This window comes from Peromyscus maniculatus, chromosome 14 (assembly GCF_049852395.1).
Source record: "Peromyscus maniculatus bairdii isolate BWxNUB_F1_BW_parent chromosome 14, HU_Pman_BW_mat_3.1, whole genome shotgun sequence".
NCBI classification, from domain to species: domain Eukaryota; kingdom Metazoa; phylum Chordata; class Mammalia; order Rodentia; family Cricetidae; genus Peromyscus; species Peromyscus maniculatus.
This window is the reverse complement of record NC_134865.1, coordinates 87,988,546-88,132,724: the sequence shown is the minus strand read 5'-3', so window position 1 is coordinate 88,132,724 and position 144,179 is coordinate 87,988,546. Positions and strand designations below refer to the sequence as shown.

At 44.9% G+C, this 144,179-nt stretch overlaps 1 protein-coding gene across 2 annotated transcripts; it reads right to left on the bottom strand.

Annotated features, from left to right (window-relative positions):
- Positions 1–43,437: 43,437 nt before the first annotated feature.
- Positions 43,438–125,816, bottom strand: Vipr2 (vasoactive intestinal peptide receptor 2). Of its 2 annotated transcripts, XM_006988300.4 has the most exons (13): positions 125,656–125,816; positions 123,512–123,611; positions 108,878–108,985; positions 106,817–106,914; positions 72,706–72,803; positions 60,902–61,043; positions 53,006–53,156; positions 52,252–52,312; positions 50,844–50,913; positions 50,351–50,442; positions 47,140–47,269; positions 47,032–47,073; positions 43,438–46,092 (listed from the first exon to the last, which is right to left on the bottom strand). In XM_006988300.4, the coding sequence occupies exons 1-13, from the start codon at positions 125,701–125,703 to the stop codon at positions 45,919–45,921; spliced, it is 1,314 nt and encodes a 437-aa protein (XP_006988362.1). In that variant the 5' UTR covers positions 125,704–125,816; the 3' UTR covers positions 43,438–45,918. The 2 variants fall into 2 exon arrangements, with proteins under 2 accessions (XP_006988362.1, XP_042117218.1); XM_042261284.2 differs by lacking the exon at positions 47,032–47,073 and having other exon boundaries at positions 125,656–125,805.
- Positions 125,817–144,179: the final 18,363 nt, after the last annotated feature.

The window sequence follows — 144,179 nt, the reverse complement described above, 5'->3', positions numbered from 1 at the left end:
ATTCCCCTCCTCCCTCCCTCCCTCCCTCCCTCCCTCCCTCCCTCCCTCCCTCCCTCTCTCTCAACTTTAAGTTTTTTTCTCAATAAACAAAAACCCAATACATGGGCTGGAGAGATAGCTCAGCGGTTAAGAGCACTGGCTGTTCTTACAGAGGTCCTGAGTTCAATTCCCAGCAACCACATGGTGGCTCACAACCATTTGTAATGAGAACTGGCACCCTCTTCTGGCCTGCAGGCAGAACACTGTTTACAAAATAAATAAATCTTAAAGAAAAAAAAACCAAAACAATACAACAACACCCCCCCCCCCACACCAACCAAGAAAACAAATAAAAAAAAACCACATAAACACAGAATGACAAAACAAAACACCAAACTGTAACCACATAAAAGCACACAAATTCACTGTGGAGACCATCATATGTTGTTCAACTACTCTTGAACATGAAGCCTCTCCTGGAGTGGTTGATATAACTACCCAGTGTCACTCCACTGGAGAAAACTGATTTTCCATCTTCCAGTAGGTATAAATGACAGTTCAGTTGTTAACTCTTTGCCCTAGTGGCTAGGTTTTCATTCATTCATTCACCCATTTTTTAGATACAACAAAATAAAAGATAAAACAAAAACTGTCACATTGAAGTTAGCAACAGAAGGAAAGAGCCCAAGAGAAGGCACAAGAATCAGAGACCCACTTGTTTACACACTCAAGGAATCCCAAAACCCTCCACAAAACTGGAAGCCATAATATATATGCTGAGGACCTGGTACAGACTCATGGAAGCGCTACCATGTTCAGTCTCTGAGCTCATATGAGCTTTCCTCATGTCTACGTAGAAGGCCTGGTTTTGTTGGTGTCCTCTGTCCCCTTCGACTCTTACACTCTTTCTACCTCCTTTTCAGCAGGGTTCCCTGAGCTCCGAGGGGAGGGATTTAATGGAGACATCCCATCTAGGGCTGAGTACTCCGAAGTATCTCACTCTCTGAATAATGTCTGGCTGTGGGTCTCTGTATTTGTTCATCTGATGCAGGAGGAAGCTTTTCTGATGATGGCAGAGCAAGGCACTGATCTATAAGTATAGCAGAATATCATTAGGAGTCATTTTATTACTACATTGTTTTTTTCCTTTTTTTTTTTAGGCCAATATTATTTGATTTTACACATGTTCCCTGGGCTATCTAGTCTCAGGATCTTGATCACCCAAGCAGTGTCAGGTTATGGGTTCCATCTTGTGGAGCGGACATTAAGTCACATTAGTTAGTTATTGGTTGTTTCCTCCACAGACTTTGTGCCACCATTGCCCTAGTTATCTTGCAGACAGGACACCATTGTAGATAAAGAGTTTGTGGCTGGCTTGGTGTTTGCATTTATCTTCTGTAGCACTGAGTTCCTTTTCTATACCAAAGGTGCTAGAGCATTGGAGTGGAGACTCTATGCAGGCGCCAGCTGGACATCTCCATGCTCAATGAGTTGTGCAGGTGTCTTCAGCAATGGGACCTTGCTCTCTGTTTGTGGAGAGCAACCTATAGTCTTGGCAGCAGTATGGGTTGTTTGGGGAATTTCAGTGGAGCCTCCTTGGCCAACAACTCAATTAGTTGTAACCTAGTTCTGGTACTGGAAGTTCTGTTTGGTGACAAGAGATGGCCAGTTGGGACTGTCTTCCTCCATTGTTTGGTGATCTCATTTAGATGGTCTTCATATGTGTATATTTTAGGAAGCTTCTATTGTATTAGGTTTCCATACTACTCCTCAAATGCCCCCTAATTTTAGTTGTATCTCCCCATATTCCCTCCCACAATTCCATCGCCCCCACACCACTTGATCCTCACATTGCACCTCTGCCTCATCCATATTATCTATTCCATTTTTCTTTCCTAACTGTTCCCTTTAGTCCTGTACTCTATACCTATCCTCTGCGGTACTATGAACTATAGCTTGGTTAACATTGACTTAACAGCTAATATCTGCATACAAGTGAATACTTACCAGATTTGTACTTCTGGGTCTGGGTTACCTCACTCAGGATGCTTTTTTCTAGTTCCATTCATTTGCCTGCAAATTTCATGATGACATTTTTTAAATGGCAGAGTAATAATCCATTGTTATAAATACTCCATTGGCATAAATGTACCGCATTTTCTTTACCCAGTCTTCTGTTGTTCCCAACGTCTGATTATTATGAATAGAGCATCAAAGAAATGTAGTAGGGCGAAGCATCCTTTGGGTGTATGCCCAAGAGTGGAGTACTGGGTCTTGAGTTATATCAGTTCTCATCTTCCCAAGGAACTGCCACCACTGATTTCCTTTGTGGCTGTACAAGTTTGCACTCCCACCAGCAACAGAGGAGTGTTCCACTTATTCCACATTGTCAACAGCATGAGCTGTCACTTGTGTTGTTGATCTTAGCCATTCTGGCAGGTGTAAGATGAAATCTCAAAGTAGTTTAGGTTTCATTTCCCTGTTGGCTAAGGATGCTGAACTTTCTGTAAGTGTTTCTTAGCCATTTGAGTTTCCTCTCTTGAGAATTCTCTCTTTAGATCTGTATCCCAGTTTTTAACTGGGCTATTTGATTTCTTGATATGGACTTTGTTGAGTTCTTTATATATTTTGGATATTAGTTCTCTATCAGATGTGTAGTTGGTAAAAATCTTTTCCCATTCTATAGCCTGTCACTTTGTCCAAAGGACAGTGTCCTTTTCCATGCAGAAGTGTCTCAGTTTCATGAGGTCCCACTTATTAATTGTTGGTCTTAGTGCTTATGCTAATGGTGATTTGTTCAGAAAGTTTTCTCCTGTGCTGATGAGTTCAAGGCTTTTCTTCTATCAGGTTCAGTGTATCTGGTTTTATGTTAAGGTCTTTGATACATTTAGAATTGAATTTTGTGCAGGGTGATAAATATGGATCAATTTGGATTATTATACATGCAGCCATCCAGTTTGTCTATCACCATTTGTTGAAGATGCTGTCTTTTTTTCCCCCAGTGTGTATTTCTGGCTTCCTTGTCAAAAATCAGATGTCCATAGGTGTGTGGATTTATGTCTTGTTGTGTGATGGTCTTTCTGTATGCTGTGAATATGTATTGCTACTGTTGGTTAATAAAGAAGCTGTTTTGGACTATGGCAACACAGGATATAGCCAGGAGGAAAATCCAAGAGAGATACAGGGAGAAGAAAGGCAGAGTCGGGAGATACTGTGAGCTGCAAGGGGAGCAAGATGTAATAGAACACAGGTAAAGTCACAAGATATGTGGCAATACATAGATTAATAGAAATGGGTTAATTTAAGATGTAATAGCTAGCTAGCAATAAGCCTGAGTCATAGACCAAACAGTTTGTAATTAATATTAAGCCTCTGAGTGATTATTTTATAAAAATGGCTGCTGCTCAGGCAGGACTGGGTGTGACCAAGTGGGACCAAGAAACTTTAGTCTACAATGTCTGAGTGTTCAATTGAATTCTATTGGTCAGTTTTGTGGAACATTAGTTTGAGATGTGTTACATTTGTTTATGCCGTGGAATATTTGTTTAATGATGCAAAGATATGTTGCATTTATTTAACTCTGTGAAGCTGTATTTGCCTGCCTAAAATACCTGCTTGGTCTAATAAAGAGCTGAATAGCCAATAACTAGGCATGGACTGCTAGGCAGAGAGAATAAATAGAAGGTGAAGAAAGAGAAGAAGGAGGAGCAAGAAAAGGAGAAAGAGAGGAAGATGCCAGAGGCCAGCCACCAGCCACACAGCCAGACACGAAGTAAGAAGGAAAGAGAGGTATATACAATAGAGAAAGGTAAAAGCCCAGAGGCAAAAGGTAGATGGGATAATTTAATTTAAGAAAAGCTGGATAGAAATAAGCCAAGCTAAGCCCAGGAATTCATAAGTAAGAACAAGTCTCCATGTATTTATTTGGATGTTGGGCCCCCAAAGAGTAAAAAACAACAACTACATCTTTTGGTGTTTCAATGTTGCTTCAGATTTCCACATAGGGCCTGAGACAGCTTAAAAAAAAAAAAAAAAAAGACACAGCTCCTTTAAGAAATCCTGCTATACAGCAGAGCACTTAAACAGCCTTTTTCATGCTAAGTAGAAATAAAAAATTAAGTAAAAAATGCCTTCCACAGTGCAGGGTACTAGCATTTCAGAGCTGGGGGGCTGAGGGCAGTTTCTGGTCAAACACACCTCTGACAGGCCTGCAAGTAGCTTGGCTTTTGCAGATCTGAAAAGTGGGCAGAGCCAGCTGCCAAAGCCACAGCAGAGGTCCTAGCTTCCTAGCTGTGCTGCTTAGCAGTTTAAAGGCTCATGCAGTGAAGAAAGACTAGAGATGCACAGTATAGAGGTCCAGATGGAATAAACCTCTAAACAGGTTCCAGTGTGTTTAAAAATGCTTGAGGATTAAGAAAGAAAAGAAAAGGGGTATAGATAGTCATAGAAAGAAATAGATAGTTTAAAAATAAAGTCTTTAAAGAGAGAGTAAAAGTAATATAAAAGAAAAACTGCATAACAATAGAAAATATACAAGGAGTCTGGATCATATGTAGTATTGTGTTGATTTTGAGGATTTTGATTGCTGGTAAGCAAATGACAGCTGCTAAGAGACATGGGATTGAAAGAGGGACTGATGAAATAAACCAGCCTAGATATTTTAAGAATGCCTTAACTTTAAAATGGAACTAAAATTGCATTGCTTTGGAGAAGATGTTTTGCTTTTATTCCCACAGGAAACAAGAGCCTATGGGTTCCTTCAGGGTTGCTATGGATCAGATTTGATCAGGGAGACTTCCTGAATCTTAATAGGTGATATATATATATATATATATATATATATATATATATATATATATATATATATCAACAAAGGTTATAGCTGATCTTCACAGGACTTGGCCATTATCTCAATTTTCTCAGGGACCCCTAAGATGCCTTTGCCCATAGACAACTGGAAGCATATAGAGAAGATGATGCCCACATTCCCAAGAGATGGGGTGAGTGGTTGTTGGTTATTTGGTGGGTTATGGATATTTGTTATTGTTTAGGGAAATATTAGGATAAAAAATTACCTATTAATCTCAGATATTTGGCATTGGCATGGATTTTTTGTATATTGATACAAATTTAAAGTTATTTTTGTTACACTATATATATGTTTCTACTCTTGTTTGGGGTATTGTGCTTATAGAGCTCATTTAAAAATGCAATATATAATTATGAAATGTGGTTAGTAGTTAATCTATAGTAATCAAACTTCCAGTCCCACTAGGTATGTTTTCAAGGCTAAAGACCTACAGAATATGGCTTTCAAGATGTTTAATAACATAAGGTTTTTCAAGACAATGAGATACATCTGCTTCTAGAAGCACCAATTTACTTCAGAGAAGATGATGAGCATTGAAGAAACTCCATATGGAGTTTGCTTTCATTGTGGCAAAAGCTAGCTATTTGGGCAAGAAACTGCTCTTGCCTTGACTGCTGACTGTGCTGTACAGACAGTGGGCATGGAAGAAAGACTGTGGAATTTTGTCAAGGCAGGACAGTCCTTCCAGATTCTTGCTTCACAGAAGAGTCTGCCAGATATTCTACAGGACACAGAGGAAAGTGATTGATGAACTACTGTACCAATACAAGATGGGGCAGTCCTTCAAATTTCCCGTTTTACTGAAAAGTCTGCCAGATAGTCTAGGCCTGTAGGCTGAAGATGGATGCCCAATGTTGCAGAGGAACTTTGGGTGACTGTCCAGGCAGCCAGATCTCTCTGTTGTAATATTATATCCTTCTGGAGTCTTTGATGGAGTTAGACTAAATAGTTAAGAGTTATAGTTTTCTTTAGTTATGATAGAAAGTAAATTACATATAAACCTTTGGAATCATTAAGATAAGATATATATTGGAATATTTTCCTGAACTTTCCAAATACAAATGGACTGAATATTATAAATGTAATTCTTATTTAATAACTATTTTTGTTTTATATAATTTTATTATGTTAAAGTTAAAACCTTTCATTTTTATTTAGATAAAAAAGGGGAAATGCTGTGGAATATTTAATGATGCAAAGATGTGTTACATTTGTTTAACTCTGTGAAGCTGTGTTACTTTGCCTGCCTAAAACACCTGATGGTCTAATAAAGAGCTGAACAACCAATAGCAAGTCAGGAGAGGGATAGGTGGGGCTGACAGGCAGAGAAAATAAATAGAAGGAGAAAAACATGAAGAGGGAGGAACAAGAAAGGGAGAAGGAGAGGAGGATGCCAGAGGCCAGCCACCAGCCACACAACCAGAAGGGAAGGAAAGTATATAGAATAGAGAAAGGTAAAAGCCCAGAAGCAAAAGGTAGATGGGATAATTTAAGAAAAGCTAGATAGAAATAAGCCAAGTTAAGGCCAGGTGTTTATAGTAAGAACAAGTTTCTGTGTGTTTATTTGGGAGCTGGGTGGTGGGCCCCTAAAGAGTAAAAAACAAACCAATAAACAATTATACGTCAACACGTCTATTTTTGTGCCAATACCATGCTGTTTTTATTACTTTTTAGTTCAGCTTGAATTCAAGGATGGTTCTATCTCTAGCAGTTGCTTTATTATTCAGGATTGTCTTAGCTGTCCTGGTTTTTGTTTGTTTCTATGTGAAGCTGAAAACTGTCTTTTCAAGACCAGGGAATAATTGTGTTGAAATTTTGATGGAGATTGCATTGAATCTGTACATTGCTTTTGGTAGGGTGGCCATTTTTACTATGTTAATCCTACCGATTCATGAGCATGGGAGATATTTCCATCTTCTGATATCTTTTTCAAAGACTTGATGTTTTTATCATACAAGACTTTCACTTGCTGGGTTAGAGTTACCCAAAGATATATTTTATATTATTTGAGGCTATTGTGAAAGATACCATTTCCCTAATTTCTTTCTTAGTCCCTTTGTCATTTGTATGTAGGAGGGCTACTGAATTTTGTGAGTTAATTTTGTATCCAGCTACTTTGTTGAAAGTGTTTATCAGCTGTAGGAGTTTCCTAGTGGAATTTTTAGGGTAATTTTTATATACTATCATCATCTTCAAATAAACATACTTTTACTTCTTCTTTCCCAATTTCTATCTCTTTGATCTCATTCAGTTGTCTTATTACTCTAGATAGAACTTCAAGTACTATATTGAATAGGTTTGGAGAGAGTGAACAGTCTTGTCTTGTTCTGGATTTTATTGGAATTTCTTTGAATTTCTCTCCATTTAAGTTGATAGTGGCTATGGGCTTGCTGTAAACTGCCATTAGTATGTTTGTGTATGTCCCTTGAACAGTGGTTCTCAACCTGTGGTCACAAACCCTTGAGGGGTCTCATATCAGATATCCTGCATATGGGATATTTACATTACAACTCCTAACAGTAGCAAAACTACAGTTATGAAATAGCAACGAAATTATTTTATGGTTGTGGGTCACCACAACATAAAGTGTATTAAAGGGTTGCAACATTAGGAATGTTGAGAACTACTGCCCTAGTGAGATTATGTATCCTTAATATTTCCAGGACTTTTATTATGAAAGAGTGTTGACTTTTGTCAAAGGCCCTTTCAACATCTAATGAGATTATCCTGTGTTTTTTTTTTTCTTTTAGTTTGTTTATGTGGTAGATTACATTGATAGGTTTTCTTATGTTGAACCATCCTGCATCTCTGGGATGAAGCCTACTTGACCATGGTGGATGATCTTTTTGATGTGTTCTTGGATTTGGTTTGCAAGTATTTTATTGAGTATTTTTGCATCTATGTTCATAAGGAAAATTGGTTTGTAATTCTCTTTCTTTTTTTGAGTCTTTATGTGGTTTGGTTATGTGGGAAACTGTGGCCTCATAAAGTGAACTGAGCAATGTTCCTTCTGTTTCTATTTTGTGGAATAATTTGGGGAGTATTGGCATTAACTCTTCTTTGAAATTCTGTGCTAAAACCATCTGGCCCTGGACTTTTTTTTGCTTGTGAGACTTTTAATGACTGCTTCTGTTTCACTAGGGATTATAGTCTGTTTAAATTGCTTATATGATCTTGATTTAACTTTGGTATATGGTATGTATAGAGAAAATTATCCCTTTCTTTTAGATCTTCCAATTTTGTGGAGTGCAGGTTTTAAAGTCCTTATGATTCTCTGGATTTCCTGTGTCTGTTGTTACATCCCACTTTTCATTTCTAATTTGGTTATTCTCTCTTTACCTTTTAGTTAACTTAGATAGGGTTTGTCAATCTTATTTTCTCCAAGAATCTACTTAGTGTTTCATTGATCCTTTGTATTTTTTGTTTGTTTGTTTCTTTTTTTTTCTTTGGTTTTTCAAGACAGAGTTTCTCTGTGTAGCTTTGCACCTTTCCTCGACTTGCTTTGGAGACCAGGCTGGCCTCGAACTTACAAAGATCTGCCTGCTCTGCCTTCCGAGTGCTGGGATTAAAGGCATGCCCCACCACCACCTGGCGTTTGTTTCTATTTTATTGATTTCAGCCTGAGTTTGATTATTTCTTGCTGTCTGTTCCTTTTGTGTGTGATTTCTTATGTTTGTTGTGGAACTTTTAGGTGTGCAGTCAAGTTGCTAGTATGAGATCTCTCCAGTTATTTAAAGTAGACATTTAGTGCTGTGAACTTGCTTCTCAGAACAGCCTTCACTGTGTCCCATAAGTTTGGGTATGTTGTATATTAATTTTCATTCAATTCTAGAAAGTCTTTAAATTTTTGTCTTGACCCATTTTTCATTCAGTAGAGAGTTAGTTGTTCAGGTTCCATGAGTTTGTAAGCTTTCTGTTGTTGATGTCCCACTTTAATCTGTGGTGGTCAGATAGGATGCAGGTGTTATTTTGATTTTCTTGTATCTGTTGAGACTTGCTTTGTTTCTGAGTATGTGGCCATTTTTGGAGAAAGTTCCACGAGGTGCTGAGAAGAAGGTATATTCTTTTGTGTTTGGATGAAATGTTCTGTAAATATCTGTTAGGTCTATTTGGGTGATGATGTCAGCTACAGCAATTCCCTGTTTTTGTATGGATGACCTGTCTATTGGTGAGAGTAGGGTATTAAAGTGTTCCACTATCAGTGTGTGAAGGTCAACATGTCATTTAAGTTATAGTAGTGTTTCTTTTGTAAATGTGGGTGCCCTTGTGTTTGGGGCACAGACATTTAGAATTGCAATGTCCTCTTGGTGAATTTTTCCTTTGAGTATGTAGTGTCCTTCCCTATTTCTTCTGATTAGTTTTGGTTTGATGTCTATTTGGTCAGATATTAAAACAGCTACACCAGCTTGTTTCTTAGGTCCATTTGCTTGGAATATCTCTTCCCAACCCTTTACACTTTGATGATGGCTATCCTTGATGTTGAGGTGTGTTTCTTGGATGTAGCAGAAGGGTGGATCCTGTTTTCATATTCATTCTGTTAGTCTTTTTTTATTAGGGAATTGAAACCTTTGATGTTGAGAGATATCAATGACCAATGTTTGTTGATTCCTGTTATTTTCTTATTGTTCTCTCTCTCTCTCTCTCTCTCTCTCTCTCTCTCTCTCTCTCTCTCTCTCTCTCTCTCTCCCTCTGTGCTTTCCTTCTTTTTGACTTTGCTAGTCTGGGATTATTTATTCCTTGTGTTTTCTTGGATGTCGTTAACCTATTAGGTTGGAGTTTACCTTCTAGCACCATCTGTAGGGCTGGATTTTAGATAGACACTGCTTAAATTTGGTTTTTATCATGGAATGTCTTGTTTTCTCCATCAATAGAGATTGAAAGTTTTTCTGGGTATAGTAGTCTGGGCTGGTCTCTTAGAGTCTGCAGTACATCTGTCCAGGCCCTTCTGGATTTTAGAGTCTCTACTGAGAAGTCCAGTGTAATTCTCATAGGTCCACCTTTATATGTTACTTGGTCTTTTCCCCTCAAAGCTTTTAATATTCTTTGTTTTGTTTTGTGGATTTGTTGTTTTGATCATTATGTGCTGAGGGGACTTTCTTTTCTGGCTCAGTCTATTTGGTATTCTCTAAGTTTCTTACGTCTTGATAGGCATCTCCTTTAGGCAAGGGAATTTTCTTCTATGATTTTGTTGAAAATATTTTTTGTGCATCTGACCTGTGTTTCTTCTCCTTCCTCTATTTCTATTATTCTTAAGTTTTGTCTTTTAATAGTGTCCCAGATTTTCTAGATGTTTTGTTCCAGGAGTATTTTAGATTTAAAATTTTCTTTGACTTATGTATCCATTTCTTCTAGTCTTCAATACCTGAGATTATCTCTTCTATCTCTTGTATTCTGTTGGTGAAGCTTGTCTTTGTGTTTCCTGTTTGATTTCCTAAATATTTCATCTATCTCAGTTTGGGTTTTATTTATTCTATTTCCACTTTCAGGTCTCGAACTCTTTTATTCATTTCCTTTCACTCTTTGTATTTTCGTAGATTTCCATTTCCTTAAGGGATTTATTTATTTCCTATTTAAGGACCTCTATCATATTCATAAAGGCTGATTTAAGGTATTTTTCTTTTACTTCAGCTATGTTAGAATATTCAGGGCCTTCTGTGGTAGGGTTGCTAGACTCTAGTGGAGACATATTGTCCTGGCTGATTATGTTTTTATGCTGGTGCCCAGGCATCTGGGATTGAGAAGATTGTAATTCTAGGTGCTGGTATCTGGTCTTTGTTAGGTGGGTGTTTTGTTCCTTGGTTTCTGTTTCCTTTCTGGTTCTTAGGAGAGTGTGGTGGCTGTGTTGCCTGGTAGGAAAATCTTCTGTGGTCCTGATAAGTGTGCACATTGGGGATTTTAGGTAAACTGTGTTTCTGGGTATTGGGACTTAACACTTAGGACTGGAGATGTGCTGGGGGTGGTGGAGTGGCTTCATAAGAGGCGGGGAATTCAGGATGTTCCACCAGGATCTGCTTAATTAGTCCCTGGGCTTGGGTGCAGAGAGTGAGGAGGGGCCACCCTAGAAAGTCTGCTACAGAGCTAGGCATGAGACTGGGGGATTGGACTTGGAGGAGTGGAGGGAGAGGCGAAGACCTGCAGTTAGCCTACCTACTTCCCTGGTCAGAGCGCCCTGTGGATTTCCAGAGAGTGCCTCCTGCTGGAGTTGGGTTCTGGGACAAAGCAATGGGTAGGTGGAAGGAAGTTTGGAAAGGGAAGATCTGTGTGACCCCCTGGAGATGAGTGTGGGGAAGAAAGGGAGGCTGCAGTACGTGTTCTGTTGCAGAGCTGGGCCTGAGACTGAGGGATTTGATTTGGAGGGGCAAAAGGAGAGCCATAAGGTCTAAAGTTAGTGTTCTTGCCTCCCTGCCAGGAGTGGCCTGTGCGAAGGGAGTGCCTTGACCAGTGTATGCTTTATGAACTGTTCCTCTACCATCATAGCAGACTGAATCCCTTGATTTATCATGATTCTCATTCATATGTAAAGAGGCTACCGTTGAGTTGATTGTGATCTTAATTCTTCACAAGTTCTGAAAGACTGATTAACAATGGTGGTTGTTAAAACTTAACAGGGAGTAGTGAGGAGAGAACTGAGGTGGAGCCCTGTTGCCACCACTTGCAGAGACACTGGTAACAGAATCTGATAGTAGTTTGTATCTCTGGTGACTTTCATCCATTTTTCTGGTTAACCAGTCTGCACCTGGCTGTGTGAGTGGATGTAATGTAAACTTCCTTCAGCTGGGATTTCAGGGATTTTAGTGTTGAAGAAATATCTTCAACACTAAAATGGGGCTTATCTCTGACAGCCGCGTTTCATCAGGCTGTGTGAGGAGTGAAATATTCACCAGCTCTCGGGGGGGGGGGGGGGGGGAGGGGGGGGAGATTCCCAGTTGGGAAATGCCTATGGGAGGTGGAGAAGGGGCCTCAGTGAGAGAAGAGGGAGTTTGGACGTAAGCTGCAGGATGGTGGTAGGCAGAGGACTGGGCAGCTCCCTGCCCCAAATCCTCTTTTCTTTGTTTTCTTGGGGCCACTGAGTTTCCATACTTCCCATTGGCTTTTGCTTTTCCAGGATGAGTTGCAGGTCTGTTTGCCATGGGTGAGCACAAGCTCATGTGTTTCCTCAGCTTCTGCTTATGGACTCATGTGCAATAACAGCCTGAAACACACAGACTGGAAAAGGACAGGGCATAAAGGGAGTGAGTCGCAAGAGGCGTCAGCAGGCCTGAGGATCTTTTGAGTCTTCTCTCCCTACTGGTCCTGAGTTCCCAGGCCCTGTTTCCGTTTGTCCTAAACAACTTCCTAATGCTGTCCCCAGACTTCAGTGACCCTTGGTAGCTGCTGTGGTGGTTAGGGGGGGTCAATTGGCTCACTGCTGCTCCGAATCTCATTTCCTGCCAGTACCAACTTGCCCATTGACCATACCCCTCAGAAGAAGTAAGCTTCCTACTTAGGCTTGGCCGTTCCTCTCGGTGGGCGGGCGGCCTCTGGAGACCGCCCTGTTGTGGTACAGATATGGAGCTCGGCTTGCTTTTGTCTCGCACTTCCCCGCGGTTCACTGTGCTCACGTTTGATGTCACCTGAGCCCGTCAGTGGAGGTGCTCAGCTCGACAGGGCGGGCAGTGCCAAGGTCACAGCCAAACTCTGACTGCTGGAGGGTAACAGAAAATAAACCAGAACCTGCAAGCCAAAATGATCAGCGGGAAATGGTGAGCCGCGATGTGTAGGAGACCACAGAGCACCTGAGAGACAGACGGAGGGACGGAAATGGCCCGATCCCTTCTCAGCCCCACCCCCACCCGCCGGGGCTGGGCACTCTCTGCTTCTTCTCTGGAGAAAACCACCAAGAAAGCTCCTAAAGGGCAATCTTTTTAAGACATTTCCCTGTTTCTGGGCCAGTGCTTGTTGTTTTGTTGGAAACAGCAAACCCTGGCTTTTTTTTTTTTTAACTAGTAAGTAGATTTCTCGTGTGTGACCGTGACCCAAACGCACTAGTGGATTTGTTGTTGTTTTTATTAAGTTAAATAGCCACATGTAACCACAAACTTAACTGTCCTTCAGGGTACATGGGGTAAAGATTCCATTATCTAGTTCTCACCAGTGCCGGGAATGTTGTCAGTGTTTAAACTACCCGAAAGTGCTGAAGGACCCAGGCACAGTGGAAAACATCCCAGCGAAGAAGTTAGAGCTGCTAACGAAGGCCAGGGTGGAGGTCAGATTCCCACTGTGTCTTACTCATCCCTGAACCCTTAAATACCCCTTAACCCATCATCTTTAGAATAATGGGATTTGGAACAAGATAGAAAAAAAGCCAGAATGGGTAATCTCATTGACTCTTGGGTTCTTTTCAGATTCCAATAGAGAGGAAAGTCAGTTTTGTCTTTGAGGAAGGAAAACTAGACCAATTGTTCACCTTCAATTGAACACTAGAAAGAAAGAACCAAGAAATTAAGCATCAAAGTCCTGGATTTAGCTAAAAGTGAAGGAAAACTTGTCATAATGAACTCAAGATCCAGCCTTTTCTGACACAAAGTACTTAACACACACATGCGTGTGCACATCCATCCACATGCGCAAATCTGTGTAAGAGGAATAAGTGCAGTTACCACTGAGCAGAAAGTAGGGTGCGCATATAAGAAGATGGCTGTACGCTGTCACAGGAAGTCACTTTCCATCAATGCTGCCTTCAGGGAGGAGCCAGGAACAGGGCTGGGGTAACTGAGGACATTCTCACTCCTAAGAACTAAACGGGGCTGGGTTGACTCAGTCAGTAAAGCGTTGCTACACAACCACCCACATAACAAGCCGAGCGAGGAGGCAGGCAGTGCAAGTGTGGAGCTTGAGAGCCCGGTGGCAAGGACGTCAGAGTTCCAGTGCTGGGAAGACACGCAGATTCCTGGAGTTTTCTGGCCAGCCGGCCTAGCCAAATCAGCGACTTAGAGGTTCAGTGAGAGACCCTGTCCCAGAAAACGAGATGGAGAGTAATTACGGAATAGGCTAACCACTCTTACAGGTCAACACACCTGATGTTGACCTCCGGCTGCCAAGCAAATGTGTACTTACACATATGTGCATGTGATTGCACACTCATTAACACTATTGTAGCAAAAATGTCAAATATTTATTGAAACTTTTTCTTAATTCCAAATATCAACAGTCCAAGCAGAATCATATTCATAATGAGGAATGGGTGATTTACCCAGTCAGAGAAAATACTGCAGTGCAAACTGTGGGTAAGCATGGGCAGGAGCCTTGGGAGCCTGGTGTCAGAGACAATTTGATCAGTACATTGCAGCCAACAACTCGTTGTAATATGCCATTTCTGCCTCTCAACACTGGTTACTGCCAGGGCCCTAGACTCTGCAGACCAGCTGTGAACATGGAAACATGCTGCACCTCCCCAGCCTGAGGAGTCATTCCCAATTGTTTCCACAGAAGCTCTCAGCTGGCGGAACCAAGTCATATGATGGTCCCCTCGCCAGAGGATGAATAAAAGGATGGCCTAGCTCTCCTCCCACCCTGGTTCTGGGGAAACAAACTACAAAGCATGATCCTTACACCCTGGGATGATGGCATGACTGTGCTGTTGTGTTGGGTGTGAAGGACTCTGCTCTGGGTGATGTTTCCTTGACCACTTGGGGGGCTGTGTTTGCAGGGAAGGTGCATGTCCAGACGTGACACCTGGACAGAGGGCAGTCCCAGGTATGCTCACAAGGCTCTTCCAGCTCATGCCTCTGCAGGTGTGGTGTCCACTTATTACTCCTGCTGCTTTGCCCTACCAGGGGTGACCCAGCCCTCCTTTGCTGACCCAGGACTCTCCAAGGAAAGTAAATGGCTGGGAGTTGGCTTGCAGTGAGTGGGAGAAGAGGCCTGAACATCCTCACTGGTAGACTGACAATACCTGCAGCACTCCAAACACCCACCAGTCCCCTGTGTCTGTAAGACTGTGTGTGGGCTTGTTCTTCTAGGGTTGTCTGAACTAAGAACATGGCATGTTAAACAGCATTCATGAAATAAAGCTAGGGTCACACCTGGGGAGAGATTAGTGGGAATCTGCAAACTTCTCCTTCAGCAGCTCTGCCACCCTTCTGCCTTTAAATTTGTTGTTAGCAGACATGCTGTTAGTAGAACAGAGCTGGGAAACACTGGTGAGCCATTGCTTTTCTTCTTTTGTTCTGTTTGGGCTCTGAGAGCAAAGTGTGAACTGTTGTGAGCTCACCCATGGAGAAAGCCTCACCAGAGCCAGCCAGGGCTCACTCACCCCACAGGAGAAACATCTCTGACCAGCTGTTCCCTCAAGCTGTGTCTGTGACAGCTGTGAGAATGGTCTGCCTGGAGACCACAGGGGCCACCGGCTGAGTCCAACCCAGACGGACCACAGAATTATGAGCGATAAAGCAATTGTTTTGTTCGCTTGTTTTTGCACAGTGTGTTTTGCATCAGTGTGTAACTGACACACACTGGGCTTACACACTTCAATAGGCTGAGATGAGCATTTGAGCATCTTTATTCTTTTCTGGTCATGACAGGCCCGAGGATCCCAAGGCTTACCATAGTTTAGTTAGCTATGATTTGTTCTATTTTGAGGCACACAAAACAGACATTCTTTTCAATAAATGGTGTCCTAGGTTGAACAGACTCCTTCAGGAGTCTCCAAATCATTTTTTTCCCCCAGCAAGATCCTACTTCATGTTACTATTTTAAAAGTTTCTTAATGGCTCAGAAGGTAACGGTGCTTACCACAAAGCCTTATGCCCTGAATTGGATCCCCAGAATCCACTTGATTGAAGGAAAGAACCTACTCTGTGCTGTCCTCTGACCCCCACACATGTCCCAGGACACATGAACATCCCCACACATACACCACCCCAACATAAATAAATAAATGTAAAAGTTAAAAATCCTCGTAAAGACTTTAAATGGGGATTTGAATTGTAACAAAATTTATTTTCTGTGAATGCCAAGGACATTTACATTTAAAGTGTACTGTATTTAAAATATGTATTTCTGGAATACACATGTCCTTCATGCTCAAGGACAATACTATCTTCAGTTGTTTGCTTTGCTAGTGTTCAGACACTGTCTGTGGTAGTTAACACCGATTGTCAGCTTGATAGGCTCTAGGTTCACCTAGAAGACAAGACTCTGGGTGTGTCTGAGGGATTCCCCAGACTGGGTTAATTGACAAGCCCCCAACTACTAAACCAATAAGAAGAAGGGGAGCTGAGCAGATGGCTCATCCCTCTCTGCTTCCTGACTGGGTACAAAGTAACCAGCTGTAGAGCTCTAGCTCCTGCTCCTAGACTGCTGCAGGACCAAGCTCCAAACTGTGAGCCAAAATAAACCCTTCTTCCTCAAGTCTCTTTACTCACTGTATAAGAACACTAGAAAAGTAACTAATATACCGCGTGTTGGCAGCCACGGCTCTTCCCAGGTGAAGTGGCCCCAGCCTTTCTGCCTGACTTGGGACTGTTCTGAGGCATCTCACATTCTGCCCTGTCTGAGCTACCTTTTCTCAACTTCTGATTCTTCCCAGGAAATAATAAAAGAGGCTTGGAATACCGCCAGTGCCTTAGCCCCAGGAAATGCCAGGGAAGAATATGCAAACTGGTTAGAAGAAAAAATATTTTACACAATTAAGTAGTTGGCTGGAATTTCCGGTATCATGGATAAAACTGGTAAAGTGGGGGTCACTAGACAGACACAGTGTTTCAGGGACAACTTTTACAATAAACAGATTTACCAGGACAGAATGAATGGTGTTCATTAGCAACTATTTAATCAGAGTTGTTACAAAAGAGCCAGACCTTCTGCTAATGCCTTGCTAGGCCTCCCGGCTCAGGGGTGTGTGTGTGTGTTTGTTTTTTTTTTTTTTTTTTTTTTTTTGGTTTTTTTTTTGGTTTTTTTTTTGGTTTTTTTTTTGGTTTTTCGAGACAGGGTTTCTCTGTGTAGCTTTGCGCCTTTCCTGGGACTCACTTGGTAGTCCAGGCTGGCCTCGAACTCACAGAGATCCGCCTGCCTCTGCCTCCCGAGTGCTGGGATTAAAGGCGTGCGCCACCAACGCCCGGCGTGTGTGTGTGTGTTTGTGTGTGTGTGTGTTTTTTTTTTTTTTTTTTTTTTTTGTGTGTGTGTGAATGTGGGCCTCAGCTGCACATAAAACACAGCAAACATTGTTATTCCTTTGGTGGATTAATGAGGTAAGATACCTGGGTCACTAGTCAGGAGCCGAGTTCTGCTGGGTGACACAGATTTCTCTTGACCACAGATTTGTCTTGACCTCATTGCTGGGATTTGTCTGTCATAGCTGACATGTGGATGGACACTAGCTAGGGTTCCATACTGGGCTGGGGCAGAATGGCACACCCAGAGCCATAGCTGTGGCTCCAGGAGTCTCTTGGTTGGTTGTGCTTGTGAGACCCAGCTCCAGAGGAGTGCCCCACGAGGATGTACAGGACCCACTGTCTGCTTCTCTGCTCCTAGGACCTGCTCATTCCCTCGGACGTTACCACACACCCACGAAGAGGAGAACGGATCTGGTGGGAGGTGCCATGCCCTAGCTTATAGATTTCCGCCCCTGCAACCAATGCTAGGAGTCCTTTTGTCCCCCATCTCTGTGCTTCCTTTCTGGTATTTTTCTCTCAGATGCCAGACCTGCATTCTGAGGCCCGTAGAACAGTTTCCCTAGATATTCTGAAGACTTTTCCTAACTCAGCTTCCCCCAGAGTAACCCGCGGTCTTCTCCAGGACATGATAGGAGAACTACTGTCTACTCATGAGCCCACCCGAAAGGGAAGAGCCTCCAGACTCCTCTCATCCTTCTTCCAGTTTTGATGAAGCCCCTTCTCCACACCCACATCCATCTTCACAGACATGTCTGTGGCAGCAACAGTTTATTATTATTCACTTTTCTTAAAATCTCATAAAAGTCCAGATTCTTAGGCATGTTCACCAGGCTGCATGAGCTGATCCTGACATTATGTCTGTGGCTTCCATCTTCACAGTTTGCCTTGTATTTGTGATCCATGCACTCAACATGGAGTGTTTTTTTGCACTTTTTTTGATGAGTCTTTAGCTTCACAGGCATAACCTACCCTCAGAAGGCCACAGTTCAGGTGGAACAACTGGAATTTCCTGTCACTCTCATGGGTGTTCTGCATGTGGCCAACCTGGAACGGATTCCCATGCAAGCTCTCTTTGCAGCAGCTCAGAATGTCTTTCCTGTCTCTGTCACATCTCCTTCCTGCGTATGGGATTGGCAGTTACCATGGGCATCTGTAAAGTCTATCAGATTGTCCCATTCTGAGTTTACATTTATCAGTTCCATTTGCAAAGCTTCTCCTGGGAGACTTGCAGGCCCCTGAGCTTTAAGAGGAAACCTGTTTGGATCAGAGCAAAGAAGCCCAAGAGGCAGAATGCCCTCTGGTGGAGATTTGGCTGTAACTAGATTAACTACGTGAAGCACCTGTCCTGGGGGAAGGTCAGAGCCTAGCAGTGGAGGCCCAAAGAAGTCCCTGCCTTGCACAGCCTGGTCCCTGGTGCTCGGACCCAGCAGATCCTTCAGGAGGGTTTAGCAGGCCACTGTTGCCCGTGGCCCCAGACATCAAGCGTCCAGCACTCCCTGGCTAGTGACTCCATCTGGGTTTCAGATCTGTCAGCTACTTTTCTCATTACTTTGGCAAAATACCTGGCAAAAAAACAACAACAACAACAACAACAACAAAAAACAAACAAACAAACAAAAAACAGCAAACAAGCAAACAAACAAAAACTGAGATGGTTTCTTCTGGCTCTCGTTTTGAGGAAATGTATAAGTGATGTGAGGTCGGGAGGGTGGAGAGGTCATGGCAGCAGGATCATGAGGCAGCTGGTCACACTGTGTGCACAGTCAGGAAACAAGAGAGACAAACACTGGTCATTTTTCTTTTTATTCAGTCCAGGACCCCAGCCCACAGAGTGGTGATGCCCGCATTTAAGGACAGGTTTCTTACTTCAGTCAACCCAATCTATCAGCCCCCTCACAGAAATGGCCAGAGGTTTGTCTCCTAGTTGATTTGGGGTGAATCTTGTTCATTACCTACTTTGCATCAGAGGGTGAGCTGTGTGAGGGAGCATGCTGCCTGCTGTCAGTTAAACAATCAGTGCAGTGAGTGATCAGTGTTTGGAGCTTTGATTCCCAACTTTGCTCGGAGGAGGGCACAGCCAGCTGGCAAGAGCTTTGGTATGCAGATTCCAGTTTGAAGCCCTTGGTTTGGAAGCTGACTGAATGGTGTGCGCCCCTGTGCTTCCCTTCTGCGTCCCCTCAGGGATGTGCTGCCGGCTCGGGAACCGCTTTCAGAATTCTGCCTCTTCTCAAGCCCTGGTTCTCCTGAGGCTCATACCAACATTTGCCATGTTTCCTGGGCCCCTGCATCTTTTCCTACTCCTGCTTCCAGGTCATCTACAATGCAGCAGATGCCTCTCTACCTCCGGGGTCAGTTACTACCCCACCAGGACTCTCTGCTGAGCCCCACTTATGAAATACTCTCAAGACCTTACTCTATAGGCAACATTCAGTATTTCCCTGACTCCCAGAAGATATTTATTACTCCTCATATTTCGTAAATATTCATTAAAAATTTAAGACTTAAAACTTACTTTCTGTGGATAGCTAAAAGAACAAATTCCCTGGATATCTTAAGAGAGAGACAAAGTTGCTTGCTTGTTAGCCTGAAATATTTTCAAAACACATACATGAAAAGAAAAATGTTTGTTGACCTAGATTCGAGGCCCTAGAATCTCCGTGCCGTTAAGCTAGCTGGCATCTTGATTGCCAGTGGAGCATGAGATGTCTGCATCTGCCCCCTCTGTCTCATGATTTGCATTATTTATGAGCTCTCTTCCATGCTTCTTTCACGACATTGTGTGCCTGGAAAGTCTGGAGGCCTTAATGGAGCAGTATGTTTTTGAGAAGTCTATAACCTGTTTCCATTCATTGTTGGGGAAAAGAAGGAGCTGAAAATCCCAAGAATGAAGTCTTTTGGAACCACACCATCCAGATATGAGACCCAAGTGACCTCAGGAGCCAGGCTGGTACCCACACCTTCCTGCCTGTGTCATCACTATGGGGGTGTGTGTGTGTGTGAGATCACACGGTCAAATTTTAACCAGCTACCCCAAACCAGCTTTCATTTTTAAAATTTTATTTATGTTACTAGTGTTTTGTCTACATATGGGTGCATAGGAACATGCCTGATGCCTGCAGAGGCCAGAAGAGGGTGTCAGATACCCTGGGATTGGAGTTCCAAATGGTTGCAAGCCACTGTGTTGGTGCTGGGAAGTAAAACTAGGTCTCTTTCTCTTTAACTGCTAGTGTTACATACATGTATGAATGCACAAATATAGAAACAATCTGCTGAGTTCATTTAGTGTTATTGACATATGGTTTCAGGGCTAACTACGTGGAATTGGATAACCATGTAGGGGGTTCATACCTGGAGATGACTAATTCTCCCTCTCTCAGAAGTCCTTAGCTGCCAAAAGTTCTTTGTGTAGGGGTGGAGTTCAGTGAAATTCCTTCCTTCCATATCAGCTTGTCTGGTGGTGGTGGTGTTATTGCTCCAGTCTTGTTAGCCATATTGCTGAGGTGTCATGGGTGTGGTTTCCCTGTCATTTATAGAAGAAACAGCATCACAGCCGACGTCTTAGTCCTCCGGCTCTCACAACCCTCCCACCACTCCTGTCTGAGATTTCTCCAGAGCCTTAGCATATGCTGCTCTGTGTATTCACCCCATTTATCATGGGGTGCTGGTCATGTACCCCATTGTCAGTTGTTCTCTGCATTTTGACCAGTTGTGTTTTCTGTGTGGTCTCTGTCTGCTGCCAAGAGAAGCTCTGATGAGGTGTGAGAGCTATATTTACCTGTGGGTAGAAGGATACCTATTTAGAATGCAGCCAGGAATTATGTTGATTTGGTAATGTGGTGGCAGCAGGTTCTTCTTTAAGATCCATGCACTCACTATCCCTGGGTGTTCGGGTTGGCTTCCAGCACCAGGTATGATTTCCTCCCCTCCTAAGTGATCCTTAAGTCCAATTAGGGAGCTGTTGGTTACCAGGAAGATATGAGTGCCTCCTTTAGGGATATCTTGTCATGCTGGCTATGAACTGGGTTTTCTTAAATGATGCCAGAATGCCAAGAGTTGCATATACCCCCAGAATATATCATTACCACCAAAACTTCCATTGTTCAGATTCAGACCCAAGGTGGACTTCTTGTTGCAGATTTCCCTTTATCTCATGTTCCGATGATATTTTACAAATCTCCTTTCCTTGATTGACAACTTCAGAAATCACATTTTCAAATGGACTCCCACGAATGTTTCATCCTGGTCTCAGATGTCATGCCTGCATTCTTGCCGCTTAGGCTTCAGACTATGGCGGTAATAGGTTCTGTATTTCCCCTTCATAGGGTCCATTCCTTTATGTCACACACACTTGTGGAGCGGTTGTTTAAATGGTAGACACAGAGCTCAAAAGCAGGGAAGTGAAACTGAACTGCAAGTGTCTACAGGGGTGAAAGAACAGAAGTCTTGTGACCACCATGGATCTAGGCTTGGGCTTTTTAAAATGGGTCCCAGGCTGGTGAGATGGTTCAGTAGGTAAAAGCACTTGCTATGCGAGCCTGACAACCCAAATGGATCTCTGGGGTCCACATAAAGGGGCAGGGAGAGAGCTGACTCCACAGAGTTGTCCTCTGGTCTCCACATGGCATGTGTGTGCTGCTTGCATATAACACACTCACACACACACACACACACACACACACACACACACACACACACACACGTGGCATAACCCCTCCTTCAAAAAGAAAAACGTCCTGGAAAAACTGACTCTTGAGCAATGTAGACTAAGTGCCCAGCTGCTGGAGGGTGGAGGGTTTCCACCTCCTTCCCCTGAGACTGAGACAACGCTATCCACAGTGTAGATGTACCCAGGGCCCGGAATCTGCCTGTCTGGTGCAGGCTTTCTCTACCTGTCTTTGACCCTTCATCATAGGTTGAGGCCTAGTGATTTCAGATCTGTTATGAGCTAGTCCTGCAGAGGTAAGGTCGCTGCCTGGAGAGACAGTCGAGACTGGGAAAGCTCCCTGCTGGCTTTCATATTGCAGTAGGGCTGGATTCAGAATCAATCTAGTAGAAAGCCACTAAAATACTTTTATCTTTCCTTTGAAAAGTTTCCAAGTAAACTGATAAGAAAGGATGGAGCCATGAAGCTGATGACCCAAACAAGCCCCTGACTTGCTCAGAGTACTAGAGGGGACCATCTTCTTACAAGTCATGAAAGCCGAAGCTCATCAAAGCTTTTCCATTAGTCTTCCATACAACAGAGCAAGAAAAGCTTTGGTCCTCCTGCAGCATGGACTCTTTCCAGGCTGGTCAGGCAGTGGGTCTGGGAAGCCTGGCTCTGCTGCCTGCTGGCTGTGGTTGTCAGAAAGCCCGTGAAACACTCAGGTTACTTTCTGGTGTGTGGAGTGGAATGTGTGTGCTGGGTTCTGTCCTGAGAGGTGAGGATGTCTGCTTTTGGACATCCTGACCAGGTTCAGCACTCAACAAACACAGCTCCCTTTTTGGCACAGACTTCTTGGCATGCTCCTGATGAGACTGTATATCTTATCATAGCCAAATAAGATATGTTTCCATTCTTTCCACACCACCTGCTTCATTTCTGAAATTGCTGTGTTTCTGTTTTGGAACAGATATATTTTCAGTGGGGAAAATGAGCACTTTTACGATGTGCTGTGTGTGTGTGTGTGTGTGTGTGTGTGTGTGTGTGGCGGGGTGTGGGTGTGGGGAGGGTTGGCCTACCCATGATGGTGAGAGATGCCTCGCTGGAGCACTGCTACATCCAGACAACAGTTTTCAGGAGCGGGCCTGCCGATGACTGTGCACTCTCATTCCACTGGTGTCTCTGTGCCTCATCAAGCTTTCTGGCTTCCAAGTGGGTGTTGTTACAACTGTTTTACCCAGGAAGTGCCCTGTTCTCAGCACCGGCTTGTGGACGTGACTGTCCAGTAGCAAATGGTTTGTGGGGCTTAGACTGTTGCATGTGTGAGTCCCAGGACCCCTTATTCCTCTAGGTACATGTGGTTGTGTGATCTCACTCCTGACTTCCCTGGGTAGCCATGGCCAGGCCTTGGCCTCGGAGCTTCTTTTTTACCATGTAGGGCATGTTTGACTTTCAGAAAGGTATCAGCTCGCTCCTGGTTCAGACCTCCAAAGTACAAGAAAACCTGCTGGCAGCGAAGCCTGCTCCTGGGAGCTTGTCATTTCCTTTACCCCATCATACTCGGGGGGAAATGAACCAAGGATTGATAATTATGTTGTGTTTAGTCAGAATTTTCCAAGCTACAAGGCCCGTGATAACAAGGATACTGTCTGAATCTCTATGTAAGCACACACCGCTGGGTGGGCAGGCACCGGTGGGTAGCAGGAAGATTGGAAAGTGTGTTAATTAGGGTTTCTACTGCCTTGAAGAGACACCATGACCACAGCAACTCTTATGAAAGAAAACATTTAATTGGGTGGCCTACAGTTCAGAGGTTCAGTCCATTATCATTGTGGTGGGACATGGCAGTGTGCAGGCAGACATGGTGCTAGAGAAGGAGCCAAGAGCTCTACATTTGGATCAGCAGCCAGAAGGAAGAGAGAGACACTGGGGCCTGCTCGAGCACTTAAAACCTCAAAGCCCACCCCCAGTGACACAGGTCCACACCTCCTAATTCTTGTCAAGTAGGCCTACTCCCTAATGACAAAGCATTCAAATATATGAGCTATGGGGCCATTCCTGTTCAGACCACCATGGAAATCTATTTCATAAACCATGCATGGAGAGAGTTCCTGGGACAACTGCTCCTCTGGGCTGACTGCACTCAGTTTCAGAGCCTGTGCTGTCTGGCTTTGATTATCTCTTCCATGAGGGAGACTTTCTGAGTGAGGTGGCCCACAGTGAAGAGAAGCACCCCACCGACTCTGCTGGACCCTTTATCTGCAGGCCCTGACTGACGGCCTTTGCCTAGCAACTTCTCCGTGTTTTTTGTTTATTTCTATTCTTCCTAAAGAGGCCCTTTGTTTCCTTGCCAAGCTTTCTGATTCGCCAGTGACCACAGGTGTTGGCGCCTGTCCTACTAAGGTCTTGGCTGTCTCTGGATGGTCTGCTTTGATAGTGTAAATGGTGTGTTGTATAAAGTGACATACTCAGAGAAGGCAGCTTCTGGTTTATTTCCTACAGAAAAACTTTGTCTCGTCAACCTTGTTAAGTAATAAAGCTTCCTCTCAGGGTCAGAAAAGGGAAGCGTGGAGATGGAACTCAGGTGAAGTATTCTCTTTACTCTCTGATCCTCACGAGATGCCCTCCTTTCTCCAGTAAACTGCTTGCTACACAGCACCCTTTCCTCTGGCTCTTAGATTCATTTTGCTCCATCCTGTGCTGTACATCTTGAGCCTTAGGCGTTGGGGAGTGAGACATATATCTGATTATTTTCTTCCACTCATGGCTAAGCGTAGGGCCACCATGCCTCAGCACCAATCATGTAGCCTTAGGAGCTTAACACATGAGATTCTGCAGTACAACTCTCATTGCAAAAAGAGATTTCCTTCCACAATGCTGACACCGGCAGTAATCTATGTGCAGAAGCACCGTGTTCAGAAGGCAATTTGACAAACACATCGTGTCTATCTAACAAAACAACAGTTGAGGACTTTCCAGTGGATCCTGTGACCTCACCAGCCGTGGGCTCTTACCCTGGCTTATAGTGCCAGATGTGAGTTTGTAGCTAGAGCTTTCTTTGGTCCTGCCTGGCCCACAGTTAGGACAAATCTCTCTCACCTGCCAGTCCCTGCAGCTGCTCAGACCCAACCAACTAAACATGCAGAGACTTATATTGCTTACAAACTGTATGGCTGTAGCAGGCTTCTTGTGATCTAGTTCTTTTATCTTAAATGAACCCATTCCTATAAATCTATACCTTGCCACGTGGCTTGTGGCTTACCAGTATACATCTCGGTTGTCATGGTGGTGGCTGGCAGTGTCTCTCTCTCAGCCTTTCACTTCCCAGAATTTTTTTTTGTTTGTCCCACCTATACTTTCTGTCCAGCTACTAGCCAATCAGTGTTTTATTAATAACCAATCAGAGCAACAGATTTGACATACAGAACATCCCACAGCACGAGTTCCCTCATCTTGAGCCAGCCCTAAATTCGATTGGAAAGCAGTTGGTTGTAGCGATTACATTCATGCCACTGTTATTCCAGTGGGCACATACCATATTAGTACTCTAGCCTTTAGGGTTCATGTCTAGCAGGACTTCCAGCAGCCCACATTGTACCTCCCCAGCACTGAAAGCCAGGAGGATACCAGGGAAAGGTCTAACAGCTGTCAATTGGGAAATAAACATGAACAACGGTATTTACAGTGAAGAAATCAACATTGTGTTTTAAGATGATTTAACCATGCTCTAACGATCCTTAAATTCTCCCTCAGTGCCTCAGGAGGAAATAAGTGCTAAAATGTCACATCAGAGGGAGCTCCTGGGAGTGTTATTGAATTTGGAGAGTCACAGCCTGTGCCCCAAGCCAGGTTTCACCATTGGTCCTCAATAAAGCCAATTTTATAGTCAAGTTAATAGTGGAAAGTGGAAAAGATTTATTCAGTGTGGTCACATTGGGGAGAGGGACAAAGAGACACAATGAACCCCTCAAATCTATCTTCAGGATCTGAAGTGAGATTAAAGTTTCAATAGAGGGCCTGGAGACATGCACATCTAAGCAGTCCCAGTCAAGGTGTGGTCCCCTCCCACCACTGACCCATCGTCGTCTGGGCTTCAGTCTCATCCTGCAGGTGGTCTGACAGGTTGTTAGAATTGTGTGAAATATCTTTCTGGGAGATGAGTTCATGAGGGCTTCTCTTGTCAGTGAGCTGGAGGCATCTGGAATGAGTTTGTTCCCTTCCGTGCGTGTGCATCATGAAACAGGTGTCCCTGCTGCCTCCCCACCATGAGCTGTGAGTGGCAGAGTCTCTGCTGTTGGTCTCCTGCTGAAACTAGCCAATCAGTTTATTTCTGGATAGTGTGTGTGTGTGTGTGTGTGTGTGTGTGTGTGTGTGTCTGTGTGTAGACAGAATATTACTTTGTAGTCCAGGCAGGCTTGAACTCATCACAACCCTCCTGCCTCAGCCTCTTGGGAGTATTCTTGCACCACACATATAAAACACATACATACACCATACATACCAAAGGCCAACCAACCAATAACAACAACCAAAAAGCGAAGACAGGAAGGGAGTTCAGCAAAGTGGGCCTCCCAGAACCTTGACTAGTTCTCTGTGTTAGCAATGCAAGCAGGAATAGTGAGAAGCAGGGAAGGCTTCTGCTGGGCCGTTTTCTGTTGTCGTGGTTCCAGAGCATCTGCAGAGACCCACAGCATTCTGTAGTTTCCTCGAACTGCAGCGTCTGTGACTTCACTCTTGTGACATTTTAGATCTTTATCATTTCTTAAAGGTGGCATGAGGCTGGCAGAGATCTGGCACCTCACCAGTTCTCTGGCTGCTGGGGAGTCACATTAAGCAGCCTGTCCTAGACCTTCCTTGCCTCTTCCTGCCAGGCACACCAGCTGTAACCTCCTTGTCTTCCATGAATAGCAGCTTGTGCTTCTCTTCCAGATTGCATGTTTGGTATGTCTGGGAGTGAGTTCTCAGAGATCCGCCCTCCTTACTCTCAGTCCTTGGTCAATAATGGCCTTGTGGAGAGGAGACATGAATAACAGACCAGGGTCAGTGAAGCTGGCTGGCTGAATATGCTTGATTGGTGGTGGTGGTGGTGGTGGTGGTGGTGGTGGTGGTGGTGGTGGTGGTGGTGGTGGTGTCCCTGTGTGTCTATTTCTTATCTCAAGAGGCTACAATTTATAGGGAGAGCCATAGTATCCTGAAGACTAGTACCCACTACCCTATCTGGGTACAGGTAGTCAGGACTGATACATTTACCCTCTCCCATTTTTCTTGTTTGGCCCATGACACAGCTAAAATATTATGAAGATATTTTTAAAATTTTATTTTAAATGATTTTGCATTTTTTTAAATTTTGGCACAGAGTTTCTAGTTTTCAGTCACTTCTGGTGAATGAAGAATTGACTTTCTGATGTAATTATAGATGCCTTCCATCTTTGAAAATCATGAGAACAATTTTGGCTCTATAGTGTCTGAGATGGTGCCTGGCTGCTGCCATGAGGAGAACCAAGGGAACCAGGGCGAGCTGCTTTGGCACCATCCTGACAGGGAGTGGGGAGACACCCGGGCTTGGGAGAGAGGAGCACATTTTACATATTTCCTTTCTCCTGAGAAGTTTCAGAAATAACTTCTTCCAGTTACTGCCCGTTAGGCTTGGGCGTCCATCTGAAGACTGGATGATGGTGCTGGGAATCAGCAGAGACTGAACGAAGCAGGGGAACAGGTGCTGTGATAAGAAGCACAGGTACATCTTGGACACACATACTTCAGAGGGTGTTCGGACGCCAGCCTGGGATATATCAGCATCTAAGGTGGGGAAGCCTCTGGCTTCAGAGGGATTCTCAAGTCCGCTGTGGCTTGGGTGACTGCAGTGCCAGCTCAGGTACAGAGTGTCACCATCCACTCTCCCTCTCTGAATTCCTGACAACCAGCATTCTGTGAGTCTCACGGCTGCTCGATGATGAGACCTTATCATCACCCTTCCTAGAGTCAAGCTCTTTGGGACAAAGACCAGATTTCTCTAGAGCCCTGGATATAGTGTTCTCTGGGTGCATGTTGTTGGTGAAAAGGTCATGGAAGGTGTATCCCTGGGTCTCAGGGGTTACATGTGGGAAGTTACCTGCTTGGGAAGGGTTGTTGATCCTAATGCCAGGACCAGAGAGACCTATGTTTACCTAGCATGCAGCTATCAAGGGAAATCAAGACACCATGACAAATCATAGGCCACAAAGCAGATAGCTTGTGAACTTACTGATTATTCAATAAATTCTGACGTTGTCAAAAGACACACAAGTGTTCATATGTTACTGACATAAAATGCTCAGGACAACAGGGGTTCATCGACCTTCTCTTCTTACAGTCAAACCCTCCAGCTGGATCGCGCACTGAACCATTTTGCTCTGGGGGTGAGCTGTGATGTGCTGAAGACAAGAAGGGCTGTGGCTTCAATGGGAAAATGGCACATTTAAACTCCTTCCAGATGTGTGTGGTTGGATTTTATTACCTACTTACATTCCTTCCTGCCGTTCCCTCATGAGTTCCAAAACCCTCACGAGTCTCTAGCACACAGGAAAGGTCACCCACTGCTGCTCCCCACTTACTGAGAATTTCTGTCCTCTGTGGCCAGCTGAGTGCTAGAGTGTAAGAAAACAGGACATACAACGGGGAGGGGGGGGGGAGAGTTTGGGTGGTGATGGAGTAGGTAAGAGGTCCTGGAAAGAACCAGGGTTTATATACAAGTATGAGAAGCGGATATTTTGAAGGAGAAAAATCTAGACCAATTGCACAAAAGCAGTCTCCTCTGAGTACAGATGCCACCAGAGTATTAAAAAGATGTTTTTATAGAGACCACTTGGTCCTGCCCAACTCTGTAAGGCTACCGACTTCTCTGGGTTTGTAAGGAGCTCAAACTTCCTTCAGATAAAAATGCAAACTCGGTAGCATTGAAAATTGTCCCAACTCTTTTCTCCTTTCTCGTTTAAGAGGCTTGTTCTTTAGGAGTTGTTAACCCCTTAGGAACTCATTGCAATTTTGTGTAATAAGACTTTGGTGCCTATGCTTTTTGGTATAGAACACTTTGTTGCCAGGAGAGTGGGAGACTCTTTACATGGAAAGCAAAGTTTAGAGGGAGACATCTGTGTGATGGACATTGGTGCCAAATTATGTAGGTTTTTGTTGTTGCTGTTTTGTTTTGTTGAGACAGGGTCTCACTATGTAGCTTTGGAATTCAATATGTAGACCAGGATGGCCTTCAACTCATAGAGAGCCTCCTGCCTCTGCCGCCAGAGTGCTGAGATTGAAGGCGTGCGCCACTGTGCTCAGCTTTTGGTAGCAAATGTGTAAAGAGAGCCCCTGACGTGGGAAAGCCAAGCATACCAGTGCAGATGTGACACCAGGAGCAGAGGAAAGAGGAAGAGGGTTTGAGAGAATGGCACAGGCACAACATGAGCAAGTTCCCACAGAGGACCGGTGGGGACTGGAAAGGACCCTGGGGAAAAAACCCCATACCCTACAAAGTGAAAATTTCAGTGTTAAATTGGGAAATAACACCAGGAGACACCCTGAAGAGCAGAACTAAGGGACAAAGTTTTAAAAAAATCACAATTCCAACACCCGGCTTTTGGGAATCATGGGAATCAAAAAGGGAAAATGGGGGTGGGGGGAGTTACTGAAGAATTGTAAGAAAATTTCCAGAATTAAAGGACAGAAGTCTCCAGATTCATCATACTCACCAAATGCCCAGGAGATAAATGAAAAGGTCACAGAACACCAAGGCAATGAGACAATCTTCAAGGTCTGGAGGGAGGTAAGAAGAAAATAAACAAATTATCAATTATCAAGGTTCAACTGTAGATTAAAGTTATTTTAGGGCTCAGGAGATGGCTCACTTGGTAAAGCGTTTGCCATGCAACTGTGAGGACATGAGTTGGATTCCCTGTCTCAACAAAACAAAATGGATGGTTCCTAAGGAATGAAACTCAAGATTGACCTCTGCCTCCACATACATATTATATACAAAACCCCACTGGGTACCCCTTCACATGAACATGCAAACACACACACACACACACACACACACACACACACACACACACACACATACATCTATACACACACACATACACACACGTACATCTATATACACACATATATATGTAAAATGTTCATATGCTCAAGTCATTTTATATATTTGTAATCTCAGGTAACATTTCCTCTGAGGTACCCTGATGCTGTAGAAAAGTTGCTTGAGGAAATACCCAAGAAAAACAAGACTGTAAATCAAAAAGAGAGAAGCATGAGTTTGGGGAATAATGTCACCCATTATTATTTCTGGACAAAGACAAGGCAATGCTCTGAGTGAGTGGCAGAGCAAACTGAGAACCCAAGTTCTCCTGGGAATATAAGAAAAGGGGCCTGTAAGGTGTCTAAAGCATGGCTGTGATAGAGTTTAATGGAAGGGTTAATATCCATATGCAATTGTGTTTTAAGGCTATTGTGGGTATGTGACAAAGGCCTGTGCATGTGGGCTGAGTCAGCAAGGTTGGTCTCTTCTGTATATGACCCTTCCCATTGGTTGGGTGTTTTAATAAGGGACACATTTCATGCTCTGTAATGAGCATGTTCCCTTCAAGAGCCATAGACCATTTAACAAAACCCCAACATCAGGCATAAGAATACTTTTGGAGTTGTTGGTCAGGGTTGTCCAGGAGACTCCCAAACATTATAAGCTGTTGCCATTGCCCTTGGTTGTCTTCCAGAGTTGGAAGGTAAGTCACTTTTGCAGAAGAACGCCATGCACTTCAAATACATGGCCCACAGCTCCCTGAGCTAGAAGTGACCCGAAAACTTCTTCCCTGAGGACTAGCTTTCATGGACCAGGTGCCTTACAAAGTCCTACCCAGCTATGATGCCTATGAACCACAACAATGACCAGGATGGCATGATAACCCTAAGGGTGTAGCAGGGGCACACATACTTGGTTGGTAACCAACAGCTCTCTAATTGGACTTAAGACTCACTCAACAAGAGGAAAATCATGCCTGGTACAGGAAACCCAGCCAACCACTCAGGACTAGTGAATTTATAGATATTGGGGGAGAATCTACAGTGACCATTTTAGAACCAGCACACTCTGTATATATCTACATTCTAAATAATTGTTCTTCTAAAGCCACAGGTAAGTGTAGTTTTTACCCCTCATCAAAGAAACTTCTCTTTGAAACAGATGGAGACTTTTATATAAAACCATAACCAATCAAAATGCAGAATTGTAGAGCCCAGTCCAAAAAGGCACATGTACAATACAACTCTTGATCTAAAGCTCAGAGATCAGCATGGGAGAGGGAGCAGAAAGATTGTAAGAGCCAGAGGAATAAGAAGTTTGCTGTGAGATTGTGTCTCCTTGGAACGTCAGAAGCTATACCCATAAGGTCTTTTCAACATGACTGTTCAACATTTGGTGAACAAGGGCTACATCAATATGTATGCTAAGTTAACAGGGGAGATCCTGAGGCCTGGACTCTTACCCAAAAAATTACAGGTAACTAGGGAATGCTGGAAGAAGGAGAATAGTCTTCCTCAGGGAGGAGCACACTGATTGGTTATCTAATACCAAATGCTCAGCCATGAAAACATATACATATAAGTAACATTATACAGATTGAGCAGGTTATATTTAGGTATTTAGTACACACACACACACACACACACACACACACACACACACACACACACTTAATGAAAAAAAGAGGCCATAAATTTTAAAGGAGACTTATATGGGAGGATTGAAAGGGAAGGGGAACTGATATAATTATATTATAATCTCAAAAAAATATTTTTTAAAAAAACAGTGCAGAAAAACCACAGTAAAGGGGTCTCATATAGCCAATAGACAGTGACGATTACCTGGCAGGGTTGAGGCAAGCTCCTTTCTACCAAGACCATGGCATCTTGCTGTGACCTAAGTAAGTTATGGGCTCTCATCAAAGGAGAAATTGGGTCTTAGCAATGCTGTGCTTCCCAGGTTTGATGGATTCCTTATAGTTTCTCTCGGGCTTGGGCTTTTCAAGCTGATTTCTGATTTGTATAGTGAGAAACACAAAGAAATCCAAACATGAACATCAGAAATCCAAGTGGGAGTGCCTGGATGGATCAAGAGTGAAGCTAAAATGCCATAGCCAAACAGCTCTCATCACGAAGAGCAGGATGCCTTGCGGAAGCCCCAAAGCCTTCATGTGTTCCCACAGACTTTGCCCTTGTAGGAAAGAGCCTGCAGAAATGGGCCGTTGAGTTTTCTTGGGCTACAAACCATGAGCTGTGAGAGCAAAGATGCAGAAAGAGGTAATTTTTGTTCTGCATGTGTCACAGTGAGGGTAGGTTTGCTTTGGGGCCACGTGGCCCATGTATAGTCATGTCCCTCAAAGCCACATCCAGATGACGCTATGAAGGCATTTGTGGATGTGACATGTTCTCCTGCAGGTTGACTTTGGTGAATTATATAGTCTCAGTAAACATGGGGCCTTGATCACCCCATGGGGAGAGCCCAAAAGAGCACACTGGGATTTCCATGAAGAAATTGTTGTTGTCTGGAACATAAAGACTCCACCTACTAGTCAGTCCTAATGGCCAGCCTCAGGATGGCAACTGAAGAAGCCAGTTCATCTGAAGCCAGTCCTGAATCACTGTCTCTGTAGTTGACTGATTCACAGTGGTTATGAAAATGAATTAATATGAAATTATCTTGTAGGTAGTGAGTGAGTAACTGGGAAGGATTATGTCTGTTGGTTTGAATTCTGTGGCTGATGCTGAAGGATTACATACATCTTGTTGCTTTGCCTTGCTCTATAGAGCTAAAACTCAGAGATCTCTGTACATTTTTGAGGCCAATGGCTATGGAACAGCTGCTTCTGGGGGACCCAAAACCTGTGTTTGGGGCTAGGTTGCTCTCTGTTCAGCATTGTGCCGCTGACTGCCGTTGCTCCAACCTTGAGCACCAACCTCCTCTGACCTGGCCCCAGTCTGGAGGTATTCTGCAGATATACCTTAGATAAACGTGATCTGTGGGAGTGAGCCAGCCCCATCATGTTGCCAAACATGTGCTCTGTAGACACAAAGGAGGCAGTTGTGGGAAGGACCACACTGCTCATTAGCTGGGCCTCTGGCATTGGCTTTGTAGAGATGTCTGTGTTGAGTGATTTTCCAGCTGTTAATACAGGCTGAGTTCCACTTTAGTAAATTATTTTATAAACAGCTTATGTATGTTCAAAAGTGATTTACAATCCTCAAAATAGGACATACTAATCCAAAAATCCACACCACAAAACTCTGGGAAAGTAGTCAAATAATATTTGAACAGAATAGAAAACATTTGTTTCTAAGACCAAGATGCCATATGATGAAAAAAGTGAGTTTTGCTGGGATGATTTGGGGCCCCTTTCCCCCTAACCCCCTATTATTATTAGCCCCCATTACATGGTTCCCAGAACATTCACTCATGGTGGTGTTTGATGTCCTTGAGCTGTCTCTGTTTGAGGTGAGCACTCAGCAGGCTGAACTTCAGCTATGGCTCATGTGTGGCCACTGAGCTTTTTGATGCAGGTGACTCTGTGTCTCGGTTTCCCCCTTGGTAAAATGAGGGTTCAGTGGATGTGCCCGAGGACCCATCTTTAAAAAAGTCAAGACCAATTCCTTTGCATTCTCAGCTCCTAGGAGGTATTGCTGCTAATGATATTACAGATATATAAGAGAAAGTTGACAAACTGTTCTTGGGCTGTGAGCCTAGTGATTAAAAGTGAAGAGCTAAGCTAAGAGATTGACTGTAGATAATGGAATTAGAAGAATGTTCTCTACAGGACCTGTGAAATACTAAACTAACATTCTGCTTAGGAAATGGTATAGTGTGCTCTGTGAATGGTGAGTTTGGACCTGGCAGCTGGTCCTGTAGGCCATGGCACAGCAGTCTTTGAGACTCACCCAGAAAGGCTGCCGACTGGAGCCAGGTTAACCTCCCCCTGCCTTTTTGCCTTCCTTCTACCAGCCACAAATCTCTCAGGAAACTGCAAGATGAGCTGGGCAAGGGCGCCAGGGCTGGGCATCTGTGGCAGATGCTGCACATAGGCTGCATGATGCCTAGTGCAGTTTCTTCAGGCAAGAAGCAGAAGTCTTGTCAGGGCCTCCGGATTTCTGCTTGGCTGCAGGCCCAGGGGATCAGGGACCTCTTGGTCCAGTGGATTGGTCCAGGGAATCAATAGTTTCCTTTAGGCCTAGTTCCCTGCATTCCACTTGTGGATTCTGTTCTGGAAACAGGGCACACAGGACTTGTCCAGTGGCAACACTCTTCAGTGTTGTGGAAAATGTCGTTACCTTGTACCTCAGAGAGATCACCCCCAAGCACAGAGTAAAGAGCTGGAGCCAGGGGGTTGTTGTTTCCCAGCAGAACAGATGTATGGGTAGGTTCCCATTATCTTCCTCCATATCTAACACTTTCTTTCAAAGCAGGCCACAGTTGGTTGTTATTTTCACTCCGATGTTCAGATGCCTCTTTTCCCTTCTGGGCTTCAGATCTTTAAATATATAGTTAAACAAATATGGTGTGGGGGAGGGGAGATGTTTACCATCTGCCAGGCACTCATAAAACCAGGACAACCATAGCCTAGCTCTCACAGAACTCACACAGTGGTGGGCATAGGGAAACCTGTTTTGTGTGTCAGCCTCATGTAAGATCATGAGCAGAGCTGCTTTAAAGTAGACTGGACTGTTCCTCTCTCCCTTTTTGTTCTTCTTTTGTTGACTGGTGTAAACTCTATCAACTCAGCTTTGGAGAGACTCTTCTGTTAGTCCTGTGAAGGAATCTGCACATACCACTGAACTTTATTCTCCACCCACCTGTGGTGTTTGTACCCTTTGGGAGTTTTTTTCAGAGCCTCTCATGACCTTGAGGGCACAGGCTTTCTGATGTGTGGGGTCTTAGTCCTTAAAGAATGACTTACTGCAATTCTCTTTTCTAGAACCACCCCAAGGGAGCCACATTCTGAAGATGGGCTTGTTTTGTTTGAGGAATCTTTGGGGGCCACATGGAACACCCCAAGTAGGGGAACCTGTAGTGTAGTCACCCTACAGAGTCATTGACCAGGACTAGATTAATCTCCCTGTGCTGGCTAGAGCAGTCACATGCTGCTGTTCACAATAACTCACCCACCAGACACTTGGATCAGGCCTGAATGTTGTTCCTTTATCCTGCCTCGCTCACCCTGCTGGCCTTTGCTGTGCTTCCTTCTGCCTCCTCAGAGACACTTGGAACTGTCCCCTGGGGGAAGTCATCATCCCCCTACCGATGACTGCTCACTTCTCAAAGTTCTCAACTGCTCTCACCTTGAGACAAAGTCCTCGGTCCTTCAGCTGTAAGAAAAGTTGGAATTTATATATTTCCAATGAAGATTAATAATTCATTAGATGCTTCAGTGTAAAAGCAAAGTACCAATTAATCAGGCCTCCACTCAGACACACTTCCCAGCCACCAGTCTGTGGGGATTGGCCATGCTTTACACTGTCATCCCAGGAAGTAGGTCAGCGCTGCGGAAAAACAGCCTCTTGTGCCTTAGCATCTGTTCTCTCTAATCCGCTCGCAGCTCTGGGTCTCACTCTAGTCTTTATTGGTTGTCGCAGCTGGGATTTATGTTGCCAGGAATAAGGACTAAGTGTGGGAGGAGTTATCCATGAAGGATCCGGGTCATGTAGTACAGGGTAGGGGTTTGGCTGACTCGGCTTCCGTGCCCATACAGCCTCAGGGTTCTAGCTGAAAGTTTTCTCCTGTGTCCCGCCCGGTCTGCAGCCACTCAGGGCCAAGTAAACACACAGAGGCTTGTATTAATTAAAACTGCACAGCCATTAGCTCAGGCTAACGATTGACTAACTCTTACACTTAAACTCAGCTCATTTCTGTTAATCTATATGTCACCATGTGTTCGTGGCTTTACCTGTGTGCCATTACATGCTGCTCCCTGGATGGCAGGCTGGTGTCCCACCCCCCTTCTTCCTGTCTCTCCCTTTGCATTTCCTGCCTGCCTCTAAGCTGCCTTGCCATAGGCCAAATGGTTATATTTATCAGTCAGAGAAACACATATTCTCAGTGTACAGAAAGACATTCCCCCATCACAGAGTGCCAGATCTTAGCACTCTAGGAAGGAGACTCAGAGGGTGCCCGTCTTAGAACTCTCTCTAGGGCTTGGTGCCTAGGAACTATACCAGGTTCATGATTCCCCCAAGGCCAGGTATAGCTCAATACTAAGAACCTGTACCAGGGGATCTGAGAGCTCAGACCAGGTCCTATGTAAACTTTGTGTTTGAGTGAGGCAGGTTTAATGCTGGGGATGGAGGGGGAGTTGTGCCATGCAGGACTTGCCCAGGACTTGTAAGGCAAGACTCTCCCACCCAGTCTTGACTTTCAACAGGTACCATTGAATGCTCACCCATTTTCTCCAAAGAGAGATTTGGTTTTAATTAGACCCACTAGGTGAAGGTGGAAACTATGAGACCTACTAAGGACTTCACTTTGTGATGAGTAACCACTCAGGTTACCAGCCCAGACACAGCATCCCAACTCCTATGGCTGTTTTGAACCTTGTGCTCCTGAAGCCTGAAATGGTTATTATTGCCTATTCACATGAGTTTGCTGACCCCTGGAAAGCTGGTGCCAGTTTGTTCTGATGTGTCATGTGACAACAGCAGCATGTGTCTTGTCTCAGAGGTGCCACATTCCCAAGGCACTGCAGAACGTAAGGGATTTCCTGACTTATTTCTGTTTCTGGCAGGGCCTGCTGGCCACACTCCCAATGTTCTTTTTGCATCTCTCACCTGTAGCTTGGCTGGGTCCTTCACTTGCTTGTTCGTGTCACTCCACTTGACTGAGTGAGAGGTCACTTTGCTCTCTCACTCAGTCCTGGAGGCTTCACTCAGGGCCTGACTTGCCCAGTGAACTCTACATAGGGCAGGGAACCTGAGCACAGGAGTCTCAACAGGCTGAGGCAAGACTGGCTGGAAACAGCCAGTGTAATTGGACATTTCCTGTCCTGACTGCCTGGTCCCAAATAACTAACTCAGAGGCTGAATTGAATTATACATGCTTGGCCAATAGCTCGGGCTTGTTACTAGCTAATTCTTACACTTAAATTAACCCATATTTGTATTTATGCTTTTCCACATGGCTCATGGCTTGTTACCTCTTTTTTTTTAAACTGCTTGCTTGGTGGCTAACTGGCATCTCTCCTGACTCCGCCCTTCCTTCTCCCATCATTCTCTCTCTGTCAGGCTGTCTCACCCAATCTGTTCTTGTCCTATTATTGGCCAATCAGTTTTTTTTTTTTATTAACAATGAGCATAACCCAAAGCAAACCAATGCTTCTGCTTTAGTGATTTCATATTATTACAGATTCTCCTTTGTAGCAGGGATCTTAACAGTTCTTATTAATAAAATCAAACTTGAGGCCAGGTATTGGGGTGAACTAGAAGATCAGAGAACCAGAACAAGCCACAGCTAACCTCACCTGGCCAACTTCTCAGCTGATCTTGTTTCCTCAGACTGGAAGCCTCTGTGTCCTCATATCCGAATGGGTCTCAGCTGAATTGTGCTGCTAGAAGCCTGAAAGCTTAACGAGCCAAATGCTTAACAAGGCCAAAATGCTTCTAGTTTCTGGTCCTCTCGCCTTATATATCTCTCTGCTTTCTACCATCACTCCCTGGGATTAAAGGCTCGTTTTCTGGGATTAAAGGCATGTGTCACCATGCCTGGCTGTTTCCAATGTGGCCTTGAACTCACAGAGATCCAGAGGGATTTCTACCTCTGGAATGCTAGGATTAAAGTTGTGAGTGCCACCATTTTCTAGCCTTTCTATCTTGTGGCTGTTCTGTCTCTGACCCCAGATAAGTTTATTAGGGTGCACAATTTTTTTGGGAACACAATACCACCACACTCCTTGAAAGAGTTGCTTAAAGAAACTCTAAGAAGCCTGACAAACAGCCAGGTGAGCCCTGGGATTAAAGACAGAGGCAGAGGGATTTCCAGGACAGCCAAGGCTACACGGAGAAAAAAAACCTATGATCCAGCTATGGACTCTTCATAGGATACTTGCTTTAGATCAAGAAACACAGATGGGTCCAGAAGGAAAAGGATAGAAAAGCTGTGCTATATTAATAGGAAGCAAAGGACAGTGTGAATGAAAGATGGTAGACGTTAAGTTAGAAAAAGACACAGAGACAAAGTATAAACTCATTAAAGATTCAGTATAAAAACATACAAAACAATTGCATACATTTATGACACAATGGAAATCCTTACAGAATTGAAGACACAGACAGCCATACAATAATACCTGGAGATCTCAATGCCTCACTCAAATTCATTCTAAAATTTATATGGAATACCAAGGGACCCTAGTGAGACAGAGAGATCTTGAAAAAGGAGGAAGCTGAGCTTCAAACACATCTCAAGATTCAACAACCAGCAGCACAGTTCTGATGTATGGATAGACCATTGACCAGTGCCAGAACCAAACCCTGCAGACATGGCTAGTTGTGGTCATGTGCTCCTCAGATAGGATGCCAAGACCATCCAATGAGAAAGAACAGCCTCTTCAGCTTGGTGCAGGGAAAACTGGGTGTCCATATGCAAAAGAATGATGCTGGACCATACTGAGCTTATTGTGACTCAGTGACTTCTGTAAAATCCGTCTCTAAACACAGCCTCACTCTGCATCCTGGGGCAAAGACTTATTGTACAATGGGTTTCTCTGTGTAGCTTTGTGCCTTTCCTGGATCTCACTCTGTAGACCAGGCTGGCCTGGAACTCACAGAGATCTGCCTGCCTCTGCCTCCTGAGTGCTGGGAATAAAGGCATGAGCCACCACTGCCCGGCTCATTGTACAAGTTCTTGATGCACAAGATGGCCAAAGCAACTATTGGCTCTTAGCTTAAATGCAGGTTCATAAAGACCTAAAATGTGTAGATATTTGTTTTCAGGAGTAAACAAAGAGCATGCCCTTTCCTAACCATCGTTTCCTCATGGTGTAGTTCCCTTGATGCTAAGGAAATTCATATGTTACAATGAGGAAAGTGAGAGGTAAGACAGACCACGACCCCGATCATGTATGTGTAAGTTCTGTGTGCACACACTTAGCGTTGTGTTTCTTGATGAACTGGCTGTTTATCTCTCTGGGTGGGAGAAGATGCCAAACACAGGAAGGGGTGCCTGTGCTGGGAAGGTGTCTATATTACAAAGAGATGCTATGCTGATTGGTGGTGTGGTCTACAGGCACAAAGATGACAACCCTGTGTGTGGAATAAGCTATGCTTTCCATTTCTGCAGTTCATCTGATCAAAAGTGTCTGTCCTTCATTGCATTATGTAATATCATCACTAGGTAAGTAAGTAGATCATGTAATTTGTGTCGATTATTCATGGTTTACTTGGCAGAGTTAATTACTGTGAGGAATGCAGTGGTGGAAGTCTCAGGCTTCAGGCTGAGCAAGCAGTTTCCATGCTGGTAGATGCTCTCAGGTGACACAGGACAGCAAGCTGGTACTTCTGTGTATGGATGGCTCTTCCCATGGTCCTGACCTCATTTCTGAGGGTACAGCAGTACACACTGCTGAGGACATGGGGTTGTCAGAGGTGGCACATAGGACATAGTCCTTGAAATCACCTTTTTACATGGGCTCTAATGCCAGGCTCTTTATTCTGTATTCTCAGTAACTATTTATTCATTCTTTAATGATTGCATATTAGATTATTTTCAGTTTTTAAATATCATTGCAATGACTATGTTTAAATTGGAGTATTAAATTAGGAAAGGTTTCCAGAAATAAAATTACTGGGTTAAATATAATGTACACTTTGAAGTTTATTTTAAAAATTTAGAGTAAATAAACTTGGGAACTAATATGTTGTGAGTTACAATGGGTATTACATTATATTATGATAATTAATTGTACTGAAACCACCAAGTAGATTCATCATACTATGCATAGCTTGAACTTAATGTCACTGCCACTGTGTACACATCATTTTTATAGGCCATCAGAGCATCTAGGTTTAATTTTCTTTCATTTATTTGGAGTGTGCATCATTTTCCTTATTCTTCCTGCCTTTTCCGGTTTTTGGTAAAATGGTTATCGACAACTCCGTTCTAGGATACATGGTGGCTCTAGATCAGTGAGGCAGGTCCTCATGGTGACCAAGTGTAGGGTGCATTTCCAAGATGCCTGGGTGAAGGCTTCTCATCTGTTCTGGAACATAAGTCACCTTTGCCTCTGTACAGGAGTTATCAGAATGAGCTCCTGTAGGGAGTCTCTGTCACTTGAGCGTCTTGTGGAGTCTGCGTCATCCCTGATGACCTTCATTGGCTCCAGTGACTTGGTCTAGCTGCCATACAGTCCTGAAAGTGCAGCCCTGCCTGACCCACTGTGGGCTCCCCACAATCTAGCTGCTTCCACATTCTGGTGTGGCTGCTTTGCTCCAGGGTTGTTGGCAGCCACAAGGGTCTCGTGTTGAACCTGGATGGAGCCTCTGAGAAGCCAGGGCTTGTTTGGGATTGAACTCCTGACCCACCCACCACCCCATGCTTGGTGCTGCGCTGTAGAGGTCCTGTTTGCTGTTTGGGACTGTGTCTACTTTCTCTTTTGCCTTTGGGCCCTTAATCCCTTGACTGCCCATATCTTGGGCTATGCTTCGCTGTTGCTTGTCTGGCAATGACTCTTAACCTTTCGGCTCACTCTCCTTATTGCCTCTTCCTCACAGCCCCACATGGACCATCAGCTCTAACCACTCAGGGTCACCAGGACTGCTGCCCTCCAGCCCTGCCCATTTCTGCTGCTCCCTCCCTGCAGGGCTCTCACTTTCACAGCGCATGCATCTCCCTGACAAAGCAGAGCTGTGGAGAGAGGGAAGAGGCAGATGCAGGGGGTGAGGGCCAGGGGATAATGAGCTGAAGGCTCTAGGATGAGGAGGCTTCACTGGGAGTCAGGTACATGAGTTCAGAATCCACACGTGGCAACTCTCACACACTGGACCTGGATGAACCTTCAGCTCCTGTAGATGTAAGAATACTTACTATGGTGTCACAGAAAGGCCCTACTCCGGCAATAGAAAAATCAGCACATAACAAGCCGCAGCACAGGGGCTTTATCATGCTGTGTCTTTCAAGCTGAAAGGAGGGTAATAATTTTTTATGATTAAAAAATCCACAGTTTACATATTTTATTTATAACTACATTATTTGAACCACAATAGCTAGGATTTTGAAGGGGCATTGCATTTCTGTGCCTTTTTGAGATTTTACATAAAACTCCACATGTGAGGACTACGAAAACCTTGACTTTTAAATGGAGAGCTGTCTGGCCTCTGCTTTGTAATTATCCTCCAGCGTGTTATCTTCAGCCCCCGCTGTTCAATAGAAGCAGCCTTTGAAAAGGTCCTAAACAGCCTTGGGGGGCAAGTGTCCTCCCTGCAGGGTCCCCAAGAGAGATTGTCTTGGCAGCCAGGTGACCACCTGCTGACATGGCCACTTGCTCGGCTTCCTTGTTAATTCTCCAGAGAACACAAAGGAAGGGTGTGCCTCTTTTCATCTAAAAAGAACACATTTCTATATAAAAGATGTCCCAAATCCTTTGTGTGGTCCGAGTCCCGGGGTAGCACACTGCTGGCAGTGAGGATGACAGTGTGAAGAGCAGTGACCTCCCCGGAGCTGCCTCTCCTGTCCTTGTCCCTGTTTCCCAATAATAGAAGAGTTCATTTGTCGTTTGTAAGTAGCTGGAGTAGAGGGAGGCTGCCCGCTCATCCAGGCTAAGGTTCTACTCTAAACCAGAGTGAGAGGAGAAATCTGTAGAGATAACACTCAGTGTCTCTCTCTATTAGAGACATGGATATTCTAGTGAACATTGTCCAAGCGGCCCTAGGAAGAAATGAAAATACCAACAGGGCTGACTTTACCAAGTTCTTAGCACCTCAAAGTGTGGCCAGGGGCAGCCTTCTGCCAACTCAGGCCCCAGGCCCCAGGCTCCAGACCTCAGGTTCCAGACCCCAGGCCTCAGGCTCCAAGCCCCAGATCCCAGGCCCCAGGCCCCAAGCCCCAGGTTCCAGACTCCAGGCCTCAGGCCCCAAGCCCCAGGTTCCAGACTCCAGGCCTCAGGCCCCAAGCCCCAGGCCCCAGACCCCAGGCCCCAGACCTCAGGCCCCAGACCCCCAGGCTCCAGACCTCAGGCTGCAGACCCCAGACTCCAGGCTCCAGGCCCCAGGCTCCAGGCCCCATACCTGAGACCTCAGGCTCCAGACCCCAGACCTCAGGCCCCAGACTCCAGGCTCCAGGCCCCAGCCTCCAGACCTCAGGCCCCAGACCCCAGGCTCCAGACCTCAGGCTCCAGACCCCCAGACCTCAGGCCCCAGACCCCAGGCCCAAGCTTGCCCAGAGATGAGTGCCCTCAATTCTGTGTTCCACCTGTAGCTCATAGTGGGCGAATACTCAGGGAAACATAAATACAGTTGTTGAAATACTGTAGCTCTGAGCTGGCAGTGGAGGACACATCTCTGATCTCAGATACTCTGGAGGCTGAGGCAGGAGAATGGAGTCTTGAAAACCAGCCTTGACTACATAGTGAGATTTGGCCCTGAAAAAGAAAAAATGAAGTTTCCTATGTTTGCAAGGGAAAGACCTCCACTCTGGCTTGCCTGAACAAAGCTGGCTAAGAACCTGTATGCAGCTTGACCTACTTTCAGTGAGGAAAAATCAGGGAGGAGAGAGGAAAGGAATTGCCTGTGTGGCACTAAAAGGCCCAGGACCAGCATCCAGTTCACAGGGGCTACCCCTGGGGTTGGAGGCCCCTCTCAGAGCATTTCATTTTCTGCATAACAGTTGCCCACCGAGCTGGAGTTTCCTATCTCTTTTGTGAAGTTCCTATAATCTGAAGCAGCTGATTGAAAACGGCTGGTATTCGGTGAGAAAGGAAGGCTCATGTTTTCTCACAGATGGAGAAGCTGTGGTTCCCAGCTGTCCCAGCGGGCTGACTCCCTTGGGCCTATCCACAGAGCTGCCCTGCTTTGGGCACCTCATTCCGAGCATCCCTAATCAGACAGGACAACCGTGATCCTAGAGGGCCCTGCAGAGCTCTCTTCTCTCTTCCTGCTGCTTTCTCTGAGGAAATTCCCCAGAAGCTCTCTGGATCACTTCTGTGTTCATGCTCTTGAGGATTTGATGGCAGTGTAGAATGCTTGTGACTACACACTCAGCGGCATGCTGAATGTGGAGCAGAAACATTTTATCTGCCTAGGGGCTAAGGGTCAGAATACACAAGTGCCCACAGACAAGCACACACGTGCACAGACTTATACCTGAGCACATCCACATGCACACATACATGAACCCCATATACATTCGTGAATACCCACCTACAAATGAGCATACACACTTGCATGTACAACATATTCTTTAGGTACACTAAGCACATATATAAATAACTGTGTGTATAGCTAACACACACACACACACACACACACACACACACACACACACACTTCAGCCTGCTCTGTTGACAAGGCTCAGGCTCTGTAGGACTGAGGGAGGGCATTAGGGCTGCAGGGTAGGAATAGCCAGGTATGCTGGGCACATCCTCATGGCTGCCACTTATACACCTTGTGTACTTCAGGCCCACCTTCCTACATGAGGATGTAAGGCAGGATGGTCCGGAGTCAGGGTACTCAAGAGGTGTAGCAGCACACAGTTAGGTTCTGGAGCCTCACCATCGTTCATAGCAAACTCACACGGAATGAAATTATGTTTATTGCAGTCTATATACAGCTGAGTTCCACTCTGTGGCACAGTTTGTAGATACTCCACATACAACACGTAAGATCACATGCTGACCATGTGGTTCGTACACATCTGCTGCGGATCAGTTCCAGCAGTGGCGAGTTTGTGACCAGCACATCTCTTCACCAGGGAGAAGACCTAGGCCCGGCTCTGTCTAGTGTTAGCACATGCTGGGCCGAGGTGATGGTGTCCCTGCACATTGGAATGCTCCATGTGTGACCAGTGACTGCTTATCGGATGATGGCTGCTTGTGTTCATGGGTCCTACGTGTCTCTTTGGGGTCATGCCAGGGTGACCATGCCTGGTTGTTGATAGGACACTTTCAGATATGAAAGAACTTTGTTTCTCCAGAACTGCTGTACTAAGCAGTGATAACTCTGGGTGAAGAAAGGCAAGGCTCGTACCAGGGCTTGTAGCACCCACCTACTGCTACGCCAGCACCTCTTTTTGGGGTACCTGGCCTAAGCCGTTTGCTCCCCATGACCTGCTCTCTAGCCTTGCAGCCCTGGGAGGTAGCAGGTTAGTGGTGTCTTCGAGATTATCTGAGCTGTCCATCCAATCCAGTTGCCGTCAAAATGGGGGCTTGATAAGAGTTGATGAGCTGGTGGCGCACGCTTTTAATCCCAGCACTTGGGAGGCAGAGGCAGGCAGATCTCTGTGAGTTCGAGACCAGCTTGGTCTACAGAGTGAGTTCCAGGAAAGGCTCCAAAGCTACACAGAGAAACCCTGTCTCGAAAAACAACAACAACAACAACAACCACCACCACCAACAAAAGAGTTGATGAGATCAAAACTCCAGGAGCAGTCCTGTGGGACAGATATTCAGGCCAGAAGTCTGGCCACTGGGCTTTAGCTAGTCTCTAGATACTCACTTCTCTGCTGTCCTGAAGTCCCCATGTACTGGTTTTATTTCTAGAGAACTGGAAGTGGGGCTCTTAACTTCTGTGGTTTCATGACCCTGAGACCTCTGGCCCTGGAACAATCGTTGAGATCATAGACATTCATGATGCCTAGGATCTACATGCCACAGGAACCACAGGAAAAACACTTTGCAGCTCTTATCCTTGGCATGCTCGAGTGTGTGTATGTGTGTATGTGTGTGTATGTGTGTGTGTGTATGTGTGTGTGTGTATGTGTGTATGTGTGTATGTGTGTGTGTTTGTGTGTTTATGTGTGTATATGTGTGTGTTTGTGTGTGTATGTGTGTGTTTGTGTGTATATGTGTGTGTTTGTGTGTATATGTGTGTGTGTTTGTGTGTGTATGTGTGTTTGTGTGTGTATGTGTGTGTTTGTGTGTGTATGTGTGTGTGTATGTGTGTTTGTGTGTGTATGTGTGTGTTTGTGTGTTTGTGTGTGTATGTGTGTGTGTTTGTGTGTATGTGTGTGTGTGTGTATGTGTTTGTATATGTGTGTGTGTGGGGTGTGTGTGGTTACATAGACTGTGTCAGAACACCAGGTCCTTGCACAGGGCCAGGGCGGTTTCTCAGGGTCTCTGGGCACTGCAGGGCCAGGCGTTCTCACTCTCCAGCTGCCCCTTCACCATGCTGTAACTTCCCTGTCCACAGTCGAAAATAACAGGAGCAGCAAGGATTATTATTGGCAAATATTGGAAAGGAGTGCTTGATGCCATCTTATATCTTGAGACAATAATTCTCTTTTTAAACCATGTTAAGATGCTGACTTTCTTCAAAAAGAGTACAGTTTTCTGTTGCCTAGAGAACATCTCTGGGCTGTATGGACAAGTCACCAGGGCCTCCATCTTGATGGGCCAGCCTGGAATCCAGAGCTGCTCATCACCTGTAGGAAGCAGCAGATGCTAAGTGACCAGGAGGATATGAGCTCCTGGCTTGGCCACTGAAGCAGGGACATTGTCCCTGACTTGTCTTTGGTCACTACCAAATGGTCCAGGGAGCAGCAAGGGTGTATCTGTCCAGATGCAGAGGCCCATCCCACAGCACAGAACTCAAGGCCATGGGGACGAGAAGGCTGCTGTCAGCTGGTTTCCCTGGTCGGTCATAGCTTGAGGAGGAATTTCATAGACATCCACAGGCATGCACTGGGTGCCACAGGGCGGTGATGGTCAGCTGGTTCTGGACCCGGTTCCCCTGCCAGGAGGCAGGGAACCAGAAACTTCCTCCTTGTCTTCTTCAGAGGTACCAGGCTCCAGTTTTGATGATCAAGGCCACTTGGCTTTCTTGCTGTCTTTGAAAGTAGACCTGCCTATGTGGCTGAGCCATGTTATGAAGAGGATGGCTTAAAAGGCCGGAGTCTGACAATAATACTTAGTGTTTCCATTGAGTTACACATGAGGATCAGAGTGAGGACCAGGGCTGACCCAGGAAGGCATCAGGCACTGGAACAGCAGAGGAAGCCAGCAAACACATGTGTCAAACCCGGCAGCACTGTCAGTTCCATTTGAGGGACACCGCTAAATGACCGAGGTCTCTGTCTGCAAGAAGGACTGGGTGCGGGAGCCACGGTGTATCTGTAGGGCGCTTTCTGAGCCATTCCGGGACATGGACCAGCTATGCAGCCGGTAGTCCCGGCTCCCAGGTTGGGTCAGGCACAGGCCTCGCCACCTTCTTTTCAGTTCACACTGTACCTGGGGATGAGGGAATTAATGAGGGTCAGCTCGGAACGCAGGAACTCATGTATTCTCTAAGGAGACAAGCAGCATGGATTCACCCACTGGACAGCAAACAGCAAACAGCTGGTGTGGTTTAAACTCTTCTCTAGTAGCCACGGGATGTGTGCTCTGGCCCACCCCCATTACTGGTTCCTGGAGAGAAGTTTTATCTTCAGGAAGGTGCTGAGTGAGTGAGGAGGGGCAGGCAGAACACAGAGCTGTAGGAGATGGGCCCAGCTTTGCTGAGTGTGAATGCCAGACACCAGGAGGATATACTGATGCAGCATGGGGCTGTAAGTAGCTGGGGTAGACAGAAAAGGTATAGCCTTAGGGATACTGGGGAGTCTGATGTAGTATGGGGCCCGTCTTGCCTCAGCACAGCCCCATGGCTCCTTTGGGACCTTCATCAACATCTTTCCCCTTTAAGGACTCTGAGTGAAGAAAGTGTTGGAAGGGGACATGGATGTTGGCTCTGTAAAGCCTTTCTTAGTGACTAGAAGGAGGGGCTGGTCATCAGGTGAGGGTCACAGGAACAGTCAGCAACACCTAGGGTGGGTAGATTCTGGAGACTGAAGGGTGAATGGAAGGGAGTGGTCACAGAAGGAGAACCGGGCTCTGACTTTGTCTTAGGACAAAGTGATGCATCTCTCAATGAGGCCCTGACCTTCCCACCAACACCATAACTTCTTGGACCAAGTTGAACGTTGTGGAAGAGTAAGATGCTGACCATGAAGGAGACATTGGTGGAGGACAGAGGTTAAATTTTGCTGGAAGGGGAAGAAGCCTTCCCAAGTGGGGATTTGGGGACAGCAACTTTGGCCTTGGTTGTGCGGGGCACAGCTGGGCAGCGGTGAGCGATGAGGCCCACTCCTGACCCCAGTGTCAGTGCTCAGTTCCAATTCACAGAGGACTTACCTCACTGTTCAGGAAGCAGTATAGCACTGCTACCACCAGGCCCTGCAAAGAGACAGAGGATCAGAGCTGCCCACAGTTTGCAGTGCCCACAGCGCCTCCCACACTTACCTGGAAGGACCCAACACATAGCTCAAACAGGATCTGGTATGTGGAGGAGATGCCAATGGGGAAGGCAGCGAACACCATGTAGTGGACGCCGAACAGTGGGATTAGCAGCAGTGTGGACTTGGCGAGCCTCCTGGTAGAAGAAGAACATGATGCTTTGAGCTGCTCGCTTCTCCCACTCTGGACTGTGGGAGCTGTCGGGGGAGGGGGACTGAAGCGGTCAGGGAACGTGCAGGTGCTTACTTTTCTTGTACTTAGTGAACCCTCCTCTTGGCACATTTGGGCAGAATTTGCAAATGTGGCTATGTGATTTTACTCACGAAGAGAAGGTTCTTACAGGGCGTGTTGTGTGGCTCACCAGCTTTAGGGGACTTACGGTCCTTTGTCACCAGTGCCAACAAGTGGGCCACACTAGTCTTGAACAGGTGCATTCTGGGAGGGCTGGGCTATTGTTCAGTGACAAAACCTGCTATGAACCAGGACCCTGGACTCCATTCTTAGCAATGGGAGGGGGCACTGCATGAGGCATCCCCCCAACACATAGAGGGGTCCTCCCTTACTGATACAGACACCAGTCAATATGGATCAGGTTTTTCCTGGCAGCTGAGTTATCTCAGCCACAGCTTCCCAGACTTCTGCGTTGGAACCATGTGGAGGTCTTGTTGTAGCTCAGGCCTCATCAGAATTCAGGAACAGGGGACAGCAGGGCAGCAGCCCCCAAATCTGCATTTCTGCCCAGTTCCTAGTTACTTTGAGAACCCCTGCTCTAGGCCTATGACACGTGAGGCTTGCTGTCCTCATCATGTTCTATGAGCCCCATACTAGGGACCAGGTATTTAGCTTACCATCCTCAGGTGCCTCCAACTGCTCAGGAGTGAGTGCTCATGAGAAGCCACCTGGAGGGTATGCAGCCAAGTGGGAGCCCTCTTCTGGTTGCTGGGTATCTCTAAGCACACAGCCCATCTCGATTCAGCTAGGGGAGGCAGGAGACTCCTCCTGCTTCCCGTCCCTCTTGCTTCTCTCATCACTTCCTAACATAGGGGGAAAAATCAGTTTTCCCTAACTTATTTTTAAAGGTCTCCTCTTCAAGTCCACACTGAAGAGGGTATTCTGACTAATCTTACACCAACTTGACACAGCTAGTTAGCTGAAAGGATCCAACCTCAACTGAGAAGAGGCCTCCATAAGGTCCGGCTGTACAGCATTTTCTTAATTAGTGATTGATGGGGAAAGGCCTAGCTCATTGTATTAGCTCCTGCCTCTAGGGTCCTACCCTGTTTGAGTTCCTGTCCTGACATCTTTCAGTGATGAACAGTGATGTGGAAGTGTAAGTAGAATAAACTCTTTCCTACCCAACTTGCTTTTAGGTCATGGTATTTCATCTTAGCAATAGTAAACCTAGGGCTGGAGGGGTGGCTCAGCGGTTAAGAGCATCTGGTTGCTCTTCCAGAGGTCCTGAGTTCAATTCCCAGCAACCACATGGTGGCTCACAACCATCTGTAATAAGATCTAGCACCCTCTTCTGGTCTGCAGGCATACATGCAAACAGAACACTGTATACATAATAAATAAATTAAATATTAAAAAAAAGTAAACCTAACTAAGACACAGGGTATGCAAGTTCTAGAGGTGTGTGCCTTTTTCCACATCCTGTGTCCAAGGACAGGATTTCCCCATTTCATAGCCTGCACAGAAAGCCTGGTCCTTTCTGTGATGGCCATGGGTACAAGTGGAAGGTATCCCTACCAACAAGACACCAGTGCAGCTGCTACCTTGCAAATGTGCACCCTCAAGGCTCTGTGCCCAAGTCCTTCAGCATCAGCATGGTGGGTCACTAGGCTACGGAGCACCATTCCTTTAGCTGAGGTTAGAAGGAAGCTGCTGATAGGTCATTTACATGGCCTGTCTACCCATCTGTCTCCAGGGATGTGCTGCGGGAAAGGCAGGTCTTTAGTCCTTCTTTGCTACAACCCAAGGGGTGAAGCACAACCCTCTGCCCTTCTCATCACCCTGAAAAGCACAGACTTCATTACCCCATATAATTCTGTTTCCAAAATAAAAGCATCTATCTCAAGACCTTCTTAATAAACACTCCCCAGAAACCCAGAGAAAAGGTCAGCACAGACACTAAACGAGATTTGCTGAAAGCCCAAATTCAATTGCGGGGCGACTAAGAATGCCCACCCTGCTTTTCAAGGCTGCAGGGGGGATGCACGGGGACCAGCGTCTCTTACCAAGCACCATGTGGGCATGGTTATGTGTAGATCATTTCTTCCACAGATAGGAACTTATTCCTTGTACTTTGTGCACAGCATGGCACGACTAAGACTTAAATGCCCAACCCATTCCTTCTTGACTCTCTGTGCCAGGCACTGAAGGTCTTTCAAGGATTAATGCAATTGTCTCTCAAACCTAACAGGCAAATATCCATCCTATTTTACAGGGAGGAGACAGAATTTAGGGAAGGCCCCCTTCAGCTCAGCCACTCTTCGGCTCAGCACCCACATGGATGCTGCTTTATTTTTTTGTGGATGGGAAGGAACCTGGATGTAGGTGGTAATTTCCAGGTGCCTGGGAGCTGATGACCTGGCCAGGGAGATGCAGCTCTTACCCTGTACAGCCTCATCTAAGCCGAGGCTCCTGAGCTGCATCAAATACACCAGCACTGAGCTCATTATGTTCAGGTCACACCTGAGTTGGAGTCTATTTTTAATTTGTGAATTACAGGTAATTTATGGCTTCCTTGGATAATCATAAATTAGCTGGGTGACATTCCTGACCTCTGCCCTGTGCCCTTCACACGACACACAGCTTGTTAGATAATTACTGAGGCAGGTCCAAGCACAAGATGCCAGCCCCAGGATCTGGTAGGGATGACAGACAATATGAAGAATAATGTGTGGTTAAGGGAGATGACAAGCTGCGGTATCAGAGCAAGGACACACATGTAAGGAACTCCCACATTCCAAGACTGCAGCATGCTCTCAAACATGAGAAAAGGTCCCCCCCCCCACTTTTTTTTTTTTTTTTTAGCACCATCATCCTATCAGCACGGCTTCTTGGCCCCTCTGAGTGCTGGGCTGGCAGACTCCAATGTCAGTGCCAGTGGTACCTTAGGCCATCTAGGAACCTGGAAGACCTACTCTCTAGCACTGGGCTCTACTCTCCACATACTTCAATGTATATTTTTCACGCTGGGCCAGCAGATACTCACTTGTACTGTGACTGATCGTTGCCACCAACATCTGGGGAGGTTAGCTTCTGAAGTAAGATCCTTATAATGCTGATGAAGAGGGCAAAGTTGACCTGTACAGAGACAACAAAGGGCTACCTGATCTGTGGGTGCCTTCAATCTTATCCCTGACCACCCATGTACAGGATTTGGCCACCATCTACCCCAGGCACTAGGTCTGCCCACCGCACCAAAGAAGACCTCATGTGGGCATTGAGGGCACTACTGCATAAAGTCGTGGCTATCTGAGCAGCTGGAGATGTGCAACTGACTATTATCATCTCCTTCAGGCCTAGATTCTGGTCTTCACTCCTCAGAGTCCACCCTTCCCTGGGAACTGCCCTGGAGGTGATGGGGGCCTTCTGTAGGAAGGTGGTAGCCATTGGCACACAGTGACGCATGGTGGCTGCACTCTGCACAGTGCAGATACATAAAAGAAGAGCAGATCAGAGCTTCTCCATAGGCAGCTACTTACTACAATAGAAATTAGAATTGGTATCCGAATGACCCACCAGGGGATGCTGTGGTCGTTTGTGTCCCAACAACTGTTAGAGAGAAAGAAACTGGTGTCACATTGAATCAACCTACAAACCAGGCTCTGTGCAGAAGTGTTCAACTGAGGACTGGCCTCTCACATGGAGCTCACAGAACCAACCTTCCCCCTTCTTGGACCTTTCATTCCATCTGTCAATCAGACCCAGATTTCCCAGTCACCTCTAACTAGATCTAACTGCTGTGCATGTCGAGTGAAGCAGCTCTCCTCAGTGAGTCATCCTGACGGTCTGCTAATGGGGGTGGGTGTGGGATGGCATGTAGCTCCAGGGTGCCTACGTCTCAAAGCTGCGGTTTTAATTCAAGGCATGAGCTCTCCCTTCACCTGATGTCATGAAGGCTTTTCTTCATTCTGAAAAAAAACGTATTCTCCCCAGTTGTTTGCATCTGTGTTTTAAAGGCAGAGTTAAAAATATGCCTTGAGAGTGGCTGAAGTGGGCCTGATTTTCCTTAAGGTTTATCTCCAGCAGCAGCATGATTATGTAAGGCTTCCCGCTTTGGTATCCACGGCCCACAGTCGATGCTAACTGTTCCAGCAAGGGCAGAGTTCCATGGCCTTTGGACCCCAGTTTGGCAATGTGACACAGGCGGTTGAGCCAGCTCTGAGAACTCATGTTCATCCTCTCAGGAACCCACAGAGCATGAGGAGCCTTGCAGCCTTCCAGGGTGACTGGGCCAGCTACCCCAGCTGACCCCAGGGTGACAACTGGGCCAGCTACCCCAGCTGAGGGGTTTCTTTCCACTGTCAGTGGGAAGTCAAGGCTAAAGAGGTTGGTTTAGACCATCCACTCACAGAGTGACATGCTCCTCAGCGGACAGTTGCTGCCCTGGGGTCTTTCGTGGGATACATTTAGGCTAGGAGTGCATGTGTCACTACCACTAGGCTCAGAAGTTCTTGAAGGAGGAGCTGCTCACAGAGGCCATCCAGGCAGCCAGGTAGCCTGATCTCAATGTTTTCTATTGTTGCTCCCCGCCTCCCCACCCAGCAAACCTGCTTATTCCTGCTTTGCTCTTCTGGTGACACCAAGGAGTCATGCAAAATATCACTCATTCTGCCTGGTTTGTCCCAATTTTAGCTAAACCACAGGCCTGGCTTGATCTTCACCTCTCGTGTGGCCCGTCTTCCAAACACTGGAACGTGTAGTGAGTCTTACCTGTGACCATCCACACATCTGTCTGCTAATCACAGGGTGCTAAATGCTGCCTAGAAATGTCTTGACTGGCTGCAAGTGTTTCTTGCCTCTAATCGTACAAGCTTCTTTAGTTCCCAGATATTCAACCAGCACTGGAAGACCTTATTTCACAGGCATGGCTACACATACAGCACTCACCCTGTGTCTTCTAAAGAGAGGCGAGTTGCTGTCCATGCGCCTATACACACACTGGGGATGCCTGTGGAGAGACCCCATCAGATTAGCTCAGTCTCATTGATGAGGAGCAGCCTCCCCACACACCTGGTACTCAAGAGCCAGAACTTCCAAAGAATAATTTGCAACCAAAGGACCATATGGAAGCTCTTGCTTAATGTCTTCATCAATATGTGAACTTACACCTTATTGGGCCACAAAGATAAATATGTCTGAAAGTTGAGACTTTGAACAGGGATGAAACCTGTCTCCTAAAGACAGGGAGGCCAGGCAAGAGAGAGCCATGCTCACAGGCTCCTAAGTGACTGTGTGTTTGCCCCTCCAAGCCACACAAGCTTCCATCCCTCCCAGCTCTGGGAAGGGCTGGGCTCCTGCCAGCAGGTAGATGTGCAATTAATCTGATCCTCCCTGATTTTTTTGTTGTTGATATGAACTGACAGGGAAAAGGGGGTAGGAACAACTTTTTTGCTACTTGTCAGTAGCTCAGTTTCATTTAAGGTCATCAAGGCGTGCGCTGCAGGGCAGGGGTTGGGGGGGAGTGTGAACGGAGGTAGAATGCTAAAGCAATTTAAGCCAGGTCCTTAGTTCACATCAATGGAATCCCCAGTGCACCCAAGGTGACCACTTAGTATACCCGCTGGTGTGGAGTTCTGAGCAGAAGCCTGCATACTTTGGCCAAATGAGGTGGGAATCAAGATGGGGAGTATGAAGCCCTTACCCCATCCAATCAGAAGATAGGCCAGGAAGCACCTGCTGGGAGGAAGGATGGCCACCAGGAGGGTGTGCAGGTAGAGACCCTCCACCAGAAGCCAGTAGAAGTTTGCCATGATACAGTACTGGAAGAATACCAGGCTGAGCTTGCAGCCGACCTGGAACCAAAGACAGTGAGAGAATGTGCCAGTTGGTAAAAATAGTTATGGTAGGCGGAGCTGTTCTCTGTTTGGATTGAGTTGTAAAGCAAAGCCAGAGTACTGACTTGGAGGGTTGTTGTTAATTTCTTGTCCTGGCAGAGGCCAAAAATGTGTTATATTGGGGCAGAGCCCATCGTATATACAATGCCAGGGACCATCTGGAGGGAGCCTCTGCTTCTCTGAAGAGAGAAGTACAGGCAGAGAGTTCCTGGGAGCCAGTCACTGGCTACCTTCCTGGACACCAGGTTCAGACATACCTCCTCCTACTTGGTCCTCCTTCATGCTGTGTTACTCCTGGCCCCTCAGACATGCCCTTACCTCAGTTCTTCCTTCACTGCCCATTCAAGAGGCCCACCCTCTCCAGGACATGCAGTGGAGGAGGGCACTTGCTGGATGAAGTGATGGGTGGGATGTTTGTCTTAGAGTTCCTATCGCTGTGATAAAACACCAGGACCAAGAATAGTTCAAGGAGGAAAGGGCTTATTTTATCTTATAACTCTCAAGTCGCGCTTCATCACTAAGAGAAGTCAGGGCAGGAACTCAAGGCAGGAACCAAAGTAGAAGCCAGGAGGAGCGCTGCTTACTGGCTTGCTCCTCATGGTTTGCTCAGCCAGTGAGCTGGACTGGTTTGCATCGATCATCAATCAAGAAAATGCTCACAGGCCAATCTGGTGGAGGCAATCCACTTGGCAGATGACTCTAGCTTGTGTCAAGTTCACAACAAACTAGTCAGAACAATGCTAGGCACACTTGAGGTATGTACAGGGGGAAGGGCCAGGATACCTGGGGGCTGTCAGTGGCTGGATGCTGGGGAAAGGGTAGCCTATGGCCAGTGAACCTGCAGCTCCCTGGCCTCAGCCCCCACATCTGAACAAAGGATCAACATTGGAAAGGGCTGACAGACTGCCGTCATTTCCTTAATAGATAATGGAAGTTTGGGAAGAGAAAACAGTGGGTCATAGCTAGGTTCCTAAAGTTAAAAAAAAAATCTGACAACCTTTAAATTAATATGTAATCCCCTTGTCCCAGTGAAGACCATTTTAAAACGCTTAGGAAAAATAATTCATTTGCTATATTTCTCCTATTTTACACTTTATTTCCAACTCTAATTAATTTCTCAAAATTTAAATACCCACTCTTTTGCAATCTTTTTCATATGTGTGTGTGTGTGTGTGTTGTAGCTACACACATCCCATGTACAGATACAAATTTGTGCTCACCTATATGAGTGAGCACAATATCACACACACACACACACACACACACACACACACACACACACACACACACCCCACATGCCTTTGAATATATTCCCATTCTATACATAAAATACATCCATCCTGCATATACCTATTCATAATACAAGATTACCCACATATATGCACTTCTACTTGTGTATATTTATAGTTATACATCTTTATAGATAGAAGAGAATGGAGTTGAAAGTGATATTCTTTTCCCTATAGAAGCAGTAATTTCCCATTTGCTTATAAACTTGAAATCCCTGGTTTATGAAATCCCTGCTTATGTGAAGGGAGAGAAAATGTTGGAATATGCTGATTATATATTTTACACAGGGTAGATGAACTTACAGGAAACATGGAAGCCTTTCCAGATGTCCTCAATGGCCATGAGGGGCTTGACCTTAACATGCTGAATTCTACCCATGCCCCAGCCTGTTCCACATTGCCCTAGTCTCATGCTTTGCTGCCTCCTTTTTCTACAAATGAAATTAAGGTACAGAAAATCTTCTGTTTCTAGGGACAGTCAGACACCTGTCTATCTTCATCAGTGAAGATTTCAGCAGTCTCTGGTCTATCATGGGATCCTGAGCACAAATGCCACAACCACCCAGGCATGAAGCTGCCATAGTGGGTGAAACAAATTAAAAATCTTTGAGAGATGAGTCTTGTAAGTGATGACTTGTTTAAATGTATCTTGCTTTTTTGACATTTGATAAAGCCTATCTTACCTCAAAACACAAAATGAGTAAATTACAAGTGTGTTATAGACATAAATGAACAAAATTGAAAATAAATATCTCTTAATCAAGATAGGAAACCTGAAATCCAAATATAAACATAATGCTAAAAGGCATGAAGACATTTTGAGCTTACAAAAATACTGAAAACTTCTAGGAAACAAAATACCACTAAATGCAACTGACAAATGGTGAATCTGGAAATACATTTGCAACAGAAACATAAAAGGCTCATTTTAGTAAACAATGATAATAGGCAAACTTGTTGAGGAAAGATAGCATCATGTTTGGGGGTGGGGTGCTGAGAGAATCCCAGAAGGATGGCTGCTCTTGGCAGTGTCTTTGAAAGGGACACTGGACACCAAGGAGAAAGCATCAGGTCATAGTTCTCCTGGTGCATTTCAAAAAGCAGTCAATTTATTTGCTTACAATTTAAAATGCATCTGCCCTTTGCAAGTGTGGTGGTTTGAAAGAAAATGGCCCTCAAAGGGAGTGGCACTATTTGGCTTTGTTGGAGTAAGGGTGGTCTTGTTGGAGGAAGTGTGTCACTGTAGGGGTGGAGTTTGAGGTCTCATATATGCTCAAAGATACCACCCAGTGTCTCAGTCCACTTCCTGTTGCCTTCTGATGAAGACGTAGCCTGTACCATGTCTGCCTGCATGTCACCATGCTCCCGACCATGATGATAATGGACTAAACCTCTAAAACTGTAAACTGCTACCTCAATTAAATGTTTTTCTTTTTAAGAGTTGCTATTCTTTACAGCAATAGAAACCCTAACTAAGACAGAAGTTGGTACCAGAGATAGGGGTATTGCTTTAATGGGTCTGACCATGTTTTTGTTTGGAGGAATTTGGACTTTGGTACTTTGGGTTAAAAAAGCAGTGTAATGATTTAAGTACTGCTTAATGGGACATACTAATAGGAACATGGAAGACAGTGGTGCTGATAATGATTTGAACTGTGGGGAATCAAGAGGTTTCAGAGAAGAAGAATGTTAGTATGTGGCCTAGAGACTGGTCTTGTGATATTTTGGTAAAGACAGTGGCTGCTTCTTGCCCTTGTCTGAAAAGTTTGCCTAAGGCTAAAGTCTTCACTTTTTGGATTAATTCTGTTGTCAGAGGAAATCTCAAAATAGTCTAATATAGACTCTGTCATGTGGTTATTAGTGTTAACTCTGATGAAGATTTATAATGAAAAGGAGTAAGATGAGCAAATAAAAATACAAAATGTACAGATTGAGAAAAGGGGCACTAGGAAGTGTAATAGAGCTAAATCCTGTGTTCAAGGAGATAAATGGATTAAGAAATGGAATAAAGGGAGTGGTGACCACAGGGTAAGATCCCACTGAGCCAAGTTTAAAGAAAATCTTAGAGCTGGGTGTGGTGGTGCACGCCTTTAATCCCAGCACTCAGAAGGCAGAGGCTGGCAGATCTCTGAGTCTGAGGCCAGCATGATCTACAGAGCAAGTTTCAGAACGGCCAAACTCAGGCAGTGAAGAAAACCATGGAAACCAGAAAGCTGGAGCTGTAATTGAACAAGGGGGCCATGTTCTAGTCTCAGCAAGCAGCAGAACTTGGCAGCTTCAGCCATGTGGTTCTGGAGTTGAAGATGGCAGGAAGGGGCTATGGAATTTTCCCCAAATGGAAGCCCAGAGAGGCCATTGTGTGAAACCGTGAACTTGAAGCCTGGATTAACTTGGAGACCCCAGGATAGTAGAGATATCAGAGCCATGGGATACCTGCCAAGGAAAGCTGCTAACAGGGAGAGGAACCAGTCCAAGAGAAAAAAGTGAGTTGCAGTCAATAAAGCTGAAAGAAGTTGGAGATCTGAACATCTGTTTTGACATCAGATATTGAGACACAGAATTTGGAGTTTGCACCATGGGTCCAGTATTTCCTCACTATGCTCCCTTCCCTTGGAACAGTAATTTATATCAGGTGCTGTTATCTGTTGGAAGTATGTGATCTGTTTTTTTATTTTAATTTTATAGAGGATTACATTTAGAGGTTGCCATGAATCTCAGAAGAGAGTTTGGAATTTGGACTTTGAAAAAAGTTTGAGATAGTTATAGACTATGGGGACTTTTGAAGTTGGACTGAATGCATTTTTGCATTATGATATGGCTACAAGCCTATGGGGGCCAGGGAGGGGAATGTGGTGGTTTGAAAGAAAATGGCCCCCAAAAGGAGTGGCACTATTAGGAGATGTGGCCTTGTTGGAGGAAGTGTGTCACTGTGGGAGTGGGCTTTGAGGTCTCCTGTGCTCAAGCTACTGCCAGTGTTACAGTTCACTTCCTGTTGCCTTCTAATCAAGATGTAGCCATGCTTGCCTGCACGCCACCATACTTGCAGCTGTCATGCTCCCCGCCATGATGTTAATGGACTAAATCTCTGAGACTGTAAACCACTACCTCAATTAAATGTTTTTCCTTTGTAAGAGTTGCCATGATCATGGTGTCTTTTTATAGCAATAGAAATCTTTACTGAGACAGCAAGATACTCTAGCCCCCAGGTGATGGTATGAGGAGGTGTTTTGGTTGGTGATAAGGATTTGGTTGAAAAGTGGGTTGTTTATGGCCCTTACGAGATGCCAAATTGTCAGTGTTTCTGTGCTGGCCCTTTGGCTTCCAGAATAGGAAGAACAAGTGTCTGTGCTGTCATGACTGCCCAGGCTGCTGAGCTGCTCTGAGCCGACTGCTCCGTTCCATCTGTGAGTTGCACCTCACAGAAACACAAACACATTGATGTGTAGAAGAGCATGCCTGGAGATACAACAGAAACATGCAAAATCAAGACTGCGTCCATGCTGGGGAAGCAGTCAGATGAGTTATGTTGCACCATGTGATGGCCATGACATGACCTAGATGGCAGAGAGCAGGGCACAGCTGACTCGAGGGCATCTATATAGGAGGAGGCACAGAAGTATGCTTATGATGATGCCATGTTCTCGCTAAATGGTGTCAGAAAAACTGTTTCTCATCTCCTTCCCTTTGCTTACTAACCAGTGTGATCTGTGAGGACCAGAGTCCTGAGCGACATGGATCCTCTTCTGACTTCACCTTCTACAACGTTGGTCACTAAACCTCATAACACTGGCAATCCATGGGGGTCTGCTGCTGCCCTTCTAGGTCAGTGCATGGATAGCAAGGAAGAATTACAAGGTGCAGGCAAATCAGCAGCAGGCTCCTAAGAGACTAAAGCTCTGTCTGAGAGCCTCTGTTTTTTTTATATACCCATGTGCATATTCACGTGTCTGGGGTACTTGTGCATATGTGCACACAGATGTGCTTGTGATGCATGTACACACGTGTTTGGACAATGTCTTGAACATGTGTATATCTGCACACATTTTCGTAAATGTGTTTACTCATGCACAGGTTTTTGTACACGCTCTGCACATGTATGTAGGTAATATCATCCACTGTTTTCTTCTCATTTCCTGCCTTCTCAACCTTCTTTCATTCTGACGTCAGCTATGTGGGGTGAGGATCTCTAGTCAGGCTTCCAGCCTGGACCATTGGTCTGCTATCTTCTCATTGCCCCAGATACTTGGTTGTCAGAGAGAGCCTGTCTGTCCAGGTGGCTGTCTGGGACTTGCTGTAGTGTTTAGGGCTGTGGCCTATCCACTCCCCTCATCCAGGTAGGCAGGACTCAGGTTGAGTTTAGCCTCCTTTGGATCTGCAGACCCCAAGAGAAACCTGTTCTGATCCCCAGTGATGAACTGCTCGGCCTCATGCAAGCTGCCCAGAAGTTGAGGAACCTGTGTAGCCTCCAGCCACTTGGAAGAGCTGCTCTGCCAGCCTCCCCTGGCCAGGAAGAGGCCTCTTCATGCATGGACTCGTTCTGCTGCCTGGAAAAAGCAATTTGTCACATTGTGGGGAGCATTCCTGGTGGGTTGCTTGGGAGAATAATGTTGGTTTAGTGAAATACAGCCAGGAATAAAATGGAAAAAAAATGGAATTGGAAGGAAAATTGTTTCTTATTGCTCATTCTGCAATCTGACTCTCTTTTGTTAATGTGTTCAGCACTTTATCATTCTCTAGACAGCCCCGTTTTCCCTCTGTTCTCTCCTCCATGCTGGGTTCTGCCTTCCTTCTTTGGATCCCTCTTTGCTCCTTTGCCCCTCCTGTCTGCCTCCCCTTGGTAGGAATCCCAGGGCCATCGGGTATTGGGGCACAGCTCTTCCCCAGAGAATAGCGCAGGAGACAGACTGGAGGAACCTGCCCTCATTTTCCACTCTCACCCCAGGTTTCAACTCTGGCCTGTGTATGCTAGTGTCCGACCGTGGGCGAGTAGCAGGTTGGGTCCTCACTACCTTGGGAAAACTGCGAGACTTCCTCAGCCCAGTGTCACCATGTGTGATGCACATAAATCCTGCTTCAGCAAGCACCCACAAACAGTGCCTGGAAACAGACTAGCGCTAGAAGAAACTCAAAATTGTTGTGGGAGGTGGAGATTGCCCTGTGGGAGCTGGCCATGTGGAGAGGGCAGAGCAGGATGGTGGCACTGTTCTACCCTTTCTACTTCAGGGGTGCCTGCCACCTTCTCCCTGCCCCTTCACATGAACGGTTCAGATTTTTTTGGGGGGGTCTCAGCATCAAGGTAGAGTTCAGCATAGGTGCTTCAGATGAAGGTGGGTATTGGATTGTCTCTGAGGACCAATTTCCTTAATGAAAGTTTCACAGAGCAGCTCTGGGAAATGGAGTGAGAGGATTTGCAACATCTCCATGTTCACCACTGGTATGTGTTTGGCAAGACTCTCATCTCAGAACAAAAGCTCCAAAGACAGCAAGATATGCCTGGGGGTGGACCTTTCCAGGTGGTGGATCCTGTTTTTGATTTGGTATTATAACAGATTCCTTTTAGAGCCCAGTTCTGTATCACGAGCCTGGAGAATACACTTCCCTCTAGGAAGATGGTGATGGCTAGACACAGCTGACATGCTATGCAGCTACAAGGCACTTTGCTGTGTCAAAACTAAACTAATTAACATTTGTTCAGGAGCCAAAGGGTGTTAACCGGTGTGTCTACTTACATGCAGTGGTGGGAGGCAGTTCAGTGTCTTGGCTCTTTAAGCCACTGAGACCATAGATAAGGACCAACACACTAAATTCCTAAGTGTGGAGCATTACATGCTAGCAGAGAAAAACTTGGGAAGATTTGCATGTAGGAAGCTCTCAAATACTTGCCCAATTGACTTGAGTAGGTAGCAAGTTATCACCACTAACCCCACAAGCAGAGCCAAGGCAGATGGCCCAGCGTGTGAGAGAAACCCTGTTGTATTGCAGATATTTTCATCAGCATTGTCTGTTCTTGTATCAGAGATGTAGACCGAGTGTGTCTCCCACTGACACTGTCCAGGGTTTATATACCATGGAAGGTGATTTCATCTAGAAAATGGGTAAAAGTTTTCATCTCTTGGAATCTGGGTGATTTGGACAAGTGTATGTTCATCAACAAAACGACTTGTCAGTTGCTGCTGCTGCTGCATTCATCTCAGGGTTGGTCACCAGGGACTGGTGACTTTTAATTTCCCAGCCCCAACAGTAGCTAGACACCACCCAGCCTTCTTCTGGACCCTGCTGGTCATGGCTGCGGACACAGGTCTGAAGTCATCCCTTTCTCCATTGCTGAGGCTTAAGAGGGGCTATGCCACTGCTGTCTCTTTGATAGGAAAGAAGTTGGTAGATGCTAGGGTCTTGCCCTTGGGAAAGCCTTACCCAGGAGGCCGGCTGGTCATGGCAGCGCAGTGTACCTGAGCTGGAGTAGAGAACACTGTCCTTGACCAGCACTGAGATGGCTCTCAGCATGAAGGAGAGGAACAGATTCAGGTGGATGTAGTTCCTGGTGCAGTGCAGCTTCCTGAAGAGGAAGAAGACAGAAACCGACATTTACTTATTATCTAAGGTCTTTCTTCTCGTGAAGTTAACCATTTACTTAACTTCAGCTATCACAGTATATATTTTTGTTTCCAGTTTTGCATCATGACAAGTATTTTTGCACATGAATGCTCTCTTTATTTCAGATTATTTCCTTAGCATAGAGTTCAGTATGAATATATAATGCAAAAGCCACACAGGAGCTGCCTTGAGCCTGCAGCCAAGTGTACTCTGTCCCCTGTATGGTTCTGGGTCGCAGGCTGGGTAGCTAAGTGTGGCTGTCTCATTATCTCTCTTCTTGTGTTGTAGCCTGGGCTTTTCGTGTCTGATGCTCCAACTTTGAGACAGAGCCGCAGCCATGACTTTACTCATTCATCAGCTGATACTTGGCTTTCAAGGCTTCAACTCTGATGCATAACTTTCTGTATTAGGTGGGAAACTGCTTTCCATAAAAATGGACTTTCTCCTCTTTATATTGACACCAAAGATGCACAGGGAGTTCCATGCATGGGGAGTTCCATTTTGGGTTAGGATCTGAAGTTGGTCGCCTTGTTACACAACAACCTGCCTCATCCCCTTCCTGACTGTCCTTGGTCAGAAGCTCACTGTCAGCTGAAGGTATAGGTAGATGCCTTCCCATTGACCCCTTCTCCTGGTCACACAGGCTTTGACTTACCATTTGTCTCTCTCATGGCCCTGGACATGTTCTGACCAATCGGCCATGAGCTACCAGAACGAATGAGACTGAAAATGGCCAATGGGGGCTGATTTCAAATTTTATGTAATTTTAATTAATCTAGAGTTAAAAGCAAAAGTATCATGACCTGCCTTTTCTTTGCATACCATGTCCTTGTCATGGCAGAGCTGTACTTCAGTTTAATAGATACATCATGTATGTATCTACTGGTGTGTGTGTGTGCATGCAGGCGCACGCGTGCGCTCACACACGCATGTACACAAACACTCACACACTATGGCAATGTCATGTGTATGTATCTACCTTCTAGTATTACACATAAATGAGACACCGATGTAGCAGAGGTTAATAGATTAATTCAGTTGGAGTTATTTTCTTTTCTATGAGCAAATGGAACATTGGGATGTGTGAATTTTGGGGGGAGGCAGAATCAGTTTTAGAAATAATTCTGAAAAATCTTATTCAATTATTTGTGGAAATATGTTATTATAGTTGTAGGTTTTTTTTAACTTTATAAAATCAATATAGGCAAACCTTAGAATTTAAAGTGAAGGCATGCTACTGACATACGAGCACATGAAGACCATAACAATTGGATGAGGATATGCCACAGATTTTATGAACAGCAGATGCTCCTTTCTGTGGTAGAAAGATGAAAAAACTTTCATTGGGCTAAAAATGTTGAGTTAATAAGGCAGAGAAATTTTTTAAAAAAATCATTGAATTTAATAAGAACTTTCCAAAGGTTAGTCACCTGAAATCAGAATTAAAATTCCAACAAAGGAGGCCAGTGAAAACAGTGGAATGGGGGCCTCTGTCCAACCCTTCCAAGAAACCCTGAAAACCTGGCAAAACTACTCAAATTAATCTTGTTGGAACTCTGGAAAATACTCAGAGTTGGTAGCTATATGGCCCCCACCCAAGGTGAACACAGCCTCACCTTGTCCTATGGCACATGCGCAGCTTAGTGCTATCCCAAAGACCATAGCCAATGGCTTCTGTGTGGTCTCGGGAATTACATACAAATACAAGATACTGCTTTTTTATTTTTTGACTTCTAAGTTCGTTGAACTGGTGCAACCTTCCAGAACCCATCCCGACAGAGCAGCAGCTATAATGAAAACCAAATAGATTCTGGCAGCTGCCAGAGGCCAACACTAACAGTTGAGGTAAATGACAGACATTCTGAGCCTGAGAAGAAAGGCTGGGCAGGGAGGTTCTTGGGGAAACCAGGATTTTGAAAAGCTTTCATATATACAGAGGAATTTAGAGAACCTTCATACATGCTCTGGACAGGTCATATGCTCCCAAAGAGCTTTCATCTCAGCCGATCTTTAGACTTAACTTAAGCAAAACGTGAAGTCAAGGCAGAGATGTAAACAGCCTGGCCAAGCATTAAAGGAGTGCTTCCAACACAGCCAACCCCCCAGATGGGAGTTCCTTTTCTTCCTAGTTTCCCCCCTTTGACCGGGGATGTCTGAGGAAACCTCTATCAGTAAATAATTGACTGATAGTGAGCAGTGTATAGGGACAATACAAACTCTGCAAAATAGAAAAGTTTAGAAAAGTCACTAAGTAAATAATTACAAGCTGGGCCTGGTGGCATAGAGCTGTATCACCAGCTACTCAGAGGCATGAGGCATGAAGGATGCAAATTCAAGACTTGCCTGGGACCAAGAGGGATTTCAAGGACTACCTGAATATTTCACAGAGACTCTGTCTCAAAATAAAAAAAAAAAATGAAAGGGTTGGGCTGTACCCTTATGGTAGACTGCTTGTTTGGCATTTGAAAGGCTCTGAGTTCAATCTCAAGGACCACAAAAATAATAAAATAGAAAAAATAGAAATACCTATAACTCCTAACAAAAGACAACAAAAATGAGAGACAAAATTTGATTTCCAGAGTTATCCCATCATTTTATTAAAAATGTCCAATTTCAACAAAAAGATTATAAAGCATTAAAAGAAGCAAGAAGGCTGGATTACTAGTAGGAAAAAGAAAATAAATAAAACCTTCCCTTTAAAAATCACAAGAAGTAGCCTTACTAGACAGAAACTTAAAGCCAAATGCTTGGATATGTTCAAAGAACAGAATGAAATAAAGAGAACAATCTTTCAACAAACACAGAATTTCAATAAAGAAATGAAATTTGAAGAAGTAACTAAATAAAAATTTTGGATTTGAAATGTGCCACTGGCATTAGAAAGTCCCTAGAGATGGCCAATGAAAATCAAGGCAGGCAAAAGAGAGATTCAGTAAATTTAAAGATCAAAGAAAATTACCCAGTCTTAGAAGTTGTTGTATAGCAACTTGCTCAAAATGGAATCATTTCATCTTGGAGGAGGCTCTTTAAAACTATGCAAGTAAACAAAACTTGAAAATAAACACCTCACAAGTCTTAGGAAGTTCCTGAAACTTATGTTCACAAGGACTCTCCTCAAGCAATTACAACTTCTGTGTAGAGGAGATGCCCCAAACTATTTAGCAGCCTGCAAATTGAGAAAAGGAACTCCAGGGATTCAGATTTTGTGAATTATCACCTGTGCTTGAGTGGGCTTTCCAGTGATGCAGTAGCTTTTGAATCATTCACGTTTCTGGAGTAACCTGTTGTCCATACTGCTGTAATTAGCCCCAGGAAACTCACTGGTTCAATAATCTAGACTTGGGTGGAATCATTACTTTACTTTGGTCAATTGTAGGTTCTTATATGTGGTAAATAGGTGTTTGTTAATGTCTTCACAGAAAAAGTCAGACACCAGAAGCAGAATAGATGAAGAAAGACGAAGGAAGCCCCAAAGACATGGAATGCTACCCATTGCTTGCCCCTTATCTAAAAGTAACATGGTATTGTAAATGACCTCAAATGGCCAGAACAACCCTAAAAAGAATAAAGTGGAATGACTCACTTCTGGATTCCAAACTTTCTGGACACTGTGTGGTTCTGCAAATGGCCCAGTGCATCAGGCTGAGAGACTTAAAACATCACTCTGTGGTTGGTTGGCTTCTGACGAAGCCAAGAACATTTAATGGTCTTTTAAACTTGGTGTTGAACTGCTAGGTAGGACTTGTGAGAGAATAAAGCTAGACTCCCATTTCATAGAATATCAAAAACTAACAGAAAATTAATCAACCACCAAAAGATACAAGAGATAGAAATATGAAACTATTTTGGGTTGGAAAAACTTGATCTTGGATATGACAAAGGTCTCTTAAATAGTGTGCCAAAAGCACAAAAGATAGACAAAGTGGGCTTCATCAAAATTTAAAACTTTAACATATTAAGTACATAATATCAAGCTTAAAGAAAACCTAAATAAAGGTAGAAAACATTTGTAGACTAGATTTAAAATAAAAGCTAGTGTCTATAATATATAAAAATGCTTAAAATGTAATAAGAAACCAAACAGTTGAATTAGAGACTGGGCAAACATGGGACTAGAGAAGATATGGTTAAAAAGCACATGAGGAGGCTGGAACAATAGCTTAGCTGGTGAAGTATTTGTTGCACTCTGTGTTAGGACCCAAGTTAGATCTTCTAGACCCATGTGAAAAAGCAAGGTGTAGTATCAGGGAGATAGACACTAGAGAATCCTTGACACTTGGGGCTTTCTGGCTAGCCAGTCTAGCCAAATCAGCAAGCTCCAGGTTCAGTAAGAGACTGTCTCAAAAACAGAGTGGAGAATGATTGAGGAAAACACCAGACATTGACTTCTGGCTTTCACATGCACATATATGCATGAGCTCTTACACACTTGTGCACACATAAATAGGTACACATACCATGCACACAAAGTGCATGAGACCATCAGGCACCACTTCACACTCAGTCTGCAGTCATTTATTCTCTGCACCCTGAACCGTTCTGAGTATCTGTATTAACCAACATCTTATTCTTGTGATAAGAAGCTTCTCTGGCAAGGACTGAGAACTGTACTAATCTGTGTGTAAAAAGAAAGTATTCAGAAGGGATCTTGGTAAGTGTCCATTTAGCAAAATAATAAGTAGTAGGTTATCCTTAGGGCATGTTAGCTCTGCAACCATTAAGTTCTTGGCTAGGTTTACAATACCAGGCACGAGTTTCATCTTGTGTAACAGATCTTAAATCCAATCAGAAGGCAACAGGTTACCCCCTGGTCTAGTATGCTTTATGTTGCTGTGATAAAACACCATGACCAAAAGCCAAGTAGGGAGGAAAGGGCTTATTTAATCTTACACTTCTAGGTAATAATCTGTCACTGAGGGAGTTCAGGGCAGGAACTCAAGGCAGGAACCTGGAGCAGAAACCATGGAGGAGGGCTGGTTAGTGACTCACTTTCTCTAGCTTGTTCACTTAGCCTTCTTACATAGCCCAGGCTCACCTTCCTAGAGATGGTGCCACCCACAATTGGCTAGGCCCTCCCACATCAATCAACAATCAAGACGATTCCCCACAGATATGGCCATGGGTCAGTCTGATCTGAACTCTCACGTCTTCCTCTGCATAAGTGACTCTTGATAGTGTTAAGTTGACAGTAAGCACTAGCTAGGGATCCATTGTAAAAAAAATGTGTAATAGTGAGTCTGAGAGGAGGTGGAGGATGTAGCAGGAATCTTAAAAGTTCTTATTAATAAAATCAAACCCGAGCCGAGTTATTGGGGTCAATGCTGGTAGATCAGAGAGACAGAACAAACCACAGCTATCTCACCTCGCCGGATCCTCAGCTGGTCCTGTTTCCTCAGACTGGAAGCTTCTGTGTCCTCATCCCGAATGAATCTCAGCTGAACTGCTGCTCTAAAGCCTGAAGCTTAACCAGCCACATGCTTAACCAGCCAAATGCCTCTAGTTTCTAGTCCTCACGCCTTATATATCTTTCTACTTTCTACCACCACTCCCTGGGATTAAAGGCTGGCTTTCTGGGATTAAAGGCGTGTCACCATGCTTGGCTATTTCCAATGTGGCCTTGAACTCACAGAGATCCAAAGGGATTTCTATCTCTGGAATGCCAGGATTAAAGGTGTGTGCTATCACTGCCTACCTAGTGGCTTTTCTGTTCTCTGACCCCAGATAAGTTTATTAAGGTACACAATATTTTGGGGAAAACAATACCACCACATCTCCTCTCTTTTTGTCTAAAATTAAAGAAAGCTTATAACTAATACAAGAAAAACTATCTAATAAGTATATACAATATATACAGACAAAAATTACATTAATTTTGTCTAGTCCATTAACATTTGACAGATTCAGATAAAAACTCCATTATATATATTAACAATGTCCAGTCCAATAACATCTGATAAACTTAGACCAAAAAATTTTCATTACTTATCTTATTTAAAACAAGCAGTTCCTTTTTAAAAGTAGATTCCATAATCTCCCTTTTTATCTTATCATATCCATATTCTTTCTCTTTTCTTTTCATAATAGATTCATTAGTCTACCTTTTGTCATTTTTATATCTTCCTCTTTTTCTTCAGTGTAGATTCAGTGATCTACCTATTTATCCTATTATTTCTTTATCTTTTTTCTCAGAGTAGATTCGATGATCTATCTCATATCTATATTCTTTTTCTTTTTGCTTTTCTAGGGGTGAAGATATCTTTAGGGAATCTTGAAAAGAAAACTTTGGGTTAATCGTCAAGTCTTGTATCATTTGTTCATTCTCTGCATAAAAGGAGAGTTCAGGGCTTGTTTCAAGTCCTTGTTCAAGTAGTCTGTCAGGCTGTATCATCTCAGCTAGTCCTCTCGAAATTGTCCTGACCAGTTTGTAGTCCAAAGTCGATTTTTCCATGGTGTTAATCGGCTTAATGGCTTTATCCTAGTCCATGTGGAATCATCGTTGTAGGATCCTGTCATCTTTTTGAAGATTTCAAAGTCACTGTTAGGCATGGTCATGGTTTCCTGCAGACTTTTTTTTTTTTTTTTTTTTTTTTTTTTGCCTCCTCTGTGGTTTGGAGCAATCATAGTCTGATAAATGTCTGTCTCTCGGAACCATGAACATTCTTCCCTAGAACAGAAAATCTTCACAGCAATTTTTCCCCACCATTTGTCTTGCCAAAATTTTCCAAACTGACCTTTGCCGATGCTTTCTTGTAACACGATGGTCCTGGCAATTCTTCTCTGAACCAGCAGCAGTAAACCCTTCGTCCCAGGCAGCAGCAGCATTGCAGCAGTCACCAACATGATGAGAAGGAGCTGGCAACGTGGAGCAGTAGCCACTGCTTCCATGGTCCCACCACTGTTTGTGGTTCAATCCAGGCCAAAGCTTCTCCCAAGCCTCCAAGGCCGGCTCAAACTTGGGATCCTCCTGCCTCTGTCTCCTTCAGCAAATCCTACCGGTGTGCGCCACCACAACCGCCTGAGTGTAGTTTGGGCCTGAGCTGGGGCTCACAAGGCCACAGGCAAACAGCTTTTTCATGAATTCGTAACACGAACGTTGGGCGCCAGATGTAGCAGGAATCTTAAAAGTTCTTATTAATAAAATCAAACCCGAGCCGAGTTATTGGGGTCAATGCTGGTAGATCAGAGAGACAGAACAAACCACAGCTATCTCACCTCGCCGGATCCTCAGCTGGTCCTGTTTCCTCAGACTGGAAGCTTCTGTGTCCTCATCCCGAATGAATCTCAGCTGAACTGCTGCTCTAAAGCCTGAAGCTTAACCAGCCACATGCTTAACCAGCCAAATGCCTCTAGTTTCTAGTCCTCACGCCTTATATATCTTTCTACTTTCTACCACCACTCCCTGGGATTAAAGGCTGGCTTTCTGGGATTAAAGGCGTGTCACCATGCTTGGCTATTTCCAATGTGGCCTTGAACTCACAGAGATCCAAAGGGATTTCTATCTCTGGAATGCCAGGATTAAAGGTGTGTGCTATCACTGCCTACCTAGTGGCTTTTCTGTTCTCTGACCCCAGATAAGTTTATTAAGGTACACAATATTTTGGGGAAAACAATACCACCACAGGAGGTGGGGAGGGTATTGGATATAATCAAAATGCATTTTATCTATGCATGAAGTTCTCATAGAATATACTAAGACCATCTTTAAAAAAAAACCTGAAATATTTGCTCCCACAAATCCCTCTGATCTTAAGAATGAAAGAGATCCAAAAGTAGATCAAACTTGGCAAATGAAAGTGCTATATGAACTGGATCTGTAGAACATGTCTAGATTAAAGCGGAGAGACATGAACTAATGGAAAAGATAGGAGAGTGCTAAGAAAATATGTGAGAACAGGTCAAAACGCCAAATACGAGTGAGGATGGTGTTCCAGGAGAAGAGAATGATGTGGAAGCATTTTTTTCTGGAGGTACTAGCCAAGAAGTTCTGAAACTGATCAAAGAGAGTAAAAAATCAGACACCTCACAACCACGAGAAAGAAGGACCCAAAAGTCAATGAGTGTCACCTGCAGAAAGCAGGTGACACAGGGAGAGATGCTGGAGAGAAAAAGACCATACTTTTGGGAACAAGGTTGAGCCATAGGCAACTTCTCAAAAGATCCAACCTTATCCTCAGTATTCAGAAATATCCTTTTAAAAAGCAAAGCACAATTATTGTTCTAGGCAAGCAAAAGGCTTGAGAATTCACTACCATGGGAATGTGACCAGAGGCAGCTAGAGAGACTCATGAGAAACAGGAGGATGACCCCAGCAGGAAAGAAAGTGCAGGGGAAAATGGAGAGCAATATGTAGGCAAGCTAAATAAATACCAACCCAAAATAATAATGTCTGTGGGCTCTCGATATAGAATTAAAATTTACAAAACCAAAAAAAGGCATGAATGGAGCTAAAATGTGGTGTTTTTGAATTGACTGGTAAGTGGTAAAAAGCAGTTTAGAGGTCAACTGCTATGAATAAGAGAATGTGCTGTGTGTTGTAGCCTGGAAGTTGAGGGAGAAAAAGAGAGAAAGAGAGGGGTGGGTGTGGGAGAATGTGTTGTAAATGTCATATTATAACTGAATGAATGAAAATAGAATCTATAACTAAAAGTATAGAAGAGAGGAACTGGAATAAAGACATTGTGACAGACGGGCAGAAAACAAAGAGAAAGATTAGAATTCAAAGTTGGTGATAAATATGCTAAGTGTGGGCTTAACAAGGCTGCCTGTTAGTGCACTGTGAGAAATGTCAATCTAGTTTCAGTCGTCTACATGTTGGTAGTGAGTGTTCTCAGCACCCTTGGTTGAGGAAGCTGTCTCTGGTCCAATGCATGCTTTGATAACTTTGTCAAAAATTAGGCCAGTGGTGGTGGCACATGCTGGTAGGATTTGCTGAAGGAGGCGGAGGCAGGAGGATCACGAGTTCGAGGCCAGCCTGGGCTACACATTTAAAAAAAAAAAAAAAAAAAAAAAAAAAGGCCAGGTGGTGGTGGCGGCAGCGGCAGCGGCGGCGTTGCGCACGCCTTTAATCCCAGCACTTGGGAGGCAGAGCCAGGCGGATCTCTGTGAGTTCGAGGCCAGCCTGGGCTACCAAGTGAGCTCCAGGAAAGGCGCAAAACTACGCAGAGAAACCCTGTCTTGAAAAACCAAAAAAAAAAAAAAAAAAAAAAAAAAAATTAGGCGGTATAGCTTTGTGGATTTATTTCTGGATCTACTGTTCTATTCGCTTCAACTATGTATCTATTTTTGTGCCAATGCCATGCTGTTTTTGAATTACTACTACTACCACTATTATTATTATGGTGTTTATATGTGCAGGGAGTTGGTAGGTAGTGAGTTAGTGTAGCTACTTTGGAAATCAGTGTGGGGCTCTCTTGAAAACTAAAATTAGCATAACTATATAATCCAGCAATACCATTACTAAGTATACACCTCTCTTGGTTAGCTTTAGTTGTCAACTTGGCACAACCTAGAGTCATCTTAAGGAGAAACCTCAACTGAGGAATTACCTAGATCAGACTGGCATGTGGGCATGGTTGTGAAGGACTGCTTTGATTGATGACTGATGTGGAAAGGCCCAGCCCACAGTTATTTAAGAGAATGATCTAGGGAGCAAGGTTGTCCTATTTGTAAAATACTCTCTTTGTTGATTCTAGCACACAACGAGGCCCCTGCGTGCTCTAGGAGGTCTGGACTGCAATTTGGGGCTTGATCTAGGAATGAGCTGCTCCATTTCTCTGTGTCAGTTAAGAATTTGGTTACCCAATGTTTTTGTTTTGCTTTTCTAAAGGCATGTTAGGGAGAGTAAATGTTTGGCAATTACAAATAATCTCATTTCCCTTCCAGATAAATTAGGACAGTGAAACATGTTGTTTTCATATTAACAATTTTAGAATCGCCTTATCCTCCGTTTTCTGTGGAAGTGTACCAAGCATCACTTCTGACAGACAAGAGGTGTTGTGAGCCAGAGGCTCTGAGATGTGGGATAAAAATTCCCCAAAGTGCCTGGGCTCCAGGTTCTGGGCCTGGCACATAGCACGAAAGCCACCAGCAAGATGACTGACGCCCAGGGTATGTCATCTTGAAAATGGTTCTTTTCAACCAAAAAGTTCTGAAACATGCAGGGATTGTGTTCACATCTAAAAGATCAGGTATGGCCACCCATGAAGCAAACTCTTCCAGATTCTCTGGAAGGTCAAAATCCCCCGTGTAAAGTTCCAAAGGCCTTTGGCTTCGCTGACATTTGACAGTTGCCACACAGTGAAGTGCGAAGGGGCCGAGGTTTGAGAGGGCCTTGTTCAATGTGGGGAAATAAATAGATGCTTTCCAGTCCGCTCCACAGCAGCTGACTTCTCTTGGTTTCCCTTCTTTACATTTTTCTCCTTTGAGATGTAAGAACACAAAGATAACTTAATGAACAGTAATAGGCCAGTCATGCTAACATCCCTGGAACAGGAAAAGTGTTCAGCTATGGTTGCTGGGCTTCTAAGCTATATCCTCCAGCATGCTCAACTCCTTCACTGGCTATTGTTAGGATTTTCCCCTTCGCTGTCAATGACTTTATTTCACATAGTGGCAACACTTGAGCTGGTCCCCAGCAGAGAGAAGACAGAGGTGACAGGAGCCCTGTGACTCGCTCACGTCAAATGCTCAGTGTGATTACCCATAGGGTTATATGCTTTTCTATAGAGGGATTCTCCTGTGGACCAAGGTTCTCAGATCCCATCCTGAACAACCACTGGTCACAGCAGAGTCCCGGGAAGTGCCCAGGTGGTGATGGGGCACCATCCAACCTCAGTCCCAGAAGAAGAGCAGGCAAATAGAACTGCAGGGCTCCTGTCTTAGGTTTGCGCTACCCAAGCCCTTCCAATCTACAGCACTCCAACTTCAAGGACTCCTCTGGAGTGCCCTAATTAGTATCCACATATTATAGATGTACATAGGGGTTGTACAATTTGTCCGAGGTCACACAGCTACAAAGAGGCTAAGCAAGATTTGAATTCATTCATTGATTCCTGCCTTCAAGCTCTTAAATACCATCTCCATAGAGCACCCAGAAGCTTCTGAGTGACAAGGACAAAATCATCCAGTATTCATAGCTCCATGTTTTTGCATAGCACCTAATTGTTTAATAAGTGATAGCTGAGCTAAAGGACAACATTACCTGCTTACATCAGATATGCAAAGTGTTTACATAAAAATTAAGTGTCAGCAATGTATTCCTTGCTAGCTTTCTCCAAGGGTACTATATTTACTTATTTATTTATTTTTGTGCATATGTGTAACTGAGTGAGTTTATGTGTACTATGTGTGTAGGGGATCCAACAGAGGCCAGAAGAAGGCAAAGATTCCTTGTAACTGGAGTTACAGGTGGTTGTCTGCTGCAATATGGATGCTGGGAATTGAACCCTAGCCCTCTGCAAGAGCAAGTGCTTTTGGACTGCTGATCCATCTCTCTAGCCTGAGGGTGCTCTATCACTTGGCACATGGCTCCATGTCAGGAGTTTAACCCTCCAAGGTACTAAAAACCTATAGGTAAGCTTGCTGGTCTCTTATTGTTTGCAGAATTGCTCAGTTTTGCTCCTTACCTGAAGAGGCAGATAATTATGCTTCCTGTTGTAAGAGACATCAGAGAAACACTGTAGCCCAAGGTATAAATGGCCTTCACCAGAATATAAAACGTGATCTACAAAGAAATAAAAAACACATCTGTAAGCTGCTGGGCAAATTCACAGTGCAATAGGACATTCTGAGTTCCTTCCTATTTGTAAAGTGCTCTCTCATACTAGCTGAGTGCTGGAAGATAGGAGGCACAGCCATTTTTATAATTCTACCTCCATCTTGAGTCCAGAAGGACCTTCACTTTTTGAACACCTATCTTTTCTTACAAATCATTATAAACATGATTTTTGCAAAGAAATATTTCAAAGGGAACTCTATTGGCTACCATCAGGGCCAAGAAAAAGGAAGGCCAATATGAGTGGAACTTGTGGGGTCCCTTCAGTGGAGTAGGAATGTGACAGTCTTCTGGGAGTGCATTTCCAAACAAGATCAAGTGGACACACACATATTAACTCATGGAAAATAGCATGGCATCAAAAGTACACGAACAGTTACACAGAGGATCTCTCCTTACAGAGTGGCTGCATCTTGCAGTTTTTATTTCTGACACTTAGGTTAGTAGGCTTCATAGTTGAAATCTAACATCCATGCAATCATCAGATATGGGACAGGAGGCCCATAGTTACTGCTGTAGAACCACTGGGGACACTACAAAAACAGGGTGTGTGTGTGTGTGTGTGTGTGTGTGTGTGTGTGTGTGTGTGTGTGTGTGCAGTCATCAAAGAGAAAACCAGGCACTCACAGGACACGCAGATAGGCTGCACCACCCTACATGCTCCAAAGCCATGCCTGCTCTGCACTCTCTGGTAAAACTAATCCTTGTATGAAGACGGAGAATATGCCTGTTCATATAGGGTGAGTTTTATAAATAGACATGACTAGTGCTACTAAATCTCATAGTTACGGTACAATGAAGACTTCTCTCAGGCATGGTGGCACATGCCTGCGATCTTAGGACTTAGGAGGTAGAGACTGGAAGATCAGGAGTTCAAGACAGCCTTCACAGCATAGAGATTCTGAAGCAAGCTTGGACTACATGAGGCCCTGATTAAAAGTGTTTATAGTAAAATATAGAAAGTTTGCAACTTGCTACAATACCAATCTGCTAGGCAAGTTGTATCCACTGATGCAATAGTGGTATGATTATTATGGGAGAATCAACTGCTTTCTTATTGGATTTGAAGTCTTCTCCACAGGAGGTATTGTGCACCTTGTCAAGAGTGTATGACTTGGGAGACCATAAGCCATAGTGAGGAACCCCCTGGTGTTTCACTAAATGGTTGTGTTGCCAAACTGCCTACTAAGTATGCTTATTGCCATAGATTCGTGTTGCTCTCAAGATTTTCAGAGAAGCTTCTTTTTGCAATGGGTAGTGTGGTTAATGCAGAAACTCCTAAGTGGTCAGAGTACTGAGAAGAAGTAAAAATGAGTTTTCAGCTGTAGATGGGTCATCTCTATCTATTTCCATCCATCTAAGGGAGCGTGGAAAAAGAGAGGTCAGAAAGAATGTCATAGTCAGAGAGTGAGTAGGAGAGTTGTGAAATACTGACTTCTGGAAATTACATAGTTGTTGAACACATCAACTCAAAGCAGATGTGGTTGCTTGCACAAGCCTTGCAAAAATTCAAGCCAGCCAAAATTCCAGCATGGATTGGAGAGGGCCCCTAGGCCACACCCTAGTGGAGCAGCTATTGGTAGTTGATGGCTGTGGACGGAGGGAGTCACTTTTCTTTGGGGGTGTGGATGCTGGTAAGCTAGCTCCTCTTGCCCAGTGCATGGTAACATACCTATGCACATGGGGTCAGCATTAATTTGGCTCAGGGGCTGCTGCTGCTGGTGATCATGATGATGATGATGATGATGATGATGATGATGATGATGAAAAACAGAAAACACAAAGTTGGAGGGGAAACATTTCAGAGTATACTGGAAAAGTTGGGTAGAGGTTAGTAGGGATGGATATGATCAAAATATATTTTATAATGTACAAAATTCTTAAAGAATAAAAACATAGTATAAAAAGCTATGCAGGGGTCTGTTAGGTTTGCTCATAGTAATGTTATAGTTTAATCATGTTTGAAAGCATCACCCTATTAAGATTGAATTGCAGGAATTCTCCTTGTTGGTACTAGGTCATAACATGAAGTTCAGGTCACAGAAGAGCAGAGAACAGAGGAGTCCATACAACCTCTTCCATCTACAGGGTGGTCATCATTGCCTCACCTCTTCCTTCTCTCTCTTTGCAACCCTCTTAAACTTCATTTTCCCATTTCCCACCTCATCTTCACCCTTATCTCCCTATCCATTTACATTCACAGAGATCTCACTTTATCCTCCCCTTCTCTCCCCCATTTCCCTATCTGTCTGTGCCCTCATGCCCATAATCCTCATCTCATCCCCTTTCTACTTGCATCTCCTCTAGTCTCATTTCACCGTTATCCCCCTCCATGTCCCCCCATTCCCACCCCTTTTATCTTCTGTCTTAGTTACTTTTCTATTGCTGTGAAGAGACAGTGACCAAAACAATTTATAAAGGAAAGCATTTAATTGGGAGCTTGCCTACAATTATAGAGAGTGAATTATAACCAATGTGGTTGATATATTGTACACCCCAATAAACTTATCTGGGGGTCAGAGACAGAACAGCCACTATATTAAACATAGAGGTTAGGCAGTGGTAGCACATGCCTTTAATCCTCGCATTCCAGAGGCAGAGATCTGTCTGGATCTCTGTGAGTTCAAAGCCACACTGGAAACAGCCAGGCATGGTGACACACGCCTTTAATCCCAGGAAGTGATGGCAGGAAGCAGAAAGGTATATAATGCGTGAGGACTAGGAACTAGAGACTTTTTAGCTTTTAGGCTTTCAGCAGCAGTTCAGCTGAGATCCATTTGGATGAGGACACAGCAGTTTCCAGTTTGAGGAAACAGGATCAGCTGAGGAACTGGCAAGGTGAGGTGGCTGTGGCCTGTTCTGTTTCTCTGATCTTTCAGTGTTCACACCAATAACTGGCTCTGGGTTTGTTTTTATTAATAAGACTGTTTAAGATCCATGCTACAGACCACTGTGGTGGGGAGCATGGCATCAGGCAGGCATGGTGTTGGAGCAGTGGATGGGAGCTTACATTTTATCCACAAGCAGTAGGCAGAGAGAGAGGGTGAGACTGGCCCTGGCATGGGCTTTTGAAATCTCAAAGTCCACACCCAGTGGCCTACCTCTTCCAACAAGTCTACACTTCTAAATATTCAATCAGCTGGGAGCCAAGCATTCAAATACGTGATCCTATGGGGGCCATTCTAATTCAAACCCCCACACCTTCCTGTATACTTCATGATCATTTCCCTGTAGCACCCTGTTTGGTCAGTGTATTGGCTACTTTTCTATTGTTGTGATGAAACATCATGACCAAGCAGTTTCTAGAAGGAAGGGTTTATTTGGGCTTCTGGTTTCATAGGGATAAGAGTCCATGTGTGATGGAGAAGTATGGAAGCGGGCAGCAGACATGACAGATGGAGCAGAAGCTGAGGGTTCACATCTTTAATGGCGAGCACGAGGCAGAGAGGGCAAGGTGGGAATGGCACATGGCTTTCAGAACCTCAAAGATTGCTCTCAGTGACATTCTTCTTCCAGTAAGGCCACACCTACTCAACCCACCTGAATAGTGCCACCAACTGGGGACAATAGGACCATCTCATTCAAAGCGCCAGTCAGGTTCCTTTCTCTGAATTCTTTTGGTGCAAACACACTTAATAAGTTTACACTTGATTATATTTGGCCGTATGTAGTGCTTCTAGAAAGCCTGCTATGATTAAGCAGCCCTTACCTCAGCTTTACCTCCTTACCCTCATCTAGCCCATGGTAGTTGGCAAAGCAGAACGCTGGTACTAGTATGGCCTCTTAGCCCCTCATGGTGTCCTGTCTGGGAGGTCTGGAGAGGCCAACCCATCAGCTAAATCAGGGCTTGGGAGGGTTGAGCTTGGACCCTTGTCATCATGTAAACACTCTGACACTGGTGCTGTTCAGCCTCCCACAGCAGCTACCCGGGACACACCAGTCTTCCCTATTGGTGTGGGAATGCGCACATGTCATACTGACTGAAGGGGCTGATGTGGAAGCGAGGCCTCCATCTGGAGAAGCAGGATGATGGCAAGGAAAACAAATGTGCAAGTTTCTTTTACCTAGCCAATCAAAATAACGTATTTTGGTGACAAGGGCATTTCAGCATAGCTGCCTTCAGCACAAATATCACAAACTATCAGCAAGCCAGAAACCTGTGAAAGTCATCATCCCTTCTGTACCCAAGGTTCCAAGGCTCCACTCCAAGATAACAAATGAATACTATCTCAAAAAATCATGCCATTCATTCATGATGTGAAAATGGAACAACACACACACCTGACTAATCAACTATGACTTTGAAGCCAATATATCCATTCCTTTTATTCACCCAAGACACATCACCAAGTACCTGCTGGAGCCAGGGATGTCAGTGATGCAAGCAGACAGGAATCAGCGTTCAAGGGACCTATGCTTGGGAAAGAGACCAAATCTAACATCCAGAATGGCTAGAGGAGCTGCATGGTATGTTATAGGCTATTATGGAAAGTAGGAATGTAGAACAAGGTTCATACCAGCTGCACTGGCTGAGGCCAGTTACAACCATGACATCATGGTTAGGGTTGGGAAAGGGGAGGAATCTGGTAGAAGGAATGGCCAGTGCAAAGGCACTCTGGCAGAAAGGGATGGCAGGAAGGTGCAGGTCACGCAGGCTGTGAGGACATGAGGCTGCAGGAACAGTAAAATCTCACTGCATCTCGGAGGAGTGGGACAGACAGACATGTGAAGCTCTTTCCAATGGTGAGTGCATGTTCCAGTGAAACACTGTGGACAGTTTGAATAGTGATAAAAAGTATTCAGAGGCCAACAGATGGTAATATGAAGGCAAAGCCAACAAGATTTCCCAACAGAATAGATAGATTGAGAGACAGGGGAATCCAAGGGACTTGGTGGGGCAGTTGGACCACAAATGGCGTGGACCACGAAGCGGGGGCAGGAAGAGCCATGGCTATGTCTTCTCCCCTCATGTGGTCAGAAGGACTCCTCCTCAGCATCTGCAGAGGTAGCTGGAGTCAGAGAGAGGCCTGGATCAGAGTCCTCAACAGGAGATGGAACAAAAGGCTCTAAGCCTGGGTGTTTATTTACTGAGAAATTTAATGAGAAATAACAGTGCTTTTGAGGAGATGGTAGGGTGGAGAATGAGTGAGCCCATCACCTAGTGAGTGAGGTTGTGAACAGACCACCTTGAGCCTGACTTGGGGAAAAGGTGGCTTCTGTCTCAGTGGTATGTACCACCTCTGTGGATGTAGCTCTGGGCCCCTGGCTAGGCTGAGCATTCATTCTGACCTTACATCACGAGTCCATGGAGAGTTTGAGCCAGAACAGGAAAGATTCAGGTTACTGGGGGCCGAGGGTCAGGACCCCTGCTCTGTCCCCACACTGGGATGGATATGGGAGGTGGAGGCTGCAGAGCTCTCTCCAGTGCCTTATTTACCCTTTCCCAGCTTTGTCTCTGCCCACGTGAGTTCACCCTGTGTGCACAGGGATGGCCAGCAGTCCTCGGGCATACGACAGAATTTCTGATGAACTGAAGTCCATACAGAAAGAACATCAAGTGAGGCACTTTGGTGGCCAGGAGAAACGTTAACAGTAGAGCACTTGCTCAGTATGAATAAGTCCCTATGTTTTATACTCAGCACTGCACACACACACACACACACACACACACACACACACACACACACACACCAAACAAACAAACAAACAACAAACAAACAAACAAAACAAGTAAAATATCTCCACCTCAACACTGATCAGAAGACCCAGGACAGCACAGAAAGAAGCTCTGACTACTTGGACCATTCTGCACCCCCTGGGTCTAGAAGCTCTCTCTTCTACCAAGGCCCCCAAGGACCTTTGCTGAAGTCCCAGTTGCCCTACTGGTCCACTGGAACTTTGGGCTCTGGACACCTGGGTTTCTCTGGTGCCTCAGGCCACCTGTCATTACATTCTCATTACAGCCACATTGTCCCTACAGAGTTCCTAAGGCCCTGGGTGCCCAGTGGGCACCAGTCCATGGTGTTTAGACAGTGAATGAAACACAACCCACAGATTTGGGAGCTGTGAGGTTTGGACAATTAGTGCAGCAATCATTTGGCTCAAGGATCTGAGATGAAACAGCTGTTGAGAGTGAGCAGGCCTTGGCTCTTTACTGGACCCAGGGCTCTGGAGGCCACGGGAATAGACAGTCTTGCCTGATGGTGTCATGGACCACACTGGTGTTTTGTCTACCTCACACTTCTCTCTAAAACCTGACTGAGAACTTGATATCCAAAGGAAGTTCCTCATATACACTTGGAAGGACTCATGTCAGCACTGGGAGGCTCATTCTGGTTAACGCTTTGTAAGAAAATTAAGTAGGCTAGCCTAACTCTGACTTAGCTCAGGTGGTCAAGGTGAGCATATTGTGATCAGTGTGGCAAATTAAGGCATTAGGTAAGATATTTGGATTTTCATTTCTGCCTTATTAAATCTTAGCAGTAAACCATGATTCCATGGTAAGGAACATTCAGTGCTTCCAACCCACCTCTTGCTGGGTGAGGCCATTAACATTAAATTAATTAAAGTTAAATTAGGTTTGAACTTCAGTTACTTGGTTACACTGGCCACATTTCAGAGCTCCAAGCTACAGATGCCAGTGGCCCAAACCCTGGACAGACTGAGGAAGAGTTTTTCTATTGTGGCAGAAGGCCTGAGGCAGAGCACCCAGGACAGTGCATGCTAGACACCCATCCTAAGTTGTTATCTGGTTCTCATGAAGTGCCACACCTCCAGCCCATCTGCATTAGACTACCTGCGGTTGCTGCCTCTGTCTTGTGTGTCTTCACATCCCCTCCTGACCTGGAGTCTCAGAAGTCACACTGGTTGCAGAGCCATCTCTTGTCAGATACAGTCCCAATGCCACTGTGGTGGTATTGTGTTCCCCAAAATATTGTGCACCCTAATAAACTTATCTGGGGTCAGAAACAGAACAGCCACAAGATACAAAGGCTAGAAAATGGTGGCACTCACACCTTTAATCCTAGCATTCCAGAGTCAGAAATCCCTCTGGATCTCTGTGAGTTCAAGGCCACACTGGAAACGGCCAGGCATGGTGACTCACGCCTTTAATCCCAGAAAGTGAGCCTTTAATCCCAGGGAGTGGTGGTGGAAAGCAAAATGGTTTATAAGGCGTGAGGACCAGAAACTAGAGGCATTTGGCCTAGTTGAGCATTTGGCTGGTTAAGCTTTTAGGTTTTGAACAGCACAGTTCAGCTGAGAACCATTCTGGATGAGGACTCAGAGGCCTCCAGTCTGAGGAAACAAGACCAGCTGAGGATCCAGTGAAGTGAGGTAGCTGTGGCTTGTTCTGTCTCTCTGATCTTCCAGTTTACCCCAGTACCTGGATCAGGTTTGGTTTTATTAATAAGAACTTTTAAGATTCCTGCTACATGCCACAGGACACTGGTCTCAGGACCTCAACCTCTTCCTCCACAGCACTTTCAGCAAGGAAGCATGATCTCGGTGTGAGTATCTACATTGCCAAAGACAATAACTCTGGAAGGGAAGGGCTGGCCGTTTGCGGGAAGTATGGGAAAGGGCCACACCAGTTGCTCACAAATGTACAAGTGAGAGCAGTGATGGGAATTAAAAAGACGGTTAAAGGTTAACACACCAAGACCTGGACCACGGAGCAAAGTAAATAAGAGGACTTGTACTCGGGCATGAGATAACCAAGCTAGACAGATGTGAGGATGGCAGGGCTCTGGGCCAGTGCAGGCAGGCTACCGCCTCCCCCCACCCCCCCAGGCTCTTCAGGGACATATGAAAGGCACATTGTTCCTTCTTATATCCTGGTTTATATCTGATATCTTACTCATTGTTCCTTCTTACATCCTGGTTTCTGGCGCAGCTAATCATAACAGACTAAATTGTAAGTAAGGTTTGCTTCTAACAAGAAGCCTCCAGCTAGTTTAGGAAAGATAACCCAGACCATCCCACAGACAAGGAGTTTACTAAACAAATGCAGCCACTTCTCAGTGGCTGTGAGAACAGAGAGGTTTAATTCAATTAGTAAGATTTTAGACATCTGCCAGGTTGCCGGTACCAACACCAGTTAGTGACTAACAGCTAGCAAACAGTCAAGGTCAACAGTTAACAAAGCACAAATCAGAGATGGACAAAGCGGGTATCCATGCCCCTTAGCTGGGTGGGAGTACATGAACAGAGCATGGCCATCTCCTGGCTGGGTCAAGAGGACATCCGTAGAGTGTGGGTCCTCCATTGGCTGAGCCATGATAATAGGTAATTAATCAATAGATTTGCCCAGTTTCTGCCCTAGCCCCATAAAAACTCCATACATAAAGAAGTTCCAAACTTTTCCTTTTCTTGGAAACCCCTCCCAAACTTGGGAGTGTCTCTCAATTGTCCTTAATTGATCATTTCCCTGTAATCTTTATTGACAAAGCTTGCTTCAGCCTTGCATACTCCCAGCAGAGCCCACATTTTAAAATTTCATCAGTGTGAGTCCATAAACTCAGCACCACCGTATCGGGTTGATCTTTGGTGATTGTTGGATGTCTGGTACCTTAGAACCCTGGATCAGGCACAACTAACCGGGCTGGGAAAGTCCCATTGTACTAAGAAACCCTTGCGGTCACTGACACATAGGTCTAAAAATGTGTGATTTCCTGTTAGAACCCTGCAGGAGAAGTGCAATCGGCAAGATAGGCTAAGAAGCCACTACGTCTCTGGGGCCAATTCTGCCCTGGACTTTGGAAGAGAATGTTTTCAAAGCCCCGAAGTTAGGTCTTTCCATAGCTCTGCAATCCTGCTGCAGCAAACAGCAGCCAGAGATGGCCCTGTGAGTTCAACACCGCATGTGTCCTCTAAAAGGAGAGAGCTGTGACTGTGCCGAGAAGCAGCGGCTTTGGGCTGAGTAGAGTGGTGCCAGACAGGAAGTGGCTTCCTCTTTCAGAGCCTTGACCCAGGGGGCCCAGGGTTACACAGGAGAGGTGATTATTCATGGGTTCACAAGCAAAGACCCCTGTGAGAGACCAAGTATGTCTGCATCCGACTTGAGGTTGCATTACTGTTCCCTCCACGGTTACAGTCAGTACTCAGTATCCCACAGTGACAGAAGTGAGTGCTGAACCCAGGCTCGGGGGGGGGGGGGGGGTGAGGGGGGAGGCAGCCACTGTCTTCTCATATGATTTGTTTTTCCTGATTAAAAATTTTCAGGTCTGTGTTGACAGAGCTGTCAGCTTGAGCTCAAAATTCTTTCTTTGAGATCTCCAGCCATTCCAAATGGTGGACTTCTGATCAGTGTAAGACATGCTCTTGCAGCAAAAGAGACTTCCTGTGGTATCTACAACTGGGTCTGTGTCCAGCAGCTAGTGTCCAGGAATGACAAGACATTGGTTAACAGCCAGAAGAAGGAAACACTGATTAAAAACACAGAAATGGGAGGACCAGAAAGTCAGCTCTTTCTGAAAGCTACATTCAGCAGGCTTTTCTTTTTCATTTATCAATATGTGGAAACATCTAGAACAGAGCCATTGCTCTGCAATACTCGACAGATGTTCCTAAAATGCCAGAAAGCAGTTGCCTTTGTAAGCAGTCTGCAACAGCACTGTTTTGGTATAGGGCAACACAGTGGAAGTATTCTTGAAGTACTAAGACACGAATACAACAAGAAATGAATACCCGATGTAGTTTGCACATAGTCACACATTCTAATTAAAGCACATGTCATGTATAGCTCTGTGTTAACGCCAACACCTCCAAGAACTGGGTAAAATTCTGTGCCATAGACAATTCCCAGGTCTGGCTTGAATTAAGCTCCAAATACCAACAAGCACAGCTTAACTGAAAGCTGGTGAAGCAATCTGTAAAAATATGATCGAGTCTGATGGGTTCCACAGATGACTCCTTTACTATCTGACGGAGCATATTGCTCCTGGTGTGAAGTCGCTCTAGCTCATGCCAGCTCGTACAGGCAACACATGGCATTTCATTCACGAGCTAGCAAAGTCTGACCTAAAAAACACTGAGCACACAGAAACAGACAAGAAGGGCAAAACAAGCATATCCAAAAACCAAGGCTAATTTGTTAAGTACAGAAGGACAAAACTCTCAAGATGCCTAGTCAGATGTTTAAACAAGTAAAATCATAGACACGTATGACTCAGTCAACCATGTTTCCCCAGCACACAGAGCACAGAGGATCATGGCACACACAGCATGCTATGCTACATGGAAAGAAAACAGTACTGGCTCTAGAAGCTACCATGCTACCCTTGCTAGTCTAGCTGAACAAAGACCTGATTGCTTAGAGCCCCACAGTCAAGGAAATGAATTCTAGGCACAGGCAGCAAGTACTATTGAATGACTAGAACAGTGGTCAGAGTCTTTAAGTCATGGGGCTATTTGACTGTCTTAGGAAAACATTTCCCACAAGCCCCTCTGTGTAAACTGGCCACCCTGGTCCGGTACCTCTTCTGGAATTCTTCCGTCTGAGTCAGGGATGTGCCCTGCTGCTTCTAAGAAAATGTTTTCCAGTTTTTACCCATACAATAAGGTATAAAGGATAGTAGCACTTTACTCGTTGGAAAGAGAGATGCTCAGCTGCTGCTTGGGGTGGGCAAGAACACACCCAGGAAGCCACGAAGCAACAGCAGAAATAATAAAACCATCAGCTATTCATGTGGCAAAATGTCTATAAATAAACTTTTTAAAATGTCCCAAAGTAAGGAACTGACCGAGTACATGACATATACCATGTCAGTGTGAGGACTTCGTTGGAGGACAAAGACACCACTCTTCATCCCAGCTAAGATTCATATGACTACCAATGAGTCCCTCTTGGGGAGGTAATCCTGGGTGTCTAGGAAATGGAATACCAAGATGTGGAGAAAGTCCTGTTGAGGGTGGGACTCAGCTTTGATGGCTTAGAGTGAAGATGAGTTTCTAGACCCCAGGGTAGGCTTCTAAGGGGATGGGAAGAGCAGGAAAATGAATATAATTCTGGGAGGATGATGAATTTCTCAGTGAGAAATTATATCTGAATTTCCAGAGTTCCTGCAAATACATTCCAAGTTTATTAGCTAGCTGTAGTGAAACATCCCTAAGAGGAAATGCAAGGTGACAGGGCATCTTCTTGCAGTATGTGGATGGCCAAAGGATAGAGGGAAGAAAGAAGATTTTTAGCACAAACTTATACAGACTACAGAGACCAGCATGTGCTGTGGATATCGCTCTATATAAATAAAACACTGATGGCCGGTGACCAGACAGGAAGTATAGGCGGGACAAGGAGAGAGGAGAATTGGGGAAACAGGAAGAAAGGGGGAGAGACACTGCAGCCACCGCCAGGATAAGCAACATTTAAAGACGCCGGTAAGCCACAAGCGACGTGGCAAGGTATAGATTTATAGAAATGGGTTAATTTAAGATATAAGAATAGTTAGCAAGAAGCCTGCCACGGCCATACAGTTTATAAGTAATATAAGCATCTGAGTGATTATTTTATACATGGATTGTGGGACTGTGGGGTTTGGTGGAACCTGGAGAGAAGCCCTCCAGCAACAAGCATGGGGGTAAATAAGGCAAGGTTCTTAGTGGATGAAGTGCTGAGTGAGCAGGGAGGAAACAAATGCCCACAGGAAAACTGGCAAAGGAAAGAAACTAACACTAAACAAGAAATAGAGTGAGCAATAACTGAGGGACATCTATCTCCCAGCCCCATCAGTGATCAGCAAATGTAATCAGACTTGGTAGCAAAATATAATCAGACTGGGTATCTTTTTTTCTCGTAAATGAAAATAAATGGAATTCTGTGTTGGTGGGTACTGCAGCCTCAGTGTCTGTGTCCCGCTCCTCCCAAATCCACAGATTGAATCTTTAACAATCAGGAGAAAGAGCCTTGCTGGGTGACTGGGTCCTGAGGGATACGCACATGAGGGAGGGATGATGGGTCCTTTCTCAGAGCAACCCCAAAGGAATCCACCTACTTATCATACAGTGCAAAGGTAGCTGGTGTGTGTGTGTGTGTGTGTGTGTGTGTGTGTGTGTGTGTGTGTGTGTGTGTGTGTGTGTGTATCAGACCTAGCATCTGCCAGTGCCCTGTGACCTTGGACTTAAGCTTCTAGAACAGTGAGAAACCAGAAACAAGACACTCCAGCTGCAATGTTTTGTTGTAGTAGCCTGGACCAAAACAAAGTCCTCGGAGGTCATTCTGATGGTCAGAACCATACAGGAACTTGTCTTATTCGAACCAACAAAAGGAGATCAAAAGATAAAGGGAAAAGTGCTGCTTGAAATTCTGCCCATTTTAAACAGCATTTATGGAGACTTGTGGCTGAGGTACTGGAAGGCAGGTGATGGCAGAGGAGTCGGCACAAAGCAAACTCCAGGGATGCATTAATCATCCGCTTCCTAGCCTAGTAGCTTGGATTTTGGAGCAAGATGGGATACAATCCAACCCGGGCCGCACTAACAAATGGCTTATTTCATGTTAGCCTGATTTCTGGTTTCCACACATGGCCTCTGCATATCCTTATTAGAGTCTAGGAACTACCGTTAGCCTGTTAAACAGCGGTCCACACCAACAGCCCAACAGAAGTGTATCTAATTCCCTACACTTTTGATTAGGGTCTGGGCTAGGGTATCTCAGAGGTTTAAGGCAATGATGGTTCTCTTTTGGCCCTGAGCCTACAATACACCAGAATTTTGTGCCTTCTTGGAAAAATGGATGAACTCTGAAGAGATAACCTGGACCCGTCATGGCTCTGAGGAACTGTCAGCTTAAGGCTGCTACTGGGAAGGCTTGAAAGAGGGTCTGAGTCTCTTGGGGACAGAGCTCCTAAATATCAAGTCACTCTGAAGGGATCCCTATGATGCAGAAATGAAAAATCCATGGTGAAGAGTGTTGGGCATCTGAAGATTAGGCTATTTCAGCTTTCAGAAGCAGAGCCTGGACCTAGCTACTCTGGATGAATCCCTGTATTCTTTGTTATAGTACTGATACATGCCTGATATTTCAAATGGAAAGCTGGGAGGTCTCTGTTTCTGTCTATGTATAAGGTATTTTTTACCCTTAGACAACAGGGTAATTAATTTTCAAATGAGTTCTATTCATTTAGCTTAAAGAAAATATATAAGTATTTTAAAATGTAGAAATTAGAAATGAAAATTACAAATTCGCTCAGAAGTCTTTAAGTTTCTATGATTTGGATAATCTTGAGTAAATAAGAATACTGTTTTTAGTTTAAAAAGAATTATTCAGAATAATCAGTGTCACATGTTGCAGATACATAACTTTTTTTAATGAGTCAAACCATGCTTGTGTTACGAAATTTCTCAGCAAAAAAAAGTGAAAAAAAAAAACACACCAAAAACAAATGGATCAAATTAGTGTAATTCCAAATAAGAAATTCGGATACATCAGTTGTCAAGCTTATGCTTACCTACTTTTGAATTGGATTGTTAGTTAACAGTCCTATGCCACCCCTTCCCCCACCAAAACAAACAAACAAACAAACAAACAAACAAACAAACAACCCATGTTCACAGGCCAGAGGATCTTAAGAGTGCTTGTGTGACAATTAATCAGCTCATATGACAACTGGAGGGATGGTTAGAGGAGCAGAGACAGAGAAAGGGATGGAAGACCTTCTGTGGTAAGGCTACAATCGAACCATTATTTTAAAAATGAGCATTAGTATAAAAATACAATCATGTAAAATCCAGAATTTGTTCTCTGAAAAGGTATAATATTGGTCAAACCCTCCCTCTCTTCCTGTTCTTGAGTTTCTTGAGACAGTGACAACCTACGTAGCCCAAGGTGGCCTTGAACTCAGGATCCTCCTGCCTGTCTAGTCCTGGCATTACTATCGTGTGCCACCATTTCTGGATCTTATTTATTTTTGTGTTCAAGTGTTGATGGCATCCATAATCTTGAGTACATAGGTGTATGCAGGCAGTACTCTACCAGGGAAGTACATCCCCCGGGGAGATGATCAACTCTTGAGGGGAGATTCCGAAGTCTTTTCTTTACCTTTTGAATATTCTGATAAGGGAAGATTCTTTCTTGCTAAAATAATTTCCTATGGTTCACTATTAAAAAGTTACATTTTTCTTTGTCTTTTAAATAACTATGTAATCTGTCACTGTCTTAGCAGACAACTGCCTTTGATCCTATTTAAACAATGCTTTTACTTTTTTTTTTTTGACGTTTTTTACTATCTTCTCCAAATTGAATCTTAAATAAGGCCTTTTGATTTCAAACTAACTTGGGTTTTCCCAGAGGGCTTCTAGCAAGCTCAAAAGAATTTGTTCTTTCTGTTTATAAACAGAGAGAGATTGAAATAATTAGGCTTTTTGCTTGGGAAGTAGATGATAGTTAACTTTCTTTACCGTTTATCTGTGTGGATGGATGTCCAGTGTGTCCCGAGACCATGCTGTCAGGCCAGTTCTAGTTACACACTGTTTATACTGAGCCCCTGTCAGTCTACATCACAGCCCTTTGACAGCTGTTCTCTTAATCTGATGCTTTTCCAAAAGGTTCTGCAAGGAGTTATCACACGCATTGCAAGAGGATCCATGGGAAGAGACAGGGAAGCACACCATTTGGACAGCTTCAAGGCCATGAATTCAGTTGGATGGGAATTTTCAGAATAATGAAACAGACCAATTCAGGAAATAACTTTTAGGACTTTTTGTCTGAAACTGATTCTTTGATGTCCTGTTTCCTAGATTCAAAGAACCCATGTGCTCTTTTCATTGGAGCTCTCTGAAACTTTGGCGAAGTATGCTTTTGTAAACAAAATGAACTGAGAAGCTTTTACTGCATATTCTAACTTTTGTGGAATGTTGTGATCTGTGTTAAGTTGATGGTGGTTCTGTTCTCCGCTAACAGGACACATCGGGTGGGTCCTTGGCTCAGAGGAGCTTTTAAAGGTCTAATCTGAGATCCCTGTTTCCAGCCAGTTCTAATAGGCTACAGCTGACCTTACAGAGCCAGTAAGCCTCCTTGGATATCACTCATGCTGACTTGAAGGTCCTTTGTGGAAATGGGCAAAGGCTTTGGCTGTGTGAACCATGAGTCCAAGTTCAATGAAACTAGATTTACTCTGCAAACTGCTTAGTCATCCATGATTGTCTCTGGCAGAAGCAGGTGATTTCAGAAAGAAAACTGCTTTTAGAGAGCTCCAATGACCCCAACAGCGACTCCAGCCCTTTCCAATGTCTTCAACTTTCATTTTACTTCCAAACCATTTTTCTTTCAACACCTTCCTATGAATTTTCATGTTTCCAATTTTATTCCCTCTTCTTATTTGCAATCACCAAAAAGTGAGACTGCCCCTTTCTTTGAGGCCTTCAAGTTGGATCTGGAAAAGCTATGACAAGCTTTTGAGAAACCACCTCTCCTACATTTGCCAACAATTGTCACACTGCACTGCATAGCCACTGTCCCGGGACACTTGAAGATACCACCAAGGATACTCTAGCTGAAGCTTCCAGAGGTATAGACTGACACTGCCTCACAATGTGGAGGTGGTGAGAGCCAGAAGCCTTTTCTGTGATTTTTCCCAGTAAGCCATTTGTTCTGACTGTTGACCTTTGTTTTTCTTTTGTTTCCATAGAAACATTTGGTAAGCCTCTGTCTGCACTATACAGAGGTCTAACTTGGTGGGTGGGAACCCTGTTGTGTCACTTCTTGAAGTGGCACCTGTATCATCAAGTGACTGTGGCATCCTCAACCAAGGCAACGTTCACAGACTGTTTCTACCAATGTCAATATTTTCTGGAAGAAAGCAGCATTGCCCGAAGAACAGAACTTGTTGGAGAAGAGAGCAACAAAGTAATGCACTCGTGCCTCGTCGGAAGAGGCCTTATCTGCTGCAGCCTTTGTAAGCGACAGCAGCTATGGGTTCTTTAGCTAGATTTGCACGACACAGTCATAGGGCCACAGGCTGATTACTGGATAAATGAGCGGTAATGTGTTCCACTACCCCACACCTCTGCAGTCTGGGGAAAATCTGAAACCTAACAGCACTTTAGGAAGATGAAGACTGGCTGGAAAAAAAGCATGTCCTGACCCATTGGTCTTTCTTTTAATTAAATTTAGGCAATGAGCACTCAGAACTGGGCTGCGATCCTGTGACGGTGCCTTCCTAATCCCTTAATTGTTGGAGTCACCAGAGTACTCACTGATCTTGAGAACCAGACAGCCAACCCACATGACCACAGTCACTCTAAGCATCTACTGGGATTCTGGTTTTTGACATCCCATGTACATAGGAAACGAATATGATGTGACCATCAGTAATACCTAACAGCTGGAGACATCTCGACCCACAGAGAGAATGGACAGAGGAGAGCGATGATTATTAAATGAAAATAAAATTAAGCAGGGAGGCTGGGACTGACCTATGCCTGAGTTGGCAGCCGCCTGAGCTGAGACACTCACAGAGGCTGTTTTCTCAGCAGCTGTGGCAGCTCAGCCCCAAGCCATGGGCGACAGCTTGGTATACCGAGGCCAGTCTGCACAGTCCTTCCCAAGCAGTGAGAAGAGCATCTCTGTTGATGTGCCCAGCACCGCGGAAGCCTGCCGGCCACTCTTGTGAGAGGGCGTTTAGTCTTGTCCCCTCGTTCAGCAACAGATGGTCTTCCACTTAACAAAATTTTCACATCAAGATTATCTCTCTGGATTTCTTTTGACATTGCTGGCTTATTTCCTGCGTGTGCTGTTACTAGTTACTGCATGGGTTAGTTCTGCTTTCTCCTGAAGCCTGTGTGATTTGTCTATTGTTCTTGACAGACAGCTGTCATTCACATGTCTATATCCACCATGCCCGAGTGCTTGTTTGTTCCTTTGTCAGTGTGACACAAACTTGAGTCATCTAAGAAAAGAGAATCAACTGAGGAGTTACCTCTACCAGACTGACCTTTGGGCATACCTATGGGGGTATTTTGATTAATGATCAGTGTAGAAGGCCTAGCCCACCGTCAGCAGTACCACCTCGGTTGTATAAGAAAGCAAAATGAGCAAGCCAGCAAGCTGCATCCCTCCATGGTTTCTGCTTCAGTCCCTGCCCCTAGCATCCTGCCTAGAGCTCCTGCCCTGGCCTCCCTTGATGACTGACTAAGCCTATAAGATGTATTAACCCTTTCCTCCTTAAGTAGCCGTTGGTCACATTTTATCGCAGCAACAAAAGCAAAGTGGAACAAAAGTTGGGAGTGGAGAGTGTCCACGAACATGGCTCAACAACTGCCTATGTTTGGGGAACGACTGTAGGAGTGTTTGGAAATCTGGGCTGGAAAAGCCACAGAGTTTTTGGAGCTTAACAGGCTATTGTGAAAACTTAGAAGATTATGCTTCTAAGAGAGAAATGAAGATAGTAGAGGCCTGTCTTGTGAAATCTCAGAGGGTAACAAGGATTCCCTCGGGGCCCTTCACTAATCTTTAAATTTTTAAAAAACAATTTATTCTCTTATACAATATATCCTGACCACATATTCCCCTCCCTCCATTCCTCCCAGTTCCCCCCATCTCTGTTCTCTCCCAGATACACCACCATGTCTTCCCCATTCCCCCCAAAAAGCAGGCCTCCCAGGGACATCAACATGGTACAACAAGATGCAATAAGACCAGGCGCAAACCCTCACATCAAGGCTGGATGAGGCAACCCAGTAGGAGGAAAAGGGTCCTAAGAGCAGACGAGAGTCAGAGACATTCCCACTTCCACTTTTGGGAGTCCCCTCAAAGAAATGAAACCTTTGCTTTACTGGGACAATCACTGCTGCTTAGCTGGGGCTGAGGATTCAGCTATGATTAACAAGAGACCAGCTTCATTTGGGTGAAATACCCTGGGAGGTATTTCCTCAGGGTCAGCACACTGAAACTGTGGTCCAGAGGGAGCCAAAGCTACATCTTAAGCTGGTAGCTGAAGTCGGGGGTATGCAAGTGTCTCCCATGTGGTACTGGTTTGGGTGGTATGAAAGCAGCAGGATTGAAGAGGTCATTGAAAGAAGCTGAGGCTCTGCACTTGAGAGGCCAGGAGAGGTCATTGGTGCAGCAGAAATACCAGGATTGAATGGGTTCTGGTGAGAAGCCGAGGCATGGCCCTGTGTGGCAGGACAGGAATCTCTGAAGAGGCTAGAAGAAGCCGTTGTTGAAGATGCTGCCTCAGTTGAAGTCAAGGCTCCAGCCTATTTGAGGTGCCAGGACTGTCAGGACTTGGTGGTCAGGAATGACCGCCAAGGAAAGCAGCAGGTGTACGGTGGAGCTGGCCTGAGCCTAGAGGACAAGCTGTGTGTGCTGTGGGTGGCAGGACTGGGGAAGAGGATCTGCTAAACTCTCTGGAGCCCAGGAGATAGATTTTGGACTGAAGTATTTGCATTGTTGGAGTCTGAGTTTGCTTAAGTGTTATTATTCTTATGTCCTGGGTATCCTCTTCTGGAGTAAGAAATTATTTAACTTTTTTTTTATTTCATAGGAACCTACAGTTAGACTTTTGGTATTTTTTTAAAAGAGATTTTGAACTTTTAAAATATTTCAGATTTTTAAAGATAATGGGGCTTTAAAAATAGTACTATGGTTTATATTGTGATAGCAACATGATATCATGGGGGATAAACAAAAAAGGAAAGGTTATGGTTTGATAGTGATATAGTTGTATGTCATGTTGATAATGGGTCAGTTATGTTGGTTAGGTTTTGTTGACACAAACTAGAGTCATCTAGAAAAATGGAACTTCAGTTGAAGAATTGGCTCCATTAGGTTGGGTTTTGGCCATGTCTGTGGGGCATTTTCTTGCATAATTATAGATGGAGGGGGCATTCCACTATGATTGGTAACATCCCTGGCTGGTGTGCCCAGGTTGTATAAAAAAGGAAGCTGATTATCTACATTAACTCATTCAATATAATCCGTCTACTTCCATCTATTTACCAGCAAACATTTTTATTTACAGCTAAATAGAATTCCATAGTGTATATATACACATTTTCATTATCCATTCATCAGTTGAAGGACATTTAGACGGTTTATGTTTCCTGGCTATTGTGAATAGAGTAGCAATGGACATGACTGAATAACTACCTGTGGAGTAGTTTGAGTCCCTTGAGCATACTGAGAAATGATGTATCTGGGTCATATGCAAGATTTATTTTTATTTTTTTTTGAGAATTCTCCATACTGATTTCAGAGTGGCTGCACCAATTTGCATTCCCACCAACAGCGATTGAGTATTCCCCTTTCCCTACAACCTCATCAGCATTTGTTGTCAGTTATTTTGTTATTCTTAGTCATTTTTAGTGGGGTGAGATGAGATCTCAAAGTTATTTCAATTTGTATTTCCCTAATTCGAAGGATGATGAACAACTTGGATGTATTCATTAGCCATTTTTATTTATTTTATTGGGAACTCTTTGGGTCTAGAGTCCATTTTTAATTGAGTTATTTTGTTTCCTTGACTCTTTGTTTCTTGATTTTTTTTGTATATTCTGGATATTAATTATTTGTGCCAGATATGTAGCTGGCAAAGATTCTCTTCTGTTCTGTGGGTTCTTCTCCACTCAATTGATTGTTTCCTTAGCTGAACAGAAGTTTTTTGGTTTCATGAGGTTCCGACTGGCAACTGCTGGTCTTAGTTCCTTGGCAAGTGGAGTCCTATTCAGAAAGTCCCCTCCTATACCTATATATTATAGAGTACTGCCATTGTGTTCCAGCAGATTTAGTGGTTCAGGTTTCAGGGTGAGATCTTCGATTCACTTAGATCTAATTTTTGTGAGGGGTGATAGGTAGGGTCTAATTTCATTCTTCTGCACGTGGAAATGCAGTTTTCCTGCCGCCATTTGTTGGAGTGTTCTTTTCTTCAATGCACTTTTTTTTTTTTTAACCTCTTTGTCACCTGTCAGGTAGCTGTCATTATGAGTACTCTTGTTTGGGTCTTCTGTTTATTCCATCGGTCTACATATCTGTTTTTGTGCCGATTTCATATTGTCGATATTATTGTAGCTCTATAATGTATCTTGTAGTCTAAAATGGCAGTTCCTCCAGTGTTCTTATTTTTTGCTAAGACTGATTTGGCTATCCAAGTTTTTTCTGGTTCCATATGAATTTTTGATTTTCTTGTTTTTGTGAAGAATGTTGTGGATGTTTTGGTTTGGATTGTGTTGAACTTGTAAATTGCTTTTGGAAGGATGGTCACGTGGCCCGTGTTTGTGTTTGTCTTTCAAGGGTTGAGGCTCGGCCCTAATTGCTGGAGACACCACACACTTAGGACACATGCCTTGGGTGACTGGATCTGACCTGAAAGCCTCTTTCCTGTAGTCTGGCTTCCAGTTTCAGAAAACACCATGCAAACTTCCATGGAAGGGAAGCAATCAAACTGTCCTACTCAGCTGCAACATCTATAAACCAACACAATTACCAGCACGGTGAGATATGAATAAAGGTGTAAAAAGCGGCAGCAACCAAAAGCTGTCTAATTGGACTTGCAGCCTCTCAACCATAGGGAAATCATGCCTGGCACTGGAATTCTAGCCAGCTTCCCAGGGTCAGTGAGGTCATGGACCTTAGAAAGGAGTTCACTACCATCACTTTGCTAGATCAGTACAATGCCTTATACCCATAGATAAGTGTAGCAACTACCCCTCATTAAAGAGCTTCTCTTTATGGCAAACAGAGATTATCACAATTGGACACAATGCAGAGATGAGGAGATACTGGGGGAGCCTAGTCCCACTGGATATATCTACATTATAGCTCCCGTGTCTATGGCTCAGGAAACACCTTAGAAGAAGGGATAAGAAGATTGTAAGAGCTCCTAATGGCTGCACAAACAAGGGCACAATAGTAATATCAGTGGATATGTTATTGGAAAATTTTGTGGGTTGCCACCCCTTAACAAAGAACTAAAGTAAACTATTCACTGCTTGGAGAAGGAGAATTAGTCTTTCTTAGGGATGAAACCTCTTATTGGTCATTCAATGCAGAGTGGATCAGTCTTGAAACCATATACACGCACACAGCAAAACAGACTCAGCAGGTTGTATTTATTTCTGTTTGTGCACACACAAATATGTAACAAATATAAGCAAAGAAAAGGAGACTATCAACTTGAGTGGGAGGAGTTTAAGAAAGTCTTCCTGGGAGAGCCTGGAAAAAGGCAAGGGAGAGGGAGAAGGGATGTAATTCTATTTAAATTAAAATCATTTAAAAAGAAAAAAAAGGAAGCTAGCAAGCTATGAAGAGGAAGTCAGCAGGCAGTGTCCCTCCACAGTCTCTGCTTCAGTTCCTGCCTCTAGATTCCTGCCTCGAGCTCTTGCCCTGGCTTTCCCAGATGACTGACTCTAAGCTGTAAGGTGAGATGAACCCTTTGTATCTCAAGTTGCTTTTGGTCGGTGTTTTATCACAGCAACAGAAATCAAACAAAAAAAATTATTTCCCACTAAGCAAAATATATCAAGAAGGATCTCTCTGGATTTCTTTTTGACATCATTAGCTTATTTCCTGCATGCACTGGTCGCTTAACTCTGTTATGGGATGCACTTTAACATTTCTCCTGCTGCCCATGTAAATTGTCCACTATTTACCCTATTATTACTATGCCCAAGTTTATATAATTGTGCTTCAGGTGCAGTATACCCCTTCCTGAAATGGGGACTCACTTTGTTCTAATTATTTTAGAAACTGCCATATCCACTTAGGATATAGTGTTAGAAATGATCATATAACTTAGTTTAAATAATGAGTGTGTCTCATGTGAACATGTGTCTATGAAACAAGAAACTACTGATGCACCGTTACCTGACCTGGTCACCTATCTCCTTTGAATTTCAAATAAAAGCAGGCTGTGTTAAACACAGAACTGGCAGGCAAATAGACATGTTGACAGGCAGATAGGTAGAAAGATAAGCAGACAGATGGAAAGGCATGTAGGCTTATAGACAAAACACTGCCATTAGTGTGGGCCAGGTAGACCCAGTGTGGCTTTAGGGGTCATAGACTGAGATGGGAGATGACTAAGTGCTTGATAAGGCCAACCATCAGCCTTCAGGGCCTTGTGGTGCTACACACTGTGCTCTTCTCTATCTATTTTAAAATGTAGATGGTTTAGAACAGAGAAGAGTCAGTGTTCCAGTGTTGAAAGGCTCGACCCTGGTTGTCATTCCACCAGCTCTCCTGTCCCATTGCCACATACCTATATATTCCTGCTTCTCCCTGTCTTCTCCCACCTGCCCATCAAACACTCATGCATTATCTACCCTGGCCTCTCTCTTATTGTGTCTCAAATCTCCCCACTTTGGCTAAGTCCCTGCTCCTCTCTGGTTCTGAGTAAAGAGTCTCTCTTCTCTCTAAGCATGTTAGGAAATGCCCACTTTCTGTCCCACTTGGAAAAGGTCTTTCTCCTCTACTGGTGTTCTTGCCTGCTGGTCTGACATCTTCCCTGGTCCAATGCCTATTCTCCTAGGACCATCCTTTCTCAAGCTGCACTCAGGCCTTGGAATATTCACCAAGGACCCTGCTGCTGCCTCCCTTCTGCCCTGCCTTGGATACATCATTCAATGTCTTCACATGGTACCTTCCCTCATGCACTGCCCCTTGGAGTGAATGTTTCACCAAGTGCATCCCATCTTTCAGCCATGGACCAGCCCCTTCCTGTCCCCCAGGCATCAGAGGTCCCACATTGGTGTCAGCACCATCTCAGTGTCAAATGAAGCATGTGAGCCACTTGGGAATGCAAGTAGCAAGAAGAACGGGAAGAGAGAGGCAGTGCATGAAAAATCCACAAATTTTGTGCTCTACAGTTTTGTAAATATAAAACTCCTTTCAAAATTAACCTACCAACTTGAGAAAATACAGGAATCAATGTTAGTTTTGCAGGTGTTGGGGGAGGGATACCAAGGTGTTAGAGTCTGTATAACTTGTGTCTGTGTGTGGATTCTAAGTGATATCCTTACTGTGCAAAGCTCTGAAAAAGCACTGTGCCATGGTCAGATAGCAGGATGTAGTTCTCAGCACTTGAAGCATCCTGGCCCTCCAAGTCCAGCCCACAATGTTGGTTTTGCTCACACAGCCTCATTGTTTCTGGTAAGGCTCAGAAACCAAGAGAAGTCCAGCACTGCTGTGCACCATGATGCAAAGCTCATTTGCAAAGGTGCTGTCCCTCTTTAAATGGCCATCTAGATATGGCCCCATCTCCCCACTAATAACAGTATGCCTGTGTAGGCTATTGACTCTAGCTTTGTCCTCCCAGCAAGAATGAGACTCTGAATGGGTGCCTCCTCTCTGTCTTCTTCACATCTCTATCCATGACCTGCTACAATGTTAGGCAGAGTACAGACACATATTTAAATATTGATAAAGTTCTAGATTATCATAACAAGTGCAAAAATGATCAATTTGTCTTAAATGATAAGGAAGTTTGGGGATTAGTTATAATCCAGAAGTTTGTCCTCAGATTTCATCTTAGATGGTCCTAAGAACATGCTCATGTCTCCTTATAGGGAATAAACAACTATATCACAAGGCACATTGCAAGGACATGGATTCTAAAACAAACAAAAAGAAACATACCCAAACCTAGTCACTGTCTCCTTTCTGCTGTGCCAGAGTCCAGGCTGCCATAAGCCACAGAGGAGCATTGGGTAGGGCTGGGAGGCATCAGGAGCAGCGTGGCAGCCTCTGCTACAAACGGGATGCCTGGGAGGTGATTTTCAGAGACAGTGGCAAGGAGCCTCGAATTTTCCCATGAGCCACGTGGCTCTTGCTCTGTGTGTCATTGGTTGTTATCCTTCTGTTCGGGACTGTGGCTCTGTCCCACCAGCTACAGAGGAGAGCTGAACAACAACAGCAGCACTCATGGTCTCGGTCCCTTTTTATGTCCCTCTCCATGTAATCCCTTGCCCCCAACAATCCCTTGCTCTTCATGTAATCCCTTGCCCCCAACAATCCCTTGCTCTCCATGTAATCGCTCTCCATGTAATCCCTTACCCCAACCGATACGTCACAACATCTACCTGTGGCAGATGCTATACTCTTAGGAATACACCCCTCTGACATAGCACAGAATTCAGCCTGCCAGCAGTAAACCAGAAGTGAGTTCTAGGGTCCTAATTACACTTTGAAGGAGTACATTTGTTGACTTCATTTTATAGATGGAGAAACAAATGGTTGCCTACCTGCCTCAGATTCTGCACTGACAAACATGTTATCTACACATAGGGTACACTAGCCACCACCAGTCAGGGTAGCAACCATTCTCAGAGCTTATGCTGGTGGTTGATATCATGTGTTAGTGGCCCAAATTCTCAGTAATTGAGGTGTTTGTGGCTCATGCAACTATTTTCCACTGTTTTGCCCATGATAAAATGGGGGCGGGGGTGAGAGCATGTTATCTCCTGGGTTGAGGCTTAAAGGAGGTAAGCCACAGGCAGAACTGGCCATGGTGCTGATGCTTGGTGTGTGAGGAGGATGAGGTCCACCACTGGATCCATAGCCACTGTTTCACGGTTAACGAAGCTCCTGAGGGGCTGATGATTCTCTTCCCCATTGTCTCTGGGGACTGTAGGAAGAGGTGATCAGCCAGGCAGGCACAAGCACTGACCCGGAGAAACAGGTTCTATCGCAGCCCTTGGCACCCATAGGGACTACTTCCAGGATCCCAGGACCCAAAAACTAACAGATGCTCAAGTCCTTTATGTAAGAGTTGTAGTATTGTCATGCAACCTATGCACATCCTTTCACATGCTCACATCATCTCTAGGTGGCTATGCTAACCAGGACAAGGAAAGCTCCATGTAACAGCTGTTATGCCGCATTGTTTAGGGGAAATGACCAAAACCATCTGTCCATGTTCAGTACATGTGTAGCACAACAGCCACAGGACACCGTTTTCCACCGAGTCTAGCTGAATGCTAGGGTGAGGGACCTGTGGATATGAGGACAAGATGAGTAAATCATCCACAAGTTAAGGACTCCTGTCACCTTACTCAGGAAACACTTTCCACAGAATGACCACCTCTCCCAGCTGAAGGCTCAGCCAACAGGTTTTCTGGTGCTGAGTGGCTCCAGACACAGAATCCTGAGGCTGCAATGAAGTTCTGCTCCTCCCACAGATTGCAGGAGACAGATGTCTGATGACTGGACGCCAAGCAGTTCCGTCCGGGAGGGTGGAGTGGTACATCTGCGTGTTTATTAGCTTCCTACAGTGGAGTCCTACCTCCACTCTGTAACTCCTCTTTCAGAGGTCTTGGTTAAATCTGGTTGGGTACCTTAGGGTCAGAGGGGGGACCCGGAGCTTGGGCTTCTACCTGTCAATGAAAGACAGCTCCAAAATCTTGGGAGAAGATTTCTCTGTCATTCAAGGGGCCATGAGAGGTAAGAGGCAGAACATGTGTTTGAATATAATTGGCCTCCATAATCCCAAAGGATGTGGCCTTGTTGAAGTAGGTGTGGCTTTGTTGGAGGAAGTGTGTCACTGTGGAGGTGGGATTTGAGGTCTCTTTTGCTTAAGCTTCACTCAGAGAGACACAGACTCTTTCCTGTTGTCTTCTGATCAAGACGTAGCCAGCAGCATGTCTGCCTGCAGACCACCATGCTCCCTGCCATGAGGATAATAAACAGACTGAACCTCTGAAATTGTAAGCGAGCCACCCCAAATTAAATATTTTCCTTATAAGAGTGATGGTGTCTCTTCACAGCAATAGGAACCCTAACTAAGACACCATCTATCCCTGTTCTTTCTTGGAGGAGGCACCTCCATGGGTGGTGGCTTCAGATCAGGGCTGAATTCATTTCTCTTACACAGGATGAGTAAATCATCCACAAGTTAAGGACTCCTGTTACCTTACTCAGGAAACACTTTCCACAGAATGACCACTTCTCCCAGCTGAAGACTCAGCCAACAGGTTTTCTGGTGCTGAGTGACGCCAGACACTGTGTATCAGCGGCTTCTCCTTTAGTCTCAGCACAAGAATGAATACTTATATTGGTTGTTTCCCTCCAACCATTTACCTATTCATCAGAGGAAGTGGAGCTGCTGGACCTGTGTGGGATAGGCTCCAGGCTACATTCAGTTGATGAAGTTCAGTAGTCAGATATACAGAAGCAGACATGTGATTGTTGGCTGCTACTCATCAGAGGTTACAAGGCAAATCCCAGCTCAGCTGCTATAGGGGCCACGCCTCTCAAAGGGAGTCTAACCTCTCATGGGAATATGGTGTCTTCTGGTGATTCATTTTCTCATGGGGTCATAGTCTTTCCCGAGGACTAAGTGTTTCTTGACATCATGTCCTCTCCTGAGGACACAGACCTTCCTGGAGATATACATCCTTCTGAGGATATAACTTTTCTTGAGGGTGGCAGAGATGCCCTGGGAAAGGAAGAAACAATTGTACCCACCTTAGGGGAAAGCTGATTTCCAGCAGTAAGGTCTGTGTTGTCACTGTTCCCATGGAGATTACGAGCTCAGATCAAGGCAGAATGAATTTCAGCCTGTGCAGACCTTGAGGCTGATGTTGGGCACACTCAGGAGCTATTGGGAGCAGCCCACAGTCACTGTGACATCTTTCTCCTAACTTGTTCGCCTTATTTTAAAAAGAAAAGCTAACCATTTCTTTCTGATGGTGGAATGAGCATGGTGAGAATTTTATTTTAAAACATAGAATTTCTGGGATAAGGAAATAATCAGAGATATAATTAATAATAATCATATTATCTCACTGAGCATTCTATTCATGGGCGGAGTTTATGATTTCTAACCAAAAAGGCAACTCCCTCAGAACTGGCATTTTTTGCTTTGTTATAAAATGTTCTGACCTTTGATTTTAAACTCATGCCTGGCAGACCACCCAGATATAATTGCTAGGAGACCCTATCAAGTCCAGCAGAAACCAGTCCATGCAGGGGGCATCTGGTGTCTCCAGACACCGGTGTCCTGACAGGAAAGCAGATGGTTTTCCAGGATGAGAGTTTGAAGGGCTGCTTGACCTGCATGACCTAGGGTCTCCTGAGTAGATGTCTTCAGAACTCTGGGGAGATGGAGAAGAGCTAAGAACTTAGCTCACTGGAAATGCTGGAGTTTCTATCTGTTCTCATGAACCTGGAGGGTTTTGTGTCCTTTCTGTGGAGGCTCTGCACCCACCACAGAGAGCTGCTGCAGGTAGGAGAGGACCAAAGAGTTCAGCAAATGCTGACATCTAGAGGATTGTGTCTAATCTGTGTGGGGCTCTTGTCCTATCTTGGCAAGTAATTTATCATAAGATAGAATTTTATTTTTAAAGAAAAATTTATTTTTGACTCAAGGTTCCAGAAGGATAAAGATAGGTTCTTAAAAAGGAAAGAGGGGACTCTAGAGGCTGAGGCAGAAAAATAAAGAGTCTAGGGCCCTGGCTGCTGTCTCAAACAAACACAAACAAACAAGATGATGGGGACCCAGGGTTTCCATCATTTCCCCTCTGTCCCAACATAGTACAAGGTTAAAAGACAAATGGTACAAATCTAAGTCTTATTTTCTAAGGACCTAAAGTTTGATTTTGTTTAGGCACAAAAATAATTCTTGCTACTTGTTTGCCTGGAACCTATCCTAAGGACACCGGAGTCCCTCACCACAGACAGTGATGGGTTGGGGTTACTCTTGAGAACAGCCTTTTGTTTTCTACCTTTAATAAGAACCCTGGTCTCATGAGAAACCCATTTGTAGACTTGCTTTGTTCCTTCTTAGTATCTTGAGTTGCTAGTCCTGAAATCTATACTGCGCATCCCTGAGAAGTGAGATGGACCAGTGGTTCTCAGAGTGTCCTGGCAAGGAATGGTCATGATGAGTTTTGACCTTCTCCAGGGCTGCTGCTTTCTACCTGGCGGTTCACAGCTCCCATCCTGAGCCCATCTTCACCTGCTGTCCCCCGAGCCAGAGTTCTGGTTCCATTACTCCCATACAGAGCTGCTCATGCACAAGCCCAAAGAAAGGAGACTTGAGGACAGGCACCCCAGCACAGTTCCCAGATAGGACACCCACACAAGGAATTTTGTCACCTGCTGGGCCACACAGGCTGATCCAGGCCCTACTATGATCCCAAGAAATTTCCACATTTTAATGGTGAGTGTCTTAACTCTAAGAAGTGTGTATGTGTGCATGTGCACATGCGTGTGTCAGGCCTTTTGATCCATGGCTGGTTAGCTTGTGCTTTTGTTGGGTGGCCATCTTCATGGACTGCTCCTCCATCCTTTCATTTTTTGGAGAAACATAGCCTACTCCTGGGCAGCCTTTTCTTGTCTTGTTTCTCCTTTGACCTTGAAGAGAATTAATGGTTGACTTCAAGGCATCAAGCCCATGTGTGAAACTTCTGCTGAAACTCGAATAAGCATGACTGATGACTGAGTCTGTCTTTACAAGGCAACTTCATCCATTGGCCCCTGTGGGCAGTTCCGGGTGTCACACCGTTGGTGAGGTAGCCCCTCACCTAGCCTTTTCAGGCTGCCAACCCCATCTTGTCCACAGCTAACTTTGCCCCACCTTCCCTAAACATTTTCTCCTCACTACTGGCTGGCATTAAGCTTGTCACACAACGTGCCATAAACACTACGAAGCACAACACAAGCCTTTTGATGGGAGGTGAAACAAAGACACTTTGACTTGAGTGAGTATAACCTATAATGAAATGGGCAAATGCCTCTGCCTGCGTGAGCTCCTGCTGGAATCCATCACTGGGTGAGCACTGGCGTCCAGGGACTCCCAACCTGATACATGCCTGTGGGTGGCAATCCCGGGCAGCTGTCATAGATGGTCTCTGTAGGATCCCTCCTCCCACTCCCAGAACAACAGTGGGATACCATTAGGCTGTTATGGGTCAAGTGCGCTCATGGTGCCTGAGGGTTGGTGGTGTGGTCTGTGCCATCAGGCACAAGTATGAGGAACCCTATTAGGAAGAGTGGCTACTGGATGCTGGGAGGAGAGGGCATTAATGTTTTTAGGAATATCAAATGGTATGGAAGAAATGTGTCTACTTGATACAAGTGCCAAAAGCTCTCTTCTAAATTTAGCCAAAGTGTTCCTTTATTTGAGAGCCAGGTGGGAAAGGAATAACAGGGACAGCTCCTTGCCCTCAAGTGAGCTATGACCATATAGACAGCTCTGGGCGCTCTGCCGAAGTCCCGAGGGCCTCTCCCCTCAAAGAGATTCCCGGCACTGTCAATTCATCTTTTTATTCTTCCATATGCAGCCAAGCCTATGGTTTTTGTGAAGTCTCTTTATTTTTCTTGAACTTAATATGTTTTGAAACCAATGATGATCACCCACATAGTCCCCGTGGGAGAGTCTGACTACCTGTGATTGGGGCACCCCCAAAACACAAATCTGCGGAGAAAGTGAGATGTTGAGGCAAAGCTCAAGCTGTTGCAGGCAAAAGAGCCTTTCCCAGGCTGTGGCTTGTCTAGTCTCAGGTTCTTGGCCACCCAAGCAGTGTCAGGCATGGGTTCCATCTTATGGAGTGGGCTCTAAATCCAATTAGAGTGTGATAAACTCAGTGGTGGTTTTGTAGATTTTTTTTTTTGTCTCATATTGCTTTGTTGGGGCATTTTCTACCTTACTAGTCTTTTGCATGTATATTGTGGCTTCTAACTTAGTGTTTTTATAGGTTCTCTCTGTCTGTCTGTCTATTTCTCTGTAGCTTTTCCACTGTTTTTTTTTTTTTTAAATTCTGGTTTGTTTGCTTTTTAAATTTTGCCTGTCTGTTTTCTAAAAAGAGAGGGAAAGAAGCCGTGGAATTGGATGAATGGTGGTGTGGAGAGGATTTGGGAGGACATGCGGATATAAACCACTATTAGAATATGTTGTATCAATTTTCAATTAAAAAAAAAGACAAAAATAAAGAGCTAGTCTTGACAAGGCCCAGTTTGGGCAGTGTGTGGGTGCAGCTTGAGCAGTGTGTGCCTAGAGCCCAGCTGGAGTCTGTCTCAGTGCTCAGGGCATCTCTGATGGCACAGAATTTGCCATAGTTTCATATTTCAATGAGTCTGTGAAACAGCCCAGTATCTAAAGTATTTAAAGTGTGGAAACTGTAATTTGGAAAAATTACTCATTTTGACTTTGGTCCATCATTTCCATTGCCTTTTGCATTAAAATATTTTGACTTTTTAATCCATTATTATAAATTTATGATATTTGAAGAATCTCTGAAATGTTTAATTAAGAACAAAAATAGTTCTTCAAAATAGACAGAATGCACGAGGCATCAGAAGCTGTGCCGCACACAGGCAGGATTTAATTATAGCCCCCTCAGAGGCACCAAATGGGGCTGAGGAGTTTTCCAAGGTCTCTGGAAACACCTCCTGAGTGTGACCTAGGAGCTATGAAGGAAAAGAGAGGTCTTGTTCTGCAAGGACACCCTGGAGCCTCTTGCACCCCCATCAATCCTCATAGCTGGGGAGAGCTCAGAATGCTGCTCCCAGAGATCTCTGCACACAGGAGTTCATGCACATGAGAACGAAGGCTTGAGTGAGTATCTGGCCCATGCCTCCCCCAGGGACCTGCGCAGGGCCTAGGAAGGTAGTGCGGATGCAGCTTTAGGACACTGCTCAGTGCCTGCACGCCTAGCCGTGTTCAGATATGAAGCAAAGCCCATATGCAGGCTCACAGGGCGGATGATCTCACCTAGATGTGGGAATCCTCCCAACTCTACACCTTCACAGAAGCCCCAAGACTCATGGCTGTTTGATCTGTCCACAGAGCCCCTGAGCAGATGATGTGTCTCAGCTGACCAGCTTCAGAGGGACAAGTCAAAGCCCCCGCTCCATGACCATCATCCCTGCTCTGAATCAGAGCTCAGGATACTCAGGAGGGGACTAACGAAACCATCCCTGCAGAACCAGTGCTTGGGCCGAGAAGACACCTCACTCCCAGAAGGCCACAGGGCAGCTTCCTAAAGACAGCCCACCGAACTGCTTCAGAGCAGTTTGGGATTATCTCAGGAGCCCAAAATGCACTCAAGTCTTCTGTAAAAACATGCTTCAGATCTGATTCCACATGAACAGAGTTCTCAGATGGGGTTTTTGCTCTTCTCCATATCCAGATGAGAAAGGGATACTAAAAAGGCGGACCTCAGAGGTGCAGGCCAGGCTGCCCAGAGCTTTGTCTTTTGTGCTCCTGCCAAAGGCCCTGTGGGATTTGGGGGCCATATTTGTGGGATTCAATATATAAAAGGGTGAAACGTGAAGCGTCACTTGGTATCAAGGTGACAGGACAGTGCCATTAACAAACAGGGCAGAAACAGCCATTTCAGGAATTCGGTAAACGAGGAGGAAGCAGGGAAGTCTGAAAATTTGGGTCTCTAGTCACACTCACAGGATGCAGGTGACCTAGGTGAGGACACATCTGCTTTAGTAGTCTCTCTGTACCTTGGCTTCAACTGCATCCAAAGTAGCTACCATTTGTCTGCATTCTCTCGGCTCAGGAGCCTGACTCAGGTTAGTGAACCTCCTCTTGAAGTTGGTCTTCAGGATATATGGGTGGGGTTCAGTGACATGAGATTCAGAACACTCTGTAATCACCAAGTCCAGATCACACAGTTGTCCTGTGTGCTCGGCAGCATGCTGTAGTTCTAGGGCGGTGGGTACCACCCACGGCTTCATCAATAATCATAGCCACAGAGTACATGGTATACACTTGTCACAGAGAAGCTAAAGGCAGTGATTATGCCTAACAGAGCAGGCAGGCAGCACCACAGTGTCACTGTCCAGGAAAGAAACCTGCTTTCTTAGGGAGAGGCGCCAAGTGATGCCACACAGCAGAACCAGGCCATCAGCTGTGTGTAGCATGGGAGAGAGGAAAGACATAGGTTCCCTCTTCCCACATCTGACGGGGGTTTGTGCATGGGCTCCTGGGTGGGGTAGTAGGTTAGAAATGAGCAGGCATCTGTTCAAATGTGGGGAATCCTGGTCTCCAACACTCTACCGGTTCTTCTCTCAACTTTGTTTCACTATGCAGGATGCAATGCAGGGCCCTCTCCATGGTGTTCTGAGTGTGCTTAAAGGGTGACGTCCCAGCCAGCATCCCAGCCCAGAGCTGAGACTTCCAATAACACAGCTGAAGAGGGTAGGAGCCCAGTGGTTGCCATGTCTAGTGGAAATGACAAAGCAAGTGTGGGGGCAATAGAAGGCTGGAAAGTCAGACAGATCAGTAAAAAGCCAGTAAATCACAGCTCCAAGCTTGAGTACCCATCCGTGGAATCGGTGTCATCAAGCCTGACTGAGAAGCATGGTGTCTTGCCTGGCTCATGTACACATACGACTCTGAGGCTGCTATGTAGCTGGAGAGCTTCTCTCCATGTCCCACCAAGCCCCCACAGTCCCATACCCATGTATAAAATAATCACTCAGATGCTTATATTACTTATAAACTGTATGGCCATGGCAGGCTTCTTGTTATCTATTTCTTTTATCTTAAATAAATCCATTTCTATTAATCTATAAGTGGCCACGTGGCTCGTGGCTTACCGGTACCTTACATCTCGCTTGTCATGGTGGTGGCTGGCAGGTCTCTCCCTCTGCCTTCCTGTTCCAATTCTCTCTGTTAGTCCTGCCTATACTTCCTGCCTGGCTACTGGCCAATCAGTGTTTTATTTATTAGCCGATCAGAGCAACACATTTGCCATACAGAACATCCCACAGCACTGCTATGCTACTAACTACTGGCCAGTGTGTAGGAATGCTGCCTTCAACTAGTGGAGCATTCACAAAGACATGACATTTTCTCTCCTTGAGTTTCAAAATCTTTTGGCTTTGAATTATAAATCTTAATGAAGAAAAGAAAGCAATGGGTCTGAGGAAAGATCACATGGGCCAGCTCCCCAAAGCAGCACTGCTAACACAGATGACGGGAGGGCCCTTGTGACAGGCAGGAGGTGGCATGAGGCATGAGTGGCTGTGTTGTGCCTGGCTATTTACTGAGTCTCTGTAGCATCTCTCCCTTAGTCAGTTCCTTACTGAGCAGTCAGTATGTCAGTACATATCTGACTGTGGGTTTGCAAGGAGCTCAAGTCTTCCTTGCAGTGAGAAGATGACGCAGGCTGAAGAGGAGGAGGCAATGGTAAAACATAATGAAAGTTGATGCAGAGGTACCCTAGGCTGCCAGAGTTGAGATGGAGCCAGGCAGAGGTTCAGGGCTGAGCGTGGGTGCCCATGAGGAATGTCCATACCACCAATTACATTCTTTTTTTAAAAAAGTAGTTTTTAAAAAAAGATTTAATATATTATGTATACAGTGTTCTGCCTGTATGTATGCCTGCATGCCAGATCTCATCTCATGCCAGGGCACCAGATCTCATTACAGATGGTTGTAAGCCACCATGTGGTTGCTGGGAATTGAACTCAAGACTTCTGGAAGAACAGCCAGTGCTCTTAGCTGCTGAGCCATCTCTCCAGCCCCAATGATTACATTCTTACAGAAAGATCTACTCGTGAGTGTGGTACTCTTAATCTTAGAAACGGTGGGGTGAATGCTGTAGCTATGACTGGAGAGACTCTTCTCACTGGGCATGAGTGGCCTGAGACAAGACACCAGCAGCTACAGACACTGCCTCTGAGCTTCCGAAGGTGTTTGGCATGGATCAGACTAAGAATGATTGAACCAGCTTCCCAGTAACCCAGACAATGGCGAAACTGTAAATGGGATGAAGGGATCCAGACAGCAAGGAGGATGAGTTGCTCAGGAGGCCCCAGAAGAGCTGGTCTGTGGCAGGTGTAACTCACAGGAGTCTTTGCCATCCAGACATGCCGACAAGTAAGTAAAGCCTGCCTTCCTGGGCCTCCGAAATTATGCAGAGAAGGCAAATCCCCAAAGTCACAGCCGATCAGAAGCCAAGCAGGGATTGAGAAGCCGCACTACTACAGAAGGAAGGAGACCCATGGACAATGTGGTCTGTTTGCGGTGTCAGTGAGTGGAGCTTGTGCGGCCGGCCGGCCGGGCACCTACCTTACTCTCATCCTCCGGGTCGCTGTAGCCACATGCATCTATGAAATCTGGAAATGTCTCCGACCACCCATCACGAGTGCAGTTTTTGCTTATGTTTCCTGGAAAGTAAATTTCAGATGTTTGGTCCTTGAACAGTGGCCTCACTTAGAAGGATGATACAACAAGCTGATGCTGAAGCCCTAACCAGCAAGTGACTGAGACCACCCAGAAGTCCTTCCTCCTAGCCTATGCTCTGAGACTTGCCTGCCAGGGCCCTGAAGACACAAGTGGATACACTGTATCACAAAACCGTAAAAGCAGAAGCAAGCACTAATTACTTTGTTGAAACTGAGCATCTCCATTCTGAAGCCCAACGAAGACCCTTAGCAGATTCTGACATCTGTGTCTATTAGAGAGGAGGTGGCCAGGCCCAGGCGCTCTGGAGCTAGCTCTCTTCTTTAGCTTTCAATCCTTGCTCCCCTTTCCATTTGGCCTGCCCCTCACCCTCCAATGCCTAAGAAGCAGTGCAGGGCAGTTTTCACGTGTCTGTCAGCTGGAGGAAAATATGTGATTGGCATTTAAACAGCAAGAATAATCTCAAATTTATGGTAAATTCAGAAATGAAGCATTCACTCTATTTACAAAGAACATGGCAGGTTCTGGACAGACCTGGTGGGAAAGGGACAGACAAGGACATCAGTGATTTGAACTGACCAGGTCAGATTCTTATTCCAGGCCCCCAGGGTAGGACACATGTCCTCCTCCTCTGTGGAGCTTCTGTCCCTTGCCCAGGCCACTCATGGGACCCTCAGGGTCTAGGACATTTCAGTTTAACAAGGGTCTTCCTTTACAAACCTGTTTATCTTCAGAGTGGGCCTGAGAGGCAAGTGTGGCTAACATTGCTGTTCTCATTCTTCAGATAGGACGCTAAGCTCCCGGAGGCTGGGTAACATTTGAGCCTGAGCTGGAGGTAGGGTTTCCGACTTAAAGGCCTTACAGTTTTGTTGTTTGTTTTCTACATGTCAGTGGTTACCTGTTCACCGGTACCAAGCAGTCAGCAGGGCTGAGTGCTTATCTGGCGATGTGCATTAGCAGTTCCTCCCAGGCTTGTGGTTCTGAAAGCGGCACTGCTGGGCAGACTCAATTCCATAGTGTCCAGAGGATTCTAGGTCCCCCATCACCTTCCCTGGGGACCCACTGGTATCCTTCCTGAGGACTCTGACTCTGGCCACACCTGACTCATCCACACTCAGGGTGTGTCTCTTGGCACTCATGGCCAAGCCCCTCAGGGAGATGTTGATGTCTGGACTGGAAGGGAGCTCCTAGAGGACAGACTCTTGGGAATGGCTGAGCTCCCCTAACACGACCATGAATGACCGAGGAGGTGGGTTAGAGACACAGGTTCCCAGTAGGAGAGGAGGTCTCTCCCCTCACTGCTTTTCTCCACATCTGTGTTATCATTCCTCAAAGGTTTTTGCCCCTTAGTATCTGACCAGAGGAAACAAAGTTTCCAGTTTTCGGAAGCATTGTACTTTGCTTGTTCTAGTCGTGTCTTCTAATCTGTGTTTTTCTAGACAGATTCCTCCATGTTGTGAAAACCTGGATCCTGAGACATGCGTAAAGAACAACATAGCACAGAGGGGCTGAGGTGGCTCCGGATTCTCCAAACTCCAGTAAACAGCAATCTGTTCAGCAGGAACATCTTTGTGCAGTGGCCCGAATTCTCTACCTAAACTTACAGCCTTGTGGGAATCTCCCTCGGGCTAACTGTAACCTTCCTTCCCTCTTCCCCTAATTTCCATTTTCATGCATGCACATTTCCCCTGCTTTGCCTCCTGAGAGCTGTCACCTGGACTTTCCCTCCACATCTGCCCTGCTTGCCCATCTAGGTTCCAGTGGATGAGCTACTCCTGCTTCCTTAAGAGAACTCACCCAGCATGGGCCAGATGTTCACAGTTCCCTTAGGACCAGGGAGCACACAGCTACCTAAACAGCAGGGCCCAGCTTCTTGTTACTGTAATGGAAAAGCTGACCCTCAGACACAAACATCTTTGAGCCCTGGAGTCAATGCAAACACCATACCTGGTCTGCTGTAGAAGTTGCTGAACACTGTGGGGCAGGGCACCGTGACAGTTTCCCCAATGTCTGCAGGGCGCCAGCATGTGATGTTGTCCCAGACACCACTGCAGCCTGGAAGGAGAAGCAAAGAATTAGGTGTAAACCATGGACCGTGAGAACACAGTGCTGAGAAGGGCGGCCAGAGAATGAGTGTGACTTTAAACATCCTCCAGGAAGAAAACTGCTCATTAGATAGTTGTCAAAGCATTTTTTTATGAGATACTCACACGACGCTGTTGAGATAGGAACAGCTTGTCTGTTCATTTTAATACCTTGGAAGAAAGCAACAGGCCTGTGGTAGAAAGTGTATGAATGATTCAGTGCCTGCTGTGTAGTTTTAAAATTTTTATTTCTTCTTAAACTGACAACTAATAATTGTATATACTTATGGGGTAGATGAGATGTTTTGATACAATGTATATATTGAAGGATGAGCGAATTAGAGTATCTATCACCTCAAATGTAGTTTCTTTGTTTTAATTATCTCAGCATTTTGGTTTATATTAACTATATTCACCCCTCTATGCAATAGGTCACTAGAACATTTTTTTTTTTCATCCAACCAAAACTTCATGCCCTCTAACCAGCACCCAAAGTCAGCCTTGGTAACGCCACTCTACATTTTGCTCTATGAGACAGACTTAGATTCCACAAAAGTGAGTTGTCGTTCCGTGCCTGGCTTGTTCTACTGTGCATTAAGTCCTTGGGCTCATCATATTTTTGCAAATGATGTAAGTTTCCTCTTTTATAATGCTGAACAAGATTCCATTGTATTTCTATAACACATTTTAAAATAGAGAGTGGTTACATTTTTTCCTGCTGATTTGTACCTTCAGTGTGGTAAACTGGGCTCCTCATGGTATTAAGTTTGTGGAGACCTAAGTCTGGGACTACTCCAGGATAGCATCAGTGGTCTGGTGAGTGGAGCCTAGTTAGAGCAGGGATCATCATTTACACACTTTAAATATTTTTCAGACACCTAGGGTGTTGAATGATGCTTTCCTTCGGGCATGAGCTGGCTGCTGGGTTTGGTGATTTGGTTCTCCCTATGGGATCTTCCTAGACATCCGCTTGGGAGTTCTACTGCCCCTGCATTTGAGGGGGCCTGCAAAGCTGGGGTATTAAGTCACTAGGTCTTCTGCCATTCTCTCAGCCCCCTTTATATCTTCCCAAAGGCCTTTTTATCAGGTTGTTGTTGTTGTTGTTTTGGTTTTTCGAGACAGGGTTTCTCTGTGTAGCTTTGCGCCTTTCCTGGATCTTGCTCTGTAGACCAGGCTGGCCTCGAACTCACAGAGATTCGCCTGTCTCTGCCTCCCGAGTGCAGGGAATAAAGGCGTGCGCCACCACCGCCTGGCTTTTTATCAGTTTTATAGAGGCCCCAGCTTCAGTTTCACTGCCTTCAGCCTATTTTCCTGCTCAGTGAGGTTAGGGCAGGCCCTGCAAACTCAGCAGGTTGCTGTGGGCCGCCCACGCGACCTGGGCTTGTCCACACCATGCTGGGCGGTGGGCATGGCCTGGTGTGCCTAGGCATTACTCCCTCTCCAGTGGATTGCTCTGGAAGGGCCGACCGGAAGAGCATGAAGGAACCCAGGGAGTCATGCGAGGGCCGTATGGCTGAGAGAGGCTCCTTGGACCTCTGCTCCTTGTTGTGTCCACCGTGTGCCCAGTGTGGGCAGTGCCACCGATAGGTCAGCAACACTGAGGGACAGCTTCCATTCCACGTTCGAAAAAACGTAAGTTTAAAAACCACAGAAGCAAAACTTCTTGCAGAAACGAGGCAGAGCAGGCTGGCCCAGACAGTGCTCATGGCGAACTCAAGTTGTACAGCTTTGTTACTCTCTCTCCATCTACAACAGATGCTGGGACCGAGGAGTGAACAATTGGATATTCTGACAATATCCAAAGACCTCCTGACTAGTCGCTGGGGTGGGATACTTAGAAACCTTCCACTCCTGTGTCCCTGAGTCTTCAGGGGGCCATTCTTTGCAGTCCCCACATAGCTGTCCATACAAGCAGCCAGAAGTCCTCCTGAAGGTGATATCCAAAGGATTCTCTACTGTATAGCATCAACAGAAGCACCCCTGGATGTCATTTTCCTGCTTTGGGAGGCTAATGTGAAGCTGAACACCCTGCCGCAAACGTCTTGGAAATCAAGTTAGGGAACATGCTGATGTAGCAGACCGAGGGGCCCTGAGCACCTTACCTAAGCATTCCCCTTTGGGCATGCGTCCCATCTGAGCAGTGGGTTTGTGAGTGCAGGAGTGCTTTCATGTGAGAAGATGGGAAGGGCGCAGAGAAGAGAGAGAGCGAAAGGTCATTGCAGCTTACTAATAGGCAGAAAAGTAGCGAGGGCCTCAGTTGTGACAGCTCAGCTCAACTGGCTCTTGATGGGGACACAGGATAAGGTCAAATTTTTATTATAGAAAGTGTTTTCTTTCTTTTTTTTTTTCTTACCTCAGGAGGAACCAGACAAAGTACTTCTTGTACCCTGGCCATTCCTTGCATAGAATTTGCTGTGGCCAGAACAGCCATCTGGCAGGACACAGAATTAAGAGTTCCTCTTGGATTCTATGGATGTGCCAGGCTTCCTAGGTCATGGTCCAAGGAAGAAAGCCAGGAGCAGAGCAGATCCTCTTGAGAGAACCCTATACGTCCTTCAGACTCATGCCTCCAGGAAAAGCATCAAAGGGACCCCACATTTTACATATGATATGGCTGCACCGTGGCTGAGCAAACACCTGGGTGTCTACTCTATGCTATAGTCCAGCATTATGTGCTCAGAAGTTCCTCCACTGAGCTGCCTCGGTGCTGTCCGTGGACTGAATGCTGCAATGGCCCTGCTTAACCTTGAGGAACGCAGAAAAAGCTCCCAGATAGCTTTCTCTACTCAACAAGTATCCAAGGTCCGCTGTCATCTCCAACCCTCCCTTTCTTCCCATGCAGTTCCCTGCACCGTATTATCCAGCTGAGGGAGAAGGACATAGCATTCCACAGACACTACCTAGTCATAAGCCGCAGAAGCAGGTACAGGGGGAAATCTCAGACCACCTCTAAGTGCTGCTCAGGGATCTGTCACTTAGGGCCTTTACTCTGGGTCCTCAACGGGTCCACCCAACACCCAATTCCACAATCTCATACACATGTACATGGAGAGGAGTCATAGGACTTCTTTTTACAAGGAAGAATATCACTTATTATCTTCCCATGTAACCAGGTTCTCACATTTGTCATGTTATGTGTGTAGAGTATGATTCTTTTCATTGGCGGCATGATAGTCCATAGTCAGAGTTTAACAGTTAAGTTCCCATTTTTCAAGTCCTCAGCATCCATTATGTTTATGAAATAATTGATAGGAAATATAGTAATTAAATACAGAAGAGGAAGGGATAAAACAATTGCACGGGCTTGCCTTTTAAAAGGAATTGCAGTTATTTCCCAATTGAAGAATGTTATTGAGAATAATAGTTGACGAATATGTAAAGAATGGTCCGAGTTAGAGAATCAACACGTTTCTCCTACAAATAGCAAATTCAGGTACAAATCATTAGCAGATACTAAAACAGGTGGCGCTGACTGCTTCTGAGGCCCCGTCATTAAGACAACCCAGGAACATAGCCCACACTAACACATCCACCAATCTTCAGGCTTGCTCACCTGTGCAGGGCCTATCTTCTTAGAGCTCACTTATGCAAGGCATACCTATTCTATGGTTCACCTTCCCAGAGCTCAGTTGTATGTAGTGTACTGATTGAGGGCTCTTCTGTGGAGGGTGCACCTATTCAGAGTGATCCTGTGCAGGGCACACCTGCCCAGGACACACCTGCCCAGGGGCTCACCTTCTTGGGAGTTCACTTGTACAGGATGTTTACTGGGGGTCTCTTATGCAGGCACACCTGTTCAAGGTTCACCTGTGTTAGGCATTTCTGTGCAAGGGACACCTTCCTGGAGCTCACATGTGCAGGGTACACTTGTGAAGCCCTTTGTCTTTTCTCTGGTAAAGTACCTATTGAACAAAGAGGTTCTTGTGACTCCCCTAAGGGCTACAATTTTAAAGCAGCAGAGTTTTAGAAAAACTAATCATCATTTTGCCATCAAACCTACTGATCCTCTATGCCTGTCATCAACTTAAGAGACACAGAGCTGGATGGAATTGGAAATTGAATTGGGAAAGATGATTTTTACAAGTGTTTTGTCCTCCTCTGAACTATGCCAATTTATTCTGACCTGAATTGTCTCAGACTCCTGCTTGCTGGCCTCACAAAGACACTATATTGTCTTGATAGAGGAGGGAGCTGGCTTCTCTGCATTGTGCTCACAAAAAGTAAGTACTCTGTGGTCTTCTGAAGGAGCCCTGGTGAAGAGGATGCAATACAGGGTTAGAATAGCCGCTTCCTCACCTGATTGCCCAGACCCAAGGACCATAGAGTTGGCCTAGGCTAGCCTTGCTCTCAGGCTGCTCACAGTCCAGAGGCCAAATCCTAACTGTGTGGAATGTTTACCCTCAGCCTAGTTACATCTCCTGGAGCCTTGCAGGGGCAACTGAGGTGTGACCCACAGTCATTCAGCAATGTTTCATCAACACTTCACTTAGACTTGCAGCTCAGAGATCTCAAATAATACCACTTTTGGGTACCTAGTGTTAGTGGGGCACTTGCACCCTCCACTTGAGCTGACCATGCAGAGCAAATGCATTAATTTCTGCATAAGCGCCATGGTTACAGATGTGGATGTTCTCTGAACAGCTCTATGAGCTGCCCAATTGCTGTGCAGTCATTTTCTCCAAGTTTGGACACTCTTTCCTGTGTGAAGGAGAGACTTATGGGGTCCCTCCCACTAGTGATATAAACAGGAAACGGTTTCTGTTGCAGGGGGTTTGTAGAGGGTGAGAAGACTCTTCATTGTCGCTACCTGTGCCGGGAATTCCAGTGTTGCTGCTTCACCCAGGTTCCCATAATTAATCCTAATAAACTTACTGGTTCATCCAGCTAGACTTCGGTGGATTGGTTTCATTTGTCTGTTGTTGTTGCTGCCCTATCTGGGGTGAATATGTTTGTTCATGTCTCCCTTAGTAAAAGTCACAAGACCCATACGGACAGTTTGCCACCAAGGCTCTCTGTCTTGGTGTTCACTGCACACAAGGCTCCAGAGCAATAGACAAATCTACACAGGAAGCAGGATGTGGACCACCTGGGTCCAGATTTCACAGCTCCTAGGAATGTGAATGTAATGTGGATGCCTGTGGAAGCCTGTGGATGCCTGTGGATGCCTGTGGATGCCTGTGGATGCCTGTGGATGCTGGCTGCTCAAGTGGCTAACAACTCTTGCTATTCTGAGTGCTCTAGAGTCCCAGTTAGTTACTCTGATGGTAGAGCGTGGTTATAGGAGTTCTGCAAGTGAGAAGCTCCACCCCTTTCTTTTGTTCTAAGGGTGCTTCATTTGTTCTTAAAATATTGCCAGTGAGATCAGAACTCCATCCATGCATTAGCTCATCTAAGTATGTTGCCAAATGCCATTTTAGGAAAGCCGCAATTAGGAATAATGACAGTAACTGAACTGGGAGAAGCAGAGCAAAGTAACCTTTTGAGGGAAATACCCAAAGCAATAGCCTGTCAAGTCTAATGAATGAAGCACTCTTTAGAACTCACGAAGCACCCAAGCAAAGCATGGTCCTCTCAGGAGACAGTTAATGTGAGTATAGATGATCGCACATTGGGGGCTATAAGACCTTCAAAAGATTAATGAGACAGGCTTAGGGTCTCTACAGAGACAGATGCTAGCCAGCATACCACTCCTTCCTATTGACTGTGCAGCTTTTAAATGAGTTGTGGCCATGCTGCTTATATATTGGGAACTACAAAAGACAGTCTCTAAACATCTACTGCACTTGGTGCCACACTGTGAACGGAGTAACACTGTCTCCCAGGAGCTTCTTGACAAAGTTCTTCCTGCAAGAAAGGGTAGCAGAGGCTTAACCTGGGGTGTGCTGGTAAATGAGTCTGCGCTTGGTATAAGAGAAATGCTGAATCAGGTCAGGATTGAAGGCTCTACAAGCCAGGACTCCATGTGTTTGGAGTTCCATATAGGTATTGTGCAGAAACCAGGTAAAATGCTCATATCCTAACTAGGGTGCATCTAGAATTTCATCCCCAGTCTCTAGGGTGGAGGATTAGCTACCAACCAAGGCCTGGAAACATCATTTCCAGGACGCTGCTGCTGGATGGCATTGGGGAGTCAGCTGACATCAGGCTTCTGAATCTAAATCAGCAACTTTATTCTGTGGTTCAGATGGGTCCCAAAGGTGGGAATCAGGTTCTGGAAATTGAACTAAGTTCACACCATGATTCAGACCTAGAAGAACCCAAGCTCCTAAGTGAAAAAAAGGATTTTGCAAAGTAATATGTGGATCTGGACAGAACCTACACATTTTTTGAGGGGGAGAGGACTCTGCCAAATCCAATAAAACTCCAATATCAGTACATGCCAACCAGAGTCGTATAATCCATGTGGGGAGACCTGCTTAATCACTGCCACCTAACAACTGAGTGCAGAATCTGGTCCTTAAGGTAGGACACTGTTTTCTACCTGAAGGGCCCAGGACCCTCGTGTGGTGCCATATGGACAGTGGGACTAAGGTGACACAATGTGGGCACCTGTTTGGCAAACCAGTTATACTGAATATTTGCAAAATGTTGATCCTCTGACTCATTAGGATGTTCACCATGCTTGTGCTGATGGCATAATCTCCTCCCGCATAAAATACACCAGAAGCTCTTCTCCAAGGTCTGCTGTGGCCCAGGGCCTGCTGTTACCCCAGGAAGCTCAAGGCTGGGCAGAATTCGGTGATGTTTTGCATGGCAGCAGATCCCATCTGGAGACTACATCAAGGGCAATGGAAATCCTGCCAGTGGGTCTCCAGACAATCTCCTTCAGATTTATGATCAGGACTTACTTAGATGGCTTCCCACAACCATCCCAGAATATCTCCTAGTAGGGTCTGACTCACACCTGGAACTGACCCAGGCAAGGAGACCACAGTTCTGGATATTCCAGGCAGTTGTGAGCCCAACCCCTCATGGAAGATACTGTCAAGTTACCATTCATCTGTAGCCAGGACAGAGTTGTCCCAGTGCAGAACCAGAGGACTGTGTGTTTTCCAGGGTGCCTAGGCCCTGGAAGGTTGGCAGTCGGTGCCTTGGACTAAGATCCAGTGACCCCATCCCACCTGCTTGGGAGCAGACACCACCCTTTAACCCCTAAAGGTCAGTTCTGGGACTTAAGTAGTCCTGCCTCTGTCATGAAGGACTGGCATGCCCCAGAGATGACCGGGGCCCTGCGGCTAGAACACTTCCTTTCCAGCTAACTCTGACCCCTCTTTCCATGCAGAGTCTGAGCACTGTCTGTCACCTCCTGCCACCTCCTGCTGGACGTGGCCCCTGCGGATCTCCTCCATCTCTTCCTTCAGCAGTGCTCCCGCATAAGAACAGACTTAGACATCCCCACAAAAGGCAATTTGCCCTGAGCCTGTGTGTGTTTGTCACTAAGTTTTATTCAGTAAACAAAACAATCACACCAACATAAAAGTACTGTGTTCAAATACCCAGTGTGATGGCTATTCTTGGTTGAAATATTGAGTACATCTGGAATTAACTAAAACACAAAATGGAGGGCACATATCTGTGAGGGATTTTGCTTAATTTGAAGTGGGAAGATCAACTTTTGCTCTGGGTCTTTGAGGTAGAAAGACAGGCCTTTAATCCAGATCTTTTGAGCTGAGAAAACTCATCTCTAATCTGGGCCTTGCCTTCTGCTGGGAGTGTACACAAAGTCACAGAAGAAGGAAGGAAGCTTTTGCTCTTTGCCTGCTTGCCCTAACCTTGCTAGCACACACATTTGTTCACTGGCATTGGAGCCTACTTCTTTAGGATCCCAGCACATATTGACAACCAGTTGAGACATCCAGCCTTGTGGTCTGAACAACTTCCGGATTCTTGGACTTCCTGTTCATAGCCAGCCATGTTGGATTAGCTGGATCACAGCCTAAAAGCCATTCTAAAAAGTTCTCTTTGTCTCTCTCTATAGAGATGCATCCTATAAGTTCTGTCACTCTTGAGACCCTTGGATAAAACAGCCCTGTGTAGGGTTCCTGGGCCTTCTCATGTCTTGTGACTTCTCATAGTCATTATATTCATTTTTCATAGAACTCTGTATTTAGGCCTGGCTTGCTAATCTTCCATCTTCTGTGTCACATGCACTTTGTTTCAACTTTGTTGAACTAGATAGTGTGATATGAAATGTCCACCACCTCTAAAAAACTATAAAAATCAGACTGTTTCTTTCCTTTGTTCTTGAGTTGGCCTAAGATTCCTCAGGGAGATTTGTTGGGAGAGTTACCCTGAAGGCTGCACTCTGGAAAGGCTTCTCTGGCCTCCTCCTGCTCCTTTCTCTCTCTCCCTCTCTCTTCCCCTCTTTCCCCTCTGCCCCCGTTTTCTCCCCTTCTCTGTCTGTCTGTCTGTCTGTCTGTCTGTCTCTCTCTCTCTCCTCTCCCCTGCCCCCACCTGGAAACTCCTCTTCAGGTTTAAAAGGAAGCCTTGCTTTCCTGTTAAGGCCCTATCATATTTAGATCTCTCTGCATCTTCTGTTGCTTCTGTCTCATGCTCTTCCTCCCCACTCAAGGCCTGCTCATGGCCTTGAGGCCCCCTCATTATAATAACCCCCACCAAAGGGGATTATGTACCAGCATCTTCTGCATACTGACCGCTGCAGCTGCCTTCTGCTTCTTCCTACTTTACTTACAACCTGCTCTTATTGATCATTCAAAATTAATATATAAAGAGATATTGCCATCTCACTACCATTGCACCATTATTCACAACAGCCAGGTGGAAACACTGTAGATGTGGATTAATAGAAGAGGGTGCATTACACAATGCATTATTGCTCAACCTTATAAAAAGAAAAGTTGCAATATGCAACAAAGTGTTTGAACTTTGCAGACATTGTGATGGGTGCCTTCTTCCATGGAACATCTGTAGGATGGTGCTGCACGTTCCAGCCGCCAGGCCTTTCTGTTCTTGTCTCCTTGCAGCTTGGCCTCTTGCTTCCTGATATGTAGAAATGGCTTCTGGGAGTTGCTTATCCCCACCAGTTTCCACAAGGAACATTTTCAGCTCTCCCCTGAAATGCTGTTTGCTTGTCATGTTTCTTCATTTCGAAGGATGCCCTGACCTTCCTAAGACACAGCTCAACAGAGATGCTACCTCTCCAAAGCCCTCAGTGCATCTCTACCCTCAGGGCTACACATAACCATTCTGCTCTCTTCCCCCATCTGTGCTCATGCTCCTAGCCTGCCACTGCTTCCAGCTCCTCTTACTCCCAACCTCTGAGGTCAGCCTGGCACATGTCTCTCATGCCAGTACCTGAGCCCCAGGTAGAAAGTCCCTCTCTCCTTCCTTGGAACTCGCGGTACGCTTTGGTGCCAGGAAACTATGTGTGCATACTTTGTGTTCCCAGAGTGTTTAAATTACAGATTAACCTCTTGGAGGGTGCCCATGTGGTATAGTACAACTTCATGGTAGGCATGTACCTCATTCTTATTCACGACGTGTGGCCTTCTGTTGTTACTCTCAGGTCTTATCCCAGCAGCTTTTATCCTCCAGGAAACGGGGCACTCAGGTAAGGTTGGGCAACACACCATTCCATATCTGAGTGGCGCAGACCTTGGGGGCTATCTGTATCACTTCACGTGGTGTCCCTCCAGTGAGTTGTCTCATCTGGAAAAGTCACAGCTGCTCCCTGCTCCCAGGAGCATTAATGTATACCCAGAGAAGATGGAGAGAGGTTTATGTCAGGGGTGTAATGTGAGAAGCAAAATGGAAGAGCAAGCCAGATCAAGACCTCAGAGAGAAGAGCACAGGGCACTCACTGCCTGGAACCTCAGAAGCCAACACAGGTCCAAGAAAAGAAAACTCTAAATTCATCAGGCAGGTAGTGACCTGGCAGAAATCCTTATCTGAGAGGCAGCTTTGGCTGAATACACAGATGAAGGAACCAAACAACAGGACTTTGAATCTGTGAGTGGACTCAGCACTCAAGTCCTATCTTTGAGCAGACACTGAAGAATGAGGCCGTGTCCTTCTAGAAAATGCTGCTTTGTCTCTAACAACCAATGGGTGCAGAACCAGCAGATGTAGAGGGTCTAGGGCCTAGAAAGCCTTCCTACCTGGACTCAGTATCTTTACCCAGAGGTCCTAGGTTTCTGGTAGCAAGCCCAGGATCTCTCCACTGTGGCCAAGCAGTGAAAGTCTCAGGTACCACAGGAGCGGGCACCTCTCCTTGTTCTGAACAACAGCATTGCCACCTTGTAGTGCCTATTCACTGCGACAGACCTGTGACACACCCTTCCTGGACCTCAGCACCTGGTGGAACCTCACAGGTCGGTTTTCCTCTTGGTTCAAGCTTTCTCCTCCTGATTCAATCCTCACCAAACAAGAAGAGCTGCACCACACAGGCCTTGCTATTTACTGGGTCATGAGAGCTGACTTAATTTATGATTAGTGACTTGAGGTTAGTCAAATGCTGGTGAGCTATTTTATTCCTAAGAACATTAGGGTACCATTTTTAATAGAAAAACATTGTCACCTATTGAAAAGTTCAATAGATGTAAGGGACCAAAGGAATGTACTAGATATTATATAAATTTTAAGGAGAATGTAGAGCTAACACAGTCTCCAGACTAAAAGAGAAAAAGAATATCAAGACACGGGCCAGAGCAAATCACACACATAGTTGGCTTTGGAGACTGCACGGGCACTGTGAGTCTCACAGGGCAAGGGAGGGCAAGCATGGACACGCTTCTCATACTTTAACAGTATTACTCTGTGTACACGATCATTAATTGCTAACACTCATTTCTAATGTAAAAATGTTCACTGATTCCTTTAGCAAAAGCTAGTTGAAATATTTTTAAAGGCCTGATGTAAGATTTGGGAGTAACAGGACACAGAATGTTCCCCTCCCCCCACCCCTCTCTCAAGAACAACAGGGTAGAAGGACTAATGATCACTGTGCCATGGTCACTGGTGACCACACACCATGCCTGGATAATAAAACGAAGTCTCAATTTGCTGAGTTCTCCAGTGTGGGCTGCTTAGCCCCTCCATGGGTATCTTCTGAGAGATGCTGCCTGTTCACATCCATTTCTTTCCTGAGGATGTCAGATACAAACAGCATTGGGCACCAGAGATTGCGTTCCTCTAGGCAGTCTGGCAGTTAAAGCACCCTCCGTTTGGGTCCTCAACTGGCTGTCAGGATTCTAAGGACCCACTGTAGGTGCTGGAGATTCCTAGGGTGGGGCTACGACCCAGATGCATAGGCCTTGGCTGGGAGAGGCTTCAGAGGCATATAGGAACCCTTGTGAATGTGAAGCCGTGCACTGCGTGAGAAGCAGGGATGTCTGTCTCTGGCCCAGCATTTCCCATTTCCTGCCATTATCATGAAGCTGTGACTGGCTACTGTCAGTCAGCTTGCCAGCAGGGAAAAAACTCAAGGCCTCCCAGTTCCTCCCATAAGTCCAATACTCTTAGTTTAAAACAAGCTAAGGCCCACTGTTGAGTACCTTCCTTCACCTGCTTCTAAGCTGACTGTAACTATCACAATTCCTTTGGCAAACACTACCTAATTTTGCAGGAGGGGGCTTACCAAGGCATGCCAGCCTAACTTTTGTTCTGCCAAGCTCTGGAGTGACTACAGATGCAGACATGAGATGATAACAAGCTACAGGAAGGTTCTTATACTGACTTCCTGGAGGACATTCCTCCACCCTCAACCATCAGTGACCTTAGGCTCCATATCCACATACTGTCAAGATTAAATGTGTCTTAGCAATTGATCAGAATTAAATTACAGAACTCCAAATACCTCCACAGCTTTCTGAGTCCCTATTATAATCCTTTTTAGAACTGACATTGGTTTTATAGGGATTTATCACATCTTTTTGTTTTGTTTTCTTGATTCATCATATGGAAAAGTGGAAGAGTTCCATGTCAGGGCTGTGGAAATTACTTTGCTAGCACTGGAGCTACTTTATTTCTAATTTCTGATGTTCTGTTACACCAATTCCACACTGCTACGGGATAGGAAGGCAGCTCTCACAGATGCTAGGAGCTCAGCGGTATCACTTCTGAGTTCATGAGGACATGTCCTGTGGCCTTGTCCCCCCAGAAGTGCTCCCTCAGCTCTGGCTCTGAGCAGCCTCTGGCTCCCATTGCCTGCAGCATCTTCATCCTGGTAACCTACTGCTATTTATATTCTTGGCATTGGAACCCTGCATATTTCAGAGAGCAGACACAGAACTGGGGACACAGGCTGTCTCTTCTGAGAGCTGCACAGTGGCTGGTCTGATGGTCAGCTCTGCTCTCCTGAGGGTGGCTGGCCAGTGACCAAGGAAGGTCGATGAATCAGATATACACTTCTTTCTTCTGTAAGCTAATGCTGAAAACAGAAGCCCTCAACTTAAAATGTCCAAGTAGGCATCCGTCCTTGCAAGAAAACCAGCGAGGTTTCTCTGTACACCAAACACAGGAGAAATCCTACAGACTTGATCTACATGGCTATGCCAGCCAAGCACTAAGGACAGCCGAGAAGTTCTCACAAACTCTACCTAGGCTGTTCATGCAGGCTGCCCTCTGGGAACAACCCAGGAAGCTTGTCTCAGGTGCTGTCTTTGAGAGAGTCTCCCAGCTGGGGTCTCCAGCCTAGGGAGCTCAGCTACGGCAGTTCTGGTCATCACTGGCCACAGAGGTCTGCCCAGCTCCTGTAAAAGTCTTACTTTAATTTTATTCTTTTAAAAAAGATTTGTTTCTATTTTATGTATATGAATGTTTGCCAGCATGTATGTATGTATACTACATGTATGCAGGAGCCTATGGAGTCTGAAGAAGGGGCTGGATCCCTCGGGACTGTAGTTACCAATGTTTGTGGTGTCATGGGTGCTGGGAACCCAGAAAATGCTCTTAACTACTAGGCTATCTCACCAACTGTAGTGGGCAGCCATTCCATTTGACCTGGAAGTTCCAACCCCCACTGAGACTTTGGTAACAGTCACGCCTACAAGGCGGGGCCGAGAGAGGACACTGAAGGCCGAGATCCATCTCAGATCTAATTTTATTTCCTCCTCCTCCTCCTCTTCCTCCTCTTCTCCTTGTTATTATTATCATTGTTGTCATTGTGTGTGTGTGTGTGTGTGTGTGTGTGTGTGTGTGTGTGTGTGTGTGTAGGCCTTTGACACAGGATTGCTTTCCTGAACTCTGAATTTTTACTGAACAGAGCCAGCCTCAGTGGCCACAAAGCTGACCCTTTTGTCTCATCTGAAGTCAGTTTTCAGCTGAAGTCAGTTCTTCGATGCTAGCTAGCCCTTTCTGGGGCAGGGGAACTGATTGACTCTATTTGCCTCTATGGACTGAGGTCATTAGACAGTTTGGGGCATGTGACCTTCAGGATGACATGTGTGTTGTAAAATCACAAGTCTTTAAAGGAGGCCTGGAGCCAGAGCCTTCACTGTCAAGGAAACCGGGGTCTAAGGCGGGCAGGGACAAGATGACTCCGTACAGCCTTTCTGACTAGTGTGGGAGCCACTGCCCAACCTGGGATTCTGGAGGGTTGAAAAGTGTCCCAAAAAGTGAGGTGCCAATAACATTAAAAAATGTACTATGTTTGTGAGGCTTACTACAAAGAAAGAATGTAGAAATAATAATTTCTTGTTGTTGATAATTAGATACATTTAGATTAACATAAAACACATTATTAAATTAATCCTTTTCTTTTTACTTGTTTTAATGTGGCTACTAGAAATTTCACATTAGTGACGTAGCTGTAACTGGGTTGTTAGGTAAGCGGGTTCAGAGCGGAGTCCAGGGCCTGAGGCCTGCTACCAAACATCAGACTGCTGTAACAAGCTCATCTTGATTTTAATTTCTTTCTTGAAGAAGTTGTACACATGACTATAGAGCAGAGAGATCCAGGACAAAAGGCTGTACTGTTGATACCTGGGCTGGTACCCAGGATCATTTGTGGCTGTGAACATGGAGGAGGCATACATCAAAGGCCTGGTGTCCCATTTCTGTTCCATTCAGAGGACAAGCTTGACAAATACACCGTGTTTACAGTAAGTATGTCTTTAGAAAACTGACATTCCCTTGTCCTGTTTGCTTCTGACAAGTTTCCATCATTCTTACATGAACCAACATTAAGGATAGCTAGTATTTTAAAACCGAGAATTCGGGTATGTGCTGTGAGTCCCTGGAAGCCAGATCTGCCTTTGCAGAGCATGGCAGAGCCATAACATTACGTTAGTAACAGCTGCCTCATCAAGCCATGGAAACTGCTGGTGTTAAAAATTAAGATTTTTTTCTTTTACAATGTTTGGTGACATCTCTGCTTACACAATGCTACAGGAGCTTTGCTAGTGGCTCACTAGGGCAGTGGCAAGTGGACCTGTCTTTAAGGTGCAGGTAACCTCCAACCTCCCAGTTAGGGAGGATGCTGAGAAGTGCAGACAGCTAGACCTTCCACCTGCAGCCCAGACTTATTCCCCAGACCCACCTCTGTGCTCTTCTGTTTGTCTGCTCAGAAGGTCTGCACATTTCGTCTCTTCTTTCTGTATTTCCAGATGAAAGCGACATTCTGGATGGATGCTGCTCACCTGTTCAAGTTAAAGAAATAGAATAAATAAAAACTACACAAGAGGAGCTAAGCAAAAATCTACAAGAAGATACAAAGCGTTACGGTTCAACGTTTCTTTCAAGTTGACATTCATTTTAAAGGAGCCATTTTCATTTTCCTGGTGTGGTTATTTTAAAAAAGAAAAACTTTACTATTTTGTGAAACAAACATAAAATCCAGCAGAATACTTTTCCTGAGTAGGAAAGTAAACGGGCATTCTATATTATATGTTGTAATTGCTAACTTAAGAGCAACTGGGCTTTAGAAATTCATACTTTCTCAGCATTGAAGAGCTCCCATTTCACAGCCTGTGGTTTGCTGAAGTACAGCAAGTTAACTCTTAGTGGCTGTGGGCTGTGCAAGGTTGCTCTGTGCACCGAGGACCCCCTGTGTGATCACCCCAGAGTCAGAATAGCCCAAGTGAATTTTCACAAGCTTCAGGACACATTAGAAACACAACCCATGAGTACAGATGACATTGCTGTCATTGTGAAGTTTGGTGTGAAGCACCTTCTTTAAAAAAACGAGAGGGATTAAAAGGAAGAGGTGGAGCTGAGAGAAACACACTGATCCCAAGGAGCCATGGGAAGTTTCTGTAAAGCTTTCTTAGGGTCCTTAGACACTGTAGAAGCAGACATCAACAAGGCTGTACCCCAACAAGAGAGGAAAGAATCATGAGCTCTTAGCACAGAAGACAATCTTCTCTGATCTGTGTCCTCCTAAGCTGGACTGCCTGTGGAGCACTTGTCTCTTAGTTTTTCTCTCTCTATGTCTCAGTTCCTCCCTGTCTTCACAAAAACTTGCTTTTATAAGACAGTAATGAAAAGGAACTATGCTCAGTTAGGTATGGCTATCTGTGTTTGGTTATCCTACTGTTGATATAGGTCAGCTAGCATTCCAACAAGGAATACGATTTCCTGACAGAATCAAAGGAAGAAACCCAATGTCAGATTTCCCTGCCACATTCGCTTCATTTAAAGACCACCTGAGAGGCCTTAGACCTCCAAAATGTAGAGATCCCTGATGCCAAGCAACAGCAACTCATTGATCTCATTTTCAGGACTGACGAAATGATAACTTAAGGCGCTACAAAGTAGCGCGATCTCTGACACTTCCTGGAACAGAGGGAACAATAAGGAATGTGGGACATCTGAGAGGTTAAGGTGGATGGAGCCCGAGGCTTCCCCACCACCCTTGTGGAGCTCCCCTCAGCTGCCCGTGGGGGCGGAGAAGATGCGCTCCAGAAAACCGAAAATTCATCGACAATGACGGATGGATTTCCTTGAAGAATCCCTCCCCTCTTCGCAGCACAGGTTTAGCTTAGTTGGCTCCCTCAGCCTGGAGGCCTAAGCGTGGAAACCTTGCACAGGGACACAGTTCTCAGAAAAAGCAAGAAATAAGGCTCACGTCTTTCTTTTCTTTCTTAAGACAGGTTTTCAAATAAAGGATAGAGTTCCAGAGAACTAAATAAAGCCCATGCAACCCATGTAGTGAACCTTATTTCAGGGGTTCCTTTGGATCGCTTAGGGAAAAAAAAAGAGTATTTCCAAAAGGAAACTTTCTTAGTCACACCACGTTCCCTCTGTCACATACTAAACAAACACAAGGACCAGGAGGTGGAAAGAGAAATATTTAACCACAGAGCAACTGCAGTTTCTCTCGGAAGCGAAGCCAGAGCAGGTGGCCTGGGCAGCGGCGACTCTGCTTGCAGGGTGCTAGGGGTATCCCCAACTCCTGGCGCACTGTCAGACCTGGTCCCAGATCGTGTCCGGGGAGTCAAGGAGAACCTGGGCCCCACTTCTGGCGAACCCGCGACTGGGGTAAGAATAGGAAAAGTGCCAATGAGTCCAGCAAGCCAAGGATTAGGTAAGGCTACGGTAGGACGCCTGGGGTCCCGTGCATTCTGCTCTGGATCGTCCCCGCGGGCTCCACGCTCCACCCGCTCGTGCTTGGGACTCGGGAGGCGAGTGCAGCGGTCCACTGCAGGACGCACCTCTTCGGGAAGGGGGCGCGGGTTCACTCACCGGCATCAGCAGCCAGCAGTAGCAGGTCAGCAGCACCGACGCCCTCATCTTGGGCTCAGTGCGCCGCCTCGGTCCTAAGCGTCCACAGCAGCCTCGGCCCCAGCTTGGGGCCTCCCAGGGCTGATTTCCTCAGTCCCGCGCCTAACTCCCTCTCCGCCTTCCAGGCTGCGAGTCTCGGCCCCGCCCCTCAGCCCAGTCCCCGCCTCGCGCCCCTTCTCCTTTCCGCAGAACCTCTCCCTGGCACTCTGGTCCACCGGGTCTCAGTCCAAGCTTTCCTCCCTCCACCTCCGCTCACTGCCAGCAGTGCTGAACCCCGAGCCTCACCCCAAGCCCCTCCTGGCCCGGGTCCTTCCCTCGTCAACCCTGCTCTCTCTCGCGCGCCCCTTCCTGCTGGGCTCCCCTTGCTAGCCCTGCTGCACTGCGACCCCAATGAGGGCAGGCTGCCTTGCCCACGGCTTTGGAGGGCTGGAGGCTCAGGTAAGCAGATGCTCACGACTAAGGGCAGTGCCCAGCCTCAGGTAAAGGAACTTGTGCGCTGCTGAGGGCGGCACTGACTTCCTGTGAATGAGAAGTCTGCATGCAGCTCGAGGAAGAACCCCAGAAAGCAGGCTGGACGCCCACGGTAGGGGCTGCAGTGGTGTGAGCCAAGAGAAAGAAGGAAACTCTCCTATGGTTTCCCCTGGAGAGCTCAACGGGCAGGTTAAACGGAAAGCAGGAACTTCACCAAGGCAAAAGTGGGTCCTGCCCATGGGCGCCGGAAGTGTCTCTGCAGACCCTGGGGTGTCGCATGTGGGACCCACTGGACACCAGGCCCGTGGGGACACTGCCACTGCTCAGCTGCGGCTCGGCTCTCCACAGGCCAGGCTAGGGACGAGTAGAAAGTTACCAGCAGACAATAGCACCAGATAAACTAAAGCAGGCGAGTTTTAAACTTCCTATTCAGATGTAACTTTAAACCCGGAGTCAGAAGACTAGAAGTAGTAGAAAATGCACCCTTCACACTTTCGGGCGCCTGTCTGGCCACTGCCTTTCTTCTCACTAAGTTTATCGCGTGCTCCATGATACTAGTGCCCCATGTTCCCGAGGACCTAGGTTTCCATCTGCTGTGTGCCATCCCTTCATCGTGTGTGTATCTGTCCGTGTCTGTCCATCGGGGAATCGTAAAGGAGGAGAAGGTCTGGACACTAGGTCTGCAGGCTGAGGTCTGTCTGGAAGCTTGGGCTCTGGCTGGGTCCACAAACACTCACCGTTATTCCAGCCAGTGAACCTGATCCACCTGCACACTTGTAAGTCACAACCATGACCCTTGTCCTTCCACCCCGCGGGTCACAGTAAGAACTAGGAAAGCTGATACATGTGAATAGTTGTGAGGGCCTGCCCTCTAAAGCCACAGCTGGATATCCTGGGTCAGAAGAAGGGTGAGATGCCAGGGTTCTTCCCCGCAGTGCTCCACCCACAGCCACGGAGTATGTGACGATGTGAAGTGATAGCTCTGACAATGAGGAGATACAGGCAGGGGGAACAAGAGGACCTTGACCTTCCTGGGGGTCCCAAAGAGACTGGTCGCCAGTGCAGCTGAAGGTTCCTCAGATAGAACTTTAGAAAGGAGTGTCCTTCACAACATGCCATCCCATGGTCAGTGCTGGGGCAGAGGCCCTGACACACAGGGAGCAGGGTCATTGCTGTCTAGAGCTCATCCTCAGAAAGGACACCCGTAGAGGCTCCCTAGCCTGGTCTTCTGGCTGTCTGAAGTCACACTGCTAATGAAAGACTGAGCTGAGTTTTTGTCAGTGAGACTTTACCCTGTCTTTCAATTTATTTTTCTTTCCAAGCCACCCCTGTTGGAGAGAGAGAGAGAGAGAGAGAGAGAGAGAGAGAGAGAGAGAGAGAGAGAGAGAGAGAGAGAGAGAGAGAGAGAAGGAGAGAACAAGGGAGACACCCAGAGCAAGAAGCCAGGCAGACATAGAGAAGCAGAAGTAAGAAAGGTAATACACAACAAGGCAAAAGGTAGATAAAGAGAAACAGGTTAATTTAAAAGAACTTGCCAGAAACCTGCCTAAGCATTCAGAACTAATAATACGTCTCTGGTCATGATTTGGGAGCAGGTTGGTGGCTCCAAAGAAAAAGCCTGGTACAGAGCCCCCCTTGTACCTATGGGTGAGTCTGCTTGGGTCTATATGGGACCTCACACTATTCAGAGCTGGGATCTAAACCTGAGTCTCAGCCTTGAGCTGTGCCCTCTGCATCCCTCCGACTGCTCTGACCACTCCCCCCTCATCATTTCCACCTACTGATGTCTGAGCACCTTATCCCTTCCACACTGACATCCTCTTGAATGTTGGGCAGTTTCCTGGTACCTTCTGGTACCTCAGTGGCTGCTCTGGTTTCCAGACTAAGAAGCCACGGGCTTTCAGTCTTTGTTATCACAGAGGCTTTTATATCCCAAAGCAGCATTTGGGGCAATGCTTTTCATATACCATTTTAATGAACCCTCTTGGTCTCTTAGGATGTGGTCACTGATTTCTTTTCCTTTTGTGCCAGTGAAGTTTAGTCTCAGCCGTCATGGCCGACACTGAGGGCTTAGATCCTTCGTGATCAGCCAGCCCTCTCCAAGTGCTTCCCTACATGGAGCTGATTCGGTGAAACTTATCAGAAACATTAGAAGCGTATATGCACACATACAAAGAGGATCCTCAGGAAATGACAGATGACACCCACTAACATCCGCTGACTCTTGCTCTGTTTTCTTATCTACGAGGGCTTTGTGTTCAACTAAAATCTTCAACAACAAGAAAGAATGAAAGTGATTGTTTCAACGCTATTTGTCTTACTTTTACAAAATGAAATTCTTTCTCAGTGCTTCTTTCTGACACCACCCCATAATGAGGGGAGCAATTTCAGGGGAGAACATAAACTGAATCTATTTGCTGTGCCTAGATGGGATGGTTATGAAAGACACATGACCTATTAGGAGGTACAACTACAGCCATCTCCAGGGTTCCACGCCTCTCATGTGCAGAGAAGGAAAACAACACTACTCATTTGTAAAGCACAAACCTCCTCCTTTGCAAAATGTATTAGGTGATGGGTTGGTGGCTCATCCTGGCTCCGTTAAAATCCTGAAAAGCAAACTAAATTCTTGTTTAAAATGTACAGTTTATTTCATATTGGTTATGGGTCTTGAAAATGTAAAATGAAAATGTAAGAGAGTTTTACCTACTATTCTGTCAGAGCTGGGGGAAAACAGCCTTATAATTCATTTTACTGCACAAATTTGAAAGGCAAGACTTCGTGCCTGTTTTTACAGTGAAAGTTGGTGAATGGAGCCTGTCTCCAGGGCTATCTCTCCTCACTTGAGGCTTGGCCCTAATATCAACCTATTAATACTAATGTGTGTTGAGCACACATACCTTTCCAGATTCTGAGCCCAATCCTCCCTTCATGATCAGACTTCTTGGGAAGGGGGGCAGAACCAAAAAGAGAGAAAAAGAAATCCTCTAGGGCGCTGCCTCACTTGAGTATGGCGGCTGCGAAGCCCACAACCAAGCTGTCTACAATCTAGAGGGGCAGGAAAGCTGGTGTCATGGCTCTGTACAGGTCTGAAGGCCTCAGATCCAGTAAAGCATTTGGTGCAGTTCTTAGATCGGGCAAAGCACTGAGAACTGGTGGGTCCTAGAGTCCAAATCCTCAAGAACCTGGAGTTCTGATGCCCAAGGCAGGGGATGCTGCTTCTGAAGAGAAAGCAATAATTCATCTTTCCTTTGGAGTTTTGGTTCATTTGGGCTCCAGCTAACCAGTGGTACCACACACACAGACAGTGGGTCTTCCCACTTAGCCCCAGGCTCAAACTCTTATCCAAAACACCCAATGACAAATCCAGGCGTGATGCTCGCCAGCTGTCTGTTTTCCTCAATCCAGCTACATTGACTACTGACATTCACCCTCACACATGTCCCATGTTGAATTAGAATGGGAGAAAATTTTGTTTTCCATATTTTTACAGGTGTTTTTACTAAGGCCATTCTGTTTTCAATGACATGGAGCACTTCTTGTATACAGAACTCGGAACTCGGAGTACTTCCTGAACATGGAACAAGGAACTTGGATGCCTATGTGGGAAATGGGTTAAAATGAGAGTGAGAGAATGCTGGAAGGAAAAACTCAAATTTTAAGTTCATGTAATCCACTAGTGAGGAGTTTTTATTGAAAAAATAGCAGATGGTAAATTCTCTTCTCAAATCATTAGAGGAGAAGACAGCTTGAACTCCAGGAATCAGGGGTAGGGTGGAGGTGTGCCATGGCTGCAATCCTCTACAGCCGCCTCTTGTCGCCAGATCTGAGCTCATGTACTCTGGTTCAGGTTCAACTCAATTGTGTAATTGTCTGTACTAAAAAATAGCGTTGCTCTTCAAATTTTGAAGTTGAAGCATAGGTTATGCAGAATAAATAGCACAGTTCTTACTTAGCTAAGTTTTTCCTACACACACGCCAGAGGAGGCACATTCTACGTGAAGATTCAGTGCGTTCCAGAATCCGGGGGCTCCTCCTATCTCCAAGGCATTGAATGGTCCCTTCCATACACCTGTGGGTTATTTTGTTATTGTTAGAGTTGTTTGTGTTTGTATTTTTTTTTAAAAAAAGGCAGTCTCATATTGACCTCAAACTCCATCCTACATTAAGCTAAGACTGACTATGAATTTTTCATCTGTCTTCCTCCATCTCTTGAGCACTGGGGTTACAAATGTGTGCCACTATGCCTAACCATACAGTTATGCTTTACACTTGAAAATCACTGCACCTGAGCCTGCCAAGAAGCCAGCAGAGGACTGTGGCGTTTCTGCTTCTGCCATTTGACGTGCTGATTTGCACAGAGCTCTTGTACTGTTTCAGGTTCACAGGCCACCATGAGTTTGCAAACTTGCTGAGAGCCTGTGACCTGCATTTATTTCCTTGTCCCCAAGGTGACTGAGTAGAGCTTGGGTATGGTGATAGTGGCTGGAGTGTTAACTAGCAGCATGGTCTTTACTCCCTGGCCTCTTCCTAGATGCTCGTTGAGAAGGCCAGAATGTCCTTTAGATCATTCAATCAAAAGCAAGCACTTATGCAGCACCACATGTGTTCCGGGTGCTGTGCTTGGCCATGGGAACAGAGCCCATGCTCGTTCTTTAGGAAGCATGCTGTCTGTTGAAGACAGTCTCTACACAGGAGTCACAGGGCGAGCAAACATGCATTCTTGTAGCTTTGCTCTAATAAGCTGAACCAGCCAAACAGTCAGATGGGCAGAGAGTAAGTAAAATAACATTGTGCTTTAACACAAGGCCTCCTGAGTGGATGTTAGAGCTGAGTGCTCCGCTTTGATGCTCTGTAACCGAAGAGCAGGAAGGGTGGCCAGCCTATGGGGCTGCCCACATTTCTGCTGCTAAGTCCCCTTTGCCATGATCGAGGACACTTGGCTGATTGCTTTGAGCTGTCTTTCTCCCGACAGCAGTCACACTCTGCTTTGTCTCCACAGTGAAGTTGCCATCTGTACAAAAAAGGTGGGTCAGCAAGCATAATAAAGGAAGGTGGGAAGAAAACCAGAAGAGGGAGCTAAAAAGCAAAACTCAGATGCTGTGATCTGATCCTGTTTTTTTTTTTTTTTTTTCTTTCTTCTCTATGCTGTCTATAGGTGTTAGGGAGTTAATCAGGAAGACAATTTGTTTTGCCACCTAAGAGAAAGTGTGTATGACAGCCATTGATCTATCAGACTTTGGTTGACTTCTCAATGTATTTCTTGTCTAGGGCTTTTTGGGTGACTTTATAATGGCCTCCGGATCCTCATAGTTTCATCAGTTTAGAGTCCATGGCAACCATCCAATGCCTGAGTGTCCCTAAGCATGATCAAAGCAAGTGTGAACAGCACTTGGGGAGCTGTGCCAGCAGAAGCAGACTCCTGAATTCCCGGAGGACGCACCTTGTTCCAGTGCAAATACCCTCCTGATGCTGAGGATCCTTTAAATGACTTCCCTCCACAATCCAGCTGAACAGGTGGCATTTTGTCACAGTATAGCAATTGTCTTCAAGTGGCTGATGTTTTCTTCTTCAAAGAATAATGATTTGAATTTGGAATCAGAGTCCAAAGATGCTAAGTTTTCTCTCTATTCCAGGACAGATGAGACTACCAGGGCTAGCTAGTACCGTGGAGGTGGCCCCTAACGGGGACTCCACACACATCAGCCTGTACCTTGTCCACCAGATATTGCCCACCCTGTTTTCCTGGTGGAAGAAAAAGATCTTGTTTTAGTCATAATTTATTTCATTACCAAAATGTGTAAAATACCAAAGAATGAATCAGCTCCTAGCAAGCCTTCAATTTAAAGCTATAAACAGAGTTCAGCAAGTGAAATTAAAGAGCCCTGAGGCCAATGTGGCCTTTAGTTTTTGATGCTGTGCTACATTCTCTTTGAATAATAAAATATTCAGGGCCGGGAGTCAATGGCAAGTACTTGTTTGGAGTTCATGAAGCCCTTGGTTCCTCCCTGATGCTGCAAACAGGAGGAAAAGCAACATTTTCCATGTTCTTACACTTCTTCTCATGAAATGCTCTTTTAAAAGTAATAGTGTAGTGCAATCTTCTAGAAATGAGATTCTTAAGAAAATGTAAAAATGAAGTCTTGCGATTCACCAGCCAGGACAATCTGAGTTCTCAGGTTAGAGTGAGGTTTTGGGTTGCTGTGCAGGACATGAACCCCACTTGTTTGCCTCTTCGGCAGAGGACAGCTGCTCTGAGAGACCAATAGGCATGCTGTACTGCAGCTGCATCACCCGCACCCAAGCCCCAGACTAGGAACACTGGCAGTGGCAAAAGATACCCTTCTCATTCCCAGTGACATTGTTCCTAAGTTAAAATATATGGGATGGATGCCTCCCTCCCTAGCCCAGGAAGTGCTCCAAGCTTTATTTATGCACAGCAAGCACTGTGCTCCCAGCCTTGCATTGAAGGCACTCATGCTGGAGCCCGGAGCGACAATCACTCTAGTGTCCCTGGGTAACATCTACCCATACTCATGTCCTTTCTCACAATCAGGACAGTGTGGTTGCGTCCCGCCCTTCACCCAACCCAGTTCCCTCTATGCAATGCCCTGTGGTGGTGTCTGAAATCTTCCCTTTGGCCTTTCTCGTGGGTGCTTCCTGAGGCTGCAGTGTCCTGGCCAGGGGAGCACTGCCCCTCAGTGGACAGTGTCTGCCTCACACTATCTTCCAAGGCAGCAGGAGCTGCCCAAGGCAGAGGGGAAACACGGGGAACCTGAGCATGGGGAGGGCACTGAGGGTGCTGCCTTCCTGACAACAGGGCCAGAGGAACACCACTGTCCTTCACAAGGTCTGAGAAGCCAGTACCTGTGCCAGCCATTGTCAGCGTCACTCAGGAGGAACCCGCCTTTCTCCCAGCAACAGGGCAGCATGGTATGTGTGAACCAAGCACCTGGGCTCCAAGCATTTTCCAGGGAGGATGTCAGCCAGGTGTGAGAGAGAGCAGCACAGAGACCTGCCTCCATTGAAAGCTGGCTGTATATGTTGGGGTTGTGACATCCTAGAGGTGGAGGAAGTGCCACATCAAGGTCAGTGATCACTCAGGGAAACAGTAGTAGTGGTAGACTCAAACTCAGTAGATTAAAATAGTTGAGTATGACACTTGTCTTTATAAGTCAAGCTCTCAGGATAGGAAAGCTGTCATTCACCTATGACTATTTGGGCATATGTGTATGTCACTGGTGTGGTACACATCTATGTGTGCATGGTAATGTGTGCACATAGGCATGTATAGCTGGTATGGCGATCTGAATGTAGTGGGGCAAGAATACGTGTATGCAGCTGGTGTGTGTGTGTGTGTGTGTGTGTGTGTGTGTGTGTGTAGTTGTGTTGTATGTAGCTGGTATGGTGGGTGTATTTGTAGGGGTGGTGTAGAATGTGTTGTATGTATTTGTAGCTGGTGTGAATATGTGTCTGTTTGTGGTGAGGTATGTGTTTACGTGTGTAGCTGGTATGATGTGTGTCTGGTGTGATACATGTATCTAGATGTGCTGTGGCATGTGTAGCTGGAAGCTTGTGAATGAGTGTGTCTGGTGCATATGTCTGTGCTGAAGTGTGTGTACATGTATCTATGCATATACTGTGATGTTTGCATTGTGGTGTATGTGTCTGTATGCTGTGATGTGTTTGTGTTGTGGCATATGTAGCTGACAGCTTGCGCCTGCGCACATGCGTGTGTGTGTGTGTGTGTGTGTGTGTGTGTGTGTGTGTGTGTGTGTGTGTATCTGTCTGGTTTGGGGTGTATGCTGTGGTTCATGTGTCTGTGCTGTAGTGTGTGTGTGTGTGTGTGTGTGTGTGTGTGTATTTATCCATGCATGTGCTATGATGTGTGTGTTGTGGTGTATGTGTCTGTGTGATGTGATGAGCCTCTTTGTGTTGTGGTATGTGTCTCTGGAGGTGCACGTGTCTACTCACTTCATATTCATAATTTCTCAGCACTCCTAAGCCTGGCATCTTCGTCACAGGGAAATAGCTTCATCACGGGAGCAGGTGGCATGCAGGAAGCCCTGGTCCCTTTGCAAGAACACCTGTCACTCCAGTGCTTAATGTTTGGAATTCTTTGGAATAGACTTGGGGATTTTCTTTTATGCTTTAGACATTTACATGGGTTCAAGGACAAGTAAATGCTACAAAACTGAAAACCGATATAAAATTTTGCTGAAGGAAAGTGCCCTCCTCCCCTCCTCCTGTCTCTTTTCTTTAGGGAGAACACAGGTTCCTTTCTCCAACTCAGGTGATTTGGCTCAGCAGGTCACCAGCCAGGCCAGGGGAAAGATGTCAGCTCCCCCCCCTCTCTTTTCTTCTTCTGTCCATGAGCCAGGCTGCCTTTTGAATACCCCACAGCACAGCTTTTGTCTCAAATTAGTTTTTAAAAGTAAAATGAAATTGAGATAATTACCCAGGTATTTCAGACAAAATATCCCTACTCTTTCTTTTGTGTGTGTGCTGTGTACATGCTATGTATGTTTTTGTACACGAGTGTGGACATACACATGGGGGTCAGAGAACAACCTCAGATGTCCATCACCTCATTTGAAACAGAGTCCCCTGTTAGCTGCTGCATACCACAGGCTAAGAGTGAAAACTGTCCACATGTCTATCCAGATGAATGGATAAAGAAAACAGTGTAAGTACACACTGAAATACTACTCAGCATTTTAAAAGTAGAGAATGTTGTCATGTGCCACAACATGATAGATCCAGAGGACTTTATTCTGGGGGGGAAGGGGGGAGTGAGGCAGACACAGAAAGAAAAGCATGATCTCACTCAGGTAGAATCTACTCTGCTCTGTTATAACTCCTGGAGAAATCCCTGGCTTGAGACTGAGACCCAGTACAGAAAAGAATTAGCATGATGTTGTGTCCTTTCTCAGGAATTGGCTGTGACATCTCTTTACAAGGTTCCCACTGGATAGGAGGCCCAAATATACACATGTACAAATACACACAGATAAATATACACAAGCACACACATGTACATCCATATAAACACATGCATATACTCACATAAATATACACATATGCACACACAAATATACACATGTACACACAAACACACATACAAATATATAATGTACACATATAAATAAACACATGAGCATACATAAACATACACACATAATATATACTTGTATACATACAAGTATAGATATACACACATAAACATGAAAATACACATGTACACACATATAAACACACCTACACACATATAAATATATACATGTACATAGACACATAAACACCTACATGTAAATACAGAAATATACACATGTACACACATAAATATACACATATAAACATGCACATGTACACACACATAAACATACAAATAATCATACAACATACATTTACATACTTGTACAAACACATAAGCCCTGACACTAACCCCTAACAATAACCATAACACTAACACTCTACCCTCTAATCCCAGCCCCTAATCCTAACTGTAACCTTCACTTTCAGACCTTCAAGCTTTGGCTTCTCAGAGAATTCATGAAAGATTCCCATGCCACATCCCTGTCCTCAGTGGCTTCACAGAGGATGACTCCACAACATTTTAAGGCCTGTATCCTTCATGTCTCCAAAGCCAGTACCAAATGGCTTATGCTACCAAGTGTGCCATGCCTAAAGCTTTGTGATGATAATTGTCACCTGGAAACTTTTTTCCCCCAAAGTTTTACTGCATTTAAATGTGTAAAATAAACCACTTGGCATCAGACTTCAGAAGGTTTGACCAGCACTGGCTAAGCTGTGCTGACCTGACCTCACCTGGATCATCTCACTGCCAGCCATCATGCTTATAGGGACTCCCACAGCTGTTCTCCTCTAAGCCTGTTGTGAGCCTCCATAGTCCACATTGCTGTTGATGCTGCTGTCTTCCAAGTTCCTGTTAGAATGGTCTATTAAGCCTTGCTTACTGTGGTTAAGCACTTTGCTAGTTAAAAAGTCTCAAAGTCTTCCACATCCCTCCAAAACCCATTATGGTCAGGCCGGTCATAGCAATAGTCTACTCCCTGGTACCAACTTCTTTCTTAGTTACTTTTCTATTACTGTGATTAAACACCATAATGAAGGCAACTGATAGAAGAGTTTATCTGTAGTTTACGGTTTCAGGTGTGGAATTCATGGCAAGGGGAACGTGTCAGCAGTTAAGGAGGCATGATGATGGAACAGAAGCAGAGGCCTCACTAGTGAGGCACAACCACAAGGCAGAGAGAGGTCACTGGGAAGGGCATGAGCTTCTGAAACTTCAAAATCTGCCCCAGTGACACACCTCTTACAAGGTCACATTTCCTAATCCTTCACAAACAGTTCCACAAACTGGGGGCCAGGTATTCAATATATTAGGATATGGGTTTTTTTTTCTCATGCAAACCACCACAGTGGCATTAAAAAAATCCTGTATTCATACTTGTTGATGCCTTCACCTTTTTTTGTGACAATTAACACTGCACTTGGACACTGAATATTTTACGAGGAAGCTCTTTGGATTTGCTTGAAATAAATATGAGTTTTTCATTTTTAATGTATTCTCTTTTATGACAAGGCATGGAAAAAGGCTTTCTTTAGTAAAGAAGGTGAAACAAGACAATATGACAAGGACAGTCATGGAGTGAACAAGTTTCAGATCTCAGATATAAACAACTGATGGGTTCAGAGTATGTTTGTATGTTTTCCATATGCAGATCCATTGATGACCATTCTAGTTAGCTTTCTGTTGCTGTAAGAAATACCATGGCCAAAGCAACTTGAGGCAGAAAGTTTATTTATTTTATTTTATTTTATTAATTTTAATTATTTTATTTAATTTTAACCTCCATCTCATAGTCCATGTTTGAGGGATGATAGGGAGGAACTCAAGGCAGGATCCCAGAGGCAATAACCAGAAAGGAATACTGGTTACTGTCTTGCTCACTAGCTAACATTCAAAGAACTTTCTTTTTTCTTTTCTTTTCTTTTTTTTTTTTTTTAAAGAATTGCTTGCTCTTTAATTATATTTAATTCGCAGGATTCACAGAGAGATCAAAGCATTTGAGGTAAGCCAACTTGTCATTTTATCCCTTTCTCTTAAACAAGATCAGGTCACATAGAAGTAGCAAAATGCTTTGCGTTTTGTTACTGTGTTCCACCCAGTCACACAGCCAAGTTTTGCAACCATGATGATTATACAGCAAGTTTCAAACACCTATTTCCTAATTTGGATTGATCAGAATATCTTCAAAACATCTGTCCACTTTGGTATACTGCACAGGAAGTCTAATAGCCTTTGAGAAGACAGAAAGTGATGTATTGGGTAAGGCAGGGAACTTACCTGTAAAATGGTGAGGTTTTAGAATTGTTGAGACCGAGATTGGAAAAAGCACAAGGACAAATAGCCAAACTAGTGGAAACACATGGACTATGAACCAATAGCTGAGAACTTTCTTACACATCCAGGACCACCTGCCTGGGGATGGCATTGCCCACAATGGGTTGTACCCCTCAACCTCAGTATCATTCAACAATCAAGACACTTTCTTGAAAACATAGCCACAGACTAATGTAGGCAATTCAGTTAAGGGTCTCTCTTCCCAGGTGACTCTAGGTTGCATCAAATGACAGTAGAAACCCGCAGGACAACATCTGAGTCCCGGTGTAAGCAGATACTGAACCAGACAGTGTTTTCCAAGGATGTTCTAAAGTAGAATGGAGTTTCATTGAGTCTCTGACACCTCTCTGGTGTGTGACAGGCCTGGGTGCCCATATTGCCTAATTAGCCCGTTTGGGACTCAGGAAGGGTTTGGTGCCTTGTTCATGTAGTTTTCATGTTTGCCTTCAGCCTGAGCTCAGCCAAACAGACCTTACTGGAACAGTACTTGTCTTCATTGAGTTCCTGTCTTCCTCCATGATGTTGAAGAGAGGCCTCCAGTCCCATTCTGGTCTTGTCATGTTAGTTTAATGCTTATGTTCTTGGAAAGAAATTGTTTCTAGCTCATAGCTGCAATCACTGTTTGAATATTCTCAACATTCAAGCAGCAAACTTCACTTTTCTCCCCAGTTGATGGTCATGCCTCACGTTTAAAGACTACCAATAAATATTCTAATTTTTTATTGGTATATGTTAGAATTCTGCCCTCACTCCAGCTGCACGACCGCACATGCAAAGTTTAGGAGTTAAGCAAAGGGTCTTGCATCTTATGTCATCAGTGTGTGCTGGTGATTATGTATTCACGGCAAATCTGCACATGCGCGGCATAGCTCTGTAAGCCCACCTGTGCCTTAAAGAGCCATGACTCAGACCCTACCCCCTCTCTTTGTTCTGCTCTCTCTCCCCCTCCATCATCTTTCTCTCTGCTCTCCACACGTGCGTCCCCACCAGGTCTGGTTCTTCTGCCCCTACCCCTCTTCCTCTTAATAAAGCTCTGATACTGATACTGGGTTCTGTTGTGACCACGACCTTTTGGCGCAGTAACTAGTGCCACCGCCAGCATGGCTTATCATTCTTACAGTATAGCCATTTCCTTAGGTTCCTTAGTAAGGATTTGTTCTTTAACTGTGTTGTAGAAAGCTCAGCAGAAGACTGTGTACTAACATTCGTAAATTCATTGCTTTGATCCAAAGCACAATAAGAAAAACAAATACGCTGTTGGTTAAACAGTGATTATACTATAAAAATATGAATGGAATGCCTCATATCAAGTATCACCCAGTATTAATGAGCACCTGCTGGAATAAATGGCTGGTCACCTTGTTTGTGTTATTACTCTCTTATAGAATCCTTGGACTTGCAGTAAGTAGAGAATGTCATTTTCTGACAGCCTTAATGCTTTGAGATAATTTGGGGAGCTCAGAAAGAGGGTAACCCACCCCATGAACTGCAAATGAAATTGATGATATATTAAGTATTGTGTTGGTTTTCTAGCCTCAAACTACTTTTGAGAGTTTAATCTGAAGCTGTTTGTTTGTTTGTTTGTTTGTTTGAAGTCCAAGCAAAGAAAAGCAAACAAACAGAAAATCCAGACCTCTCTGAACCACCAGTATGACTGGGTGGTAGAGTAAGCTCATTATCCAGCATTACCCAAATTTACATTTTAAAAGCCTACATTGTTATTCTTGCTGTAGTTAGGTAAATAAATAATCTAGCTGTAGGAGTTTAAATGAGAATGTTCCTCAATACGCTTTCGTATTTGAACACTTGTTTCTTAGTTGGAGGCATTGTTTGGGAAGGTTTCAGAGATGCAGCTTTGCTGGAGGAAGTGTTTCACTGAGGACAGGCTTTCAGATTCGAAATCCATCACATTCAGTTTGCTGTATCTGTTTTGTGCTTGCAATCCAAGACGTGAGTTTTCAGCTTCTTTTTCCCACTACCATACAATTCCCACCATTATAGTATCTAAACTTCTGGAACAATAAGCCAAACAAAGCAAAAATCAAAACCAATCAACCCCCAACTCTTCTGTAAGTTGTCTTGGTCATGGTGTTTTATCACAACAAAAGTAACCAGTATAGAAGTTGGTACCAGAGAGTGTGGGCTGCTGCTGTGAAGAACCTGACCATGTGGGGTTTTAAAGGAGTGTAGAACACTTTGGACCTTTGAACTAGAAAAGCAGTTGAATATTGTAAGCAGAATTTAAATAGACATTTTAGTGGGAGCCTAGAAGACAGTGTTTCTGAGAGCAATGCAGATGTTAGAGGCTTGTCAAGTGGTTTCAGAGGGAAGAAAGGATCTTAAAAATGGGCTTAGAGGCTATTTATATGATTGTTCTGGCAAAGATTCTGGTTGCTCTGTCTTTCTCCCAAGAACTTGCCTGAGGATAAATTAAAAAGTAATGGACTCATTTCTTGGATGAACCTCAAGGTAGCATCCTATTGATCTGTGGCGTGGCTATTATGAATGACTGGTATGCAGCTCCACAATGCGGAGTAGAAAGTGGGGCTCAAAAAACCAGAAAATACAGTGTGAAGAGAAGAAGAGCACCAGGAAACTTAATGTTGCAGCCAAGCACGTGCTGAAGGAGATAAGGTTAGTACCTTTATGGAGAGGCTTCCTTCTCTGCACTTCAATAAAGGAAAAGGTGCTCTCAGGTCAAGAGCCCACCCAGCTAAGGTTCTAATTTGTGGAAGAGCCTAAGGCACTTTCTGCTCCTAAAAAGCAACTGAGTAAAACTGCTTCTGCTAATGAGATTCAAGAGGGGCGAGATTCATCCCAAGCTGGCTGCATAACTTGGCAGTGTTTTCTACATAGTGCTGCCTTTAAAGGCATGAAGGATGCAAGAGTGAAGGGCTTATGTATTCTTTCTCCATGATTTTAGAGAGCCACCGAGGCCCAGCAAAATGCGGTAAGGGAAGACCCCATGTGGAATCCTTGAGAGGTCAAGAGGCTATGAGATGCCACTGTGTAAAGCTGTGTAAGTGAAGTCTGGGATGTAGTGGAGACCCTAAGACATTGGACATGGCAGAGCCATGAGATCTCTGTCAAGAACAGCCTCATATAGAGTGAAAACATCCCAAGAGAGAGATGTATGATGCAAGCAGCAAAACTGGATAGTTGCAGCCATCTAAGCTCTTTGAAATTCAAGTCCCAGACACTGGATACGAAGGTAAAAGATTTGGTGTTTGCTCTGCTGGGTTTCCATCTTGCTTCGGTCTATTACTTCCTCACTATGCCTCAATTCTTCCCTTTTGGAATGGTAATGTGTATTCCATATTATTATATATTAGAAATAAGTTGTGAGGGTTTTGTTTTGACAGTATGTTTACAATTAATGTTATCTTGAATCTCAGAAGAGACTTTAGACTTTTAAACAGTGTTGGGTCTGTGAAAGACTGAGGGTTTTTGAAGCTGAACTAAATGCATTTCGAATTATGACATGGCCAACAGCTCATGGGAGTCAAATATAACTGTCTGAATAAAAATGTTCCCCAAAGGCTCCCATATTTGAATGACTGGTCCTCAGTTGGTGGCATTGTTTGAGTGAAGTTTAGGAGGTACAGCTTTGAGGAAACCTGTCACTTGGGGCTGGCTTTCAGAGCCCAGATCCACTCACTACTTAGGGCTTAGTCTCAGTTTTGTGCTTACACTCCAAGATGTGAGCTCTTACCTTCGCATGCCTGCTACCTGCCATTTATGCTATCCCTGCCATTGCAGACTCCAGCCCTCTGCACCTCTGCACCTGTGAGCCCAAAGACACTCAAGCTGTGTAGTCATGGTGTTTTAGCACAGCAACAGAAAAGTGACTAATACAGAAATTAAGTCTAAAACTTATTTTTTCCAACAATTTGACCTTACTCTGATTTCCTTATTATTTCAGACATTTTATTTACCTTCCATGTGGACAATTCCCCTGTATCAACTTTGCTGCCATTCTCCAAAAAATACTTTCCACTTTCTCCAACTACTCTGACTTGGTATCATGAAAGACAAACACTTGAATCCTAGAAAATAAAACTAGACAACTGGCACAAACTAAAAACCAAACACCGTAGGAGTTTACCCACAAAGACCTCTTGCCTGTTCTTGTGTGAACTACTCAGAAAGTTCATTGGCAAGTGTGATTCAAATTTAATACAGAAAAATCTTTCATATTGTTATCATTGGCTTTTACTCGAAATACTAGAGCCCAAGTCTAGAAATGTTCTTAGCCGACAACCTATCAGTTTCAAATTGGCTTCTTAGACTTTGCCAAAAATTATTTTCGCCTTTCTTTAGCTTCCAGAAAATTATGATTTACTACAAAACTGCTTGGACCGTAGAGAGGCCAACTTCTGACACCCCTCATTTGCAGTACCACAGCCATGAATCAGATTCTACTTCCTTAAATGAACTGATCTTTTCCCAGCGATAGCAGACTACAGGTATAGTGGCACAACTCTATTTTAATCTTAGAGATCCCAAGTATGGAGGAGAGACCTCATCCTGAATATATTTCTTTTATATACTTTGAGTTGGTCAGATGACTATACACTGTGTGCATGTGTGGAGTTACCAATTTTGAATCTCATTAATGTATCCAATGATACATGTTAGTCCAAAATCAGCACAAAATTCATACATATTTTGCTCAAGTGAAAATAGCTTCTATAATTTATTATTTTATTTTAATCCCATTTTACTTTCTTTCTATTGAATACGTGGGTATCTAGACAAAAATATAAACTGTCTCATGAATATAAAAACATTGTGTTCTCACTCTTTCTAGAGTTAATAGTCCAAGTTGTTAATTTTTATTTCACATTTAACTATTTTTTTTTAAGATTTAATGTGTTGAATATCAAGATGGGAACAAGAAAACCTCTGATAGTAAACTGTACCCCCCAATAACATTATCAGGAACAACTACACATACAATATTGTATTTAAAAAATAGGAGCTGGGGAGATAGCTCAGTTGTTAAGAGCATTTGTTGCTCTTTCAGATGTCCTGGGTTCGATTCCCTGCACCCACATGGTAGTGCAAAACCGTCTGTAACTCCAGTTCCAAGGGATGCAATACTCCTAATTTCTGTGGGTACCAGACACACAAGTGATGGACATACATGCAGACAACACTCATACACAAAATAAAAAATAAACACCAAAACAAAACAGCTAACCTTCATAGCTAAAAGAAACAGACCACATTTTTCACACCACTCTTACTCCATCCCTTCTAATGGTTTCCTACATTGTTTTTATTGTTACTGGTGCTAAAAAAAAAATCCCACCTATCAAGTGCACATGTGCTCACCCATTTCAGATCTTATTGGGAGAGATGCTAGTGGATTCATTTATTAGTCTCATTTAAATACTATTTAACAGGAACCAGTGGCAGCAGACACTACCCTGCAACCCTGTGTAAGGAAGTTTCTCAAGCTTTGCAACTTTAAAGGGTTGTGTCCACCTGCACTTCATTTATCATGATTGTGATTCATACTTATGAATAATGAGACATAATCATTGTTTTTTATAACTTTTTTTGTTAAAAGGCCAAATGTCTTTAAACTCGGCTGTTTGTTTTGGGTGCTTGACCCAAGGACCCTGTATTAGTTTCCTTTGTGTTGCTGTGGTAAAATTCCTTGATCAAAACTTAAAGGGAAAATACAACAGCAGGAAGGGGAGGGAGCGAGGGAGGGAGACAGAGAGGAGGAGGAAATGTTCTAAGTTGTACAACTTCACAGCCTGAAGGACCCTTGTCACTTGCTCCCAACCTATAGCCCCTTCCCATGTCATACCCAACGTCTTGGCCAGCCAGATCCTACTCTTTACCAGGGTAAGCCTGGCTGACCACCTGATTCTCCCTTCCACCCTCATCTAGACTAGGTCTCACATCCAGTGTCCCCAAATAGACTGGGCACCTCTTGGGATGCCCTAAAACTTGAGGCTCAGATCAGGACCCTTGTAGCCTTATCCCAACCTAGAGGCATATTTAATACCACATCCGACCTCTCCACCTAGCCAGATCCTGCATATCATCCATTCATCAGGGTTTAGCTAGGTGAATCCATCTGATCCTCTCCTCCATGCACCTTTGCTTCCAGTGCCTTTCTAGATAAAAACAAAAACAAAACAAAAGCCAAAAACAACGAAGAACCAATGGCTCTGATGGTCGATGCATTGCTGTGAGGTCAGTTGAAATTTCAAGCAGGTGGCTTTTTACATTTCAAAACAACTCGCACCTCTCACCTATCCAAAACTACCTGGGCTAGTAGAGTCAGGTCTTGGGTGCTTGTGCTGCCCTGGCATCCTTCCTTTGTGGACACTTTGAAATGTGTGGTCCTTTCTGGTTTCCTGGTTAGGTAAGTGGCATCATAGCATATCAGTTAATCTTGCATGTGGCATTAATCCAGAACAGTCATATGTCTATATTTTGCAGTGGGCTGAGCCTGTCTACTCTACTAGGATAATTGACTTCAGATGTAGCAGCAGCAACTATTTTATACTGAGCTGCCATGTTGGTACCACCTTTTGGTTTGTCCAAGAAACACCAAGACCTCAGA

Coding starts and splice junctions, on each gene's coding strand:
- Vipr2 (XM_006988300.4), bottom strand. CDS start 125,703: ATGAGGGCGTCGGTGCTGCTGACCTGCTACTGCTGGCTGCTGATGCCG. Junction 123,612..125,655: donor ACTGCTGGCTGCTGATGCCG/GTGAGTGAACCC, acceptor TAACTTGAACAG/GTGAGCAGCATCCATCCAGA. Junction 47,270..50,350: donor AACGATCAGTCACAGTACAA/GTGAGTATCTGC, acceptor TTCTTCTACCAG/GAGGCTCGCCAAGTCCACAC.